This window comes from Bactrocera dorsalis, chromosome 5, assembly GCF_023373825.1.
Source record: "Bactrocera dorsalis isolate Fly_Bdor chromosome 5, ASM2337382v1, whole genome shotgun sequence".
NCBI lineage: Eukaryota > Metazoa > Arthropoda > Insecta > Diptera > Tephritidae > Bactrocera > Bactrocera dorsalis.
Window position 1 is genome coordinate 9,352,345 of NC_064307.1, and position 144,179 is coordinate 9,496,523.

The 144,179-nt window shown below is 37.2% G+C and overlaps 1 protein-coding gene and 1 long non-coding RNA gene across 2 annotated transcripts; both read right to left on the bottom strand.

Moving 5' to 3' along the window:
- Window positions 1-28,886: 28,886 nt before the first annotated feature.
- LOC105231388 (uncharacterized) lies at window positions 28,887-60,124 on the bottom strand. The gene is made up of 3 exons (XM_049458039.1): window positions 59,459-60,124; window positions 30,343-31,065; window positions 28,887-30,230 (listed from the first exon to the last, which is right to left on the bottom strand). Exons 1-3 carry the CDS (start codon window positions 59,567-59,569, stop codon window positions 29,292-29,294), a joined length of 1,773 nt encoding a protein of 590 aa, XP_049313996.1. The 5' UTR covers window positions 59,570-60,124; the 3' UTR covers window positions 28,887-29,291.
- Window positions 60,125-110,842: 50,718 nt separating this feature from the next.
- On the bottom strand, window positions 110,843-111,729 carry LOC105231389 (uncharacterized). Its single transcript, XR_852787.4, has 3 exons — window positions 111,662-111,729; window positions 111,510-111,584; window positions 110,843-111,432 (listed from the first exon to the last, which is right to left on the bottom strand). It is a non-coding gene; the product is annotated as an uncharacterized LOC105231389 (long non-coding RNA).
- Window positions 111,730-144,179: the final 32,450 nt, after the last annotated feature.

Sequence of the window (144,179 nt, forward strand, 5' to 3'; positions counted from 1 at the left end):
AACATTCTTTATCGACAGTCAGTCCTTCACAAGGGAAATGGAACCTTAGCTGTTCACTTAAAACTCGCAGAAATCTCAAGTGAAACTTATGAAACCACCTACAAAAAGCTTCTCCGTTTGTACTTTGATTTTCCACCGCCACCTTCTCCCCATCGCATGCCACAAATCTGTCGCAGCCATCAAAATTTCTTGCCATCTTCCACGCCGACATTCTCGCTTAACAATTTTGTATTTTAGAAACACTTAACGCTAAATGGATTCATGGGAATACGCGATTTGCTTTAAATGGGTTTGCTGCCATTACCATTACCGCTATGCGCCGCTGTGAATTATTTAGTTTGATTGTTGTTGCGTTTGCTGCTTTGCTATTTTGAGGATTCATTACGTCGCGGAAAATGCGTTCGCCTCCGGTCATTCTGCGAAACTTTCGCCGTTCAAAGCGTTTCACATCAGTTTACGGAAATTTATAGGCGCATGCAAATATGTATATATGTAAATGGTGGTCCATTTCGAGGATCCCTGTTTTTTTTAAAGAAATATTTCAAAAACTACAATTTTAACGGAGAATATCTATTATCTTTCGAAAGAGCATTTTTTGACATTTATTTTTCGCAGATTGTCTCTTTGAAATGTTTCCGAGGCCACGTCATAGAAGATCTATCCTTTTTTTCAATTTATGATTACTTGTTCGAGCATTTCGACTGGTAACTGGCGAATGACTGATGCTTTGCTTCAAGGCCTGAAGTGAAGACTTTCGACTTTAGATTTTACATATCCCAACAGGAAATAGTCTAATAATATGTTATCAACAATTTTGGTGGTCAATCGTATGGCCCAAAAGCTTTAGCTTGTTTACATACCTTTGATCCAGAAATGGGCTTCATCGCGGAACAAAACTTGGCTCGAAAACAACGAATTTTTTTTTTATCTTTTTAAGATTCCATAGAGCGAAGTAATGTCACTTGGGAAGGTCGAGCGGCTTCAGTTCTTGCACAAGCTGTAGTTTGTATGTTTTCAATTTAAGATCTCGACGTAAATTGCGCCAATTCGTTCTATACGTCTGTCCGAGTTGCTGCAAACTGGACCGAATCGACTGTTCACAGTTTTAAAGTACACTTTCAGCTACGGCTGCTATATTTTCTTCACTGAGTGCTGGACTTGGTGTATTCTGTCAAATATTATCCAATAATGAATGCTGGGTCTCAAGATGGGCAATGGTGTTGCGAATAAGAAAGGGCGATTCTTATAAATTGGTTTATAAGTAACAGGGAAAATCCTGAAAAAGTTCACGATCTCTTGTTGGCGAACCGCGGTTAGAAAGTATATTAGTCAGAAGCACTACTAGGCAACTCAAAAGACTATGGGATCATATTTTGCATGAGTTGCTTGGGCATGGGAAGCTGTAGGCGTTGGATATCGCGTTGTACACTCCGGAAAACAGTGAGACTACTTCACAGCAAGGATTGATACTGTTTAGATCCAATCCAAAAGATTTTCTTCATCGTTCTGTGACCGTCGTTGGAAATTGGATCCAACTTTGATAATTGGTATGCCACCCTTTAATAGTTGAGAAAGAAGTTTTTCCCGATGAATTTGTTAAGGCCCAGAGGAAAACTGTAATATTGCTCATAAAAGAGATGACCACCGTTTTCAAAGCTTGCGAACTTCGACTATATGTTGAAAGTCACAGGATTCTACTTTGCGGAATTATTGGATCCATTCGACGCTGAAATGCAGAAAACACCGCTTCATTGGCGAAGAAAATAATTATCTTACAACATGAGAATGCGTCTCTCCGTCGTCGCCACAGCCAGCCTCGTCAAATGAATTGTACTCGCCGGACAAACGTTTGAGGCAAATGTGGATATTGGGCAGCGATGAAGACTAGCTTTTCAGACTTCTCGCAAGTATTTTTTGAGACGAATTAAAGTCGTTGGATCATCACTGATTCCAGTGTGTCGAGAGCCATCGTTTAGGCTATATTGAAAAGTAAACCACCATTTCTTAAAAAATTTCGCTTTTCATTTATTAGCTACATATTTATTAGACCACTCTCGTGTAGTGCTTATATTAAAATCATTTTGCTGTCCTGTGTTGGTGGCTACTTATATCATCCGCCTCTTAACTGGTAAAAGCTTTGTTACTTACAACTTAAATTTCTTCAACATTTTCAGCCCGTGTTTTAATCCGTATCCTTACTAACCTAAAACAATTTTCCTGTCCTAAATTCCAACACACAAAAGCAACGAGACAATGGCTAACTTGCCGCTAGCAAAAGCAAACCTAATCACAGAGTAACACGAGCCCATACATAATATGGACCACCAGTACCAGCGAGCCGGACTGCCGGCCAGCCGATGCTCACACAGCACGAGAACACGAAAAGAACAGCCGACAGTCCTTAACGAAACCATTTCATTCAATTTTCACAAATTAAATAAATTACTAGAGCAAAAGCGCAAAAATTCAATCAACTCGCCTCAAGAGCTTTACGCCCAAGCCCCAGCAACGCCGCAAGTGAGCACAACGAGGCCATGCAACAAGGCGAACGTTAAAGAAAAATTACGTTCCACTACGATGGACACTGAAACGGCACACGCACACTACCACACACACACACATAGCTACATGGGGAAAAAGTCGAGAGAAAATAAGACAAGCAACGGATGAGTAACTGTCGGTGGCGCTGCTGCTGACTGGTGTGCGAGGCTGTGTCGGCAGCTGGAGCGCGGCATCAGCTGTTGTGTGCGCACCCATTCGAGATGATGCAACAGCGGCGATTGAGCAGCAGTGCCAAGGCGAAGGGATGCGCTGCCACGAGCTTAATAATAATGAAAAAGCCACCAACTAGTCAAACAAGGAAGCGAGCAACACAACACCGTGCCTGCGTGTATGAGTGTGTGTGTGGCACGGAAAGGAGTGCAGTGCAGCGCTGCAGTGAGCCGTGTAACCGTCGAAAACTATGTCAATGGTGTCTTCGACCACGGCGCACGTGCTGGTGCCACTGACCGCTGCTCGTGGACCTCATAGCAGCTCCGCGCACCACCCCGCCAATGGCGTCGCCAACGTGCCAGCCGTCAGCGCTGTAATTGCTCACCCGACGTCTGGTGACTAAGTACTACAAAGTTGTTGACTTCTCGTTGTGGCCGCTTGTTGGTTGCTCCAAATACGCGGCACGTCCGCTCGCCCGTCGAACGTGCAACGCCAGCGTTGAAATAATCAAATGGTTCATGCAACGGACAGACGCACGGACGGTCGGTTTGTAGGGACCATGGCGACGCCGAAGGCCCTCGCACAACAGCCATGGACTGATTGTCCTTCGCGTGTATCCTTTTTCGTTCGTCTGATCATTTCTATGCAATTTTCATGCAATTTCAATATAAAAGCTGGCGAAAAGAAAGCAAGAAAAATGTACCGTTTGACTGTGCAGCTGCAGCCGTGCTACGTGATACTATGCCATATCCGTTGGTCAAAGCAGCAAATGACATGGTTGTTGTTGTTGCTGTTGCTATTGATGGTGTTGCCACAGTCGTTATTCTAAATGTTGTTGTTGCTTCTGTTGTTGTTGTTTTTGTGAGCGACATCGCCCGGAAGCGTCGAAAAGGTAACAAAGCATGTTGTTAGAGACATAAACTCCTGCTGCCGCTGACAGCTGCGCATATTCAAAGTGCTTCCTGTTGCACGTGCTGGTATGCGTGTGAGTGCTGCTGGTGCATGTGTGCGTGTGAGCGCACGTCCACGCTGGCTGGCAGTTGACAATTCAATTGGTTTTATGCTGATAAAGTTGCAATTGTCCTCGGGGATTGTGTTGCTGTTGCTGTTGCACTTCGATTTGCCGGTTAAATTGTTGTAACAACAACAACATTGCATTATATTGCTATGTTGTGGCGTTTTCCTTTGGGCAACAGAATCATTTACGAGTTCATGAATAATAATCAAGGCATTTCGCAAATTACAATTGCAAGTAATGGCTCTGTTCGCATAAGGTGGCAAGGCCGTAATAGACGCAATAGATATTGTAAATTAACTGTTTAAATATTAATGCACTGATGGCATAACAACGGTAATTGTATAATTTCATTGACAAACAAGTGGGTGGTACTTTGTTGCAATATGAGGGTCAAAGTTGTGAAGGTTGAGTCGAATATGTGGGAAAGTTTCTGTGTCATATATATTTTATGTATGTACACAAAATATTTGAAATCCGATCCTCTAGTTGACGTTTTACACATTAAGGTACTTCCCTCGCCTTGATTCGTGCTAGTTACAAGAATATAAAATGCTCGATTGCACCAGAACTTAGCGCCCTTCCTTACTTGTTTTTAATTCGATTAAATGTATAAGGTACCGCCTCTTGAGACTCAGCCAGTATGTGATTTATTCTCCTCAGTAAATTTCTTTTCTTGACCATAATAGATTCAGGGCCCGTCACTTGGGTCAAATATTTCAGTTGCGGTACAAGAAAAAGTTATAAGGGATATTAATTTGGTGAATAAAGTAGTTGCATTTAAAACCGATGCACCTTTTATTCGAAATATCAATATATGTGACTTCTAGTTGATTCATTATGGCCGATTCACATACAACACTCCGCGTTTTGCTTCACAATTCATGGTTTAATAACGCAGCGAAGAAAGTAAAGGCCAGAATAAACGTTTTGCTTTCCGCTCTTCTCGTGGCGTCTATTGCTTGAAAAAGCGTAAAAATTAAATGTGAGAATTGCCGAACATTTTGTTTCGTCTAGCTGCTTTTCGCTTTGATGTGAAATTACTTAAATATAGGCTTTCCTCGAACTTTAAAGTTAAAGTAAATTTTTGAAGAAAAGCGAAACAAAAGTTCTATGTGAATCAGTCATAAGTGACTCTGAGATTTTCTTCTACGAGGGCTGCTATATATATTTCTGGCCTAATAATGAAAATAGGAATATTTATCAAGGAAAATGGTTTTATTGTTTTTCAAAATATTCTCCATTAAGTTTTAAACACTTTTGCTTGTGCTCAAACTAATTTTCGAAGCACTTGAGACTCCGATTGAGAGACCTCCAAAACATGGTTTTTGAATGCTTCAACAGCATCTTCTGGCGACGAAAATCATTATTTTCTTGATGTGTGGGAATAAAGAGAAGTCATTGGGTGGCAAGTCAGGGCTGTACGGGGATGACCCATAAATTCGACGTTTTGGCCGGTCAAAAAGGCGCTGGTTTTAGCCGATGTATGAGAGCTCGCATTGTCATGGTGCAGAATGGTCTTCTCTTCTTCGTTTTTCGAATTTCTCCGAAGACTTCAGGCAAACAAATGGTGGTGTACCACTCAGAATTGACCGTCCTACGTTGCTCAAGCGGAACAGTCACCACATGACCAGTTTTGCCGAAGAAACAGGCAACCATTTGCTTCGAAGTGCTTCTTCCACGAACAGCTTCCGTTGGTTTTGGCTCGTCTTGGAAGACCCAAACGGTCGATTGCTGTTTTGTTTCGGGCTCATACGCATAGATCCATGATTCGTCACCTGTGACGATCTTATAAACGTCTTTTGAAGTACCGCGATCGTATTTTTTCAGCATTTCTTTACACCAATCCACACGAGCCTTTTTTTGAGCGATTGTCAAATTGTGCGGGATCCAGCGAGAACAAACCTTTTTTACGGCCAGGTGTTCATGCAATATCGAATGTATGCTGGTGGGAGAAATGCATAGGCATGCCTCTATCTGAAGGTATGTTACATGACGGTCTTGCATTATCAGTTCACGTACGGCATCGATGTTTTCTGGCACAACGGCTGTTTTTGGACGACCTTCACGGAATTCGTCTTTGAACGAGCGTCGGCCACGATTGAATTCGTTGTACCAGTTTTTCACAGTGCTACAGTATGGTGCTTCATAGCCATACAAAGATTTTAGTTCATCGATGCACTCTTATCGTGATAATCCACGTCGAAAGTTGTGAAAAATGATCGCACGAAAATGTTCACGAGTTAATTCCATTTTGGCCGAGATGAATTTGTTAATTCCCTGTAAATAAAACAATTCACTATAAAATGACAAAACGTTCTGAGTGATGTTATGCTAAAAAATGTCAAACTTTCCTATGGAAATGTCAGATTGCACCTGGCAACACTTAGTGTTGCCTAGTCCAGAAATATATATAGCAGCCTATGTAGGTCGTGTGTTTTTGGAACTTTATACTTTCTCATAGTATAAATAATATACATATATACATATATATAATATTATTATGGTAAGATTTCTCACTCTTGTTGATTTTGCTGTTCCATCGCGAGTTAGTCGACTACAACCAATTTTGTTTTATTTACCATTGCCCATTTAGACTTAAATGTAAAATGCCCCTCAACAAATGTAATATTACTTCAGCTTTATAAAGCTTATTTGCTATAGATATATGTATACTAGTAAGTTAAATTAAAACGTGATTATACACGTATATACATAAATATGTATGTACATACTAGACATCAGTATTGTATATAAAATGTTCCAAAAGCATTTCTTTAAAAATTCGTTTTCGCATTACGCCAATTTATAAGCCGTGAAATGTGCTTCTTTGTGATGTAGAAACTAAGCAATTTGCTCGCACATTAACCAGGAATTGTCATTTGATTTTTATGATAGGACTGTAAAATGTTCTCGAGAAGCCAAAATGCTTTTGTCGAACAAAGTAAGGAAATTTGTCCATACCTTTTAGTGTAAATTATTTTATAAATAGAGTCACCAACTCTCAATTAAAGTATAGTTGATGCAAATGGTAAAAATGTTTCAAACCAAATAACCACTTACCAAAAACAAAAAAAAAATAGCGTTTATTTTCTGTAAAAATTGTTTAGAATTTAATGCCCTTAAGAGAGTATTTGGATAATATTCAAATCAGACATATTTTGGCATAGAGTTACCTCCTACTAAAAAAGATAGAACTCGGCGAGGAAAGAAATTTAGAGTTAGATGCATTTTTTCAGTCAGTGCAGTGATTTTTTTCTTCTTTTTTTTAAAGGCGAAAAACCTTTGTATTTCATTCGGTGAGACTCAAGATGGACGGAAAGCGACTGCTGGGTCTGTAAACTTTTTTTAAAACAAGTTGAATTTTCAAGTTGACAGTAAACATGACGTCTTCTAAATTCTTCGATTGTTTCTTGTTTCCTTTACAGTAAACGACTTTAGATACCATGAATAAAGAAATAAAGATAAATGTTATTGATTCAGTACACACATTTATACATAAGTGCATGTACTATAATCCCATGCCTAATCGAACTGCTCTACTCCAGAGCTTTGCTATGCTGCAGCCATTGCTAGTTGGAGAGCCAATAGCCTTGCGAAACCTTAATTCTACTAATTAAATGATCGAAGGCAGCATTAGAGCTTTCCAAAGCAGCAAGGAGAGCTATAGGCTTTCAAATTCACACACACATACACTTACGAAAGCGCTTTGAAGCGCAAGGCAGCGTTAATTGCACGCCAAAGGTATCAAATGCCATATGTTGTTGTCGTTGTTGTTCTCTAGACGAAACTGCATTATTATAAATATAAATTTCAAAAGCTGCAGACGTACAAGGCTGCACCGCCAACAACCACATAAAATCGCATGTTTTACAATAACAACAACAGCAACATGGTGATAATGTAGTTAAACACACTGGTGAGTTGAGTGAGCCAATGCCAACAACAAAGGATTAATTGAAGCGCAAAGTGGTAGAGGCATTTAGAGTCTGAGTGTAGCGTATATATGTGTGTGTGGGCTTTTATATGCTTACAGGTTTGTGTTTGTATATGTATTAATGTGTGTACGTGTCGAGTCAGAAGTGCGGTAAGTTGTGGCGAAATGAGATTAACGGCAGCTCGAAGCAAACTTGCACTAGAAGCCAGATAAATCAAGCCGCAATGCAAGTATGCATGTGTGGGTGTACGAGTGGGCGTATGTGTGAGTGTGAATATGCATGCATGCGGTGTGTGTGAGTGTTAAACCGGCATAAGCGCTGATGGTGCTGAAGCTGCAAGGATTTTCACAGCTAATGGTGAGCAACAGCCTAAACATACAGCTACAAGCACACACACATGTACGTTTTCTTCATGTATATGTAATGGCATTTGCGTATGTGTGTTCGTGCACTTGAAGTGCTTGCGCAAATACTTGTGTGAACCCGAAATATTACTACAAATATCTGCTCTTGAAATATGAAGATTCAGATATATATACATACATGTACTTGTATATGTGTGCGTGGCCGAAAGGTTGCCTCAAGACAAATTAAGATGAACAATGGAGTCATAAGACGAGCTGCCATGATATATGCGAAGCAAACGGAAACCTTACAAACTCGTTATCTTAATTACTTTTATTGCTTCGATCTTTGTGAAAAATCAGCACAACAGCAACAACAACAAAGAGCACAAAGTAAACAGCCACGCTGAAGCGAAGCCGCCTGCAGGCAGTAAAATGAGTGCAAGGACTCTGAAAATGATTTACAACGGCAAAGTGTGGCCGAAGCGCAGGCAGAGCATTTAGAGAAGAAGAAGCAGCAGCCGCCGCAGGACTTTTCAACGCCGTGGACGCGCAGCAAAAGGCAAAAGCAGAAGATTTACAGCGCAAAAACGGAAAAGTGGCTCAAGTGTAGTAAGACTGGCAGCCAGTAAGGGCTTAAGGCACACACACACACACATATACACAAGTATATGTATGAAACTAACTGAAAGGATACCCAGAAGGAGTCGGTGCAGTGCTTAAGCCTTGCGGGCGTCTAAAATATGTAGGAGCGGATGAAGCGTGTGCTTGTTAAATAAACGATAACATCTTAACCTAAATTTCATAATGCTCCAGCAAGACTGTACACACACACATGTACATGCAAATACAAGTGCACCAACACACATACATCGGAGGCGTTGTAAATTTTCTGTATTTTACACAAGTTTAGGCTCGCATTACATGCTTATTTCTCGCTTCTAATATCTTGAAGACGCTTTGCGGGAAATAGAAGACAGCACAGCCGCACAAAATTAATGAATCAGCCTGCATTTACACCAAAGGGCATGTGTGATCTTTGAAGCGGCCACTGAGCGCTTTGTGCGATATATCAACAAAATGTTTGCCAATCTCGTGCACTAGCTGTAAATAGAGAGTTGCTTCATTTCAGTGGCAACCCTTTGTACCAATTTCTATACGCTCCCGCTTATCTGTGTCATTATCCGTCACAAAAAAGGGCTTAAGTGTGTTTACATACTCAAGTTGAACGAAATATAATACATGTATGTGGCATGCCACTTTAGTGGGAGTTGCCACATAACGCCATACATAAATATATGAAAAGTGTACACAAGTCAGCTTATCGCGACCGCAATTAGTTTTAACGACCGATAGCAGCTAATGAGCGCTTTTGAAAGGGCGTTGCCCACTTGCGGCGTTACATAACCTAAGCAGGCAGCTTCTTTTCATAGCTCAGCACTTTAGCATGAACTTACCACAATATTCCATTTAATTAATTTTGTAGCAGAAAAGCCCGCCGGTTTCTAGTTCAGCAAAATGTGAGCCTTTACTTTGTGAGGGAGTTGATACTCAAATATAAATATTTATGAGGGGAATTTATAATACTGTTAAAATATAGTTTGTGCTGACCTTGGAGGGGATTTGTGAATAAATTAAGAGAAGTGCCAAATTCGGAAGCAAGTTATATAGTTCATAAGTACATCCTCTCACAATCACTGTTATTTGTATAGTTTCGGGCGAAGGCTTTAAATTTCATTCATGTATTAATATTAACTTGCACTTTTCAGCTTGCTTATTAAAAGTAAAAAAAAATATGTTCCTCGTTGAGTAAATTTATTTCATTAAATGAAAGCTGATAAGCCCCAGAAAAAAACACGCCAATGTTAGAGCAGTATTTGGAGAAATCGAATACCTGGGTTTGGGTTTAATGGATGTAAACTATAACCTTATAACTGTTGAACGCTAGTATATTTCTAGTAGTAAGTTAGTTAATCGTGCCATTTATTTCTTAAAAAGCATGGATTAGATGGCTGATCCAATACAAATTTGCACAGGCGTTTAGTTTTCATTTCTGGCAGTTTGGTGAGAAGTCTGAGAGTATGCGCTGTCAAGCATTTAAATCTTGATTTATCAAACGGGGGACAGTTAAGAAGGAAGTGCTGAGTTGCTTCACCTCGTTTTCTTTCATACAGCTTCTGTACATGGCATTTGAAAAGATTCGTAGCCTTACAGTATGGACGTCAATAGAATGGCCTGTTAAAAGCGCCACAACTAAGAAGAAGCTAGCCTTAGTGAGGGCGAAGAGGTTACTATATCTCTTGCGATCGTTCTTGGATCAGATACCAGACCAACATGCTTATCACCGTACAATTATGCCTTCAGTTTCTTAGCTAGCGCTGACTTGCTTCTGCCCCTTGTAGAGCCTTTCAGGCGCCTAGCATAGGTTATTTTGCTAATGCGATTCTGCTGTGTATGAAGGCTCTATCCACGTCGCTTTTTTCACCGGTTTCTCCCAGCCTATTGTTCGTAGCATGTCCTGATGTAGAACTTCCTACTGACGTATCGGCATTGTTACTTCAATTCGCTAGTCACATCACCGCTCCATGAGAAGCACTCCAATCCGGGCAGATCTGCGCATCGGTTTCGACATCCCTTCTCTTCTCTTCGTCACCTCGCATCACGTTTGTGTTTTTATTTTTGTCCATGTAAATAGGGCCCCACTCAGAGCCGCTATCCGTCCTCCGCAAAGGTAGCCTTTAATGGTTCCAAGGTTGTCTCAGTAGGCCAAGGCGAGGGTTGACACGCAAAGAAGGAAGTCGTCTCAACTTACACCTACCACGCTACGCCTGCCAGCGTTTAAACGAGATGCGGGCAGTTGTGACATTAGCCCGTCAGCCATTTCTGATGAGTCTCCCAATAATACTTAGGTGGCAGAATCTTGCAAACACCAGCCCAGGGTTCTACCAAAATATTATCGAGCTAATCCCACTCAGAATCCAGTTCCAAAGCTAAAGTAAAAGTTTCTCAAAAATCTTGACATTTTGAGAATATAAACTGTTCGGTTCAAAGAAACTCGCTTAGAAAACAAAAAATTTCGCCAAATGGAATGGCGACTTGAAATGAAATGTCAACGGTCCATCTTCAGCAATATGTAATACGTGGTAAAGCAGTTAAGCAATGTTATCTTCGATGCAGAGTCTGATAGCAAAATTCTTCTTCAGCGTACAAGACAAAACCCCTCAGCAGTGAAAAGTAATGTTCGTAGTTTTATTAAAACAAATGATTTCTAATCTAGAAGCTCATATTGGCCTACAGTTGGTGGTCGAATTTGGAGAGTATCGAAAAATCTTTGGTTAGAGGAACGTCCCCAATACCTGAAAATTTTTAACAAATTGGCCGAATTGACCTTTATAAAATCTATGATAATGTATGATAATTTAATTTTTGAAGCAGCCTGAATTTGAAACATAACTTTTGGCGGCACTCGATTCAGGGTAACGGCATAGAATTTGACAACGCAAATAATATTCCTGTCTATGGGACTTCCTAGTAAATTATTAAGCCATTAAAGTCTCGGATTCGTAATGACATTTATTTTTGGATGGATAGTTGTTGGAACACGGTAAGAACATCAAAAATATCAAAATTAATGAACTGTTGTTGTTGTTGTATAATTGTTATTTTTTAATGATTTAGGAGCATAACGACTTGATATCTCAAATATCTATGCGCCTTAGGACTGCTGATCAACTGCTTACATCTAACGGGTGCATTGAAAAATGCATAGGCACTAAAAGCCAGTTTAAAGCCATGTGATTTTTGGTCAGCTCTGACCTTCAGAAGATACATCTAAAAATTTTGCAGCTGTCGAACTAAGTATTAGTTTATGTGGTATAGCATTTTGAATGAAGCAACTTTTGTTAATTTGCAAAAAATGTATTAAAAGTATTATAATTTCGTGTGTTAATAAAGCATTGCTTTTCGGGAGAAAAATATTGTTGATTTAGGGTTTGGATTGATCAACATTACTTTGATTCTGCAGCAGGAAAATCAACCGTTGAAAAGAGGTGTGCTAAGTTTGAAAGTGGCGATATGACCACCGAGAACGTTTCCTTCTGGATATTACAAACTTCATAGCAAAGTTAACATACAAGTAAGTGTCGGTCATATTATTTAATTTGGTGGACTACTACTAGACTGTTACGATAGTAAAGATGCCTTTTTTACTAAAACTATTAAATTTGACAAGAAGATGAAAATATATGCAGCAAGTGAATTGGTTTTCCACTGAATAGAAAATTGTTAACTTTAAAATTCTTTATTCTATACTTATTTTATTATCCTCAATTTCTGCAAATTAGTTTCAATTCTCAAATGGCATCTCATAAAACTGTCATTAAACTAGCAAAGAAAATAAAAATGGCAGAACAATAAACTGGAAGACTTAAATTTATATATATTATAAATATATCAAAGAAATAAAAGAATTAAGAATATTTACAAAGCAAATTGATGGAGAAAAAGTCCAAAAACTATAAAAATAAACAAAATCGCAGCATTAAAATTTATTTAGAACATTTGTCCACACGAATTGAATTGCCTTTAAAATGACCAACAAAAAATTGTTAAAACTTTGTAAAAAAAAATATTTGCAAATAAAAAATTTATAACAATAAGGCAGCATTGTGTAATATGACTCCCAGAGCAGCACTCAAGTGGCCCATTTGATAATTTACATAGCCTACTGCGTTGAAAAAGTTAAGTGAATAGGCTGAAACTTGCCACTGGCCTAACTTAGCTTATACCCACATACACACATACATATATATGTATTCGTATTGGTGTGTGGGTGCGTCCAGCAGTTGGTCAAAGTGCCATTGCAAACAGCTGAGCGGTGGAAGATTTTCCACTTTTCGCCGCTATTAAAACTTGCTCGCATTCGCACACTCACACCAATGCAAATAGTCAAAGCAAAACTTTTTATTTTTCAAGATTTTTCTTCCACTTTTATTTATATCACTATTTTTTAAAATGACACACAAGCAAGGACCGGAGGGTTTCTAGTTTGCCGTTATGTAAGTGGGCCGTGACGAATGTTGCTGCTGTTGTTGTTATCCAGCGCGCAAAGAAATGGCGATAAACAGCGGCGTATACGCAATGCTTTATTGAATAAATTGAAAAGTTTGTCGCCAACAATCGTTATTCTCATTCTTATTTTGCTAAGCAAAAGTTTCGACTTTTTATTTGCCTGTCACACACACACACATACACATATACACAACTTTACCCACCCTACTTGGACAGTGTCCTCTTCCACTTTACTTACTTTTCCTACTTTGCTATTCATGTTGTTGCGGAGAATTATGTAAACATTCTGTTTCTATGCTACTTCACTTCTATCTTCTACGCTTGATTTACTTTTTCAGTTCGTTTTTTACTATCTGCTATTTAACTTCTCTCTTTTGCATTCGTTTATTGCTCTTTTTCGCAGCAAAGTTTCTATTTACCAAGTTAAATGCGCTGATTTCAATAGCGAAATGAGGCTAACAACTCACTAACTTTACACATAAACAACAACAACAACAGCAAGAATAACGAACTTGCTTAGTAGCAGCGGCGACAAAGTAGTGTAGTGGAGATTTGCAATATGTTACGTATACGCAGTGACTGACTCCATTCAGTAGTTAGATTAGAAGAGAAAGTTAACAAATGATTATGAAAAGATATTTTGTGTGAGTGTGGATGTCAATAGAAAGTAACACTACATACATACGTATATATGTATATATGTATATTCGAATATTTTAGTTTACATATCTATGTCCTGTATTTCTTTTCTAACTTCTGCGAATGAAACATATGTGAAAAGTCTAATGTACAGGGTGTTTCAGTGGATTGAAATTATTATTTTCAAGAACTTATTTTTCTTTTGCAAATTTTGTTATAAAAAATTTATATTAAATAATTATTGTTGACAACTTAAGCTGAACGGTTGTCATTTATTCAGTTAATATATTTGTTTTTATAATTTCTTATAAAATTCACATTTTAATAAATACTCGTTGTTTTTCAATTAATTTGACATATTTTACTTACTGGATAGTTATCAATCAAAAAATGCGTTTTGTATTTGAAGTTACGGTCTGTAACAAATTACTTACCATCTTATCAAATATGACTCGGACTAGCAAATTTTTCGTGTATTTCGTATTTTCGTGTATCGCCTTCAAAATAGACTCCTTTTGAGCCAATACAAGCGTGCCAAAGCTTAATTCAATTTTCCATACACTTGTTATAAACCTCGGCTGATATGACCTTCAGTGCTTTCAGCGAATATTGACTTATTCGGTTTCCGCTTAGTTTTTGCAAGATTGATGTTGGATATCTTCGACAACATTTTCATAAACCCACGTCTCGCTTTTGCAAAATAATAAGGTCATAATCTCTTTGGTGCTAGTGCAACAATGACACCCTCCATACCCACAACATTAACAAAAAAAAATCACCTTTGCCACGATGTTCGGCCAATCGCTCAATCGTCTGTTTTGGGGTCATAAGTCTTGGATCTAAGACTCATCGTTAGAAATAATACCTTACATGACATCCTGGTAGACGGAAAGCTTTGTTTCACAGACGTTAACGCATTGCTGCTTTTCAAAAAAATGCAGCGATTTTGGAACCAACTGTGCTTTCGCTTTTCTTACGCCCACATGATCTTTCAAAAAGGTTTTCATTGATCTTTCAGATATTCCAACGATGCCAGTAAGATATCTGATTTCGATTCTCAAGCATCAATCCCTTTATTTTATTGATGTGTTGATCATCAGTTGATGTTCATGTCCTGGACGTGGTTCGTCGTCAACGCGTTTTCGACCTTCTTTGAATAATTTGTGCCAATCAAAAACACTTGCTATCACCGAAGGCCTTTTCCAGCGTTCTGAATTTTTCGGCACCAAAAATTTTATTCCGCAAACCAAAATTCGATGGAACTTCTTTGTTAAATAATTTCGCTCATCGAAAAGGTCGCAGAACGCACTTTACGTACTTCAGAAAGGCAAGTGTATACTAAAAAGTAATTATGATCATTTGGCGTAGATTTAACACGACATTTCAATTAAAAAGGTCTTACTATTTTTTGTCCACAAGTAGTAACTATATGCAACTATGGTACGGTTTTTTTAGGTTAGGTCAGTTTAGATATATGAGCTGATCTTGGCGATACCGATCACACTTCTTTTTCTTTACTGGCGCAGACACCGCTTACGCGATTATAGCCGAGTTAACACCAGCAAGGCTGTCGTTTAGTTTTCATTGGTACTGTTTTTACGTGGTGGGTCCCAAACCCAGCGCACAATCCTGCGGAGGGAAGGTTTCACCTTCTCACTTTAGCTCGCCTTCAAACGGATGTTCTTAGGCTACCTAGAGGATACTTGGTCAAAGATCGGAAGTCGTGAGCTGCTAGAGTCATATGTAAAAGAATCGTTTCTGGCCACTCCCAAGTGAATGGCGATCAGAGAACTTTCCTCACTTGCGTGAACTTCTACACATGACAAGAGAGTACACTTTAAGTTTGAAATTTATAAATAATTAGACTCAACCGATCTACTACTACAGCATTATCTAAGAAGCAACTTATTTTATAGAATTTAATCAGTAGCTGAAGATATCCAATAGAATAATTGTGTCATAGCGTAGATACTTTTCAGGTAGCGGTGATATTCTAACGGGTGATTTTTTTGAGGTTAGGATTTTCATGCATTAGTATTTGACAGATCACGTGGGATTTCAGACATGGTGTCAAAGAGAAAGATGCTCAGTATGCTTTGACATTTCATCATGAATAGACTTACTAACGAGCAACGCTTGCAAATCATTGAATTTTATTACCAAAATCAGTGTTCGGTTCGAAATGTGAAAATCCGCTTTTTTATCGACAAATTTTGTTCAGCGATGAGGCTCATTTCTGGTTGAATGGCTACGTAAATAAGCAAAATTGCCGCATTTGGGGTGAAGAGCAACCAGAAGCCGTTCAAGAACTGCCCATGCATCCCGAAAAATGCACTGTTTGGTGTGGTTTGTACGCTGGTGGAATCATTGGACCGTATTTTTTCAAAGATGCTGTTGGACGCAACGTTACGGTGAATGGCGATCGCTATCGTTCGATGCTAACAAACTTTTTGTTGCCAAAAATGGAAGAACTGAACTTGGTTGACATGTGGTTTCAACAAGATGGCGCTACATGCCACACAGCTCGCGATTCTATGGCCATTTTGAGGGAAAACTTCGGACAACAATTCATCTCAAGAAATGGACCCGTAAGTTGGCCACCAAGATCATGCGATTTAACGCCTTTAGACTATTTTTTGGGGGCTACGTCAAGTCTAAAGTCTACAGAAATAAGCCAGCAACTATTCCAGCTTTGGAAGACAACATTTCCGAAGAAATTCGGGCTATTCCGGCCGAAATGCTCGAAAAAGTTGCCCAAAATTGGACTTTCCGAATGGACCACATAAGACGCAGCCGCGGTCAACATTTAAATGAAATTATCTTCAAAAAGTAAATGTCATGAACCAATCTAACGTTTCAAATAAAGAACCGATGAGATTTTGCAAACTTTATGCGTTTTTTTTTTAAAAAAAAGTTATCAAGCTCTTAAAAAATCACCCTTTACAAGTAAGGTTCGAGTTATTGCCATAGAATCAGGTCAAGCAACAGCTCAGAACTAACGCCATTTCATATAATTTTTATATACTTAGAAACTATAAAAATACTTTAGAACCACCATATGCCTCTTTGCATGCCACACAGTTATAGTAAGCCAGCCAAGCACATGCACTTGTAAAGCAAACGTTATTAAATTGTGTGGCAAGGCATTAGTGCTCGTATTTACAAAAGTGTCCTTTCACTATTCAGCAAATAACAGTTCGCAAAAACAAAAAAGAAATGTAATGAAGCTCTTATTTGCTTTAGTTATTCAGTCGTATTAATGAAGTGCCTTTTATGCTTGCCACACTAACACACACACACATCTATGCTTTTATGTGTACACACGTATATATTTATGTATAAGCCAGTCTATGTCTATGCAAATGGCAACTGTATTTCTCGCATTTCAATTGCTTTCGTTTCAAAAGAAAGCTTGAGCTCATGCTGGCCGCTCAGCTCTTACGGTCACATGCTCGCACACATATGCTTTATGCGCGTTAATGCCACATATGTACATACAGATACATACACACACATACATATTTGATGAAGACGCAGAGCACTTTCACTTCCATACGCGCTTAAATATAACTGTACTCTTGCTTGTGGACTTTCACACACACATATCCGCAAACACACATATGCAAATCACTTGTGACAGTGTGGGTGCAGAATGAGTGTGTTGGCCCACAAGGACGAGTATGGCACTTTGTTTTTTAATTTTATTTGCATTTTTTCTTTCATTTTTTATGATCATGCCCTAATTAGTGCTGCAGCAAAACGTCTGACTGGCTGGCTGCCTCAGAAATGCTGACGTAGATTTTACTTGCTGCTTTTTCTCGATTTTATGCGCTTGTTATTGTTGTTGCTTATTTTCTTTTGCGCTTGATGAGCGCACATTCAAGTTCAACAAGTTGGCATACATTAGCAGCAGCGTGCAACAACTACAAGTCAGCAGCAGCTTCACAAGTCGACTAATCACTCAGCCACACACGCACACACATGGACGCACAGCAGTTCATTTCTTTGTAATTAAATCTGCCAGCCGCATGTGCGTGCGTGTGTGAGTTGCAGGGAAATTATGACTTTCACGGCATTGCCGTTTCAAATTTGTTGCAAGATTGCAGTGACTTACGGGCTTTGGCTTTTATTTACCACTCACCCGCCTTTAACTGCTCGAGACAAGTTGCTTATTGAGTAGTTACGAAGGATACATCTGAGTGCCTTTGAACGGGCGCATTAAATTGGCACAGAGGAGAATTGCAACTTGAGTTATCGATCGCCAACGCAATTATTCACATCAAGGTTAATGTGTTGCACGCAACGTGCTGTAAATAGAATTTAACAGACAAGCAGTTATAGTTTGTATCGCAGTCAATTGAATTTGATCGATTGTCTTCGAGGAAAAAATGATTGCAGTTGCATAAGAATTTTTTACAAATGGGTATAATAAAAAGTACCCGGAAATTGTAAATAAAATCCAAAATATTAAATCACACTGGGTCAAATTTAGTGAATACAAGTGGTTAATCGATGGTATTCATAGCGGTTTTGGCTTTTGGCGGTCACAATCGTATAATATTGGAAAAAACTCAGCTTTATTGGGACGAGTCGACCAAAGTATGCGTTTCATACCCAAAATATCCAAAAAACAAGTATTCGAACGGACTCGCAAGAGATCTCGAGCTCTCTTGCCTTCTCTCTAACACTTTCCCGACGATTTTCAAGTACCATATTCTTCACTTATTCTTTACTTTTTTAATACTTTCATTAGTTGGAGAGGTCGAAGCTCATCCAGAATGAGGCATGTCTTCAACGATCCGTCGACCGACTTTAAAGGTTTTGTTTTCGATAAAAATTATAAAATATAAAGAGGAGTTGTGTTATTTGAAATATTATCTGAATGCATATATCAAATACAAAACATCTCGGCTCAAAGACATTGTACTTTAGTGTAAGCTTATGGTGAAGATGAGTCAATATGTCAAAATTGTTTTGCACACTTTAAAAGTGGCTTGAAAGCCGAAAAGGTCCAAGGCGACCAAAAAAGTTTGAAGATGAGGCACTGGAAGCATTACTCTATGAAGATTGTTGCCAAACACTTAAAGAAGTCACACAATCTCAGCCCTTTCAAAGCTCTCAAAAAGCAGACGGATATATTCAAGGGTCATATGAATTGAATCCAAGCGATTATGAAGGATAAGTTTACTTGTCAAAAATGCTTCTTGAACGCTATAAAAACAAGCTGTTTTTGTATGAAATACGTACGTTGCTATATATATTTCTGAACTAGGCAACACTAAGTATTTCCATTGGAAAGTTTGACATTTTTTAGCATAACATCACTCAGAACGTTTTGTCATTTAATCGTGAATTGTTTTATTTACAAGAAATTAAAAAATTCATCTCGGCCAAAATGGAATTAACTCGTGAACATTTTCGTGCGATCATTTTTCACAACTTTCGACGTGGATTATCACGACAAGAGTGCATCGATGAACTAAAATTTTTGTATGGCTATGAAGCAACATCCTATAGCACTGTGAAAAACTGTTACAATGAATTCAATCGTGGCCGACGCTCGCTCAAAGACGAATTCCGTCGACCGAGAAAACATCGATGCCGTACGTGAACTGATAATGCAAGACTGTCATGTAACATACCTTCGGATAGAGGCATGCCTATGCATTTTTCCCACCAGCATACATTCGATATTGCATGAACACCTGGTCGCTCAAAAAAAGGCTCGTGTGGATTGGTGAAATGCTGAAAAAATACGATCGCGGTGCTTCAAAAGACGTTTATAAGATCGTCACAGGTGACGAATCATGGATCTATGCGTATGTGCCCGAAACAAAACAGCATTCGACCGTGTGGGTCATCCAAGACGAGCCAAATCCAACGAAAGAAAAAAACCATTTTCGTTGGAAAATATGCCTATTTTCATTATTAGGCCAGAAATATATATAGCAGCCCTCGTAATCATATATAAAATCAAGTCAACCAGCCGAATATTCAAGACACCAAAGTAATGCTCTGTGTTAGGTGTGACGAAAAGACCGCATTTTATTGTGTACCAACTCATCAATTTTAAAGCGATTGATTAACGAAAAAGGAGCGAAATTTACCATTAAATACGAGGCAATACTTTTTCACTATTTTCGCATACATGTTTTTCTTAAATAAGCGTTTCATTAAAAAAAAAAAAATAATAATAATAATAGGGGCACTTCGACCTTAGGCTATTTGAAAGATTAAGCCAACTATGTTTTTGCATATTTTAATTTAGCTCTTAATAATTCAGAAAACTTCTTCAATGACCGCTTTGTTTACACTATGAATCTTTTTGTTTACGTTTTATGAGGTCATCGACATTTTGTTAAAATTTTGTTTACTTTTAGCCAAGTACACCACCTTTGTTTTCATTTGGCAAAGTTCACAACCTTTGTTTACATTTAGCCAGGTTCACAACCTCTGCTTACATTTAGGGTCAATGACACCTTTGTTTTCATTTTATGAAGTCAATGGCCCTTTTAGTTACATTTTATGAAGCGAATGACCCTTTTGTTTAGATTCAGCGAAGTCCATCAACTTTGTTTACATTTAGCCAGGTTCATAACCTTTGCTTATATTAAGGGTCAACGACGTTTTTGTTTACATTTTCTGATGTCAATCTTGGGTGCCAAGGAAAACATGTAGCAAGTCTCACTTAGATATCTTAAATTTTACTCAAGTTACCGCTTGCATAACGAATAAAGGGACGGAGAGACAGTCACCCGGATTTCTGCTCGTCTGGTCATCCTGATCATTTATATAAGTATGTATATATGTATATATAACCCTATATCTAACTCTATTACTTTTAGGTTATACATACAACCATTAAGTGAATAAAACTAGTATACTCTGTAGCAATATGTTGCAAGAATATAATTACTGCTGACTTTCATTTTTGGAATTAGCAGAAAATAAACATTTATTGTGTCATTAAATAATTTATTTGCAATTTGTCCGTATTAAAAGTCATTCAATAGAAATTGTTATGAATTCTAACAAAGCGTTTTATTGACCTATTTTGCGCAGAAAATGCACTTTTTTCGTCCATAAATGGCTGTGGCATATTGACACACTCAGCGAATACTGCTCCATATACGTTTATTGGTGCTTTCCTTTAATTGTCACAAATACAGCTGCTGAAAGGATGCGGTCACTTACAGGAAATACGATAAAGTATATATTCATTGCCGATTTAATTGCTTTGTTGACTGTAAGGATGGGGGAGGGTGTTTTATTGTGCGGTCGTATTGCCGGAGCATGTCTTGCCAATATTCTTCAATATTCAGCAGGAAAATAAACGCCTTTTATTGCGACAATAATTGTTTATTGGTAGTTTGTGTCGTGTGGAAGTATCCTGTAGGAAATTTTACTTGTTGAAATTTGAAAGTAATTTGAAAACAATTATTTTTATTAAAATTTTTCAATTAGAAAGGCAAAAGAATGTAATCTGTATATTTTTCAGTGGATAATACAAAACTGTCGTTGATTGTAGTTTAAGCTGTCATGATAAACTTTAAATTTCTGATAAAAAAATACAAATGATACAATCATATATTGTATAATTATCTATAATGGTGTATTGAAAATGCTAAGAAAGTTAAGCTTCCATCTCGAAATTAAACATTCAGGTGCTTGTAAATTTTTTTCTCTAAAGGATTCACTTTCATCGATCGTTTTAGTAATCATACCGAGTTTGCTTGTGTTCCAGTTATATCTTGATAATGTCACATGAGAGCCATATATGTACCAAATTTTGTTAAGATCGGTCGATGTGATCAAGAGTTGTGATAGTTTACTTACATAAGAATGGGTACTTCTGAAACCTATATTTCTCTCAATTTTTGTGTAATTGCTTTCTAAGTACCAAACTTTGTTAAGATTGATCGAGGGGATCAAGAGTTGTTATAGTTTACATAAGAATGGGTTGTGCTACGATAAGATCCGCTATTTGGGAAAAATTATGTGTAATTCTGAAACACTAAATTTCTTTAAATTTTTGAGTTATTGCTTTCTAAGTACCAAATTTTGTTAAGCTTGATCGAGGGGATCAAGAGTTGTTATAGTTTAGATGAGAATGGGTTGTGCTACGACAAGATCCGCTATTTGAAAAAAGTTATGCATACTTCTGAAACACTAAATTCTCTCAATTCCTGAGTTATTGCTTTCCAAATAATTTTGAGCAATACCGTTACTTAGAGCTGCCTTGTCTACAGTCCTATCTATGTATTTTCAAGACCATTTCTAAGAAAAAAAACGAATTAACTTGAAACTCTTCTCGATCCCATAAATTTCCTTCAGGGTAGCTGAGAGCACGATAACTGTCTACAGATAACTGCAATAAATGAAGAAGACGGCCAATAAATAAAAACTGAAATGAGTGTAACGTGTAGACAGGAGCAGCAGGATAACGGCATGAAGCCAACGAGCAGCAACGTTTCAATTAAACAATTTAATTAAAATAAACGGCCAAACGAGAAACAGTTCATGCTGCGGTTAAATCGCAATGCAACAACAATAGCAACTACAAATAAGCTAGCAGCAAAAACATTTGCAACAATAAATAAGATAACAGCAAAAACAATAACAACAACAAATTGAATAGACAACATAACAATAACAACAATAAATAAGTTAACTGCAACAACAATCACAACAAATATGCCGCAAATTGACAATCTCACTTTGCTGCATGCCACATTGGCCATAATCAATACTATCAGCCAATATCTCCATTTTACTTTATTGTTGTTGTTGTCTGCATTGCTGTTAATTAAAGCACTGTCAAAATTGTGAAATTCGCATGCTTTATTTGCTGTACGTGCGCCCTGCGGACCACAGCGCCGACAGTTTGTCGACCATTTCCGCACATTTAAATGTGGCATGCAACGCTTCATTTGGCCGTTAATTCACTGCCAATAAAGTGGCAATTGCCCAGGCCATTTAGAGCGGGCATATCGCAAACAAAAACAACGCTGCCAAAACGCTTTTATTGTTGACGATCATAGGCCAATTCACAAAGCAATAAATTTTGATTGCGCAGAGCGGCGGTCAAAGGGCGGAGAGCGCGGTGGCGGAGAAGTAGAGTGCGCGAGCCAACTTTTGCAACTGCAACTGCGGTTGCGGTCATCAAGCGTGACCGCTCGCTGACCACCAACGCGCTGAAAGGATATGCAGAACAACAAACACGCACACACATACACATACTCGGAGGTACATATAGAGGCTCACACATACACACCCACACATACATAAAACTGATTTGGTTTGGCTGGCGTTTGCCGTGCCTTCAACCATTTTTGGTGCTCGAAACTGTTATTTTGACTACGGTGTGCGCTGCACAGCGCGTTGGCGTTACATAACCTCACAATTTATTATATTTATTAAATTTATTACTATAATTAATGCTTATTTGGCGTCGGATGGCCTGTGACCAGCACATAATGATATCACTGTAGCATTATGGCGTTCCGTGCGGTTGCATGTGGCTATTTGTTGGCGCTTTAAAGCCATTGTTTTTATGGAGATGTGCCACATAGCTACCGTTACACTTTTCCTGCCGAGGTATGATACATTGCTGTCGTAGATTTATACTGTTATCCTTTTATCGCTGCCAAAAGTTGTTTACTGCAATGGCATCGGTGGCAGCAGCTGCAATAATTGGCCTTGTCGCTGCTTGCTTTTGTTGTTGCTCGGTTATTGGCTGTGCTTTATTGATTTTGGCTCGTGTGGCGATTTATATTTGCATTAAAGCACTGATATATGTATATATGTACATACAAGGACACACTTCAAAATATATTTTGAAGGCCAGAGTGCTGTTTTCGTTACTATAAATTATTATTTTGCCAATTTTAACAATCTTTGTAGTTACAATAAATGTTGTGACCGCCAGTTGCGTATGAAAAAAATATTTATTTCTATTTGAAAAGCTTTATTGGATATTTTGTAACATTTCACCTGTGTTTATTTGTCAGAAATTAATTAAAATTTTAATTAGTTTGTTATTTGCTATTAAATGTGAGCCAATTTTGCTGGTTTTGAGTGTGTGCTTGTATTGAAAACAGTCGGAAAATCTAAAACTATTTCATATTTGGCAATTTAATTAAGTGTTTATATCCACTTGTGAATTTCAAAAAATTTTTTTTTGTCTACATACATACATATATATATTGTGACAAAAATGTGCCCGAAATGATATTTCAAAAAAATTAATTACTATGCCAAATACAAGCGAAATCAATTAACCAGTTTGTTTACAGCAGCTGCTTGAGTCGGTACCCCTCAGCGGAGCCTTGCGATTCTTACGATGGATAAAAATATCGAACAAAGAATTCTCAAATTTGTATTTCCAATCAAATATCGTATGTGGAATTATTGCGAATATTGAAATAGGCTTTCGCTGATTCAGTTTTATCAAAAATATAAGCCACTAGTGGCACATAGCCTTCAAAGACGGCCGAGAGATTGTTGAAGGCATCACTCGTTCTGGACTACCTACGACCTCTTCAACTGATGAAAATATTAAAAAAGTAAAGGATTTGGTGCTTGAAAATCGTCAGGCTATTGGTAAAGTGATGGCAAGAGAGCTCGACATTTCTCGCGAGTCCGTGTGAATGATTTTGGCAGATATTTTGGGTATGAAACACGTTCTTGGTCAACTCATGCCGATAAAACTGATTTATAACTGCCAATGAGTCATGGGTTTAAGGGTTTGACATGCAAAAAAAGTCAACAATCATCGGAATGGAATTCGTTTTAAGACGATCGAAGAGATAAAACAAAATTCGCGGAAAGAGCTAAAGGCCATCCCAAAAAGTGCTTATAAAAAGTGTTTCGAGGAAGAATCTTTGGCATAAGTATATTACATCTGCTGAGAACTACTTTGAAGGCGACAAAATAAATATTCATGAGTAAGGAAATATTTTGCATTTTATATAAAATTTCCGGTTGTCATAATGTAGATGGAATGTATATCTATTTGTTGATACGGCAAATGGTTTCAGCGCATTTGTAAAAATTTTTGTACTATGAGGAGTAAATATTAAGTTTAACAAACTTTTAACATGCAAAAGTTACCGTCAGAGACTGTAACGACGCATTTTTGAAATAATTCAAAATCTTACATACCCTTAGGCGCTATATTGGGCGTAAGTGGTTATAATGTGGATCGTAGATGAATTCAAGATAAACGTTGCATAGTTTTTGGCGTGGGCGAAATCAAATAAGAACAGTCATTTGGGAACAGTTTGATGACAACGAAAAGGGCTTGTTTACAACACAGTGCTATTCAAACTGCATGAAAGGTATGTCGTTCTCTGGTCACATCTCTTCAAATAACACCTTACTTACCATATAAAGGGTGATCCATTTCAAGGTTCCTTACTATTAAAGAAAAAAAACAAAAACTTAGAAATTTAAATTTTTCAAATGTGGCCGCGGCTACGTCCCAGATGGTCCATCCGGTGAGTTCAATTTCCGATGGCTTGTTTGAGCGTTTCGACTCGTAGTAGCGAATGACAAGCGTGAAGTTTTGATCCAAGGCTAGAATTTAAGCGGGATTATAAGCATAAACTTTAGACTTTACACATCCCTACAGGAAAGAGCCTAACGTTGTGATATCACACGATCTTGAGGCCAAACGACCGGTTCAAAACATGAAATTATCTGCTCACGGAAAGTCTATTAGTTGATCCGATGTGTGGGAAGTGGCGCCGTCTTGTTGAAACCTAATGTCGCCGAGATCACGAGCTTCCATTTCAGGCAGCACATGCCGCGGTAACAGACGCCATTGGCGGTTACGTTCTCATCACCACACCAAACCGTTGTTTTTTTTGGATGAAATAACAGAAATTACATACCCATTGAGCCAGAAAACGTCGGATCTTCTTAGAACTTTTCAAGACCCCATATAGCGAAGCGATGTGGCTTGGGAAGGTCGAGCGGCGTCAGTTCTTGCACAATCTGTATTTTGTAAACTTTCGATTTAAGATCTCGACGTAAAATTAGCCAAGTCGTTCCATACGTTTCACACGACGCAGGCGAGATTTGCCAAAAAAGGCTATTGAAAAAGGTATCTCTACTTAGAACACCCTTTACAATAATAATTATTTACATTCCAGCTTTGATTTTGCTTTGCTTTATAATCTTTTAGTCATATCTGGCTTGTTTCCAGCTAATTTACAACTTATTATAATGGCTCTTAAGATTTTTACTGTCACAATGAAGTTAATGTCAACGGTACCTCTTGAAAATTTTAAGGACATATGTACAAGCACTTGAATGAAGGACTTCTAAGCGGGGGTGGTTGGCTTTTAGAGTTAAAACACTGTGTTTCGCTGAACAAAACCCTCAAACCACTTGAAAAAGTAATTCTCGTTAAGTGGTACTCAATTAACCGCGGGAGGGTTGAACTTAAAAACGAGAAAATATCAGAAATATTTATGTCTACAAGGATTGAAAAAATGATTACAAGATTTCTTAATAGGAGGTAAATAATTAACAAGCCAAATGTCAATACTACATACATAATGAAGAGACATTTAATCGTTCAAGTGTTTGCGAGCAGAAACGAAATACATACGAGTATATATAGTTTTATTTGTGTAAACAAAAATAAGTCAAGCATCAGGGGGTATAATGTTTCTGATAGCTCTGCTTGTCTATCGACCAATTATTTCATAATATTTTCAGGAGGTCGGCCTATGTCGATTATGTTGGGCATTCTTCAGAAAGTTTAACTCTGGATTTTATTAAAATTAAATAAATTAAACAGAGGTTCTAAAAATTGATATTTTCTCTAAACTTGTAAACTTGTCTACAATGCCGGTGGACATTGCCGGTAGGTGCATAGCTGCGAAGGTGGCTATCAGACTCAGAGCATCTGGTTTCTTAAAGGACGTGCATCTGGTCATTCGGATATCCTTACAAACTTTGACTGCATACCGGATCATGGAGTCGCCAATCCGAACTCTGTCGGCTCCTTCTTTGCCCATATACCGACGAGGGAGATGTGGGTGGGAAGAAACCGTTAAAGGAGGGGGGCAGCAAGCTTCTTCACGGATGGGTCAAAGCTTGGGGGGAAGGTTGGTGGGGTGGTTTATTGTCGGGAGCTCTCTATCAATTCCTGTTTCAGCTTCCCGACTACTGCAGTGCATTCCAGGCTGAGGTCGCAGCAATCAAGGTAGCAGCAGATATGCTGCTACGGAGTGAATCCACCTTCAGAAAAGTGACCATTCACTCAGATAGCAGAGCGGCAATACTAGCCTTGAACTCATTCATAGTGCGTTCAGGGTTGGCCGAAGAATGTCTAACGTCCCTATCTCTAGCAGCTAGAGTATTTATGATTAGACTGGTGTGGGTGCCGGGCCATAGCGGAATTGCAGGCAATTGCAAAGCTGATAAGTTAGCAAGGAAAGGTACCCCAGAATCATTACAGGTAGAATGGGAACGGATCGGCGCTCCTGTTTCTTCTTGTGGTCTACTACTAGATAGCTAGGCCACGCGGATGCTCGTCCAACGCTGTGCCAGCATCGGCACTTGCGCGGTTGCAAAAGCTTTCTGGCCCACGATAGATCGCAGGAGATCTAATGATCTCTTAGCCCTCAGTAAGGCTAACCTCTCATTGTTAGTGGGTCTTTTAACAGGCCACTGTCCTATTGGCTTACGTGCGGTAAGAATGGGTATCTTACTGAATGTCGACTGCAGAAGCTGTTTGGATGAAGATGCGGTAGAAACAAGCCAGCACTTCCCTCTTGACTGTCCCGCTTTTGAGAGGTCAACACTCAGACACTTGCGGGCGCATACCTTTGGATACCGAACTGGCGGGTGTTGAAGTTAAGATCCTGTGTAACTATGTATTGGCTACAAAGCGCTTCGCCAATCTGTAAGTCCGAACACGGGAGTTAGTCTACGTGGGATCTTTGATCAGCCATATTACCTAACCTAACCTATTATTACCTCTATCCATATATTAAAGTCCCCTTTTAAACAGTTCTAAATTATAATGAAGACATCTGAAGTTTCCTAGAACGATGGATACAAGCACTTGCCATTATTTACAAGAGCTACAATCCTCTTTTCAATACTGGAGTACAGCGTACAATCCATTACATATGTACATGTATGAAAATCATGAGTTTCGTGGAGAAATAATACCGTGATTACCGCATTATAATGATCTGTTAGCTGGATTAGACTAAACTGCTACTTATCATAACTTGAATCCGATATACAAAACATACAGGTCTTGTCCGGAAAGTAATAGAAAGGCATTCTCCGGAATAGCCTTGAGAGCCGAGGTGCATGTTGCTTGGATTCCCTCTGTCGTCTCAAAATTCTGGCTTTGATCGACCTTTTCAGGCAAGGAAACAAACAAAAGTTCGGGGGGCCACATCTGGGCTGAAGGGCGGCTGCGGAAGCGTGTGTATGCCGGCCTTGGTTAGGTAGTGAAAGACGGTGTGAGACGAGGCGTTGTCGCGGTGCAACTTCAAATCGGCTGCGATTATTGTCGGAACCGATTGACGAAGGGTTAAGTCTCTTGAGATCTTCCATGTAAAACTTAGTATTGACGGTGTGTCCAGCAGGAACAAATTCATGGTGGACAATGCTTTTGATGTCAAAAAAGACAATGAGCATCGTTTTCACTTTGGTTTTGCGCATTGTTCCCTTTTTCTTCCCATGAATCGTCACCTGTCGTCGCGCGAAAATGTTTGTTCTGACTCTCCGGGTGCTTGGAGACAACTGACCAGCCGCTCGTTCGTTAGCTAGGAACGCCCTCTACCAAATACAGTCGGTGCGCGCACGTTCGGAAGTACAGTCGAGACGGAAAAAATCAATCCTATTGCTTTCCTAACAAACTCTGTATATTCCGCATATAATAATCGCTGCTTGATATTCCTACTATTAGAAATCTATCTTCACTAGCTTTGTGGTCTAAGTTCTATAGATGATCTTCAAGGCTTTGCTTTCGGAAAAAAATTTCGACGGTTCTGGGATTATGTAGAGGTTATGTTAGGTTCTATAGATGATCTGTAAGAACTTTGTTTTTAGAAACAAATTTAGATTGTTCTTGTACTATATACAGGTTATGATAAGTTCTATAGCCTTCTTGAAGGTCGGCTTTGTATTAAAACAAACTCAACTATTATCGATTATATAACATATGTATTTAATTTATTTTACAATTTCTTTTCAAGCCACATTTGCTTCAAACTGTAAACCGTTATTTAATATAAATATAAGCTTAAGCTTTATATTTATTTTTAAATTTGTTAACATTTCCATTTCTACTTATAAATTTAATAACACGAACGCTTAAATCTACTTAATAAAATTCGTTGCTCTTTAACTCCGCATTACTTCCAAAACAAGCTCTCCACGAGTACTATATTACACAAAAGATTAAATTTCTATTTACACTACACACGCCTATCCGCATACCACGTAATACTTGCGACCACACAGCGCACTACACCGCTAAACAGCCCAAGCTGTCCCCCCGCCAAGCCGTCGCCATTTCATTCCTCCAAACTGCGTCTCTTAGAATTCGTTCGCTTCGCACTGCCAATCTTGCAACAAACCCAAAATTTGCAACGACTCATACGTATCGAAGTCATCAGCGTAACGTAAAGACCGCAATGTGCGCTTGCTAACATCGAACGTCTCGCTGGCGGCCCACTTGGCGCTGATGCCGTACGCATTGCTGCCTTTGCACTCGTATTCGCGCGGCAGTGCCAGAGTCAACGGTAATTGTTCCGCCATAACGGAATGATGCGTGACCAATGCCTTTAACGATGTAAATTGCTTCTTGGCGCCTTTCAGCTTGTAATGGTTGTCCGCCAGCGACACGACGACGAAATGCTTCACCTTCGTTTCGACGCGCAGACACAGTTCGTAGCTGCGTGATTTGCGGCGTAGCAGGAAGGTGCCGGGCGGCGCCTGTTGTAGGCGCTCAAGCGCGGCTTTGGTGGTGATGCGCGGTTGATACCAACTGCTGGTGAGCAACTCGGCCTCCTCACTGCCATCGTCGGAGTTGCGGTTGTAGCGGAATTTTTGCTTTGGTTTTTGTTGTAGTTTTTGTTGTTGTTTCAGCTGTCGTTTGCGTTGTTTCGTCGGACTCGATTTTTCGCTTATCAACTGACAGCAATCGGAGATGCCAGCATCCGAATCTTCGGCGACATGTTGATAATCAGCGTCCTCGATGCCCCATTCGCCCTGCACATCCTCATCCTCTTCCGGTTCGGTGGTGGAATCTGTGTACTGTGTAATGTTTTGCCAGCAGTTCAACGAGAGCATCGATTTTTGCGGACTAATCGATTTTTGTGGTGTACAGCCATGTTTTTGTTGTTGTTCAGTGCATGCATAGTGTTGTTGTGGCGGAGTTTCCTCGACGTCACTCTCTAATGGGCAAGTGCACTGACTGCTGCAATCACTGGCGTCCTCCTCATCGGCGTTGTATGAAGAATCCAACATGTCAACCTGTGTTAGTAGAGACGGAGAGAGGAGGAAAGAAATGTCGTGAGTAAGCTATAAAAAGATTAGAAATCCGAAAATGTTGCAGCTTTGCTTAGTGCGGTGCAAGCCAACTCACCTCATCATAATCACTGGTGACGTCCTCCTCGGTGTCGCTTTTGCAAAGTGTTGCCGCCATCTGCGCTGCTCGCTGTTGTTCTCGTTCGCGCTGTTGATGTTGCTGTTGTTGTTGTCCATGTCGTTGCTGAAAGAGTTTCCGCCGCAAAAAGTCCTTCATGCAATCGTACACTTTTGGTCTTTTGCCGGCACTAACGAGCAACTCGCGATCCCCGTCCGCTGCACCCCAGCAATGCTGTTGTTGCAGTTCACCATGCGGCTGCTGCAAGTCGGATGTGTTGCCCACCAGCGTCAGCCGACTGTAGTAGCCCGAAGTGTTGGTGGCGGTGTTGTAGGAGCAGGAGTGCGAGCACGAATTGGATTTTTGTGATGATGAAGACGTTGACAAGTGAGTGACACAGTCAGCATTTGTTGCAACCGGCATTGTTGCTATTGTTGTGTGTTTTTCTGTTGTCAACACAGGCATTGTGTTGCTGCCGCCGCTGTTATTGTTGCTGTTGGTGGTTGGCAGAAACTTGCTGCTCCATTGTTGATATTTGCGCAAGGCCAAGTCTAGGCTGCGACTTGTCATCGTTGTTGCCGCCGCTGTTGCTGTTGTTGTCGCCACCGCCGCCGCTGCGGTTGCCGCTGTAGGCGTTGCTGCTGCTTCCATGCTGGCGGTGCAAGCGTAAGCCGGATATAATTCAGCGTACGCTGGACAATTTGCGCCAAATTGCTGTTGTGGCTGAAAGCAGGCGAGAAAAAAGAGAAAAGTGGTACCGTTAAAATTTTCCATTGGTTGCAAACTTTTGTAGTATTTTGGTGTTACAAACATTTCTTTTAATGGGTTTCGCATTTGTAGTTGTGGGCTATTCACCGAAATCGCGCAGAAAATTACCAATTAGTGGGAAATTTTCTTGAAGTGCTTGCCAAAAGTGGTGAGCGTAGCGTTTGAAGAGATTACGTGTTGCTTTAAACTGGTTTAAATTTAAAGATAAAATGAAGTTTTGCAGAAAATTGTTCAATAAAGATTGCTTTAATATGCGGGGTTATATATTTCGCTTAAAAAGGTGACTTAGATATAAGGGAAGTTATTTTGGATTAAAATAATTCTAATTTAAAGTGTTTCTTTTTGTCTAAAAATCAGAGTTTGTGCAATAAGAACTCGTAAAGTCTTAAAAAAGGGATTCGATTACTGATATTTAGAATATTTTTTGGGATTAGTAATATTTATAGTTGAGAATTAAACCATTTTAGTCAAATTCGTGTCATTTAGCAAGGACATAAACCTGTATTCAAAGGTTCATGCAAAGCGTCTGTTACGAGCATATCATGAGTGAACTAGAGTTTCAGTTTGTGACAGTAACAACTGATTGAGCTGATTCGTTTCAACTACGAACTGGTTGGAGCTATTGGGAAAATTACACAGAATAGGTCATTGGAAGCTTTCTAAGATATCTAATCGAAAATAATAGTCTTCTGGTTCTTACAAATTCATCCACTTGTGTGGACTTTGGTGACTGTTATTGTCTATTAACAAGCCTCCTGAGGGAATCTTCTTGTCATATCAGCCTATTATTATATTCTGTTCCCCTCAACTGTTCACTTTAAACCGCTTTCATAAATTATTTAAATAATATCCATTATAAAGTAACAAATAATGTGGTATGTGCTCATTCCCCCAAATATTTGTGTGCTCTGAACAGAAAGCAGTTATGAATTTGTGTTTTTTCATAGGACATTTTGTGTCACAATAACTTCTATATGTCATGCATGACTTGGAAGAAATGGTACTTATATTTATTGTACGTGTGTTCTTCAATGATGAATTGTGGTAATTATCAAAATATATAGGTATATGTGTATATAGCATGTAAGGTATGCGTATATGTACTTCCACTTTTACAATTGCCTCATGGCGAAAAAATCGGTTTCGAAAAATTCGCAGGATTCACAATGGGTGCTCAAAGGAAGAAAACTGCCACTGCGCGATCATCAAAGCAAGCAACACCTACTTTTCTTCGCAGAAGAAAACCCATAGTAGTGTTCACAAGAAATTCCAGTTTGAAGTACGTGTCTATAACTGTTTTATATGCCTATTCAACACACCTTCATGCATGCGTTTCTACGTGCTCTACCTTTTATTTCCCACAAGAGCCGAGTTGTGTCAACAAACCCTGCTGAGTCTACTAAGTAGCTGTGTTTCAGTCTAACACTGAGCGATCACGCCTGACTGCTTTTTTGCATTGAAAGCAGCAAATTTATTGGCGTTACAAAGAAAAAGTTAACTAACCGATATGCCACCGTGGTAGTTTCCTGGAAAGTGATTAAATTAATAGTGGTGACTGTGATGAAAGTGTCGCATATCTATTATAATAAGCGCCTAGAAGGATTTTTCGCTAAAGAATTGAACGGAATATTTTACGTTCTAATTTTTTTTTATTAATTTTTAGCTAAATAATATAAGGAGATTTTTTTCTTACCGACCTCAGATCGTCCGTTAATTATTTTTTTTTTAATATTTGTGATTATATTTTTCGTTTCCTATGGGTTTCACCCTATTTTCCTTTTTGCTTTCAAAAGAACCCTATATTATTTACAATATGTAAGACTTATTTGAAGTACCTTTAATAAGCAGTTATGAAATACCTTTTACAAACAGTTATGGAGTGTGCAAATAGTATGTTCTCAACTAATAATATCTTTATTTATTGTAGTTATTTGAATTTTTTGTTATTAAGCACGTTTAATGTTATCGAATTGTAAAAATGTGTCTTCTTTTTAAGGCAACTTTTGAGATTTTCGATGTAAATTCCTCCTGCATGTAGGCAACAGGTTATGTATTAAGTGCAGTGAGTAAATCGTGGCCTACATTTAGGATAAAGTCTAGCAAAGTCGCACACCTAACTTAAAATGTTGACCTTAAAATAAATACTTTTACAGCTTTAAATAAATATTCGTTAGATTTCATTAATAGACTGATGCATGTTACCTTTGTTTTTATGATATTCTAAATATTTTGTAAGAGTAGGTTTTCATTTTTTGCTAAATAAGTTACAGATAGTGCTATATTAGCCATAAAAATCAGCGTGATCTCAAGTTCATACCAGTGCATTTGTGAAGAGATAAACATACATGTAGAATTGTAGCGACACACAGAAAACATCACCGCAATTTATAAATTTTGAAACTATATTAAGTTAAAATATTCAGTAAAAACATTTATCTCACTTTTTTTCTGCACCACCTCCATCAAGCTGAGTATGAAACAACAGTGTTGGCACTAAAGGATAATCACATTATAGTGACTCCAAAAGGTTTGACGTGCAGACTATAAACATGCACCACCAAATAAGCGCTTATAAGTATGCGTGTGTCACATGTTTGCGTTATGACTTTGCTTTATGTTCGCATATGTTGCACATTGCCTTATTTACTTTAGGTCACTACAAACAAAAAGGATAACAGCATTTTAATCAAACAAAAAAAGACTGTTAAATTTTTTTAGTGCACAGCAACTTAATGTGTGTTGGGGGAAAAAAGGACCTTCGCCATACGTTGCAGTTGCTCTTTTATATTTACACTTTTGCTGACTTTGCTTGACTACTATTTCGTCTGTTTATTTTATGACTTTTCATATTTCTACACAGAACTCATTTTTGGCATTTAACTCATCATTGTCATAATTTTTTGTGGGCTTAGGCGCTTAAAGGCCTTTATATACGTATAAGGATGCATATATCATACGCACATACAACAATAACAACACATCACATTTGCAATTCTCTACTTCTTCCACTATTTGCACTACTTATTTGGCAGTTACTCCGAATATTTTCTCCCACTTTCTTGCAGTGTCACTTTGGGCGTTGATTTTCAACTTAAATAAAGGACCGAAAGGGATTTTCTGACTTGGTGTAAATGACGGTGAGTACAAAACAACGACTTTCTTATGTGTGTGTGCATGTATTTACAACAAAAAATAATCATGTTTTTGTGTACCATTGCAAAGGCACAGCAGGATATTGAATGTTCATATGTTTGTGTTGTTGTTTATGTGGTGCTAGGATTTGGAGTACGAAGTAGTGAAAGGACTTTTGGGAATTACAAAAAGTCAGTTCGAGAAAATTAAAAAAAAAAATCAAAAGTGAGTAGCCTAGAAAGGCGATGCAGGGATAAATGGAAATACTGAGAAAAAAGTGCCACAGAGAATAAAGATTACAGCTGATTGTAGCGCAAAGATTAGTCGGCTTTGTGTGGCGTGGTTTTTTCAGACTTTTCTTGATTGCTTTGTTGCCAAAATAGGTTGGGCTTCTGTGTTTATATAGAAAATTTTGAAACATTGTGTGATAATACCATACATACATACATATATAATATATTTAAATTTTCGGTATAAATTCCTATCATGAATTATAAACATCCAAAATAAATACTTTTTGAAAGCAGATTTCTGACCTTTTATAAGATTTTATATTGGAAAACGTTGATGGGTTCAGCCAGAAAATCAAAATTTTTTAATTGAAAACTACTTTTGTATCAAACTTATTGTTAGGTTAGTAAATACATACAAAACGAACTCGATTTTATTAACGATTTTCATTTTAGTGTTTAACCACAAGGACGAGTTTGTGGTAATTTTGGACTTTAACACAAAATAGAGTTTTTCCAATTCTAGTATTTTAAGCAAAAAATCGAGTTTATGGATAACTTTAGTGTTTAGCCATAAACTCGAGTTTACTGAAAATTTTGTTTAACCTCAAAATGAAAATTTGATTATAGTAGTGTTTAGCTACAGACTCGAGTTTACTGGAAATTTTAGTGTTTAACCACAAACTCGAGTCTATTGACTATTTTAGTGTTTAAGACAAAGTCAAATTTATTAGTGTTTAACTAAAAAATCGAGTTTATTGCCAATTAATTGATAACTTTAGTGTTTAACCTCAAAATTGAGTTTACCGGAAAATTTAGTGTTTAACTACCAAGTCGAATTTAGGGTTAACCTGAAAGTCGAGTTTATTAACCATTTAAGTGTTTAACCACTTTTTTGAGTATATTGAGTTTATTAACTAAAATTTGTTAAGAATTTCTCTAAATAGTCTTAATCATGGGTTTTTTTGATCTTAACAAAGTTATAACCTTGACATTAAAAAAATTGATTATTGAGGTTTTGATTTCCCTGAAATTTATCAAAAAATGTAAAGTGAAAGTCGGAGTTTCTTCAAAAATTCCATTAAAACACTAGTCTGTAGCGCGCAAACACTAAAGCTTAAACTCGAGTTTATGACTTAGCTTCATGTAACAAAAATGACAACTCTGTGTTGAAAAACTATTACTTTGACGGTTTCAAAAATTCAAAATAATTTCAGAAAATTCCAACACTAAACGATTCTTAAAGAGTTGAGTAGCATACTCTACTTAATTTATGCCAAAATTGTGTTCGATTCGCCACAAGTGAAGTTTTCGCGCAAGCTAAGATAAGCTTAATATTACAATACCAATCACATATGGTTTATTGCTGTCTACAACAATAGAAGGCGAACTCTTCCGTCTCCCTTAATTCATAATAATTCAAAAAAAGCGCAGCAAAGAAAAATAGTACTCATTAAAAAGTTAGTGAAGACCACTTTTCAATAGCAAAATACTACTAATTACTATTCGTATATTAATTTGTGAGTGAGTAAAACTGAAAGTAAATATTTATTAAGAGCATGTGGTCCCTTTGTATCGTCATAACCCGACTTTTCATTAAACAAGGCAAAAGGCCATATGCTTTCATCACAGACATTTCCACTTGAGAGACAAAAGAAGCCAGCAGACAACAAGTACTGAATGTCCTGAAAATAGTTAAATGAGAAATGAGAGAAGGGAAAAGGGTGCTCGACTAGTAACTCATCAAAGGATAGTGCAGACAAAGCAACGTCTGGCAGCGCGGTGTGAAAGGGAAGCAGGCCGTCAATAGTAGCAGTACATATGTATTTACTTAACTATATGTACATAAATAATGTATATGTAAGTATATGGTATGCATATCGAACTAGTTAAGCAGTCGGGCGTATGGCCAGGAAAATGGCAAAATAATGAGCGCACAATAGCAAGGATCCTGCATATTTGTAGTACAACGCTCGTACCAGCTGATGCACACACACACATACATATATATGCAAACTGATGTATTTGCCATTTTTACAATTTCCATTCAATCATCAATGCCCGTTTCGCTGTTTGCGCTCATTCGAACTACTTGTTTGTGTGTGTGTGTGCGTGCGTGCGTGTGTGTGTCGGGTACTTGAACTTCCTGCATTGAGCGCCGATACGATTCGATTTCAATTGTCTGCTGTTGAATGGTTTGGTGGTTTATTGGCAAACTGACGCGTCATGCCAAATGGCTTGGCAGGCATTCATCATAACGGAGTATTACTAGAAGCATGTGCATGTCATATGTCCGTCCGTCAGTCAGCAGCACTGACAGCTAATGCGTTCGTTGTGGCAGTTTTGCAAAAAATGAGAGAAAAAAATGCTTAACACATTTGTTCTGCTTTTTAAATATCCGTTATGCTGCATGCTTATATATAATTTATTTCTGTGAGCGTATGTATTCCCATATCCTTATTGAAATATGGCATATTCATAAATATTATAGCCTTATGTGTGTATGTGTGCTTGTTGGGTTCACCAGTTGTCTGTATTGGTGCTGCGGCTTGTCAGTGTGTGGATCGATTGTGTGGCAACTGTTTTTGATGAACTCGTATGCGCAAACATTTTGATGAACCTCCTGCAGAGATTGTCAGTTGCAGGAGTATGAATTTATGATCGAAGTGTGGAATGATATATGGAATATACATACATACATATGTTCCTACACATATATTATAGCTTTAATACGTATAAACCATAAAGTATAATATCATGAAGTTGTTGTATTGGTTTCTGCATAAGACAGCTTACGACCAAAAAATACTAGTTGTGAAGTAGACCTTTCTTTTCTATAAGCGAGAGAATTAAATTTTGATAAACGCCAAACTATTTTTTACACAAATTTCTGTCCCGACCAATATGATTGAAACAATTTCGGTTCGAAATTTGGATAAAAATTTTACGGGATCCCGAAATTTCGATATTTTTGTTTCTTTTATTATTCTTCTTTATTGGCGTAGACATCACTTACGCGGTTATAGCCGTTTCTTTGATTACTTAGTATACATTTTAATAATTACTTTGCAGCAACAGTTGACTGAAGAAATTTCTTTTTCAAAATCCCTGTAAAAACTTCTTCGGAATCCAAAAATTTTAGGATTTGTATGTATGTTTTTATATACCGAAATATAAGTAATTTCATAGTTACTTTGCAGAAGCATTTGATTTAAAAAAAGTTAAATTTTTCGGGATCCCGAAATTTCGGGATTTGTGTAGTTTTTTATTGCATTGGTTGTTTTGAAAATATAAAAAAATTTGATTGAAAGAACAACAAACTTTTTTCGGGATCCCGAAATTTCGGGACTTGTATAAGTTATTTCCGATATGTGAATTTAATTTAATAAAATAATTGTTTAGTGCATTTTATTTAAAGATTTAGTACCAAAGTTTCGGAATTTCGTGTAGTTCTGTTCTTTTATTTTAAAAAAGTTGTTTATATTAATTAATATTGTATGTAAAATGTGTTCTACATAACGTTGAATTTAGCACTTGCCATTAATTATTAAATTAATTATTTTTTTTTTATTAGAAATTCATTTGTACATACATACATACATACACAGTTTGTGAAACTAAACAATGGAATGTTTATCAAAAATAATAATATTATTTATTCACATTATCAATTTAATATTGTTTAGCAATGAATTTCTTACGTGAAGTTGTCAGCATGCATTTTAAGTTTCGGGACTGACTTTTATGAATATCGATATTTCGGGATCTTTTTTCTTTCTAATATTTTACTTAGTTAAAAGTGATTTAATAATTTTTAGTGAAGCTATAAGCATTTTCTAAGTTTCGGGATTGTCATTTAAGAATTCCGAAATTTCGGGATTAAATTTTTGTTATCTAATATTTTGCTTAATTAACAGTGGTTTAATAACTTTTTGTGAAGCTATAAGCACTTATTTAAGTTTCGGGATTGTCATTTAAGAATCCCGAAATTTCGGGACCAAATTTTGGATTCCTAATATTGTGTTTAATTAAAATAAATAAACTTTAATAACTTAATGTGAAGCTGAGAAGCACACATTTTAGGTTTCGGGACTGTCAGTTTCTAATACAGAAATTTCGGGATTATCATTAGACTTCCTTAGTTATTGCTTAACATATAAAAATGCATTTTTGACACAAACCGGAAATTTTCTTTAGCAAATTTGTGCTGTCAAGCGGAATATTTTTTGATGCTTGAGCCTCTGTACATACTACATATACATGTGTACATATGAATACACATAGATGTATTATAATGTTAATGCTTAAGTGATTTGCTAACCACAGACGCACATGAATTTAGTGTTAAATGAAGCATGCAAATAAGAACTCTCCCATTTTCACCTTTCAACAGATTTCCCAAGCACTGCATTAGTGTGGATACACACTTACATACATACACGCACTTCGGTGCACTTTCATTAATGCACCCCAAGAAATAAAATGTGTAAAGCACTCATTACACGCCCATTTATTGCATAAAATGACGAAATTTTATATTCTTTGCACTGAAGGCTTCCTGTCGCCGCTGAAAGCAATAGTTGCTCATAATACAGTGAGTGGGAAAAGTATGCGTGCACATAAGCCGGATTTGTCTATACATAGTATATTGCTGCTTAAGCGTGTGTTTAAGTCTAAGCACGCTGCTGAGCAATAAATAAGATTGCTGCGCACCTTTTGTAGATAAAAGCAGCAAACGCCGTCACTCCTAATACACGCGCGTTCGCTGGTAAAGGGTAATGCCTTTATCCTTTGAATTTTTTATGCTTCAAATGAAAAGCAAAAGTGCTTGGGTGCCTAATAAACGCATTGCGATACAATGGCAGTCCATTTTCTATATATTACGGTGTGCTATGCCGCGAATAGATACGCCTTGCGTTGCGCATGCGCTGCATAAATTCCTAAACAGGCTGCAAAGGTGTGAGCAGCGGCTATAAAAAACACAAAATTAGTTTAGAAACACCTTTTTCGAAATCCAGTGCACATATTTACAAAGGCTACAACCACTCTTTGCGTTATTATCTATACTATACTGGATATTTGGGATACTTAATTTGGTTTGAAGAATTCTTGTATGTATGCGAAGACTTTTTGTATGTCTGCGATAGTAGTTCAGCTATAAAACTCTTGTATTTATTTACGCTGTTGAAAGCAGTACAGTTGGCGTTGAAAGCAGCTGAATTACGTCTAAGAAGAATCTATAGAATAATATAATAAGAGTAGCAGTTGAAATGAATCGGCAATAAGCGCGCTTGCTTCACGAGTAAATAGCGTTCTACGCACTATAATGCTAATGCAATTATAATGATCCTACAACAACAGCGTGAATGCCGCGTGATCCTCACTGCCGCCACGCACCTCCAAAGGTAGCGAAGGTGCACAACCAAAAAGTGGAGTAAGGCATTGAGTTTTTTTTTCCATACACGCACATAAATTTGTCTGTCTGGATCATCAGCATACACATTAAAAACAATAACACCTTTATATCTATTATTTCAGGCTCGAATTTATGCGCGAGGTGTTAAATATTTCAACTGGTCTTTGTTGCTTTGTTATCCTCTCAAACGAAAGTGCAACAAAAGATGCATTTTCATGCCGCGGGCAGCCAAACATATGCATGATCTACAAGCGTATTTATTTTAAATTAATGCAACAACAACAAAACGCATTGTATAGGGTGATTTTTTAAGAGCTTGATAACTTTTTAAAAAAAAAAAACGCATAAAATTTGCAAAATCTCATCGGTTCTTTATTTGAAACGTTAGATTGGTTCATGACATTTACTTTTAGAAGATAATTTCATTTAAATGTTGACCGCGGCTGCGTCTTAGGTGGTCCATTCGGAAAGTCCAATTTTGGGCAACTTTTTCGAGCATTTCGGCCGGAATAGCCCGAATTTCTTCGGAAATGTTGTCTTCCAAAGCTGGAATAGTTGCTGGCTTATTTCTGTAGACTTTAGACTTGACGTAGCCCCACAAATAGTCTAAAGGCGTTAAATCGCATGATCTTGGTGGCCAACTTACGGGTCCATTTCTTGAGATGAATTGTTGTCCGAAGTTTTCCCTCAAAATGGCCATAGAATCGCGAGCTGTGTGGCATGTAGCGCCATCTTGTTGAAACCACATGTCAACCAAGTTCAGTTCTTCCATTTTTGGCAACAAAAAGTTTGTTAGCATCGAACGATAGCGATCGCCATTCACCGTAACGTTGCGTCCAACAGCATCTTTGAAAAAATACGGTCCAATGATTCCACCAGCGTACAAACCACACCAAACAGTGCATTTTTCGGGATGCATGGGCAGTTCTTGAACGGCTTCTGGTTGCTCTTCACCCCAAATGCGGCAATTTTGCTTATTTACGTAGTTATTCAACCAGAAATGAGCCTCATCGCTGAACAAAATTTGTCGATAAAAAATTTTCGAACCGAACACTGATTTTGGTAATAAAATTCAATGATTTGCAAGCGTTGCTCGTTAGTAAGTCTATTCATGATGAAATGTCAAAGCATACTGAGCATCTTTCTCTTTGACACCATGTCTGAAATCCCACGTGATCTGTCAAATACTAATGCATGAAAATCCTAACCTCAAAAAAATCACCCGTTATAAATGGTTGTAAGTGGTTTGAAAATATTAGTTGCCTGCTGCCTGTTGGAGTAGAGGCTTATAGGGCTTCTAAATGATTGTTAAAAGGTCAGCAATGTGTTGGTGTATTATTTTTGTAAGTGTGTGCGTACGTGTGTGTTTTTTGATGTTTTAATGCAATTTGTATTTCACATATGCATGTATATACTTATATGTAGATATGTATGTATGTATACATAAATCATAACATATGAGGCTTTGAATGAAAGGTAACAATGGATGGATTTCCATGGCATAAAATTGTTAGAAAAATGACTTGCTTTGTTGTTGTTCATTACCTGGTAGTAATGCATGAACAATTTTATACAAATTCTAAGTCACCATTCATACAACTGTTACAACATAAATCTGTTTATGCATTGTTTGCGCCCTTGAAAAGCCAGCAGTTTAAGAAGGAGAGGCAGAATGAAACCAGAACAAAAAGTGCTCAAGTCAAGGTGTGTTATAAATGCCAAAGCATATGTTCTTTTTGTTCCATAGAATTTCTTAGCTGTGAAATTGATTTATTTACTGATATGCGTAGACATACGATTTGTAATTTATTTATTTGATTAATTTTTTGTTTATTTTGTGGTCATGTCGGCCATATGGTTTGAAGAATGGCGTTAATCAATGAAAGGTTCTTAAAAGAAATTTAATTAATTTTTTTTTTATATTTTAATGAAAAAGGAAAAATAGTAAAATAAAAATAATAAAATATAAAAAAAAGAAAAAAATTAAAAAGAAAGAAATTTTCAAAAGCTTCTACATTAATACAATTTTATATAAAATTTAGAGCAAATTTTTTTTATAGAAAGAAACATGCATTTTTTATTCTTATAGCGAACTAACGCTCTTTAAAAGACATATGTATGTATATGGTTTTTTTTAAGTTCACTCATTTAAAAAATATTCTGGGACAAAGTCCAACCACAAAACGTAAAAGATAAGTTTTAAATTTTTTTCTACATTATTTCATAAAAAATTGACCCGAAAATCATAAATTATCTGATAATAATGACTTTTGATGTCATAATTTATGACTTTTGATGTTTTTATTCCATAATTTCATTTAATTTAATCTAATACAATCCCGAAATTTCGGGGTCCCGAATTTTGAGTTTTGAAATTTCGGGATTTTTTCGGGTTAAATTTTATATGCGTTGAAAACACTGAGCTACAAGTTATAAGCAGATGAAATCTTTGCATAATAATCCCGATCTTTCGGTATTTCGAAATCTCGGGATTATGAAATTTCGGTATTTTATCGGAAAATTTTGAGTTTCTTTAGTTTTAAAACTATTTCGTTTATAAAAAACATTTCTTTACTTTTCACAAGAGCAGAGGAGATAGAGGATTGACAGACCTAAGAGCTTTTAAACATATTAAGAGGGAACTGGACTTTCTCCCTAAGTAATTTTTAAAGCATGATAGTTAGAGCACAGTTCTCCAAGCATGCTGAAATGTACTTTTTACAATTTAAGGACTTAAATTTTGCTCAGAAATTTACCGGTTAGTACTAGAGCCTATTGTGTTGCTATAGACATATAGTATATAGTATACCATTCTTCTTGATTCTATATCTGAAAAGTGTATAAGAAAAGAAGGTTTCTTATGATTTTAAAGAAAGTAGAGTTCAACAACAAAAAAAAAACTCGAAATGAAAGTGAAAACGTGAAAGAAACTGCACTTAATGACTTGCTATACCAAATTTTACAGAATTTTTCTGGCGCCACAATGCCTCTATTGCCCACCATTTAGTCACTTTTTAAATGAGCAATCCATTTTAAACAAAAACAAAAAAATTTACACTAAAAATACATTTCTGCTCCAATTGTTTAAAAAGCTTTTAATAAAGCAGCCGTGGCTATTAAATAATTGCCAGCAATTAATTTCATAATATAAAATGGCAATCTATTTTGACACTAATTAGCCGGTTAAATGCCGTGAGGGTGGCTTAGCGACGGTGGCATGCGGCGAACATGGCAACACAGAAGCGTGCAGCCGAACTATGCAAGGGAAGTTGACAAAAAAAAAAGTTGAAACAGCAAAAAAATATGTTCAATTTTTTATAAATCTTTTGTGCCGGCACTCTTTGGAACGGCACATGTGTTTTCCATGTCGCTAAAAGCCGCTTTAATGCCGCGGCGGCAAACGGTGGGGGAAGTATCTAACTTCGGCGCGCATGGAAATGCTTTAAGCCCGTTATGCGACAGCAGTGATTGTCGCCGAAGAGGGGGAAATTGTGTGCTGTGTCATTACGGAAGGTAAAAAGTTGAGACACACATATGTACTTACCATATATTTGTACATATGTATGTGCATATGTAAGTATATAAGAGCGCGGTAAGGGCTTGAAATCAGCACCATTTGTTCGCAATTGATCTCTGCTAATACCAGCGGCTACATGAAGAAAGCGAAAAGGCAGCGGGCAGAGTCAGCGCAGCAACTACATGGCGGCGGCCTTGGCGCCGGGTAATGCTATCAAGAGTGATGAAGCCGCTGTTTGCACAGAAAAGCGCATTTACTTTTGAGCACCAGTAACGCCTAGAAACAATCAAGCCGCCAGCGACTGTCGCAAAAGTAGCGAGAATGTAGGTCTGACCTACTACCCACTTTGCTAGAGACGAGCCCATACGAGTGCACACACAACCGTTTTTCGCATAAATCCTTCGTGCTAATACCGTTTTGACTTCTGCACAGATGTTCTCCTTGCAACTTGTCAACCCCTCAGTTTCAATTTTATTTATACTTTTTTTAATCGCTGTTGTGACATTACATTTTTTTGAAAATTTTCAACTTTAGGTCCTTAAAGTATACGCCTGTGGTTTGCCTGATTTTTAAGTACCCGCCAACCCCTCGTTTTCCAACTTTCATGAAAATTGGCTTCATTATTAGCACTCAATACTGTTGCCTTGTCGAACAACCGCAATGCGAAAAGTAGGTGTGTACAAAACATTTTAAATGAAAATTGTGAGGGTTGTTCAGCGAAGTACGCAATGCGTTGAAAACAGTTGAAGAGGCTTGCCACTCAAACAGCTGGTGTCTTTAGAAATTAATTCGATTGTTTGCGCTTAGTTGCGATTGTACGAAAGAGTCTTGAGCTATGAAGAAGAAATTAAACAAACCTAAACAACTGTCGTAAATATTGTTGTGATTGTTGCTGTGTGGTTTTTGTTGTATGTGTTTTGGAAAAATGTGAACATTTTTACTTTGATTGAAATTAGAAAATATTGTCTACATATAGGCGGAATTGGCAGATGTCGAATGTTGATTATAGGCATAGAGCGCGAGAGAGCACGGAATTGTGTTAATTTCCTGCATTATAATTTTTATACCTTTAAAATTTATTTGAGAAAATACCTATCTTATGATATGTACTGAAGAAAAATTGTATTGCCTACATTTAGGGTATATTTTAATCAATTTGGAATGTCGCAAAACTGCTAGAAACAATATATATAAATGTGAAAAAATTTAAAATTATTTTTTAACTCATTTTGATTTCTTTCCGACCTTTTATTGCGCCTAATAGTATGTTATATGTAGACCTTTACTATAAGTTGTTCAATAATTTTTTGAACCTAATGAATTTTCTGCACTTGATTTATTGCACAAATTACTAACAACAACTTGTAAAGCTCATAGAAATTGAAGCATACATTTCGGAGCGCAGATTTCTGTTAAATAGTTTTGAATCGAGAGTGAAAGAAATTAAAAAAATGTAATTAAATTAAAGTAAATTAATTTAAATTAAATTAAATTAAAATAAATTACATTAAATTAAATTAAATTAAATTAAATTAAATTAAATTAAATTAAATTAAATTAAATTAAATTAAATTAAATTAAATTAAATTAAATTAAATTAAATTAAATTAAATTAAATTAAATTAAATTAAATTAAATTAAATTAAATTAAATTAAATTAAATTAAATTAAATTAAATTAAATTAAATTAAATTAAATTAAATTAAATTAAATTAAATTAAATTAAATAAAATAAAATAAAATAAAATAAAATAAAATAAAATAAAATAAAATAAAATAAAATAAAATAAAATAAAATAAAATAAAATAAAATAAAATAAAATAAAATAAAATAAAATAAAATAAAATAAAATAAAATAAAATAAAATAAAATAAAATAAAATAAAATAAAATAAAATAAAATAAAATAAAATAAAATAATTAAGTTTGTGTAAAATAAAAGCACTTAATATATAATTTTAAGAGGAATTAATCTTTTAAGATATCTCTAAATCTTCCAAATTTCTTTATATGTAAAAAACTGAATATTTTATTTTAAGCCCTTCAAATTAATGCATTTATGATATATTTTATTAGAACAATGCCTTTCTGCTTCTTCACGTCGCCGCTCTCCCAAAATACATATATACTCAATACACATGTACATACATATATATGTATATACATATATTATGCATACGTTGTTGTATATTTGTCCAACATATTGCATGGTGTCTGTCGGCATCATTAAAGTCACAACTATATTCAGATTTCATTTTTAGTTGACACTTTTATAGACGCAACCAACACCCACAGGCGCATTATTTACGAATATAAATAAAGCAGAAACTTAATATACACATACATAAACACTACAATAAGCATATGTTCACACTGTGCAACTTGTGGCCGATTTTTCACAGTCCATTAAAAACTTGAGGCTGCTGCTCCACACCATCTCCCACACACATACAAATGCATAATTCATTCACAGCCGCCGAAAAAGTCGCTTTTGATATGCTTCTGATTTTGTTGTTGTTTCCCGCTATATTATTTTAGAACATACATATGTTAAGCAGCATTTAAAATCAAAGTTTATGACACATTTCCCTTCGCACAACTTTCGGTCTTATAAAACAATATTGAAATGCCACAAAATAGACGATAAGTAATGTCAGCGACGGCACAAAAGCTCAAAGCGATGTATGTAGATGCATGCACACATACATATACTTACATGAAACGCAACTAATTTCGTTGAGCTCGTGAATTATAGCGAATAACACGCACACACAAGCATACGCACACACAATTCTCTAGTGGCAGGGGGCGGCAGCGTAGATTTACATGTCAAAAAGCATTGCGGATGAGTTATGTGTGATGCACATACACACGTATATACTTAAACACATACATACATATATACATACATACATACATGCACAACGATATATCATACTTATAAAAACAATGCTGGAGTTATGAGTGAATGGGGTGAAAGGGTTTATACGACAATACATAACAGTAAATCTATGTGTGCACTCGAAAATTTAGTTGCTTTTGTAATGCCTTAATTTTTTTGATTGAAAAAACTATTGCGGGCATATTAAATAATTCAGCAGCAAATCCACTGGCACTGGCTGCACTAACGCACACGCACACACACCAACATACGAGCGCATATTTCACAGTGTCATAAAAGTTTTACGATATGCCTTTTCACGCCTTTCAGCACACATTTCCTTTCAAGTTCTTTTTAATAACGTCTGTTCTTAGCTCTGCTTGTGTTTTAGTTGGCTGCTGTGGTTACACGCTGATTTTGGGATTTAATCAAAGTCGCACACACACACATACATTTTAGTATCGATACATACAACATTCATATATGAACACATGTATTCCTTTTAGCGGTTGTCTCAGCACTTTATTGAATCATTGTTTATCCACAGCTTTTTGGCTTCCTCTGTTGCCTTAGTGACTTGCTTCGGCCGCTGCTGTGGCATCAAATATAAATTCGAAATTTTCAAATCAAATTTTATTAGCCATAAAATGCTTTGCGGCATCACAATTAGTTAAAGTTCCACATATGACATGCCCGACAGCAACAGCTGCTGCCGCTGCTGATTCCCGTGCATTTTACGTAAGTGGCTCGTAAAAAATCCTTCGGCCGCATCGAGCGGGTCAAATATAATGAAATTTGTTGTTGTTTGCTTTTAAGTTGTACTGTTGCCTTAAAGAAATTTAGTGTTTTGCTGCATTTTGAGCAGTTGATTTGCGTAAATATGGGTCATTATAGCACTAAAATAAATGTGTTCGATTTTGATTTTTATTTCTTGACTTTTGATAGCTTCATTACAACGCTTATGAGTTTTGATTGTTGTTTTATGGTCACACTGGCTCGGAAAACATTAATGCTTATATATATATATATGCTATATTTGTAGCGTTTTCACATATTTTGAACAAGAAAAATTATTTCAATTAAAAAATGCGTTTTTTGGGTATGAATTACATGTGAAACTAATTAAAAATGAAATAATAATTTTATAAAAAAATATCAACTTTCTGAATTTTTTAAAAATTAATTTTTCACAGTTGCATATAAATTTTTGTAGAAATTAGTCCCGTTTTAGATTATGTCTCTATAATATTTCGTTTGATCAAAAATTTCGCGAATTTTATTTTCTGGCGAACCAAAAAAATTTTAGGCAATATACTAAATGTAGTTAGAAAGAGTTGCCATATGTTTGTATAAAAATATTAAAAATTATTTTTTAAATAAGAAAAATAATTAATTAAAAAAATTTATTTTATATGAATAATTTTTATTTTATATGTTTTTTTTTTACAAAAATATATTTTTTTATGTTTTTTTATTAAAAAATTTAAAAATTTAAATAAAAAATTAATATAAACATTAATAAAAAAGTATTACTTTTATGCAGGAAAAACAGTTACTTTCAAATTTCACATATACAAATAAGCAAATTTTAACTAAAAAATTTTTATAGGATTGCCATTAATTTTATTTTTTTCAAATATATTAAACATCAAAAATATTTAACATTTCTTTAATAATCATTGTACGCTTTGAATTATATAATGGTACAGTTATTTGTAAATTTTAATTAATATTTATATTGAAATTAAAAAAAAAAAATCTCAAGGGTTGCCAACAAATTTTATTTTTGGCAGAAAATATATTTTTTATAAAATATTAGCTATTTCTTTAATAATAAAATATAAGTTTTGAAATATATAATGGTTCAGTGAATTAAAAAAAATTGCAGAGTTGCCATATATAGTATATTTATATGATATTTAATTTATCAAAGATTGCCAAGTTACATTTTTTTGTTAACTAAATCATGATTTAAGTATATTCTACACAAGTATAGGTAACAAAATTAGATGTTCAACAAGTGTGTTGCCATCTTTACAACATATGCAGTAAAACTGAGTCGTTTTATTAAAGCTTTAAAATCAAAATCTCAAACAAAAAGTTTCAAATGAACTTTTGACCAGCTAGTTGAGAATTGATAATTTGTAAAAACAACTTTCGTATTGTTAGCACTGACTTCCTAAAGAAATTTTTTAAAAATATTAAGAGGCTAGTTTGCAACTAGTTCCATTAAAAATTATTAAGGAACTAGTGTGCAACTCTATTATTGTTAACTCATATAGCAGTATTTTTATTAACTCATATAACAGTATAGTAATAGTAGTTTAAAACTAGTACCAGCAATTGCATTGCAACTAGACCAAAAGTAACTAGTTGCTTTTAAGATAGTCCATTTCAGTCTCAAAAAATAGTCCATTTTCGCATATAACTAGCAGTTTTTTTACACATACTAGTTCAGACTAGTTCAAATAACTACTTTTCGACTAGTCCAATAGTAACTAATTGCTTTAGAACCGCAAATAATAGTCCAATTCTCCATATACTCATACAGACGCTTGCATATTTAACGAATATCACTTGCCTTATTGTGCTCTGTCGCCTGTCAATGGCTTTGTGTAAGCACAATGCTGTTCAATTTTGCAAAATCCACACGGAAGCCATATGAGACAATATTCAAATAGACGACAGCAATATATCGATACAATTGACTGCGGTAGGAAATTGTGAATAGGCAGGAAAAAAAACGAAACAATAAACAATGCGAAATGCAAAACTACGATTTTAACATAGACATAAGCCGGCTTGCTGTGCTGATAGCGCTTTAGGGGTGGGGGTTAAGTGCCGGGAATTATCTATTGCATTGTGGCGTTGAAATATGCAAAAGTTAATGCTTTTGCTTGGCAATAGTAAAGCTTAGAAACTTTGTATGCAAGTGGGACAGCTTGTCTCGCTTTAGAAATAAGTTAAAATGCGCGAAGAATGGCTGCAATGTAAGGGTAGACGCAATAATTCATGAAAAAAGGATGTCATATTAAATGCAGTTTTAAAGGTAGTGTGGTGAATTAAAGGAGAATGAGATGATGATGGAATTTTTTTAAAATTAAGAATTTTTTTTTGAAAATTTGTATTTTTTTTATAAATAAAATATTTTAGAAATTAAAATTTTATGCTTTACTTTCAAAACATATTAATTAATTTCAAAAAAATATATTTTTTTAACTTCTTTGAACTTCATGGAACTCCAAATGATCGTCTCCTCTAAACGGTCCCAGCAAAACCCCACAGTTTTGATAAGGTCAACCATATGAAATTTTTCCAATAATACAGTATATGGTTTATAGCACATTTTCCATGTTTTCCGCGATTTCCCTAAATTTTCCACACATCACCAAGAGTAAAGCGTCGTGTCAATGAAATCTAGCGTGAGCACAAAACTTGAGTACTCATGCTAGGTCTTGACATGGCGAGCGCAAATGCAATGCAATGCAATTTAGAATGCGCTATAGTAGTTCAGTGAAAATCAATAGCATTACTTTATATCGACATATATTTGTGTGTTTGTGCGTGTGCTAGCTTGTTTGCCTTTAAGGCTTTCCGCGCGTGAGATTTTGTTGCAACAACGTCTGCTTGTTAGTTTTCCATGTTTTTCTATGTGCTTTCCTTTGCTTGTTTTATGCCCTGACAGTCTACAAGCGCGTCTCATCCTTGTTCACAACAGCAAGTTAACATTTACAGCTGTCTCCGGCTTAAGCTTAAGGCTTTAAATGGGTGTTAGAAATTTTATTTGCTGTAAAGTCGAAGTGACTTAAGTTTTCACATGCATTACATAATATATTCTTGTATATATGTAAGTATATGGCGTATCGTGGATTTTACGGCTGTCTGGTTTAAGTCTGGTATTCGTTGGCATTTACTTTCGAACACTAGTTCTGAGTTGGTTAGGTGAGGAGTAATTTAAAAAAAATTATCAAATTTTTAAAAGAACTCTCGAAGAATTTAGCGCATTTGAAAGAATCTTGTCTAGATCCTCTGTCATTATCGTATGGAATACTTGTCGCATTTTATGTCGAGAAAAGAAACTGGAAGCGTACAAAACGACCTTCTCAAGCGACATCGACATCTATACTCTTGAAATGTTCTAAGAAGATCCAAGGTTGCGGAGCCCAATTTTGTTCAGCGATGGGGCCCATTTCTGGTATGTAAACAAGCAAAATTGTCGCATTTAGGACGAAGAGTGACCTGAAGGGATTCAAGAGCTGCCATTTCTTCAAGAAAAAACAACGGTTTGGTGTGGTTTGTAGGCCAGTGGAATCATCAGTTCATATTTGTATTTCTTTAAACATGAAACCGGTGAGAACGTAACTGTCAATAGCGACCGTTATCGCTCGATGATGACCGACTATTTGATGCCTGAAATTGACGGTCGTCGTGGTTTCAACAAGACGGCGCATTTTTCCAACACATTGCATCAATCAATGGATTTTTGGAGAAAACTCTTCGGTGAGCAGATAATTTTGGCACGGTTGACCTAGGCCTTAGAGCAAAACAGAGAAATGCTCGAACGAGACATCGAATATTGGACTCAACGGATGGACCGTCTGAGACGGGCCAACATTTGAATGTCCATTAGATCCGTTTCACACACTTTTCTTAGTACTCAGATGAAAAGTTTTCGGTTCAGACCGACTTTTCTAAGAGTTATAATGGCCTTACTAATTATCAAACTTTGGATAAATTCGTAACTCCAAGATCACTTATATCATTTCTGATGGTTTTTGAGATATCGATCTGAAATTTCGCACACGTCCTTTTCTTCCCAAGAAGCTATTTATTTTTCAGAACTGCCGATATTGGACCACTATATCATTATATATTACGAAGTCATAAGCAGATTTTAGTCTACGATCTATAAGCAAGTAGGCGTTTTCTTCAACCTTCATACCCAAACATGCCACGTGCCCATTTGTTGACAATAAATTTTCCGCCAAACGAGTCTAAGCATCAGCGAAGCATTTCAGTAGTACTTTTCTAAAATTAAGGGGCACGTGTCCGGCTTAACGTCCCACTAACGCACGAAGTGCATTTGCCGCGTGCAACAGTTCCGAAGTGTTGATGCTTATGCAACGGCAATGCATTCACCTCGGTGTGCAGAACAATACAGTTGCTGTGAAGATTAATGCGTCTCATTGGCAGAGCGTCTTAACGCAATTAATTTCAATCAATTTAAGATTTCTTTTGCACCGTAGTGTTAAGTGAGCAGTCAAGGAAGTGCATGCTGCCAGTGCCAGCGTCCGCAAGGGAGAAGAGTAGGTGTAGTAAGCAGACGCCGAAAGCACACAAAATAAAGTAAATGTGGAAAGGTCGAAAGAAATATTAAAGAAGGCAGAGCAAACACTCACACAATCAAATGAATAAGAATGCATAATCGCTTTAAATGTATGTGTGTGCGCTCGCGCCTTTTCTTGCCCTCGCGACTCCACGCGCTTTTATGATTTTATGTTTCGGTGTGTGTGTGCGCACACTTTAATACATATGCAAGTGTCAGCCACATTAAATGCTTAGTTAGGAATTTTGCTTTGCCGTCATTCTTACATATGTCGTACAAGCCGTTTGATGTGCATCCTGTTGCATGCCCCAAAACTCCAGCCGGCACAATTAATCACTGCCCTTGAAAATTTTTGAGTTGAAAATAGCAGCGGCTGTATGTAAATAATTTTTCTTCTTGCAACGCATAGTTATTGTTGTTGCTTTTATTTCTTGAAAATCTGCTTAATGCCAGACAGTGCAGCGGAGAGTGCATTATAAGCGTTATGTCTGGCATTTTTATTGCCGCGTGGAGTGATTTGTGTGTGTGTGGGGGAATTATGGTTGAAAGAAGTACGCTTTGCAGCTTTTTCTTTCGGTTTTTTCTGATTCTGTTTTATTTATTTGTGTAACTTTGTATATTTGTGTGTTTTTATTTGAGTTTTTTGCTGCCTAGTCTCCTTTTCATTGCCACAAGTTTAATGCATATCTTTTAATACCAAATTTGAGTAGCCGCTCGTTAAAAAAAACGAAATTAAAGAAAATCAAAATATAAATTTTCTGTGTATGAAGGTAATATTGTGCTGTTTTCATAAAAAAAATTGTTAAGGAAATAGTTTATGTTCTTGTTTAATTTTAATATACATTTTTTTTTGTACTTTTTAAATAATAAAAAAAAAAATTAATTATATTTAGTGGTCGTAGTCCGTATTTATACTTTTTAATTTAATATTTTTATTTTTTTTTATGAATTTGTTTTTGTAATATTTAAAGTTTATTTTTAAATCTAATTTCTGTTGCGGTATACTTGTATGTGGTAAGAAAAGTTATTTTATTTCGTTTTCATAACGCTGATTTATATTATACTTTGTACTTTTATTTTATAATAATTTATTTTTAGTTTTAAATAATTTGTTTTGTATTAGTTTTGGGTTTTTAAATTATTTTTAAAAGCATTTTTCTTTTAAAATGTATTATTGCAATTTCTCTCAATATTATAATTATTAAATATGTTTAATCCGCATAATACCGGTCTATATATACATATATATATATGTATATATTTTAAAATTTTTTATAAATTATTTTTAAATATAATTTTTGTTCTGGTAAATGTGATAAAAAATTAATATATTTAGTTCTCATAATCCCTTTTCAATAATTTTTGGTTTAAAATTTTTCTAAATTTGTTTTTGTAATTTTTTAATTTTATTTTTAAATATATTTTTTATTGTGGTAAACTTGATAAAGAAAAAAAATTATATATATAGTTGTTATAACATTGATGAATATTGTTTTTGTAATTGTATTTTGAAATAATTTATTTTCAATGGTTAATGTTTTTTGTATTGGTTCTATTTTTCTTTAATTTATTTTTAAAGCACTTTTCGTTTACATTTTATTAGTAAAATTGTTTAAATAATTAAAATTATTAAATATGTTTAGTTTCCATAATACCGATCTAAACATTTCAATATTTTTTTTCTAAGTTTTTAAATTTTTAGTAAATTAGTTTTAAATTAATTAATTTTTTTAGTTTTAAAAATCTTCATTTATACTTTTTAATATTTTTTTTTTTGGTTTAAAATTTTTAAAACTAATTTTTATAATTATTTAAAGTCATTCTCAATTATAATTATTTTTGGGGTGAATATGATAAAAAAATTAATTTGATATATAATAAGGTATACTTATTTTTTATAATATTTATTTATATTTTTTTTGTAATTTCATTAATTTATTTCTATTATTTAATTCTTTTTTATACCTTTTATTTATTTAATTTATTTTAAAAAATTTTTAATTTAAAATTAATTATTGCATTTTTTAATTTTTATAATTATTACGTTAATCTTTTTATTTTTTTTTTTAATTTTTGTTGTAAGTTATTTTTAATTATAATTTTTGTAGCGGTAAATCTGAAAAAAAAAATTTATAATTTTCATAATTTTGTTTTTTTTTTTTAATTTATTTTTTTATTTTCTTTAACATTTTCACATCGAATCTATTATTGTTATATTTTTTCATTTTATGTATTTTTTTTTAATTTATCACGAATATTTCAAAATTAATACTATTTTTTAAAATTTTTAATATTCCTTAACTTTTGTTCTAATAAACAAAATTAACAATTAAATACACACATGGATATAATATTTATTTTCAGAAACCCTTCCTTCCCTTCTTTTAATTATCTAATAACAAAAGCACTCCATCACCACATTCCAACACAACCGCCCTTTCCAGCCCCATATTTTTTCTTTTCCAGCCCTCTTTCTGTTTTCTACCATTCAATGTCTGCAAAGGGCTGCTGCTTGCCTTCGGGCTATTTTTGAAAACTCTACGCTTTAATTGCAGGCGGTTGAGCTACTTGGACTATTTATTAGCGGCTGCTTAAGTGCAATCAAAACTGAAACTAAATGCAGCAACAACAAAGCATTACAGAATTATAATTATAAAAAGGAGGAAGAAAGTATACAAAGTATGAAGTCCCAACAACAACAAAAAATGATTCATCTCTTGCATATTTATTGGTTTCAATTAGGCTTGCCGCCACAGCACAACAACAACAACAAGTGCCACACAACGCAAGTGCAGTCGTTGCCTTTAAGAGACAGGAGGCGGCGCGGAATCTGTTGGAGTTTTTTTTATTTTTTTGAAACAACATTCAATTATATACATATTCTTCTAGCTAGTCATAACTGCAATTATCATTGGTCACAGAGAAAAAAAGCTGTTCATCATCATCTCTTCCAGACTTTCATTTCGTCTGTGGCACTTGAGGTGCTTAGCCGCATTCAACGATCGTCGCAACTCTGAACTTTGCTTGCAAAGTATGCTTTATCGATTCTTGTTGCATGCAACGTGACGTCGTGTGTGTCACTACATTCAAATGGACTGTCTGTCCTTTAGTTTCATTCGATTTTTTCTTCTTTCGGTAGTTTGTTTGTGGCGTCTAGTAACATCTGTTTGTCTAAAGCGGCGCTGAGTAGCCTCGACCGTCTGGTGCTCGTTTCGAGTGTTTATTCTCTCTTAATTGGTGTTTGATTGTAATCTCACACACACACAAATGCATATATGAACTGTGGGAGTTTTTTTCAACAAATTGCTAAGACAATGCTGAGCCCGACTCATAAATGCCACACACATGCTGACATACATACACATGTATAACTGTATGTACATATATGTGAGTGCCGTCAATTATCCACTGGCGCTCCGTTGGCCTGTCAGCTTTTTTGTCACCATCGCAATCTTTGTTTACTCCTTCAATTGCTTAGCCATGTACTCTTATCACAAAGTCACACTCACACTCGCACTGCTTCTAGCCATGCTTCCTTCTTCGGTTAGCCTTTCGAGCATTTAATTCATTTGCCTTTGTTTAAGATTGGTTCCAGCATTGTTTTCAACACTTGCGGCTCCGATACGCCATTTGGTCGCTGCACTATCAAAGTCGTTTTTCGCTTATCTTATTTTCTTTTTATTTCCTCTCCACGCTTTATACTCTTGAGTTGGGTACTTTTTATCCGCTTGCTCTAATTGAAATACAACGCTGTTTCTATTTTATACCCAAACAAGTGTGCTCTTGAAATCTTCTAAGTACGTGTAATAAACATGTCAAAGGCCAACTGTTGTCTGACACAACTTTGGGGGTAAAGAAATACAATTTTAAATGCCTACAAATTATAATCCAAAGAGACGTGAAATTCTAATCAGTTTCTCTGTTTAGGGGTAGTGTGTGACTGAGTAGGTTAAGCGAGACTACAGAGATTATGTCTTTAGTTTATATATGTCAAGAAACGAACTAAAACTATAGGCTCTATTAGTGGACCCATTAATGGACTCTTCGTTGTAAATAATCTTAGCAGGATAGAACATGTTTTTGTGGTTTTCTGGAGATAAGTTGGAATATTTTTCTTGGAGATGGCAAGATTCTATGTTTTGTTTATATAAGGGGTTCCCTGAAATTGTTTCAAGATTAAGTCGGTTCTTCTAACAACGGTCTGAATATAGGGAACGGTCTATTCATATCACGAAATATTTTAAGATCTCGGAAAATTACTAATTCCACAAATATGAGAATGGTTGCTCAACAGACCCAAGAAAGTTCTTGCCATTCTAACTTTCTTTCTTAAAAGTTGCCATTAATTGTCGGATCAATGGTTATAGAAAGATTATGATATACTATTAAAACAATTCAGATATCTTTCTTTGGAAATTAGGTCTTCCATCAAGGAGCGCCTCATATATAGATATGAAGAAATATTTGAAATTAATAATGATATGAAAGATGTTTCGAGCTTAGATTCTTAGTTTTGATTTCATCGGATTGCTGATGAAGTCTCCAAAGATGTTATAATTATCTATATCTTCCAAATAAATAGCTGGTTGACTTTTTTTCTGCCATAAAACGTAATATTTAAAGCCTCACCATCGAATCATATATGGTTAATAATTGCTCTCTACTCTCTACTTGATAACAAGAGTCTATTGATTAAGTGCTTGAAAAATCCATAAATTATAAAATGACATAAATATATACATTTCCATTGACTTATGAGTGCTCTCTCTCTTTCTGATTGTTTATTGCAATCATAAAAGTAGTAAAATTAAAATATTTTATTGATTACCTCTTAAGCGCACTTCGGAGAATATTATTTCGAGTATGCATAATTGGTTTTTGTAATGCTTGCCATTGTTATGGATTCACAGTAAAAAGCGATAAATCACAGTTTAATATTTATATTTATTTCCGCATTAAATCAAAAGACATTTTTATGATCGCTTGCTACTTGAAAGGCCTCAGGCAAAACAAACAACACTCGGGTCTGGCACGGCTGATAAGAGCATGAGCTAAAGCTGAAACAGTAGCGTTATCTCTCACACACACTTACATGCCATGCCATGGAGTTTATTTTGTATAAGTATGTATATACTTATATTTAAATATTGCGGTATATTCATGCCTGGCACCAAGTGGGTAATCAATCATTATCGCCAAACCGCAGTCTAAATTAGAACAAATGTTTGCCTTCACTTTTGGCTGCTTTTGTTTTGGCTTTCGCTGTGTATTAGTCACAAACAAAAAACTTATCAGTGAAGTAACATAATCGAATGGCAAATATTTACAGTTTGACTGGCGATAAGCAGCTGGGAAAATCAAATCTCTTCTCAAGTCACAGAGTTGAAGGGAAGCGAAGAGAAGGAAGGACAGTAGGGTTTGTACGCAAGTGCTGGTATTGGAAAAAGTTGAATTGACTTTGAAGTTAAGTACTGACATGGAAGATGATATAAGTCTGTGGCAATAATTGATTACTGTGGTAAATATAGACAAAAAAGGTTATTGATTGCTTTATCTTAATACCAGAACTGAGATTATTGCTAATCTGTAGTTTAAAAATTAGAAAATAAAAAAAAATTTTCTCATTTGAACAATATTTTTTAAGAATAATGATCCGAATTGACTAAGGAACTCGATGAAAATTAATGTGGAGTGTAGTTCGATAAGTAAAGGAAGTTATTACATTTACAAAACTCAGAATTCTAATTATAAAAAATAATCAAAAACAAGTTTAGATATTGTTTTAAATTGCTCCTAGCTTGAATCTCTTAAACAAAAGCTATTTTTTTAGGTTTGTGGTGTTAAATAAAAATTTTATTATTTAATATTGTGGGCGCAAGAATTTATTTTTATTATAAAGATTTATTATTATGTTCTATAAGTGATTTTCGGTAAGTGGCTGCCGCGACTGGCTCGATTTAAACTCTAACTGGGAGGCAAAATTTTTGACCACTCTTTGCAGCAATCGAAGCCGTATATCAACAATAAAGCGACGAATATTCTTTTCCAAGGCGTTATTCGTCTCGGGCGACATCACATAACTCCACAAAAAAATAGTAGAAGTGAAATCAGACGAGCTTGGAGACCACGTCAAGGGCCACGACGCGACATAATGCGATCATCTAAGGTATCCTTCAATAAATTGATTGTTTCATTGACTACATGGCATGTGACACCTTTGTGTTGAAACCACAAGTTATCCACATCAATATCCTCCAATACGAAAAAGTTGTTAATCGCGACTCTATAGCGTTCCCTATTGACTCTAATATTAGAGTTGACATCATTTTTGAAGAAATTCGGATAAAACAGTGACTTTTTAAAAAAGTAACTGCGTCTAAACCCGCTTGAAGAACTACAATTCAAATATGGTGACGAAGAACTGATAAGACGAAAGCATGACCGACGATCGGGGTTTAAGTTCTGTTCAATCCACTAAAAGGGAGACCCCAATCTGCGCCAACTACCCTGGGATAAGCTTCCTCAACATCACATATGTATAAGGTTCTATCGAGCGTAATGTGTAAAAGATTAAAGCCCACAGTCAACAAACTCATTGGGCCGCATTAGTGTGGCTTTAGGTCTGAAAAATCAACAAATCTTGGAAAAGATCAGTGAAAAGAGAATCGCCTGAACCACTTCAAAGCTGCTTTTGACAGAAGGGAGCGGCCTTTATGCCGTTCGATACTAAACGTTAGCTCTGCTTTCTACAGTCTAAATAAGAAAGCGAAGTTGTAGATAAATTCGTCTATCTTGTATCCAGCAATAACTTTAACAACGTCAGCCTCGAAAGCGAACGCAGAATATCTCTTGCCAACAGGTGCTACTTTGGATTCAGTAGGCAATTGAGAAGTAAAGTCCAATCTCGACGAACAAAGACCAAACTCTACAAGCTGAAGCATGCGGTATTACCGATGACAACAGCTGATGAGTCGACTTTAGGAATTTTCGAGAGAAAGGTTCTGCGGAAGATTTATGGACAACAGCGAATAGTCGATGGAACGATGAGTTGGACGAGATATACGACGACTTCGACATAGTTTAGCGAAGTAAGACAGAATTAAGAGGAAAACCTCCACTCCGTTGGAAAGACCAGGTGAAGAAGAACCTAACTTCTCTTGGAAACTCCAACTGGCATCAAACAGGAAAAGGAAGAACTACTGTTCTAAAACGTTTAGTTAGGGGATGCATATTTACTTTTTGGAAACAAAAAAGCCACGAGTCGTTTGTGTGACATCACTTTAGTTGGCGTCAGAAAGCATTACAAACAAATAATTTTTTTTAGCGAAATAACATAGAATAAATCGGTATTTCAGGAATTTGGTAGACATTTCCGAAAAGGCATTGCAGCGGTCATCTATAGTAAAAGTTGATTAAGAAATGTGACATATCTGACTTTTAAATTAAGAATTAAAGGAAAGATTAAAGGAATCAATAGAATGTTTCTTTGTGATGGAACTGCTAACTAAAGTTTTTCCCGCCTCGCTATTCAAGAGAAAAAAATTGATAATAAGATATGAACTTTCAGCAAATATTATTTAAAAGCTGTTAGATAATGCTCTCATATTAAACGCCTATTTAGACAAGTGGCTTTGAAGTGCATTTAAATTCCGACGACGATCGGGTTTATGTAACTGGAACGGGCCCGGATTTATTTATCCGGTCAAGGACTGTCAATTTGGCTGAAATCTGCCGCTACAACAACAGCAACTGCATTTACTCTGTTATTAAATGGTCTTCTTTATACAAAAATTTATTATTTCTAATACCTATACTATTCTTTAGAGTTTTTCTTTGTTCTCATTACCTTATTATTTTTCCAGCCTCCTGTAGTTTGTGTATCCTTTGTGTTGTCCTCCGCCGCTTCTTCACTTCCAACGAAGCGATTATATTGAAATATGCGTCCCATATTCCGCATGATTGCAATTTTTATAATTTGTAAGCGCTTTTTAGAAAAACAAACTATTTTATTTTTTCACCAAATTTTTTAAATTTTTAGCAACTTGCTGTATTTTCAGGAATTTTTTTATTCCAATTTAATTAAATTTTTTTTTTAATAATTTTGCAATTTTTAAATATTTTTCCACATTCAATCATAAATTCACAAGTGTTTCAAAAGCAAATATAACTGCACTTTTGCATGATTTCAAAAGCAAATCACCACACTCACATACAAACACATAAAATCTATTGGAGCTATGTGTTGTCAATTTTTTTCGTACCATTCAACAATGTTTACGTTTTACTGCCCGAATTTCTGCTTCGTTTTGCGTTTTTCGATTTACGTATTTCGTAAAATTTCCAATAGTCACGTGACGCGCCACTGAAATTTCCAACAAGCGATCACCGCAACGTGCACACCAGCAATGATTCAATGAGACGGGCGCACTTTGTTGTAAGTTGTTGATGTTGATGCCGCCGCTGTCAAGTCAATGGAGTCAGCGGAGATGGCGCTGGTGGTGGTGGTGCGGCTGCCATAGTGAGTAAATTACGTTGTTTTGAGTGCTGATGATACACCACCGCGCTGTTGTTGTTATTGCTGTTGCGATTGCTGATAATTAAGTTCTACTCCTGTTGCAACTCAAAGCAGAATAGTCCAAAAAAAAGAAGCAAAACAGATGCAGAAAAAGTGAGCAGAAGAAAAAAGGAAAACACTCGAGCGACTCGGGGTCAGCCAGCGCTGCCGTGCAACGTTCATTGGAACCACATTCAAATTGAGAGAATTTATTCATTCAGAGTCAATATGAAGACTGACAGCAGACGTACATACTCACATACACACACATATAAGCAAACAGGGCACTGCAGGGGCGCGCTGCCAGCGTAAGGCAACAGTTTTCAATAGTTGATGCATGAGTGTATGTATGCATGTGTGTGTGCGCACTACTGCCATTTCCGACTACTGTCAGTTGCTGGCCGAGTCAATAAACAACGAAACTGTGCAAAATATAAAAGTTGCCGTGGAATTGAGAAAAAAGGGCAAAATCTCCTGGTATAGTGGTAGAGTAGTAGTGCCGGAAAGTAAGCGCGACCAAATGAAATATACTCGCAACGCTGGCTAAAAACAGTAAAAAAATCTGCATATATGCCACAATTTTGTTTTTTCTTGCAACCATATGGCGTTGCACGCACACTTACACATGCCACAGCGTGTCATATATGCATAGGCCTCTGCGCTGCACCGGAAAACTACTCAATCGTAGTGAGTGGTGCGGCGTAAAGAGTTGGGTAAACCAAATGAAAACTAACAGTTACTCACAACTCGACCGAATTGGCACTCCAGAAACGGTGTGGCAGCGGTCAGTGGCTGCAACAGCCGTACAAATAAGCGTAGAGCCCGCAAAAATCTACTTTGATGGTGGACTATGCTACTCGAAACTCACACACACACACACACATACATCATCGTTGCACCAGCTGACCAAAGCTGACCGTAAAAATAGTGCTCCTGCCGTCTATCTGCCGTTTGTCGCCCTTCTCTGCCGTCTACGCCTATTGTCTGCCGGCCGTTCGTCATGTTTTGGCCGTCCGTCCGCAATTTCCTTCATTTGCACCCTCATTTTCTTACTCACAGCAAGTCAGCACACTTTTGTTACAGTAACTCACTCGTCAGTTTGTGGCGGCGCGTCCGCACTGTGCTACTTCACTCCAATGCGCTTCATTCCACTCCACGGCGCGGCGACCATGTACAGGGTGCTAACTGGCCGGCCTCTCGACATTTTTAATTTTTCGGTTTTCCATTCTTCATTTCATCATTTCTTCTTTTATTTAGCAATTTTTTGTTTTGCCGCTCAATACTACGCGCTGCCTTCTCGCCTCAGCCGGCGCTCACTCAACGTGCAACAAGCGCTATATGAGTCTACGTGCGGAGCGGAGTGGAGTTGCATGGCGTGGCGTAGTTTTAAGTAGTGTATTATTGTTGTATGTAACTTAAGTGTGTGTGTGCGTGTTTGTGTGGCAACATTTTCAATGCTCGTTGCGGCGCAAAGCAATACAAGTCCAAAGGCATGAATGAATGAGTTGAGTTTTGTTTCATTTTTGACTCATTTTGTCTTTGTGCAACTTCATTATCTTTCTCTTCATCATCATCATCGTCATCCCCAGAGTAATAATTATAATGGTCTTAAAGTGAGCTCAGCTGCGACTGTTACCTTTTGCCAATTCAACTATTGGATTTTCATTCTGCTCAGCGCCTCACCCATACACACTCGAGCCCTGTCTTTATGTCTCTTTTAATCCCCTCGCGGTACGCTCATTGCGTCAACAGTTTGCATTGCTTATATTATTTTATGTTTAATTATGAAATTCACTTGACTTGTGCCACTTACTACCTTCATATAAGCAAGTTAATGCAATTTAGTTTCGTATATACCGTTATATTTATTTTAATTAAATATTTCAGCGCTCACTCTCGCTCGCTGTACAGCAACAAATAGTGTAGTGTCCTGATTTTTGATTTTGTGGCTCATTAGTGTTGTGCTGTTGGCCTTTTGGGGTCATTTGTTAGTGTGTGCGCTAGTATTGATGTGTTTGTATGAAAGACAGTTTAATCAGCATGTGTGTTCTTTTCGGCCTTTTTAGTAGGTTACATTAATTTAAACTACATATAAGTCTATACTGTAGGGACATACTTGAACATATATATAAGTATTTAGTATAAGGGTATAAGTATATACCTTTGTGAGCCATTATCTCTTAAAATAGGTTATGATTGGATTAGTCATATGTGAAACTTTTTATTATTTTACTTAAGGTTTTCCAACAATATTAGAACAATATGTACATATATTTCTACTACCATGCTGCTAACGGCAGCTGAGAGCAAAGGAAAGTTAATGTATACAAATGAAGGCCCTAGGGGAAGACACATCACTGGCCTTCTTCTAAGGGACGTCGTTACGAAGAGGGTTAACTTTACACGGAAGTTCAGAGGTACTCTCCGAACGATTCCAAATTCGACGTGCTACTGAGGTCAGCACTATCCCGTAGTACACTGACGGTTTGAAAACACTTGAAGGCATTGGAACAGGCATTGCGTGAGCGCATATCAAACTATCCATACCAATGGGACGTTTTCCGAGCATCTTTCAAGCAGAAGCCTTTGCTACAAGTCAGTGTGAAGAAATCAATCTCCACCGCAACCAGCGCATCGCTATACTTAGCGATAATCAATCAAATTAAAGACGACCTCAGCATATATTGTACATAAGGCTTAACCGCTTTTAGTGGAGTGCCTATAGTGTACATGTTGTCTAAGTGCCGGGGCATAAAGAGGTAGCCGGCAATGATCTGGCTGACGAACTAGTCCGCACTGCAGGCAGCGTCCAGGATGATGGGGCCAGGACCATGTATTGCGGTGGGGTCCCACACTATGAAGGAGCTGCTACGAACGTATGAAATAGTGGGGGAGAGAACGGCATTGGCAGCAGGAATACGCCAAGTAAAACTACTTCTAAGAGGGTACAACCTTGCAAGGTTTAAGGAAATGATCAACCTCTCGGGAGACAAAATCGTGCCTCCTTGTTGCGATCTATACAGGGCACTGCAGGCTTAGAAAGCACTTATCCAATATATGTATAGTCTCTTGCTCAAAGTGCCGGTTCAGCAATTTGCAGAAGCAGGTTGAAGGGACTAGTTTCCATCTAGGTGGACAGGAATCATATCACCTTAGTCGCGTCCAGCAGGCTCCTGGAATTGTTCAGGACATTTGTGATCATATGTGATATAGGGGAGGACACAATAGACCATAGATCGCAGTGCAAAGACTCAGTTTTATTCTCTATCTATATTTCAACTGTAATGCAGCCACCTTTGCTGCCTCAACTTGAAGTTAGCTTAGGTTAGATAGATTGGTTTTGTGGCTTGTTTGTGACTTGTGAAGGCCGTTATAGAATATTTTAATTCTTTCTAATTTCCAAGAACTTGCGACTAAACATGATTTGATCAAGAAAAGCTTAGTCTCAAGTTACAAACTCATATAAAAATTACTTAGAAAACAACGACTAGGAAGTTTTTCCCCACTCTCCTTAAAACCCGAACCTGACATCTTTTAATTACCATTTGCGCCGGTCGATACAGAACACCCTTATTGGAATACGGCTCATATCAGAATAGGGTATAAAAAGTTGGCTGGATTCATTTCAGGCCGCCAAGTCAACACAGTTCTTTTGGGTTTTAATACTCAGTCCGAAGTAGCACCTGTTGGCAAGAGTTATTCTGTGTTGGATTTCGAGGCTGACATTGTTATTGATGTTAATATTGGTTCCAAGATAGACGAAATTATCTACGATTTCAAAGTTATGACTGGTATCTGTGGTGTGGGAGCCAAGTCGCGAGTGCGATGACTGTTTGTTTGATGAAAAGAAATATTTCGTCTTGCCTTCGTTCACTACCAGACCCATTGGCTTCGCTGCTTTATCCAGTCTGGAGAATACAGAACTAACTCCTTTTCTGACAGTGGCATTTATACCACAGATATCGGCCAATATGTGGGTTATCTTAATAAAATTGAGAGAACCTGGTTTTCTTAGAACGGTGCATCTTAGAATTAATAAAATCGGGTGAAAACTCGCCCTAGATCCCATATTACTACATGAAGAAACTAGCCTGGTTTGAATACTTGTAGGTTGCCAGGGTATGAAATATTCGGTTACCACCGAATTTAGCTCTCCTTATGATGTAAAATCATCTCATCTGAGAACTCTTAAGTACTTGTGAGTTATTTTCAACACTGATCACTTTTTAAAATTATTACTGACTGATAATCAGGGTAGCGTTTGTAGTATTTACCGATTTTTGACGTATTACTACAGTAATCAATTGAAAACGAATTAATTTTGGATATAATGCTTGAGTTCATAGTTTGGAGTCATAGGAAAATGCGCGGCCATTATAGCTAATCTAAAAGTTTTGCTAAAATATAAGCAATAATTCAGTTAACTTGCTTACCCTTGCTAATACCTTCCACTATAGACTCTTGCCTCACTATTTTCTTGAACCTTAATTCACACTATAGCGTATATTCACAAATAAGGACGAACACATATGTCACATTTACTTAAATAAGTTGTAAATCAATGAAGCTCACTCGCGCTCAATCACGCAATGACTTTTTGTTCCAAAACACACCCTGCAAACTTAATTCCTTTAATGACCTCTCATTTGCACTAATTCACCGGCGTATCACACCCACCACCATATCATTACAAACACATACGGTACATCATAAACAAGCGGACGTGAAAGGCTCAAGCAGGATAAAAATTATATAGGATTAATTCGTCCAAGCCTTGCCGGGACTTTTGTTTTGTTTACAAATAAATCAGGCGTATGAATGCCTAGTGACTAGTGCGTGTGGGTGGCCTTGATGGCGTACAAGTAGAGCTGAGGGGTTGATGGACTTTTCTGGCGACACTAGAAAAAGCGAAATATATTTATAGCAATGTTCGCTCGTATGCCAATGTGTCCAATGCACTTGACGTTTAACCAAACCAATTTCCTGGACGACTTTCTATATGTCATTCAAAAAGCTAGACACAAAGCAAATGTGGGGGAGGGAAAGTGACTTCAGCCACCTTTTTGTTACGCTCTCTGCTGTAAATTGACTACTACTATATTGGAACTAACACCCAGCATATTGGCTTTATTAACAAGTTTAGAATAATATTGTTAGCTATGCGATTCTGTGAAGCAAAACACCATGATCCTTATCAAAGACTACCTTCTGTCATAGTGTTTCTAACTTGTGACTTGTCTAGCAATACAATGAGCTTGAAAATAAAATAAAAGAAAAAAAAAACACTCTAAATAAATTTAATATTTTTTTTTTAGTGGTTACGAAACGAGTGGTTCACAACTAGTTAGTTTTGGACCTGTCGTTAAAACATACCACGTGCTAATCTGTTATGCTCCAGCTGTGTATTTTCGCACGCATGGAGTGTAGACGCTTATATATATCCTTCAAATATATTGGGTATACCTCGGTTTGAGCACAAAAACCAAAGAAATTCATTAGGCAAAAAGGGTTCAAAGGATTTCACAGCATTTGACTTGCAAAAGCCCGTGAAAAACCGCAACACTACAAATGTCGCATGCATTTCGGCAGTAACGTAAAATAACAAGAACAACAACTACACCACTGTTTGTCATAGCTCGACAAGATTTGATGTTTGTTGATTGTTGATGCGTTTGACTTGTCAAAGCGACAAGTGGAAAAACACAACAAAGCAGCCAGCGCCGGCAAAGCACCCCTGAAAAATTCAATTTCCAACGCTGGCACATTTTTCGTGGGCGTAGCAAGCGAGATTGAAGTTTGGCGGCTTTGGCTTTTAAGAAATTACCACTCAACTTTTGCGTTTTTCGTCTGTGCGTCATAAATGGAATTCAATTAATTTGAAATTCGCTACAGAGCTTGTGTGGGCGGCGAGCAGCGAGCTGAGCGCTGAATTGTTGTCGCCAACATCACTTTACTACATTGAAATAACCGCTAAGGGGTCTCAGCCAGCAAGCAACCCCGAAGGCGGGCAGTCGCAATGTAGTATAGCATGCTTTTAGGGGTTTCCAACCATTTTTAGTCAAAGTATGAGTGCTTAGATTGATTTCGTTTTTAATGTTGTGCGATTATTTGCAGTAAATTTGCAATAAATCTGCAAATGAAATGTATATATTTAGTTTTCGTAAATGTTTTACATTCTTTCGTAGCCGCAAATATGCTCGGGGGCCAGATATGCATCAGCGTTTAATAAGATGGATTTGCAGCTGAGGGTGCGCGATTGGCTATGTTTTGCCCGCCGCTGCTCTAATGGCAATTTTCACTTAAGTAAACGCACTTTTATTGTATGTAATTGAGATTTTAATGCATTGTGGTGTAATGCGATGTGGTGGGGTGTGGTGGACAAGCGAAAAATCATTTCCGATTTCATTGCCATTACACAGATTAAAATGTGCTCGATTATTGCTTTGTTGATGGCAGTTTAAGATTGTTTGAAAGCGGCGATCAAATTAAATGCTCTATGTTCGAGCAAGAAAATTTATTGTCTGAGTATTTTTGATAGAATGTGAAAATATATTAAATCGAAGCTGGGAAAAACATCTTTATTAAACTGAGAAATGCTAAAAGTGAGTTACGAGCATTTCATATTATTGAGGTCCAGTAAAAATAAGTTTATCTTCAAAAAGAATAATAGTAAACACATATTGTTTTATTTTTTTTTTTATTTTTATATTAAATTGAAGTCTTTTTTTAGAATAGTTAGTATGATCCAGTTTAGATCATAATATGCTGTTATTGGAAATTTCAAAATGCCACTCGCCTAGAACTCTCACTCTATTTGCAAAAAAATGCCACACTCGGTTTTTACTAGCATCCTTAAGGTGAATTTGTCACCAGCAAAATCATTCACCATAGACAGCACCAGGTAGAGATCACTTTATACGAAGTACACACTATAAAGCATAAGAAGAAGCATAAGAACATGCTAACTAAGCTCTTGGAGCTCCTGGCGAGCCGCTATCATTGTGTGTGGCCTGTCGTTGAACTGTTTGAACAGAATCCCTGTCTTATTAGCCGTAGCTGGCCGCTTTGCGGTGATTGCTTCTTTCAGTTGTTCCAATTGTTGTTAGTACAGGGTTGAATTGGGAGTATGGCTGTAGCGGAGCAGCCCATAGTAGATGAGTCCCTGTCCATTTCACCAACCGCATGGGAAATGCTTCCTGAACCACAATCCTGGCATGAGCACGGTTTGCGTAATTTCACTGTGACTCGACTACGAAAGTTTTCGTTTGACGTCGTTGTAAACGATAGACTTTTCATCACTAGTAACCGTCTGGTTCAGAAATGGATCGAGTTTATTGTGATTCAGCAGTGATATGCAGATGTAAGTTCGGTTTCTCTCCTTTAATGACGTAGAAACCGCTTACAGGGTTATAACCGAAGATCTCTCGTCTGAAGCTGTTGATTACTTTTCATTGGGGGCGTTTTTTACGTGGCTGATCCCAAACCCAGCGCACAACCCTGAGTGAGGATGGTTCGCTTTCTCACTTTGACTCGCCTTGAAACGGATGTTCTTTGGCTCCCCAGAGGATACTTGGTCTAAGACCGGTAGGCATGAGCTGCTAGAGCCGTATGTAAAAGAGTCGTTTACAGCCACTCCCAATTAAATGGCGCTTCCGAGTACTCTCTTTACTTTCGTGAACTTCTACACATGACCTCATCCTTCCGGTTCGGTAAGTTGGGCTTTCGAGGTTTTTTTTCGCTAACTCTTAGGGGGTGCCCATACATCCAGCTTCGTTATGTATCTAGCTTTATTCAAATGCTTCCGAAATGGTGCTTATCGAGGATGATCTCCAATATTTTATATAAGTAAAAATTACCGGAAAAAATCGACGAAAGTGAAATTGCACATAACTGATTCCGATAGCATTAGGACCAGAAACACTATTGACATTTTCAGCCGCCTCACACACGGTCGCGTCTCTATCGAAGAAAAGCTGTAAAATATGAAGCATTTTCTCTTTGCTAGTGCCCATTTTTGACTCACACTCAAAGTCCAGAATTCACAAAACTATGAAAAGTTTGTTGGAACAAAATCGTATCTTTCCAATGCCATATATTGTAACCCGGTCGCATTTATACAATCCGAGATTCAGATTTTGAAAACCATGTATTTCTAGAATATGGGATCTATTTACTAGTTTACTAGACCTTATACTAATTAGATGATCAAAGATAGTAGTGCTTCGCGATACGACCGGTTATCTAGAGCTTATGTCAAGAAAGAGGATTATAGACAGAACGGGCCAATATTTTGTTGATAGTTGTATTATATAAGCCAAAAAATCCTTCTGGTCGACAACTAACTTTCAGTAACAAATATCCAATGAAACCTATGCCACTAACAGTCAAAAAAAGGTCCGAAATTTAACTCATTTCAGAATTCCAAAAATTTTTAATTTGCACGAAAAATGTTTCAGGTATTTTCCACACCTCCGCAAGCGCCAACAAACCCCTTTTGATACACATAATTACCGTACAACATTAGCAAATCAACAACTGCTGACGGGCGCTTCATAATTTGCAAACATTTACCGAAAACCCCTACACGTCTGCAAAGTTGTGGCAACCCAAAACAAAAAAAAAATAAAAAAATAAGAAAAAATATGGTTGGAAGCACGGAAATGCTTTTTAATTCACAGAAATATCAAAATTGCTGCGACAATGAAAAAATTTCACAACTCGCAAGCGAAAAACAAAAGGCAAAAGGGAAAAGAAATGCGAGCAGCGTCTAAAAATGACAAAAATGCACATTACAACAACAATAACAGCAATAGTAATGCATGCTGTTCATGTCTGGTGCTGCCACCACGCGGTCTGTCCGAAAGTGTCTGGGCCGGCCTTGCAGCAGCCACTACAATGACCGGCCGCTCCCGAACAAAGCAGACAAAACAAAAGCAGCAAAGAGCGGCTATTTGGGGCGATTGTGGGGCCGCTGTGTTGCATGCCGCCGCATAAGTTCACACCCCTGGGCGCTCCAAATAACTTTTGCCACAACCGCTTATGTGTGTGTTTGCTGGCAACGCTTTCGGCGCTCAGCTATTTAATGTGAGAAATATGAATGTGAATTATTTGTAGGTATTTGCCTTTTTTGTGGAATGCTCTGTGTGCATTGTTGTTGTCGTTTTTTGTATTTTTCCAATTTGTTTTTTTTTTCTTTTTTTTCTGGTTTTTTTGTACATTTGTTCTCAGTCTGGTATGCCGGAATGCCTAATTAAAAGCGAGAAAAATGTTGTTGTTAGGGGTGGTCCGGACTAGGCCGGTCTAGTCTGGTCCATTTCGTGTGGCATATTGTTGGTGGGCGCTGCCATTGTAAACACATACACACTCTTATAATATATATGTGTACTTTTTTTCAGCGTAATGAGCCTTTGTGCACTTTGCCACGATTTGTCTGCATTCTCTGGCAATAAATACTTTAAAGAACGAGTGTGGCACTCTAAAGAATCGCATTAATTCTTCAAGCGATACTTTTTCTAATGGATTTTATACAATTTCCATTTTATTTATTACATCTTACAAGGCACAAACTGCCAAACGTGTAGTGTGTAGCGAGCGATTAACGCTTAGCTGGGCGGCATGGCATTGTAATGGCTGAGAACTCTTTTGGGAGCCCGCGCCTCGGCAGCTGGGGGGCACCGCTGGTGTGAAATATGAATTTCTGTTGCGCTGTCGGCGAGTTCATTTGAAATATGCGAGATTTCTTGCTCATCGACTATTTGTAGAAAACTTAATGATGCAATGAGTTATGGATAATTGTGAAAATTTATGAAGTAATTGATTTCGGTTTATTTATATGAGCTGCATAAATGTTTCGACAAGCGCGTTGGAATTTTATGGAAAGCACATAAATATTTCAGGCAAGTGTGCTGTTTGGGGTATTCATAATTTCATTTATTGACGCATTAGGGTGGTTAGAAAATGGAATTGCGAGCCATAAATGAGCAAATAAAAATTTTTATGTAAAACTGAAATCAATGGTATTGATTAGGGTGCCGTTGTGTTGTTGTTGTAGCGGCAGAACTCTACCGAGTTGACAGTCTTTGGTCTGACAACAATCCGGGTGAGCTCCAGTTAAGTACACCCGACTGTTAAGAGAACGGATTAGAGTGACGAATTATCAGACGGTAAATCGTTGACTCAGTCAATTTTTGGACAAAAGTCACGAAAGCCTTTTATACTAGGAGAAGTAACGAATGTATTCATGACATCTTCTGGAGCGAGCTGGTTACCGAGCGTTTCCGAAAAGATAGTTAGATTTTTCATGCTTCAATGCATACCTCCAATATAGGAGCTGTCATTACATAAAAGGGCGACAGATACAGGATGAAACTTCTTTTTCTTCTTCTTTATTGGCCTAGACACCGCTTACGCGCTTATAGCCGAGTTTGTAACGGGCGCCAGTCGTTTTTCCTTATCCTTATCGTTTCTATTGGTAACGTTTCTTACGCGGCGGATGCCAAACCCAGCGCCCAGGAGATATTTCGCCTTCTCACTTTAGCTCGTCTTCAAACGGATGTATTTTTGCTACCCAGAGGACACTTGGTTTCAGACCGGAAGTCGTGACCTGCTTCAGCCATATATAATAGAACCGTTTCTGACCATTCCTAAGTAAATGGTACTTAGAGAACTTCTTTACTTTCATGAACTTCTACACATGGCTCCATCCTACTAGAATGAAAATAGTAGTTCGGTTCGCCCGACACATCGCACGCTGCGACCAATATTTCGTCGAGATAATCGCCCAGCAGAGTCGATATCTCGAGCAACCATGGATCAGTTTCGCACCAAGTTTACTTTACTGCACAATGCGCATCCTGTGAGACTTCGCACAGAGCGCACCGAAGGCGCTATTGCTACCGTGGAGCAGAGTATAGAAGAAGACCCGAATGAGTCCTTCCTCTATCGCGCGCCGTAATTGGAGCTGTCCCATTAACTTTATGGACGATTTTGCAGAAGGATCTTAGTTTGCGGGCTTACAAGCTCCAACTCGTGCTAAAATTGAAGCCGAATGGCTTCAACGCGCAGCATGTACGGTGAATGAGTGAATTTAGTCCACAGCCCATTATTGACACGCCGATACATTCTCAAAAAGTCACTGTTTGGCAAAGAGAATCATTGGGCCATATTTTTTCAAAAGTGAAGCCGGCCATATTGTCACATATACAGTCAATGGGGAACGCTATAGAGACCCGATTAATTGCTTTTTCGTGCTTCTATTGGAGAATGTGGATGCAGACGACCTTTGGTTCCAACAAGAGTAAATTATATCGCGTAGTGGGTCTGTGGCGTGGCCTCCAAGACCATGGAATTTAGCACCGCTGGTCTAGCTTTTGAGGGATCAAAGGTAATCGCTTGTCTACGCAGATAAGCCCGAGACGATCGTTGCCTTGGAAAGTAATATTCGGCGCGGTATTGTTGACACACGGCCCCAAATTCTGCACAAGGTGGTTCTTAAATGGACCTTAAATCATTTTTGAAAGAAAATGTCAAACCCTCATCTTTATATAAAGCTTTACAATTGTCAACCTAATATTGATTTTTGACCTGCTTTGACGTGGTTTTATTGGCTTCTGCTCACCTTTGTCACGATATTTGGCCGACTGATCGTCTGTTTTCGGGTCCTAAACACTGTGAATGATCTTTCAAAATGGTTTTCACTGCAAAGTCTGATATTCCAACGATGCCGTAGATATTATTGACGTTCATACCAACCACGAAAAAATATTTCGTCGAATCATTAATCATAATATCCTCATAAATCAATAAGTCTTACTATTTTTTGCCCATCATAGTATTTTTTTCATCATAGTGACCACAACTTTGCTATGGCCTTATAAGATTAGCCGCGCTCTGATCAAATATCTTGTAATTCTGCTATGAAAAGATCTGGAATCGACCTTTATTAGCGAACATAAAAAGGGCCTTTAAAAATTCGATAATTTCAACTTGCTTCGTATGAACGTAGTAATTCCAGTAGAGCACTCATACGACCGAACAGCCCTAAAGTAAGTCCCTCTGTGTAATATTTTAATTATTTCCCCATCAAAATGCACTCCTTAAATGCTACTTGCTAAGCGATCGTAAATTGTATACGCCAATCGCCTACTAAATAATTCCCTGGTCAATTCAATGCAGCTGTGTGAGTGTTTTCCGAGAAGAGCATATGCACGAGAGAGTATCAGCCAGTGCGTGTACTAACATGGCATACTTAATTTTCCGAATCATAAACATAATAAACCAAAAAAGTATACAACAAGAACAAGTATGTACGTCGTTACTCCACATTAAAAAAACAGCCTGAATTGCATGGTGCAACATTTAATGAACAACGATGAAAACAATTGCGGTAAAGTGCGTGTCGCACATACAAAGTGCAGCGAGATTACTCATGTGCGGCGGAAAAACAAGGAAAACCAACGAACAACGAAGCGTGAAAAGCGGCTAACACGCTGCGGTTCCACATATGCGGCCATTTAATCGGTGGCAAATGATCTGCTGGCTAACAATAGACCAAATGCAATCGCTCAACAAAAGAACACAAAAAACCACTGACGCCAGTGGACAAAAGCAAAAAATGCAAAACGTGACAAAATGCGACTTTCTGACCCTCGAACCGAGACTGCATGCACTCGTCGTTTCATGCAGTTGCAACACATAACGGATGCTAAGGGCGACTCCACTAACGATCGTAAATTAAACCGTAATATAAGGCGCGCATGATCGAACTGCCGATGGGGAGTAGGGAATAATTTTATGTAGACTGCTTTGCTGGAATACATAAAAAACAGAATGGTGCATATAAATATATTAAAAGCATGAAAATAGTTGAGTTGTACATTGTGGCATTACAAATGAGAACATTATATGCTTTATTGTAAACAATAATTTAAGAATGAACATAAAAAATTAGTTATAATAAATATACCCATATTTTGTATGCGATTAGTGGGTAGTTTTTTAAGTCAATTACTTTGGCGCGATTTATGTGTGGGTGTACTTAGTTCTGCATTTCTTCGGATCTTTATACCAGCGCCTTATATCCGAAACCAGCAACAGTCTGCTCGGATAACGATTGACTAGACTTTGGAGTGAAATGAGGGAGCCATGCTTCGTCTATTGTCGTATATCCACGCCAAAACTCGGGTTTAATACCCTTGGCCATTTTCAAACACCGCTTCGAATCATAAACTCGTCGTTGTTTTTGGTCAAAAGTAAGCTCGCGCAGCACCCACTTTGCCATGAGCTTTCTCATACCCAAATACAGAGTGAATCATGTGATGTTCACATTCAGCCGATATCGTTAGAGTGCCTGCTATCGCGAACCGTCTCACATTACGCTCGTCCAATATTATTTTGCGGACTTTTTTCAAGTTTTCTTCGTTAACAACCTCTTTTGGGTGTCCACAGCGCTGCTGTTGTTTTAACGGGTATCTAGTCCCCATTAAGATGGTAAGGATTAGCGAAGTTGTCGTCGACGTGTCATGCTATAGTAGGTCCAAAAAACGTGCTGTTTTGACGGGGTCAGACCAAAGGGACAGGTTTGTCAGATGAGTAGGGTTAGTGGGACATATAAAGAGGTGGTCAGTGTCATGCGGAGACTCATGCACACAGAAAATGTATTTGTTATGTCGGGGTCTATTTTGGATAAGTAGGGGTTTAACCTGCTACAGTATCCAGAATAAAGCTGCACAAGGGTCATTTCCACTTCTCGCAGCAGCTCGAGCTTCTCGTCTGCAATGGGTGGTCATTTACTGAAAAGAAGCCGGTAAAGGTGTTGATGGCTCCACTGTGAATGGCGGTCAGTGCTTGTCGGAATTTAGTTGCATCCGAAGTCTGGTTGAGCAATGACCACTTGATGCTCCTAGGAGCGATTCCGATCCAAGGGGGAGACTGCACTAATAATTTTTGCGAAGGAACCCCAGCAGAAACCTGCATGGAGCATGGAGAGTAGTTCATTAAGATCCTTAATTCTGACAAGTCCGGAGCTTCCTCGTCTGCGTCCAGTCGACACACCCCTCCGGTGGTTGTGAAAGTTTCCAGATGCATAAATTAAACAATATAAGGGAGGGGACACCACGTTGCGGTATGCTTTGTTTAATTCTTCTTAGTTTTGAGTTTTTACCTCAAAATAGTACGGATGATTGATGACTGCTCAAGCAGTTCATCGCCTACCTCTTTAAATCTGGAAAGAGCGTAGTTTCTTCGATGCTCTCCAGTAGCTTTGTGTGACTGAATGTGTCAAAAGCTTCTGACAAGTCCAACGCTACGAGCATCGTTCTCTCGCAGGGTGGTTCCTAGTTAAGGCCAAGAACTATCTGTGCACTTTTCGGAAGTCATACTGGTGGTTTGCTAGGTTCAGCTGGTGTGTGAAAGTCGAGAGTAGCAAGGCCTCACGTGTCTTCACCAATAAGGAGAGGAGAGTTTTCGGAAGATAGGACTCTCTTTTGTTGGTGGGCTTCCTAGGTTTCAGTAGTATGACCACTCTTCTGAATTTCCACACATCGGGTATTTGAAGAGTTGTTAACGACCGGCTAATGACCTTGGTGAGGTATATAGCTCACTCCCGTCGAGCCTAGATGCTTTAGCAACAGCGAAGGATAGTTGAATGGAAATATTGTACAGACTGGAGGAGTCCAATATTTGCCCGAATAGACAAAAATTTTTTATGAAGAAAGACCAAAGGGATATGTATTCGGGTAAATAACTGGTTGTCCACATATCTTCGAGTTAAATGTATTAGAAATGGTATCTAAAACATATTGTGTAAAAAATATTTCTCTTAATAATAGAACTCTATAGTGTGTAGAATCCTATCTGAAAATCACAGAGTTATATTCAAAATTTTTTCTTCTGCTGAATTTGTAAGACAATCATTTTCACTTCAGGGAGCAAATTCGTACAAACAAACATTACCCGTAGCGCTATGGAAGCGTCTTCCAACGTGTTTACCAAACCCACTTATTGGCGCTGAGTTTCCTGTACTCGGCAAAGTGAGAAATCGATAAGCCACAAAACACACAACAACTTCGTTGCACGTGCGCCTTTCAACAGCTGAAAACGTCATGCTTACAACTCCATTTCAACATCAGCTTAACTGCTACTGTGGCAAAGTGAAAATACACGACCATAGCCAAATATCAGCGTGTTCTCTTTTTTATTTGCCATCGACTTCAAAAAAGGAAGTTATCAACTTCTCATCAACTTTTGCTGTAACAAAGCGGCAGATAAGCATCAGCAGAGGGCGAAAGAGGGCTTGCCTTGCCACTGCAGCAGCCGTGCACAGTCCCGGCGTTTCGTTGTCTTATCGGTGCGGCCAAATCAGCCACAAATTGCAGCGGCTCAGTGAACGGGTCGCACCTTTTCCTCTTTACCTCTTGTGCTCTTTCATTATTTTCTTTTGATATATTTATTTTCACTATTTAGTTTTTGTTGTCTGTTTTTTTTATTTTGCTTGTCGGCAGGATATTCGAGATTGTGGTGATTTTTCGTTGTAAACAATAGATATAAATTACTATTTCCAACAAACAAATGCATTTTTTTACTGGAAACGTAAACCTGTTATTGCTGCTCTGGTTGTTGATATTGATTTTATAGTAGAAACAGAGATAGTGCATAGTTTGTTGGGATAAAACTATAATGGACTATATGTACTTCGGTTTACAAACTTAACGATATGAACCGAGCGTATTGTGGTATCGGAGAGTTCCCTTAAATTACGAGTATATATTAGGTTGTCAAAAAAGTCATGCGGTATTTTTATTGAATCAATTCGTGTGGCACCCATACATCGAGCTTCTTAGTGACTCCAAGCTTCTTCAAATGGTTTATAACGGTTTGATGACTACTATGCCGGTCTCTTTCGACCAATTCATCGATTTTATCGCAATTTTCGACGACAGGCCTTCCGGAGCGTGGCGCATCTTCGACCCCCTCTACGCCAGAACGAAAACGTTGAAACCATCGTTGTGCGGTGGAAATGGAAACTGTATCGGATCCATAAACTGCACAAATTTTACTGGCGGCTTGGGATGCATTTTTGCCCTTATTGTAGTAGTACTGCAAAATATGCCGTATCTTTCTCCATGTATTCGACACTATAACTCACGAACGACTTAAAAGAAACGACAATCAATCAAACACGTGTTAGCGCGTGAAATGAGCTTTCCAAAAAGGTATAGCATGACCCGATGCGACGAATAAAACTAGAGCTACGCGCTTTTAGCGCCAACTAGCGAAAATACCTCAAGACTTTTTTGGCAACCTAATATTTGTGGATCTCTGTTTTAAGTGGAAAACTATTAGAGTTATCTTTGTCGTACTTCTTCTTCGATTCTCGTAGACTCTTTTGATTTTAATATATGTATGTATACTCAGTAACATTACAGGTGGGAAATTCATTGTGATCCTGATCCAAAAATGCACCAGAAACCATATTATTTACTTAGATTTTGTTCTCCAGGTAATCGTTTTTGTGTGATCGTTTTGTGTGTCTGTCCTCGAACAAGAGTTTAGCTAACTAAATTTGATCCATGTGTGGTCCTAATGGGACAGCACAGCCGGCTATGCTCTCACTGCTTATAGGTTCGAAGCTAAGACAAAACAATTAGCTCAATGATCCATCTATGAGCTCACAAGCTGTTATTTAACACACTTCGATTCACCGAACTATTGAGAGTGGCGAAACGAACAAGCTAATTGATTGAATAAAAGATATTTCTATATAATAAGTTAGACAAAGTTTTTAAATCATAGTTCCACTGTTTTATGCGTATACTCTATTTCATTGAATTTACCTAATAGTTTTGTTGGTGATCTTAGCGGGTCTCAGACCCCAGTTTTCGAATAATGATAAGAATTGACTTTTGAGCACTGTGAGCTACAATTTGAGAGCTAAGCATTGAAGTGGAAGGCATTCTCCGGAATAACCTTGAGAGATCGAGGTGGATGCTGCTTGGATCCTCATCATCGGCGTTTTCAGTTCGGAAGAAAATCAGTTACTATTACTTTCCGGACAAACCCTGTGCCTCGTCTCGGAGCTGTAGAGCTCAGTAGCTGTGGTCTTGTAAATTCAAACTATCTGTACTACGAGTATAATCCACTACGATAGGGCAGTAATATTAGCCTTGCGCTGACTGTGTGCTCAAGACTAATGAGGGGGCTCCATATCTCTAGCAACGAGTTACTACGAGTACATGAACAAACTAGCGTGGGTGCTTGGCCACAGCGATATTGTAGGAAACTGCAGGACTGATGTTCTTGTTAGCGCAGGTACTTTAGCCTCAATAACTGCGGAATGGGAACAGATTAGAGCTCCGTTAGCTTCTTGTGGTTCACTACTGGATTGCTGGAACTTAAAACACCTCAGAAAGCGTTAGACAACTATGTACTAGCAGCTCTGCAGCTGACCAAGGTTCTTTTTGTTCAGAGTAAATCGTATGAGATCTGATGAACTCTTCGCTCTCAACAAAACCCATCTTTCAATGGCTGCAGCAGTTCTAACTCGAAACTATTCCATCGAATTCATGCGGTAAGATTGAAAATTTTACCGGCTCCCAGTTGCATCAGCTGTTCTGAATAAGATGAGACTAATCATCTCAACACTTCCATCTCTGATGACCCGCTTTTATCAGATCAAGACTAAAAAACCTCAGATTTCATACTTTTAGATATTCAGGTGAAATAGCGGAAATAGAAATAAAGCACCTAAGCAGATTTTTGAAAGGTTCAGAGCACTTTGCCGATAGCTGACATCTAACTATAGGAGTTTCTCATCTCACTTCACTAAGGACTGTACACTTCAGTCTAAGACTGTACATCATAATCTAATTGTGATCTTTCGCCATGTGGAGAGGTCAAAGGTAAAATGTTAAATCCATATATTCTAACCTCAAATAAATATCAAATTTATACACTCCATGTAAGAACTGTACAAACTAAATTACAGTTAAACCATATAACACTAGTGACAACCGAGAAATTGATTATCAGCAAACACAAAACCGTTAAACGTCGGCGACATGCCACTAGAATCCCACCAACATGCTACTTGACTGTGCCACAGCAATCTTGCAGCGCTTAGACTTCTTTACAAGTACAACAACTAAAAACAACAACATGCAAGTGCGAGTGCGCCCACGACAGACACACCCACACGTGGGCGGGCAGACGCCTGACGTCAGGCATGAGAAATATCTCACAAATGTCTTGTAATTTTTCAAAATAACAACATTGCTTACATGACAGCCATGCTGCTGATAATAATAACAACAACAACGCGTTACAACAACAAACCAACGATTTGACACCACAAACTAACTAAACGCTGCGCCGCTGACGATGAAAAGGTGTCAGACGCTCGCTGGAAAAGCTGCTAGGAACCGCTAAGTAACCGCCATTGAAGCAGGGAATCAGTTGCAGGCAGTTGACAATAACAACAAATACAACATCAGCAACAACGGCACATCATAAATGAACGACACGTAAACGGATGACAGCAACTATAACGACATTGACACCGAGCAACAAAAATCCGCAAGCAATCTCCTAAGGATGAATGTTATGTGTGCGAGTGTGAGTGTATGTATGTGCGCTTGTCACCTATGTATCCGACAAACTAAGCGCGTGTGTGATACTTAAAGGATACTTTGTTGTTATTGCGGATGGTGTCGTTGACGCAAGGAATAACTCCAATGATGATATTTATACACACACACTTGCAGATACAGATAGAAATGTGAGTTTGTGTGCGTGTGGATCGGCAGTTAGGTGCTCATATGCTTTAGTTTATTGTAAGTAATATTACTCGCAACATGTGTAGACAAGCATTTTAACATGAAATTCTCACATAGCTGACATTTTTCCAACATTTTATTGGATAATATTTTCGCTCTGCAGCTGGTTAAAGCGGCAATAGCGGCAGTGTGGCAAGCATACCCAGGAATAAGTACATAAGTGTGAACGTCTGTCTGGCTGTAGTGTAGAGAAAACATCTGCCCGGTTTCACGCTTATCCCGAAGTTTATTAAATTTTTCACTTTTAGACAGTAAATAATCTGCAATACTTGAAATTCGATACTTTTTCCACACATCATCGGTCTTCGGGGTGAAAATGCTAATGCGCCGACGTCTGCACGGCTACTCGAATTTAATATTTTTTCCTTCAATTTTTGGCAGCTTGAAGTGCACTAATGAAATTAATGAACGAAATGTTTGTTTTTCTTGCGCTGCTGTGGAGAAATTCTAAACTGGATCTCTGCATTTTCTCAGCCATGATGAGGGTAATTACTGCTGGTTAACGGAAGTGCAAGAATGCAGAGATAATTAAGTTGTACGGCGATCGTGAGAGATGTGTGGAGTGATAAAAGAGAATTAGGAGGCTGTCTTGACTGAGTGAGTGACTCTAAGGTAGAAGAGTATTTGTGTATATAACTGCTGAGAAAATTATTTTAGAATTTTAATCAGTTCTAAAATTTACTTTGGAACTAAGGATCTATCAAGTGTTCGATGCAGTTCTCGACGGGGAAACCAGAAGATGAGGAAAACCACCACTCTGTTTGAAAGACCAGGTAGAAAAAGACCTGACTACACTTGGAATCTCCAGATTTCGCCAAACAGCGAAAAGGAAGAACGTCTGACAATTGTGCTGTTGTAAACTTGGCATAACCGTGTAAGCGGTGTCTATAACGAAGAAGAAAAAATATCTGTTAAATAAATTTCCGTTATAATATCAATTCCAGCCAATTCGTCGGTTTCATAGAAAGCTTGTCAACTCAGAGGCTTCACCTTAGTTTGGTGAAAGCTGGGCAGTGAGGGAAAGTGACTGAATGATATCACTTCTTCTTCCTCATTGCAAATTTGACAAGTTGTCTTCTCCCAAATTTTTAGTCTCACCATGTGATTGCCAATGGGATAGATGTTTACTTAGAACATCTATTACTACAACAAGCTAATAATTCAATGATCCTTTTACGTCATACTTTGGGTCAGAAGGCTACCTTAAGTGCTGGTTTCTAACCAATGTTTGCCAAGCTCGCGCAAAGCCCATACATCTAGCGCACGAATGCACGAAGACAGTAGAACCCCTGCTCGTTCCCAACCTGATGGAATTTGGGAAAGAGTTAATTTTCTTGTAAGTTCACCAGCCTTACAATTTGCGACGATTCCGTTTTGACCAAGCACCCAGCCAAGTCTATTATGTAAGTAGTTTTCTGCTACTGTTCGCTGTTTTTAGAGAACTTGTCACTTCAACATTCCTCTCGTGCTTTGAATCATCTGTGAAAAGTTTTCTGCGCCTCTTCTCCAATGACTGATCCCCATCCATATATCCTTCGGAGGTATCTGCGAGGAACGGTGTCACTAGGAGTAGGCTCCGCAGCGCAGTCGTTCAAGTTATCAGGGATGCAGTCGTTGTGAGAGAGGATTTCGGAATGTTCTTTGTCGGGACTGCTGCTATATGCTATATGTAGAATATCATTAAGTGTCATCGTTGGTTCACTGATGCTAATGAGCTAAATCCGTTCGTTGAACACGCTACAGCTGTTTCGGAGAGTGTGGCAGACAAAAACAATATAGAACAGAATGGGCTTATCTATGAATTTGTATAACCAAACCTCCACTTTCGTGAGGGTCGTGATTTGTTGGAATTGCATCTGTTTAAAGTGTTCCTTAATTATTCGTGTAGAATGCTGGATGCATAGTGGTTTTCAAGGTGAAAATTTTGGGCGAATGCAGTGACGTGGATCAGATTGCCTTGAGGTTGTTGCTCGCCGATGTTTCTAATGTTATGTTAAGTCAGGTTCTATACAAAATGATGATGTGAAGATCATTTGGCTAGAGACAAGTTGTTTGTGTTACTAGAAAATTCCTGTAGCTGAATCTCATGTATTAAACCAATTTGAAAGCATTTGTAACATAGTCTATTAGCTGAAACTGTGGGATCCAAGAAGTCTCATCTTTGATTTTCTAAAATCGGCTAAGTCAACATGGAACTTTTGTGGACCGAAAATGATTATACTCTGTATTTTTCCAAACAATATAGTGTAATTCTGAAAGCTAATCATCGTGAACGTTGATTGAACAAAACTTATAAACAGTAGAAATGTTAATCTTGATAAAACCGAGGAAATCTCTAGATAACTTGGCAAGAATGTTTCTAGTAAATTTTTGCCAATATGCAGGAAGTTCTCATTGACACATCAAAATTTGGATCCAAGAAAGCTGCTTTGAACTTTTTCACCTCAAAATCGACTCTTCTCAAAAGAGTTAAGAAACCAGATGAGTTAATAACTTCTTCGACCATTTAAAAAATATTGCAAAACAAAATTCAATAGTATTGTAAAACTCTATTGCTAACTGCATTATCTTTTCCAGAACTGCGCGGTGCTCTCCTATTGTTCAAGTTTTGGAACGTTAGAAGGTTCCAAAACATTGAAGGGTTTCTCAATACCGTCTGAGGGAGATTTTGAATGTTTCGGAATCTAAAATGGATTCATATCGAACTTTTATAACCTGAACATGGTATATTACGTTTGCCACGATGTTGATCTGACGATCTGAGTAAATTTTGCTGTCAGTCTGTACAGACGCGAACAGGTATCTCAGTTTCTTATATAACGACCTGAAATTTTTTGTACGTCGTTTACTCACCTAGAAGCTGCTTATTTGTCGGAACCGCTGATTTTAGACCACTATAACATATAGCTGCCATACAAACTGAACCATCGGAATAAAGTCCTTGTATGATAAACTTTAACGCAATTTCTTGTTAGAAAATAAATTAATAAAAAACACTAGCATTATTCGAAGTAAAAAGAAAATCAAACAATATCAATAAATTCCGCAACAACTTAAAGAAAAATGCGCCAACAATTTTCGCAATTATAAATTCTCGGAATTCTTGTATAACACTCGCCATTCCATTCAATTAATCGCTATTCAACGCAAATGTCTGCTATTTACATTTATTAATGCCCGCAAATATTTATGTGAGTTGCTCTTCCCCACCCTTCTCCCTCCTTAGCAGCGGTTAATATTTTTTCATAAAATGCATTTCAATTGTAAATCAATTTATTTCACTTTACTTCAATTCACTTGAACCGCAATCATTATTGCCTTCGAGCGTTATTCACAAACGCACAAACATAACCCATGCACACATCTATAAATATACATATACACATACAAATGCATCTTCTGCGCATCTTAAATTCGCCAGGCGCTTTCGTGTTTACATTCGCTTTGGCTCGCCTGCATTTGATGGCCTGCAGTTGCCTAGCTTCTGCTTCTGCTTCTTCTTCCTCGCCACAATTGCATTATTTATTGTACGTGTTGTTGTTGCTGCTGTTGCATCAATCTGCAAATAAAGCAATTTATATTGGCGCCACATCGACTTATTTATTTCGCTCGCACTAGAAAGCTAGAAGTGCGCTTCTCAGCACACAGCAGCTCCATTTCGCCATTACAGCAGTATGCGTGTGTGTGTCTGTGAAATTTATGCAAATAGACGCACGTCACTCAACGCCAAACATTCGGGTAATGGCTACCCTTATCAACTGCAGCAACCCTAATAAGCATGCATTTTCTTTGATTCCGATAAAGAATTGTGTGTGTGCGTGCGTGTGTGAAGTTGGAGGGCGTGTGAAATCCTAGAAGATGTGTAGGGCATGGAAAAATGAGAACTGAGAAATTCAACATTCAAGTGGAAGTACTGACAGTAAAAGCATCATCATGTAATATTTATGTTATGCAACTGACATTGACATTGACATGTGAGCGGTGCATTAACGCAACAGTTAGAAAGTGAGTGGCTGAATGCCAGAAAACTTTTATAAAGCTTCTGGGAAGTTTAAGAGCGACCACAAAAGTTAGGGAAATTTAAATTAATTTTTCACAAATTTTTTTTTTTTTTGCTTTTTGTAATTTTCAATTTATTTAGAATCTATCTAATTATAAAAGAACAATATTTAAATTTAATGAAAACATAATGGTAGTATGACATTAAAAATAAAAAAAACAAATAAAATAAAGTAAAATTTTATACATTAATTGAGTCTTCTAGTACCTTGTAAACTATTGTCCAGCAGTTGAATTACAAATATATTTGAATGTCATTCGTCCAGATCGGCTTAAGAATTTCTTTATAAATTGGTCCCGCATCAAAGGCCTCTGCTGTTTAAAATTCGTGGGAATCTAGATATGGGCTTATTGTTTTGTTTAGTCGCATTCTAAAGATTGTTTACTGGATCTTCTGGTTAGGCAGCAACCAGAAACGCCTCTAGGGACTTGTTGCGCTATTTCCAGAGCACATGCTTCAGCTCTTTTGTAGCACGTTTGGGAAGTGTAGTGCCGTTAGGATTACCATTGACTTGCTATGCATGCCGACGATTTCTCTTTTCTCTGAGCTTCGTTATAGCGTTATTGGACCGGACATGTCTGTCCCGCTTGTCAAGACTTCCGCAGCATAATCGATATCTGTCTCAGAGGAAATGGCGATGTTGGGACAAAATTTTCTTCAATCCATTTGCAATAATTTAAAATATAATATTTGACAAGTACTCTGGTGGATTTATTCATTTCCAGTCCCGCGTATTTACTTCGAGCAGAAGTGCGCTGTGATCAGATGGGAGATCCGAACAGGTGGTGGAGCGTATTAACCTTGAATTAAAACATTTAGAAATAGCAAAATCAAGAACATCTGGAATTTTCTTTAAGACTGATGGCCAGTAAATTCCGTTACAAGAACTGCAGCTTCGCCTCTTACATTGCCACTAGGATGATTTGATTTTATAAGATCGTCCCCTGCGATTTTAGAATATGACAAATCATTGAAATGAGTTTCTGCTACAAGTAGAACATCAATGCTTAGTTTTGACGTGGCGAAGTGGTTGATTTCAGCTCTGCTTTTGCATAGCCCGTTGGCATTCAATATAGTAATTTTATGCTTTACTTGCATTGATTAATTGATGTCATGAGTTGAGTAATCATTTGTGTAAATTGAGCTATCATCTCCATTTCCATATGTTGAATAAGCACTTTTTGCAATATCAATTCCTCATTTACGGCTGACCCTTTTTGGGCGTCCACAGCACTCGTCGTCTTCGGTGCTCATTTCACCACGTCTAAACTTAGCATAGTAATCCTTGATTGTTGGTTTACCAGAGGCAGTCTACGGAAACCCACCATCGAATCAAGTTTTTGCTTCAACTGTATTTTTTTCCTACAAGAAGCAATATTTTATCAATATGCGAAATTTCTTTTCATCAGTTTTTCACAGTAACACAGACAGCTGTAGAATTTACACACGCGCCTTTTGAAGGTTAAGGCTAATTAAAAATCATCTGGCCGAGGACTTTTACACTGACCTGTTAGTTTTTGGCTTGAGTTCGTTATTGCTTCGAGGGCTGCTGGTGTAGACTTTGAGATACATACATATAAATCTAAAAAAAGGCGTCAAGTGGGATCAAATCCGGAAATATTGGTGACCAGACTCAGCCTCAGCTCAGAATTCCGAAAATTGCGTTGCAGAATTTGATTTATAACATTTTGTTCAAATCAGTAACCATCAAGATCTTATAAAGTCTTTAATATTTTGTCCATAATATGAGCATACTTCAATCGATATCGATTTCTCGATCGATTTTATTTGCAAACTTATAACTCAATGATGGTTGAGGGTTCTCGGTCATGAAACGTTGTCTTAGCGATCTTAAATGGGTTTACTTTCTCCAAAGATGACAATATTGTTTTTGAAAGCTGCGAGCCAGCGTAAAATCGGCCTCTCTACTCAGCAAAATATATGTACATATTTCCTACTTTAATGACTATTTTCAATGTAGAGCCTCACTACCATATAGTGATCAAATCCATCTCAATAGCCGGCTGTTGAAGAAGATGTAAAGCTTTGCACTAACGGCGATTTTATTTCAGTGTGAATGAAATTGAGATCCAAAAATACGTCGAACCAACTCTTGACTTAATAACTGGTAATTTATTTACCATTTAAAAACCAACATAAAATATTTTGCACCCTGTATGTATCATTTATTTTTGTCCAGCCCAAATCAAAAACTGCTGACCAAATGTCATCGCAATCGCATTAATAACGAATTATAATCAAGGTACAAGGTAACCATAGTTTTTTTTAATTACATACAAATGAAAACTCTCTTTGGTTATTGTGAGTAGAGAATGTCACATTTGAAAGAAATGGCTGAGACGAATTTCTGCAAACAATGCCAAAAGGATATCAGGAGAAGCAAACAAAGCCGAATATGCTGGGTACTACATGGTCACAGCTTCAAGTACGGCATGTTTGTGGATAAAGGTCCATTAGTTTCAGTGTGAGTGTGTGTGCTTGTGAAAAGGCAACATAAGAATAAAAAAATATTTGAAATCGATATCGGCAGCTGTACGTTTCAATCAACTGACTTTTTCGGCATTTCTGCAAAAAAACGAAGAGGCAGAACAAAACGTCTAAACTCTGGACGGCATTGTTTCGCCTCTCAAGTGACTTTTCATTCCAATTATTTCTTAGTTATTTTCCATTTTACTTTGTATTTGTACTTTATTGAATTGCGGTTATTATGCCGTCGTGTCTTGGTGGTCAATGCAAACAATAAAGTCTGGCAGCGGGAAAATCACTTTTCCCTCCGAACCAGGTGAGTCGTCTTTGTTCGTCAAATCAACTTTATTGCTTGAAATTTATTTCGTTGGTACTTTTCTTTGCTTTATTGCCCTTAACGCAGGTACACATGTTTATATTTATGATGATACATGTATGTACATATGTACACATGTAAACGCGTAAATGTGTTTGTATGCGTGTGTGTTTTCCTCCTTGAACCTCCCGCCAGTATGTCTAGTGCGTACACTCGAGTTGCATAATGCGGGTTACATTTGTTTGCTCCGAAGGATGAAAATCTCATATATTTGCCATATTCTTCTTGTGCCACCCCTCTGTTCGCTTCCTATTGTTTTGCTATTTGTTGCAGTTTTTGTAGAAACTGAGTGCAGACAATCTTCGCATGTCTTCAAGTGCATTTCTTACGCTTTGTTCTAATACTTCTGATATTAGTTTGTGATTTGAACATGTCTCTGCGTATTCAATTGTTCTTTGAGTACTTTGAAGTATCGAAGATACTTACCAACCTTCAAAAGAGATACTAAATGGAGTCCATGCGACGTGCAGATGTTTTCCTTCGATGCGTCTTTTGTTGTCGTCAGCATTTTTTATGATTTTAACAGCTACTTTTCATGTGACTCTCCACTTGAGAAAATCATTAGAAATCGCTTTAGTTTAAGGGGAATCAAATTCATTTGACATACTTTACTGGAAATTAACTGAAAACGTAGGGGTTCTTTTACGAAATTTCAACCGTTTTTGATTCGTCAGTTCGCTGATCGTTTTAGTTGAGTTGCCTCTCTTGTCATAAAATACACTCATGTGATATACAAGGTAAAAAGGTGATTGGTAAACAAGAAAGTATATGTAGATATTTTTGTTAAAGTAGTTTAATCATTTGATATTATACCAGTGGTTGATTAAGCCAGTTTTTTGCTAATCGAACAAAAAACTGGTATAAATAGTTGTATGTTCGATTCACCAATTCTTAGAGTGTAGAAAAAAGAGAGATGAAACACAGGGACGGTTAATGTAATTCATTTTAGAAGGCTATAACTCAAAATCTACTTGAGATATCAATTTAAATTTTAGTATGTAGAATTTCTAATGGTATAACTTAATGAAATACATGGTAAGACGTATAAAAAGCATACAAAGGGCAGCCAGCATTAGCAAGTATTTCAGAACAACGCCAAGCCAGACACTTAACGTAGTTTTTCACTCATTGTCAACGGTTTGTTCTGTAAGCAAATGTCAGCGAAGTCAGCTAGACTGAGGGATTCCAAATTTTTAGTGCTTAGCAACAAGGGGCACTCTATAATACTTAAAAAGTTCCCGTTTCTTCCTATTATCCTATTACCATGAATTTTTGAAATCTTGCAAAGCTGAATCGAAATAAAATCCCCAATTTTGCCTTACATAACAGAGAAGAGTGGAAAAGTGTCGTGCTAGAAAAGTATTAAGTAACTAACTGATGGCCACAAGCTAGATAACCGAGTGGGAAGTGGTGTCTTCTCTGCTAAACTAGATACCAAAATCGCTTTCTGTCTTCCAAGCGGAGATCACAGCAATTAAAGAGAGCCTTATTGTTTTGACAAGGAGTGTGCTGACAATAAGGAATATATCTATCTACTATATTCAGAGGGCCAGCTGGCTTTGAGAGCACTAAAGTCTCTGAGGGTTTCTTCTGAATTAGTAAATCTCTTGGTCGATCTAACGTCCTATTTCACGATAAACATGCAATGGGTCCAAAGATATAATGATATTATAGGTAACTTTGAAGTGGATTAATTAGCCAGAACAGGCACCACCAAATTCGATTCCGGAAAATAAGGAATTTGTATGCCATTAGATACTTGCAGATATCTAATCGACAAATATTTTATAAATTTAGCTGAGTCTTGATGAAGTCAGCTTCTCACATGCTCAACAAGCAGGCAAATTTAAGAGGAGTGATATAAGAACTAGTGTTCTTATATACTGAGTACTAACAGGTTACTGTCTAATAGGCAAAAATTCCAGTACGCATGCCTTATAACGACTATTGTTGAAGCTATCAGGAGGTAGAAAAAGAGGAAGAGTTTAACACACATCTTCTATGCGTTTGTAAATATGTATAAAGGAAAAGAATCGCAACTATCAGTCTAGGGTTTCTTTACGACGGCTTGGAGGTTGCTTAGGTATAACTTTTCACGTTGATGAGCTTCATAGGAAGAGGAGTCTATAGAAGGAGGGGACTTTGAGCTTTCTAAAGGCCTACGTGCGTCGTGAGACATCCACTCTACCTACAAACCTAACTTATCAAAATGTGGAAACATCGATTTTTAGGTTTTAAATTTCATACCATGTATACTACTCAGTCATAGGTTTGAAGTTAGTCATGAGAGTTATATAAATAAGGATTTATGTTAAGATCGTAAGTGATTTTTGGTATTTTGTCAGTAATCTTTTAACACCAAAAAAAACTGTTCAGAGTTCAGTCTTCTATAAAATCCAACCATTTTAGCGCTTTAATGTAAACGCATTTTTTAATAATCACACAAAAAAACGTTCAACTTTTTGTGGAGAAAAAGCAATCAATTATTTTAAGTATATTACTAATCGAAAGCGGAAGGAAACATTAAACCACACCATCAAAACAAAATCACTAGCAAGCCTGAAAGTATCTCCTTCCTGGGCCACAACAATCAACAATGATATATGAAGAGCTGTCGAAAAAGCTGCTATTGCTTCCCCCCTGTGATATACACCATAAAGGTAATAGAAAATCAAAGCCGATTCCTCGCACCTCAAAGAAATATTTTCGTAAGGCTTTCACAATAAGCCAGCCACTCAGGCGCAAGCGCTTCAAAAACAAATTTGCCATATTGATTGCAAATCCTGAATATTTCGATAAAAGTTCTTCGCAAAAAAAGTGACGTGCAGCAAAAACTTTGTCAATTTTTCTTTGATTTATGAATCTCTTTAATTTTTCTTGTAAATAGTACCAAACAGTGGAGCAACTTGCTCCACGGCGCCTTGGCGCACTTAGAAATTAGCAGTACTCGTTCTCATAAATAAAAAGAAGACGAAGTGGGAGTGACAATGACAGCCTGAGCGCGCACGTATACAAGCGTAAATGTCCTTTTAATGGCGCTGTGTCATCATCATCATCTCCAGCTACCAGAGCACATATGAAAAAAGCGGCATGCCACCAACATCTTTGATTTATGGGCACGCGTATGACTGGTCGGTTGGGTGAGTTGACTTGGCTGTTTGTCACAAAAATGTCTCCGCACCTAAATATATTTTTTCTGGCACCTCAGGAGAAGGAAATTTTTGTTCTTTTGGTAGCCGACCGCAACATTTAGAGATATGCAAAGCTTCAGCGCCCAAAAGCATGCATCAGTTCATACTCATGTCCGCATTTAGCGGATGTAGACGTGTGACCGCATGTGCGTCTTCCACGGTTTCCGGCTATCGCAATCATACGCAGCTTTTGCTTGAAGTCTCCCTCGCCCAAATACATGCACATTCACGCTAATACATATTTACATATACATATATGTACATATATGACATTAAGACATAAGACACACAGTAAAGTTTTCATTTATTTGTTTGTCCCTCGAGCTAATGACAATTTTTCATTTCATTTGTCCTTCTGTAACTCTCCTCCTTGCCTGTATTTGGCTCACACCCAATTTTCTGCGCCGGAATTTTTCTGTTTACTTTGCGATTTCTCGATAATGGCTGCTATAATGATAATTTATATGCTTTGACAATACATCGTCGACTGTGTATTATGAAATGTGTAGATATGTAGATACAGGCATACGAATATATGTATATACAAGAATGGCTATGTATACATTAATTATTTACTATCTTATAATTTATGACGCGTAGATTTTGATTATGATTTAATATTAATGATGTTTATATTGAAATGTGCGTGAATTTATATGTTTGTAAGCGTGTGCGTGTATATAAATTAAGTATTTATGACTTGTAATGGCGCAAAATTAGGTATTCACACATATTTGAATGAAAATTTACTTTAACTATTAATTAACCTGATTTTCTTAAGCTCTTCGATTGGAATTCAATCGGATGATCAAAATTTTTCCTTAGCTTTAATGGAAATATATGCTACGTTATTCACAAAATGCATTTGAGTGTTGTAATGGGAGATTTTATGGGAGAGGGAGCCTTTAGTCGAACTTAAATTTATCCAATTACAGCTTAAGACTTTAACGAATGGAAAGAAGGAGTAAATATAATCAATTTTACATTTGCAAAAGGTTTGCGAAAGAACTTTTTCTTCTTCTTCTTCATTGACGTAGACACCGGCGCCAATTGGAGATTCCAAGTATATCCAGGTCCTTCTCCACCTATTTTTGCAGCGGAGTGTAGGTCTTTGCCATCTTCGTCTGCTTTCCACCGTCGGATACTGCGTCGAATAGTCTCAGAGCTGGTGTGTTTTCATCCATTCGGACGACGTGACTTATAGCGGCCATACACAGGCACACTTGTGCGTTCGATCTGTGTGAATTCGTTTGCCCATACACGACACACAAATCCATTTTGCGTTCGTTCTTCACACAGTTAACATGTGCGACAGGCAAGCGGAACATTTATTCGATTTTATTTCTAATGTAGCACTTTTATCTATTTCTTTGTATTTCGTTAATAAGTTATTCCAACTTTTATTTTTCTCAATTTTATTTTTATATTTATCACTTTTCGTTTGCCAAATTGCCAATTAATTTTTTATAAGATCAATAAATTCAGATACGAAATCTTTATTAAGGGGAGAGCCTGCTTTAGAAGCTTCAAACAATCGCTTAAATCTCTTTAAAAATTATCTAACAACAAACAAAGTTATAGATTGGAACTCGAAATATTGTCGAAGCTAGAAGGGAAATAGTGTCCGAGCGTCAGACAGATACACACAAATATATGAGCGCTTGGGCAAAAGCGAAAAGCGCGATTTCTCGGTTTTTTATTTTTACGATTATTTTAATTGGCGGGCAAAGTTGGAATTGGGCAAAGTTTATTATCTTTGGCATAAATTGTCTTCTATTTAAACTAAAAAAAACTAGGAAAAGTCAAGTTTGAACATATTTTTAAACAAAATAAAGTAAATTTTTTTTGGAATTAGTTTAACTAGAAGATAAGTTATTATAAAACATGAATCTCTTTGAATTTTTTTTTCCTGATAAATGCATATGCGAGATGCATCGGGTGATTGCTTCCTAAAGGCAGAATATCAAAGATTTCGTATTCAAAAAATTTGTGAAAGATGTTCAAATATATGACTATAAAGCCTAGAAATTTCGCTTGAATCAATTATTTCTTTCCCTCCCAAAAAAATCCTCAAAAAAATCGATTTTTGAAGCCTCTAAAGCAGTCTCTCCCCTTAACACTTGCAATTGTCCGCGATCTTCACTGCTCGGCGACACGAGAGAAATGAGATTTTGTGCGCTCACAACGCCATACACGATAAACATGCTCGCGCACCGATCGTAAAAAATCAAACATTTTCGCGAACATGGATCGGTACGCGAACAAGCCCATACACGAGTAAACCGCATGTTTACACATACCGATCGAACGCACATGTGTGCCTGTGTATGGCCGCTATTAGCCAGCACAGCCGCTGTGTTTTAATTCGCTGAACTATGTAAATGTCGTCATATAGCATATCTCGTACAGCTCACCGTTCCATCAACTTCGGTGGCTTGTAGAGTTTGGTCTTTGTTCGTCGAGAGAGAATTTCCAGCTCAGTTGCCAATCCGTCCAAAGTAGAACTTGTTGGAAAGAGTTATTCTGCGTAGGATTTCGAGCCTAACATGGTTGTTGCTATTAACACTGGTTCCAAGATAGACAAAATGATCTACTACTTCGAAGTCATGACTGTGTTCTTCTTGCCCTCGTTCACTACCAGACTTCATCAAAAAAAAAAAAACAAAATTAACCGTTGAAAAGTGAAGCACAGAAGTGCCCATCGCAGGCGGACGCACTAAGGTTATTGTTATGCCCATTAGCCAAATTAAGTCTTCTCCATCAACTTAATTTTTTCTCCCCAGCTGTTCAATGTAACGCATTCAGAACTAATATTGATAACCTTAATTTTAGCTTGGCTGTCCACTAGGAGTCCTCTGTTATGCCAACACTTTCGGCCTAAAAGACTGAATTCAAGTCATTTATTTTTAAGCTGCTTTCTGTGTACGAATTACTAAAGAACAATCAAAGCCTTGTTTCTTTTTCATCTTTTAATCCGTTGATAAAAATATAGATTTCTTCGTTGGAACTATAAGTAAAAAAACAAATGGTTCGTTTTTCACTATTGATGAATGAAAAAGTTGCGTTTAATTTCTCATGGATCTCCTTTCCTTTTTATATTGAAGATGAGAAGAAGTGTTTTTGACATGAGAAAATTTATTTATTTATTTATACAAAGCTTACATAATAATTAATTATCATATAAACTAAAGCAAACGCAGCGCTAGCAGCAGAGGCTTTCGGCTGGACATGAGAAAATTATTATATATTATGTACATATATAGATTCTTCAATATTCGGTATTATAGGTTAGTAATAGTCTTTTACTTCAAACGAAGTCATCAAAATATATTAGTAATTTGTTCCAATTATTATTTCCTCAGGTAATACCTACCCAACCACACACTGTGAATATGCTAGAGATTTATTGTTGACAGTTATGGGTAGATAACTACTGCTAATTACACAGGTTGCTAGCAAATAATATGCCATGAATTTGAATTATTAAGGGAGAAAATAATATGCTACGAAGTAATTACACTTTCTATGATCAATGAATACAATACATAATCATAATAATAACGTACTTCGATAAAATATGACACAAGAACAAGGAAAAAATGTGGCGCTTTGCAAGCAAACATCAAAGATGAAAGATCAGGAAGAGAGGCGTACAGGATTTGGGGCGATGTCCTGCTGCTAAGGTGCTTATGTTGGCTATTTAACGAAAAGAAGGTTGCTATTAAGGCCGAAGCGCAGACAGCAAGTACGCCGTTATGATGGTAGCAAGGGTAGTTCTCGGCAATATAAAAATGTGTGTGGCGACTGAATTATTTATGCGCACGAAAGGCGGTTGCTGCCCATTTAATTTCGAAAGCAAATGCCGCACAACGGTAACTAAAGCAACAAAGGGCAGCAAGTGGGGAGGAGAAAAGAAATCGCTGAAGAGCGCGCATTTGACGAGGTAAAATTATTAGTTTCTGTTGCTAACAACAAAATCCACTGCTGCAGCACTCCTGTTGTTGTTGTAGACAAGGTAGATGGTGGCAGCGATTGTCATCAGATATTCCAACAGAAAAGGTAGCAAGAAATTGCGGCATAAAAGCTTACTTACCTAGATACAAATATACTTTATGTGCTTATTATTGCGATAACAAAGGCATACAACAACACCAACAATTGTTAAATAATATACGCAGTATTTGACAAGCCTGACAAGCTCTTGACAGTATTTGAGTTGTAGATCTCTTATGCGATAAGTATGATTTGTAAAAATTGCGAAAATTTGTATACAGTCACGGGGTAAATAATTGTCAGGTATGAAAAATATAAAAAATATATAAGTATATATACATACATATATACATTTATCACTGACTAAAACGCAATCGACATGCAATGAGAATAAATCAGTAAGAAAAGGAAGCCAGCTGGGTGTATGTGGCAGTAGAAATTCCATTCGCAACAAATTTCCGGGACGTATGCTCTTGATAAATGAAGCCACGTGTCTTATCTTGCGTTGTGTTGTTGGCATAATGAGCTGAACGGTGGTTGAGTATATTTGTATAACGGAAATGTGGAGTAAGCGTACAAGAAAAAGCAGTCAGCTTTAATAATATAGGTTCATAAGTATATGAACGTAATACGTGGGTTACCACTATAGTTTCTGAAACTGGCTGATAATAGCAAAAATTTTATTAGGTACGCGGTTATAACCGAGTTTACAATAGCGGGCCAGTCCTTTTTCCTTTTCGATGTTTGGCGCCAATTGGAGATTGGAGTATATCCAGGTCCTTCTCCCACTGGTCTTTATAACGGAGCGGAAGTTTTCCTCTTCCGAATACTGCGTTGAATACTCCCAGAGGTCATCCATTAGGACGACATGACCTAGCCCTCAATTCGCTGAACTATGTCAATGTTGTTGTACATCTTGCAGAGCTCATCGCTCTATCGAATCCAATCTTCTTTTATGAGAGCTATTTAACTCAGATGTTATTGAAGTCAAACACTCATTTTACCAGACTGTGAGGGGATATTTTTGTGAACTTGCCAACAGATATCATTGAATGAGGAGAAAAGAGTAAAGTTGGAAAATCTCTTAGAATCTCCGTCCGAGCAGAATTAGGACGCAGTTTCTTCTCGAGTAACCCACGTAAGTTAAGCGACATTGAACTGAAGAATCCTCCTTCAAAGAATTCATGTCAAAAAAAGTAATTCAATTTATTGGCGGCCAAATAATTTTTCTTGGTGCTTAGCATACCACCCTCATCTACAATAAAGCCCTCCCATCATTACTTACAGACCTGTGTACAACAAATTGGTGTTTTTGTATAGGCAAATCTCCAAAAATGAGCAGAAAAATGGTAAAGCGCCAAGGAAAATGGCGAAAATTTATGCTAACTGAAGAGCGCACTTCAAGTAGATACTCGAGCTGTCAGGAAAAGAAGTCGTTCGCCGTGCGAAAAGTATTTACACTTACCGGCTGTCAATTCCCAATGCGACAGTGGCAACATGCCATCGACAGACAACAACTGATGTCAAACATGACACGCGCACCAACAACGCTCATCGGTGGTTTTATTTGCTGGTTACATGACATACATTTACCGTTAGTAAGACTTTAATAAAGGGTGCGGCTGAATGGTGGTCGCCTTAAATTTTGATAATTGATAAAAAATTATTTGAGCGATGAAGTATAATGTTACGGAAGTTATTCAACAACTGTCAGACCGTTTTGTAGTAGTAAAGTTGTAAAAAAGTACTAAACGGTAAATACGTGATGAATAATGTGATCATCCCTACATATTTCCTGGAAACTAAAACTATTCAAGAGTATGATGAGACTCCCTCAAGAGCTAGATCTTTATTAGTCAAAAATATTTGATATACATAACCACCAAAAACAAACTCTCCAAAATCTTTGTTCCTCAGTTATAAGCCAAAACAATTTAAAATCCCGAATCAATTGCCTCCTTATAATTCTCAGAATATTCATGTCATACGGATAGTTTTTAGGAAAACTCATGTTAGTGTTAGAATAGACTTATATTAGCAACATGTTATAAGTTGTACCTTGTCTCTTAATGTGGACGGGACACAACTCGAGTTGCTAATGAAGTTGAATTAAGAAAATTAATTGACTCTCTGAGTCTAATGGTAATTTTCGAAACCGTACATCTTCCGGCGATGTCCACGGGCAATATGTGCAAAATGGCGTTAAATGCTAAATGTTGCAGTGGACCTTAGTGTACCACACACGCTGATGAGCGCAAGTGTGGTCTTTTCTAGAGCCACCACCACCACATAAAGGCTCCATAGAACATAATGGGCTTGACTATGATTTCGTAGAGCCAGAAAACCACTTTCGGTGAGAGCCTTCACCTTTTTCCAATGGGTCCTCTACAGCAGTACGATGTTTTTTTTGCTCTCTTTTCGATATTCGGCTTCCATGAAAGCTCCAGGAGATAAGCCCTAGATATATCGCTGTATCGGCTGGCTGTAGACAGATGTCTCCCATTTAGGACAGCGGTGCCGCCGGAATCTTCAACCTTCTAGTGAATAAAACCATCTGAGGTTTCTTTGGGTTGATGGCGAGACCGTTTACCGACTGCCCAATTTGTTACGACGCTGAGAAAACTTTCCTTTGACCCAAGCGCTACATCGTCTGCATAGGCAATCACCCGGCAGAAACACTCTTCACGTTTTTTAAACAGTCATTAACGGTCCTGGCCATTGAAGAGAGGAGAGGACTCAACCTTGTGGGGTTCGCCTACTCACATTTCGTCGAGTAGGTTCAATCACTCTGTTTCATATAAGACTGAAAAAGTTTGATTCAACCCACCCATTGCACAGACGACGTTATTAATAGATCTCTCTATATCAAGGAAGGTCCCAACAGCGAATTCCTTAACCGCAATAGCTTCCTTAAGCCATCGTATGATAGTATGCAGGGCAGTATCTACTGACTTGCCTTTGCAATAAGCATGTTGCGGTCTTGATAAATAGTCCCTCGGAATAAGCCCCTTTATGTGCCAGTCCATCAGTCTCTCCAGAGGATTTAGTAAGATAGAGGTTAGGCTGATGGCTCTGAAGTCCTTGACTGTGACGTGGGAGCCAGCTGCCAGCTTTTGGGATGAACGTGAATGACGTGCGAGGACTGAAAGAACAAAGTTTAGCTTCTGATTTGATAAACACTCTTTTAATATGTAAATCTTAAGACAGTTAAAGGCATGGCTTCTTGTTGAGGAAAGTAAACATTTTGTGAATTTAAACGCAACTGTTTTTCGATCGTTTGATCTTGACTTGTAATCAGAGGCCGATAATCAATAGAAATGGGTGAACTGGTGTACTCAGAATGTGGACCTCGATGCTAAAAATACAAATACTTCAATCGTCTAGCAACACAAACACCAACAGCTGATCTTCAGACACCCTTTATTGAAATTCAATGCCTCACCAACTTGGCCGCTAAGGTTACACCGCGCAACGTGTGACGTGGGTGTTTTCCGACGTGGACGTTGGTGCGCGTGCCACAGCCACGTTTTGAATTAATTCTATTTGGATATTTGGTTAACGCTATGCTAATGACAATGACACAAAAAGTGCGCACCGTGCCACAATGAGCGCTCTGCTAGTGAATGTGTGTGTGTGTGTATCTATGTATGTGTACGCTTGTGCCAGCTTGTGGCAGATCGACAGCATAATTCAAAAATTTCATTCAAAAACATGACGTTTTCATTTTATTCTATTAATAACTTCAATGTGGCGCGGAGAGTGGAATAATTTTGGGGAGGGGAGTAGATAGTAGTGACGCATGAAGCGCTGATGGACGCTTAGATAGGATGTACCGGTTTAGATGTGTGTGTGTGTGCGTGTGCAAGCCAATTTGTTTTTCCTCATTTTCAACACATTTTTCATTTTCTATTTTCTTTTTCGCTGGCTCGTAGCTTAGTTCGTGAGGGTTCGCGCTTTTGTCTTGAGTGTGGAGAAATTAATTATGTTGAAAATGCAACAATTGCTGGCGCACGGACGCTCTCTCACAAAATGCATTATAGGGCACGCATGAGCAGTTGCCATTGTTGCTGTAGCGGTGGCAAGTTGTTATTGTTGTTGTAGCAGTCACTGACTTTGGTGTGTTGGGGTGGCGCACCCTCATTTCAAAATTATATTTGTGAATATTATTTTCGAGGACCAAAATTATTATTATAACGGGTGATTTTTTTGAGGTTAGGATTTTCATGCATTAGTATTTGACAGATCACGTGGGATTTCAGACATGGTGTCAAAGAGAAAGATGCTCAGTATGCTTTGACATTTCATCATGAATAGACTTACTAACGAGCAACGCTTGCAAATCATTGAATTTTATTACCAAAATCAGTGTTCGGTTCGAAATGTGAAAATCCGCTTTTTTATCGACAAATTTTGTTCAGCGATGAGGCTCATTTCTGGTTGAATGGCTACGTAAATAAGCAAAATTGCCGCATTTGGGGTGAAGAGCAACCAGAAGCCGTTCAAGAACTGCCCATGCATCCCGAAAAATGCACTGTTTGGTGTGGTTTGTACGCTGGTGGAATCATTGGACCGTATTTTTTCAAAGATGCTGTTGGACGCAACGTTACGGTGAATGGCGATCGCTATCGTTCGATGCTAACAAACTTTTTGTTGCCAAAAATGGAAGAACTGAACTTGGTTGACATGTGGTTTCAACAAGATGGCGCTACATGCCACACAGCTCGCGATTCTATGGCCATTTTGAGGGAAAACTTCGGACAACAATTCATCTCAAGAAATGGACCCGTAAGTTGGCCACCAAGATCATGCGATTTAACGCCTTTAGACTATTTTTTTGTGGGGCTACGTCAAGTCTAAAGTCTACAGAAATAAGCCAGCAACTATTCCAGCTTTGGAAGACAACATTTCCGAAGAAATTCGGGCTATTCCGGCCGAAATGCTCGAAAAAGTTGCCCAAAATTGGACTTTCCGAATGGACCACCTAAGACGCAGCCGCGGTCAACATTTAAATGAAATTATCTTCAAAAAGTAAATGTCATGAACCAATCTAACGTTTCAAATAAAGAACCGATGAGATTTTGCAAATTTTATGCGTTTTTTTTTTAAAAAGTTATCAAGCTCTTAAAAAATCACCCTTTATTTATATTACACTAATGCATGCACACACACACACACGCATACAATTTATTGGAAAATTTGTTTTCGAGCAGTTTTGTTTGTTGCATATTTCGTGGAAAATTGTAATTGTCTCTTGGTGCGCTGAAAGTCTCTAATAAACAGTAAAAGCGTTGTGACAAACACACGTTGCAAGCACACGGCCACTCATACACATACACACACACAGTGCTTTAGACACGCGCTTATTTGTATGCAATTACATTTGAGTGTCATTATTACTCATTCGTCGTTTGTTGCTTACTTGCTGTAATTGTTGTTGTTCAGTGTAGCATAAAATTGCACGATAATAGAGAAGAGCGACGCATCGAATGCGTGTGGCAACAGCCCCTTGCAACTGCTATGAACACTATCTTCTTAGTAAAATGTAATATTTTGTACAAAAAACCGTTATAAATGTGTGAGTTTTATGGCTGCACCGACGTGCGCAATTTATTGCGGTCGCACTCCTGTCTCGTCATCAGACGGCAGCAATCAACCGTTGGCCTTCAGTGTCAGTGGATTCGGCAACTCGTGCGTCTACTAGAAACCCTGAGGGAACATCAGCATATGGTTGTTGTTATGCGGGCAGGGGCAAACCCATCGAGGGGAGCACGCACACAGTCATATTTAATTATCTAAGTGTGAGTGTGTGTGTTTACGTATGAATAATAATGTTATGCAGCTTCAAGTGTTGTTCGGAAAGGGGTTCGGGCTGAGCATCGCTAATCGTTGAAAAATTTGTTACTCCGCTGATTGATAGTTGTTAACATCTCTGTTAGTCGCACGGATGTTATGTAAGTAAATAATTAAATGTGTTTACAAAGTGATATATTTTAGAGACTTGCATATGCACTCCGTCCATTAGGGAAAGACTTTTGAAGAATTAATGCCAGGAGGCTTTGTGTAGATTAATATTAATATGCTCTACTTCAACATTAAGTTCCCAAATAAAGTAAAGTATTCTAGCAGAGTAAAATAGACAAGGTTATACTATCGTTCTTAGCGCTAGGGGCAAATGTGTTTTTTCGAAAGTACTTCCTAAAGGTTTTGGGAAAAAACTGTCAATCTCTATTTCTGTTAGTCCTCGTTTTCATGCCTTATAGCTTGGGACTCCTTTTGCCTTTTTATGCATATGTATATGCCTTTTGATTTTCTTAGCATCATTGGTAGCTCATTCCTTCCGTCTTCCCTTTTTAATGCTAGAATAATTCATGAATTCATACTTTGACTTGATTCATCATTATCAATGCATTCGATGAATATATGTTGCGCCCTCTGCACGACGTTCTTTTTGCATAAAATTCAGGCCTTTGAGTACGAGCCTAGCATTGTTATTCATAGCTTAATACCCAAAAAATTAACCAAAACTTGTTGGGTCGATCCATGAGAAATGCCAAGATCCTCTGATATTAACACGACGATTTTGAATCTATCGATCTTATCATCATTAACAGAGCCGGTTGGCCTATTCGTATGAGACAAATTTTTGGATGACTTCACAACCTTTCCTGCATGCTTTGCCCCACTCTAATAATTGCGATATTTTAAACGATTGCGTGTCCGTTTTCCTTAATCTGAGATAGCATCCTGCTAACTAATAATAATACGACTAAACAAATCTGAGGCAAATATTTGCGACTGATGTATTAAGAGGTCTCTGGGCTATTTGAGGTGTGCTGATTACGAATTTGAGCTCAACAATTTTCCATCACCTACAGCTAGTTTTCTCACCCAGAGGAACGAACTACTGAGGTTAAGAACCTTCAAACCCTTCTGTGAATTGGTTTGGAAGTTGAGATAGTTGGGTAGTAGTTTCGAGCGTACGTTTTTTTTTACATAATGTTCAAGTGCCTATAAGTTCAAGAATCGCTCGAAGTAATGAAAATATTGCTGCCATTCTGGCAAGTGTTTCTGCAGACCGCATTTTGTCGGCTTGTAGCCATATAAAATTGTTTTCGTTCATGAACTGAAGCCATCGGGCCACCGTAAATGTCGTCAATTTGCTGATTTTGCCTTGGAACAACTTGAAACGAGAACGATTTTCTGAACAGGCTCACTTTCATAGTGCGGTAAATAAACAAAACTATCGATTATAGTGCGAAGAAAATCCATAATTTATTCATGAACAACCATTATATTCACTTAAATTGAAAGTTTTGTGTGGTTTGTGGTCTGGTGGAATCATCGGTCCATACTTCTTTCGAATTGAAGCTAGTAACACCTTTTCTGTCAATGGAGAGCGGTTCAACAACTGGTTTCAACGACCACACATGCAACCACCGAATTATTGTGAGTTTGGGGTTACGATTATTTCAAGAAATTGTGACATTGAATGGCCTACAAGAAGTTGTAATTTAACAACATTAGTCTACACTTTTTATGCGGTTATCTAAAGTCATTGGTCTTTCGCAATAAACCAGACAGTCTTCAATCTTTAGAAGTGAATATTGAACGTGCTTTTCATGCTATACGACTTGATTTAGAGGAAAAAGAACTCGAAAATTGGGTTCATCGAATTCATTCCTGCAAAATAAGTCATGGAGGCCCTTTGAACGATATTATGTTCAGATTATAATTGTATTGATAGTACTTCACACTAAATAAAATATGTTTGGATTTCCTTAACAATTAGTGTTCTTTTTATTGAGAATAAATCAAATCATTCTTATTTGAAAACTTTGTATTACTCGTCTTTATATCGTCTTTCGGTAAAGAAGACTTGAATATTTCGGTACGTGGTATCGGTTGCACCTAAGCGGTCTTTGTCAAATCAATTATTTTGAATTTAAAACATTTAGCAAGCTTCTTCCTTGGCCAGCTGGTAGATTCCAAGTATAGACCCAGTTCGAAACTCACTATTTTTGGAAAGATAGGATTCGAAAACAATTTTAAGTTTAGATATTACCTATATTCCAAAGATTTAAAAATCATTTGAAGCTAAAAGGCATGTTTAAATGTAAAACTCGTGCTTAGGAGATTCGGGTTTGAAGTTTTTAAGCATGAAAGTCATTGATGTAGAACTACGATTTTTAGTGCCGACTCTTAGAACAGAAATCTGTTGATAAGCAATAAAACACTATTATGATAAAAGCCGCAAAATTTTTCAAGAACCTCACCTTAAATCGTTACTAAACAAATTTTATATAGTTTTGAGTAGCAAATCTTAGTTGGTAAACAATAAAGAATAATTCTTGAGAAATTAAAAAAAAACGCAAAATCTTTAATTTTGTCCAGCTAAGAGCTAAGGCGAATTTCATCTAGAGTTGGGGATTAGTGTGCTGCAAATAAGTTTTCTTATGGCTTTTATATTTGTCTTGAATGTTTTATTTAACGCCCAATTGAAAAACCAAGTACCGACAAGACACATACACGAAATTTAATTCACTTCTGCAACTTTGAGAATACCTAAATTATTCAAAACCACTACCAAATTGTGTAGAATGCTTGTAGTTTAAATAAAAGTTCGAAAAATAAGAAAGTGTGCGGCTTCAAAACAAAGAAGGGAAAGCAGAGAGAGGGAAGTAACTTTGTTGACATTTTACAGATTCAAGCAATCACGGTTGTGTCCATAAGCGACCAACAACAACGCGCTACTCTGTACAAAACATTAACGCGCACATTAACGCAGCAGCGACCACCAAACGGCACCGACAACAACAATAACAGCAATAATAAGTTAGAGACACTTTCGCGATGATAATGTCAAATAGCGGTGCAGGTAATGACAGCCAACAGAAAACACACGGACGGAGAAACCAAAGCAGGCACACACATACAAACACAAATGAAAGATAACAGTAAAGTCACTAAAGGAATCTGTTGGAAGAAACTGCTGTGGTATTTAGATTTTTGTTGACATTTATAGCCACTGCCTGCGGTCCATTACCTTGTGGTCGCAGCACCGTCACACAGTTACACACACACGCTCACATTAAATACACAAACACTTACAGTGCGTACACAAATTTATGGCATTAATAAATTTCCATAAATTCGCAACAAAATACAGGCGTCAATGTGCCACAACACCCCGGGGCAGCGTCGCATTTCCGCAGTTATCCTCAAGTGACACATTTTTCTTGCGCCATAAAGAAGTTCAAACCGCAAGTTGCTCTCGGTTGACGATGTTGCGCTGAGGCTTGCCGGTTGCAGGGTGAAGACAGGCGATTCCAGTAAAGTTGTTAAGTGAATTTTTCAAAATTTTTACTTAGCATTTTTTTCTAATGCCCTGATTTATCTGCGTCAAATATTACCGCGTAGACATAACAGCACTTTTTAGACGCAAGTTTCTCTACAACTTTCTTCTTTAAATGATTACGGCCGCAGGACATTGCGCTTGGTGTCGTAGTAATATAAATTAACTGCTTATGTTGAGCCGCACTGCACAGTTGTAACGGCATAATTTTAATATTTCTGGGCAATTTGTATTATTCATTTTGTGTGAAATGCTTAACATGGTCTCCCTTTAATCTCTGTTGCTCTGCTCACGCGTTCTAACTAATTACAAATATCCATATTTTATTTCAAGGTTGCACAGAGCTAATATAAATTAATGATAGTAATTAGTTTTGTGCAAGAAAAATCACTAATTTTCTCTCTTTAATTCCCTTTCTGATATGAATATACTAGATATACTCTTGGGACCATCCCAAGACAGTGTTTAAGCTAAATATAGAAATCGCTCAAGATTATTTGAACTTATTTCCGAGGATCCTCAGTAGACTACTACTCAGCGCTATTATACATATTCAAATGTATAGATAAAAGGAGAGAACTCAGGAAATCGACTCTGGTAAATAACGTTTCTCAGACCTAGATAGTTGTTGAATCAAGAATATCTTTGGAGACTTCAACCAGTTTATTAAAAAATTGATCAATTTTGTCTAAAATAACTACAAGTGAGCTGTTGTTGCAATGAAACTACTTCAACAAAGGCTCTGAAAGTAATCCGTGACATCCGGCCAATACACATACAAGTGAGGATTTGAGGTAATACAAGTGCTTACGGCCAGCCAGCTTATGATTTCAGGTTACTGGAGGCAAGCTAGACGTCGTTATGTTCATAGAATTCTATTCGTCCTTGTTAATGAACTCGGGTTAAGCAGGCAATGCGACCAAGTAAAGGAGACTCACGAAGAACTAAACACATCGTTTTAATTATTCAGTAGAGAATGGCTCAATGGCTCTTAGATCGAAAGTTTCAACGGCGATTTCTACATATTCACTGACGTATCGAAGTGTGTAACTGGAACAGGGGAGGGCTTTCTCTGTAGTAATCCATACATGGAATGCACGTTCCAACTAAACGACTAACATTCTGTATTTTAGAGAGAAATTGTGGGAAAACAGAGTGTGCCAAGTTGGCTTCTGCTTTAAGTAGTAAATCTATACACATTCTAGGATAACCCAGCGTTGGGTTGTGCAAGTGGGCAATCAGGAGACTTTTATTAGGAAACACAGGAATAGAAGGATATGAAAAGGGGACAGCTGGAGGTACAATATTCCTAATCTGCCTTAGAAAATTCAACTCCTTCAAGGTTGTTTGAAACAGTAGACCCTAGAGGAACACCTCCGGTCTTGGATCACAGGGTATATCACAAAGTTACTTCGGGGTAGTGTTGATAATGGGCTGTTACTTTTAGGCGAAATAAAACTTAGCAACATTGTAGAGGTCATCACAAGGCACGTAACCTGAAGATTCCCTCTTAGCAAAGTGTGAAAAATGGTTTCGGTGAAATGCAAGACATGTGCTGAGAATGATAAGACGCTGGAACATTATCTAAGCGAATGCCCAGTCTTGAGCCGGACGAGAATGATAATATTTCACGGCATCCAATACACCAACTTAGGAGACATTGATCAGATGGGGTGGAAAAGAATCTGCTGTTGTACCAAATCTGCTGAGTAGCTGGATAAGGCTTAAATTGGTTAACTCACGAGGGCACAATGGGCCTAACGCTGGCCAATGGGGCCGCATGCTGTCCATAGCTCATATGTATATGATAATACTTGTATAAGATATGTTTTAACATTTGTATTCAAAAATATTAACATTTTTGACCTTTTCATCGTATAAGCCCGCCGTAGAAAATGTGTTTCCTTGTCAACTACTTTTTCCGTCAGTCAACTAAGATTTCTCTAATATTAAACTTTGTATTGTTCTACATTCGATCGAATATTAGCATACATACTTTAACTACCTCAATGAGATTATATTGTAAAACTTTAACTGAAGACTATCGTTGTTCAACTAAGGCTCTGACATCATTCTGACTATACTCTACAATAGCAATGTACCTACATATGTATAATTCCTTATGTTTCTTTCTAGAAATCGTTAAAAAAGTATAATATAACTTAATATATAACAATAACTCGTAGATTTTCTAATTTCTCCGAATATGCAACATTCCAACGTTCCTTGATTTCTGGTTACAAAATCAAAACCCACCCAACAACAATCCAACGTGCTAACCCAAAGTTAAAAATAAATTAAACAATAAACCGTTTGAATAATTGCACTTTTATTACAATTACTCGTTTTTTCCAATCAACTTTTTTCTTTACACTTTAATTTTTGGTCGTCAACACGCATGCTTTTAGCGAAATCGCTTTAGCGGAAGAAAGCCTCCTTTATATATTCCAACATCCTGCGGTGTAAACTTAATTCAGATGGATCCACATCCGCATATCTGCGAACATTTGTTCTACGCTCTTCTAGTTTCTCTCTTAACGCCTGTTGACACAAAATGTTGAGCAGCTCACTTTCCTCCTCTTCTGTCATATTACCGTTTATCTCAAAGTATTCCTCGTTTTCCGCGATATCTTCCAAACTCATCTTACTTTGGTTTTTTTGTGTTGTTTTAATTTTCAATGCACAGCAACTCACCGCTAGTTTATGTCAGAGTGAAGACACTAGCACTAAGGTTGATACTAACTTAAATTCAAGATTTGCGTTGCTTTTAAAGCGCGGAGAGCAGGTAGCAGCACTGTCAAATAGCCTTTTATCGTGAGTCCCGTGTGGCCGTGAGATTAGCGTAGCGTAGTAATTAGCGAAAATCCGTCTTTAGGAGTTTCCCAAAGGCAGACTTTTGTTGTCTAAGCCGCTATTGAATATATTTATTTTTGTTACCTTATTTTGTCATTGCACCAAACAGATCTAATGTAATGAATATCATTCCTGGAAGGTTAGTGACAATATTTTCGCGAAAAATGCTGCACAAAATACTAGCATACGCATATTTTTGTTTATGAAAGAAAGTGACGGTATTTGCTTAAGGATTAAAAATGTTGAAATATTAGTTTTGCTCATGCGAAGGCAGTTTGGCAGTCTGCTGGTTCTAGTAAAAGACTTTGTGATATTAAAACAATGAAGGCACTACAGCAAAATTTAAAGGAGTTGCTGACAGAGACGATTAAAAGAGATTAGCTCAGTCTTGAAAATAATGTAAATGGCCTAGAAGGAGACCAAAAGGTTCATAAACATATGTGTATACATACATATCCATGTATATATGTATGCGTATCTACGTATGTGTATATTTAGATATTACATATTTTTTTGGAAAATATTTTTATGTTATTTATACTTTTGAGAGAAACAAATGATGTCCTCAATTAAACTAAAATAATTTTTATTTTAAATTGAAAAACGATTATCACAATTAAAAAAACTCGAAAATCGTTGTTATATAAAATAACCAATATATGTATGTATGACCAATATTTAAATTTTATTTCAACATGAGTGTATGATAACCAATATATAACAATTTAATAAACAATTTTTTCCTTCTGGGCCATTACGTACTCGTATAATTAGCTTGCTATGAAGTTTGTAATAATCATTTGAAAACGTTGGAGACTCCATAAAGTTCATATGCAAACTAGTCACTCAATTATAGAGATATTGATATGAAATTCTGCGACATCTTTTTCTTCTCAATGTGCAGCATAGTTGTCGGAGCAATATGGGATCACTATAAGACATAGCTGCCATACAAACTGATTGATCAAAGTTAAAACCTTGAGTGGAAAGTTTTTATTTGAAATACTATTTTCATGAAATATTTTCAAGATCGGTATACCATATAGCCATCTTTGTACAGAAAATCCATTTATTTATAAATTGTCATCACGAAATTTCGCTGCATGCTCCGGAAATATTGTTCAAATCGGACATATTGTTTAAACCGTAATGTTTTACGGTATACAAGCTAGAAAATCCTTTTTTATAACTCTATCTGTGAAACTTGTATTACGATTTTAGAAATCACACGAATGTGCTGTACTTGTGTATTCAGTGTAGATTATTTCAAGGAAACATAAATTGATATATCCGTCCCTACTTTTTATTCGTTAAGAAAAGTTTCGTTTTACGAACCAGAAGTTATGTTTACTTACGAGTATATAAATTGCAAAGTCATACGGTGATTTTATTTTCTGCTTTATTTCCAGCTTGATGATCATTTGATAAATCAGCTGAACGAATGTGCATCAATCTTCTGGTTTGATATAAAGTGATTGATATAAACAACCACTATGAGTATTCGAAACTTCTTTTTACGGAAAATCTGTAATAATTGAGCTGTGTTTTTGATTAAGAGAACCAAGATGTTATGAATCTCGGTGTCCTGTGTCTTACTACAACTCGGGCGTTTCTTTAAAAATACATCATAATTATTATATCATTTGGCAACATAGTGACACAAACCTAGTTGGTTTTTATGGCTCCGGAACTCATCGGCTGAAGAATCATCATCTTGTCAACTGAAGGATAAAACGAATTTGTTCTCCTAACTGGTTAAAAGTAACTAAAACTATTCAACTTGAAACGACATTTTCTTTGGAACAAAAATTTAGAATATTGTTTATCATATACACAAGGTGCGTTCCAAAGTAAGCAGGACTTTTTGAATCTAACGCGCCTGGTGGCGCCTTCTATATGTCGACTGGTGCGTTAGAATCTGCTGTCTTTATCGTTTGTCCAGTGAGAGTAAGTCTTGGCATTTCATCGATTGGAAGTGAAGTTATTGCGTTTTAAGTGCCAGTATCCTTATGTTATTGGTGCGAAAATGAGCTTAGAACAAAGAGACAACATTAAATCTCATCGATCGACGCATGTGATCGATTATTTTACCTAAAATCAAATTTTAGGCATCAACCACTCTCCGTATTCATTTGATATGGCACGGTGCGTCTTCTTCCTGTTCGGAAAAATGCATTTGTCTATGAACGGAAAGCGCTATGCAGACGAAGAGGACATTCAGAAGGCTTCTTGCACCGGGCATACTGGCGGCCACACCGGTCAATGAGCTAAAACACTCGTTCGACATGCTTTTGGACCGTGCAAAAAGCTGTATTGAAGCAGAAGGAGACTTCTTTGAATAAACTAAATTGATTTTTGCCGAAAAAATAATTTTTTCTGTTTTTACTTTGGAACGCACCTTGTATAGTATATATGTATGTGATTTCTGTACTATATTACTATATGTACAATCAAAAATATGAACTGGGAATAGAGCAAGCATAGAACAAAACCCAGAAATGAGAAGTTTGAACACAATTTTACTCAACTTAATACATTAGTCAAGCAACATTTATCAGTTTTTTAAGGAGTAAAACGGAAGGCAAAGCATCCGTTCTGACATATCCTTTGCTTACCTTGCTTTGTGGTTGAAGTATGACTTGTCAAACCCAACGGGGAAAGTTTTGTATGAATCGGCCAGTACGATTTCTATATAGTTTTGTTATTCACGTTAAAATCTCGAAGCGTTGGTTGAGTAAGGACACATAAGCTATTGAGCTGAATGCAACAGAACCGGTAGCTGTCTTCGATTTCGCAAGCATTCCAGAGTAGCCAATCGAACAAACAAATGCAGCATGTTTTCCTTTCATGTTTTTTTCAAGCTGGACTTTTTGGTTTTCATTTCTATTGTCATTGTTTTTAGTGTTTGGAATCAAAAAATAAAGTGCAATTTTTATATTCAATTATTAGTTGAACCGTTAACAATAGTAAAACTGATACAAAATATTGAAAACAAAACTTGGTAGCATTGAAGGGCTGTAAACTACGTTAAATGTGGTATCCGCATACTTTCTTGTATGAACTCAACTTTGTTGTTGCTTTTAATTGAAAATTTTTTTAGAAGAATCGAAGACAGCTTGAGTATTACACACATACGACTGCAAGCAGCCACTCTGCGGGCATCTTTAATCTGTTTCAGGTTTAGTAAGACTTTCTATTGCTATATTATAAAAATGAAATGTAAAACTCGTTGATGCTTTGAGTTGACGCACCCTTCACACCGCTCAAATCAAATCAATCGAACGAAAAGCAACTCAAACAATTGAGGTGAAACAGTTATTTACTTAAACATAATTTATTTATTCAAAATTAATCATCCAACAACTAGTTAACTGGTTTTTACAAAACCTTTGTAGACTCAATATTTGAAATATTACTCAAGCTTTATACAAGCTTACATCCTTCAGGTAAGCTTCGTGTAGATAAGCTTTCAACTCATCGTATTTTCCGCATGTTGAATCCACATCGGCTCCAATCGTCGGACATGTGTTCTGGCTGCCTTTCATTTCGTGCTTTTCAACCTTCTCTAAAAACACCTGCGCCAGCAAAGCGGCAAACATGGTACCGTTACTTTTCTCGTCGGCTTCATTAAAATATTTATTAATTTCAGCTTGTTGGGTGGCGCGTTCAGAGTTGCAAGACATTTTTTGCGAATTTTTAATTTGATCAAATATCTTTGGAATTCTCTGAGTGCGTTGTATGCGAGATCAGGCTTAAGACACTCGTACTAAACATCAGTTTTTGCGGCGCTTATAATGCAAAGGCAGCAGGTAGAGACGTAAGCGTCTCGTATTAGGTATGAAATTTCTAAAATCCGCGTTATTAGTTTACCTGCCGGATTTTAGAAAGATTATCACTAACATGGTAAACACAACATTTCCACAAATTATTTATGTAAATGTCGCGCAAATGTGGTGAAGATTAATATAAAGGTTGAAGGGAAAAACTCAAGTATGTTAACATTTTCACTTTCTTATTTTACTTAAATTACACTGTCCGCATTTTGTATAGAAATGGAATTACTTTGGGAAATATTTACTTATGTTTATTACGAAAGTGTAAAAGGCAAGTTTCCTAAGAAAGAAAAGATAAAAAAGTAAAGAAGAGCCAAGTTCGGGTGCAACCGAACATTTTATACTCTTGCAAATTTATGGTGTAAAACCAATCATATAAAATAAAGTCAGCCGGATGTTCGAAAATCCTGGTAATCTTTATAAGGGGGCTAGCTCAAGTTTTCGCTCAAATTTATCCATTTCTGGCACAAAGATACGAGATACCTACACTGTCATGATTAAAATACGCTCTCTAATTTTCATGGAGATTACTCATATATTGGCCGATATAAGCTGTACTGTCACCCGGAAGTACGAAAATCTTTATAATGAGTGTATGAGTGTATGCCACTACTAAATTTTGTCGAAATCGGTAGATCGAGTCCCGCAATATGGGAGTTTACCAAAAAGTGAAACGTAACCGTCAATGATGACCGCTATCGCGCCATGATAACCGACTTCTCACACATCGTTTCAATCAATAGATTTATTGAGAGAACACTTCGGTGAGCAGATAATTTCACGCCTTGGGCCGGTCGATTGGCCATCAAAATCGTGTGATATTACACTGTTAGACTTTTTCCGGTGGAATATGTGAAGTCTAATGTCTAAGCGGACAATTCCGCTTGGACTCAGGTCTTGGAGCAAAACTTCACGCGTAGCATCGAAGTGCTCGAACGAATCATCGAATATTGGACTCAACGAATAGATCATCTAAGACGTAGTCGTGGCCAACATTTGAAATAGATAATTTTCCAAAAATAAGGGTCAAGGAATGTTCTGTCGAATGATGAAAATATTCGCCATTACATATGAAGTTTCTGTAGAGAACCTCGGCTATCTGTGGCTAGTGCTAAACCTGTGATCACATAAGGCAATCATATGTATATGACGCAGATTTTTTATTCAGCAGATTTTACTCGTATATGCAAATAGTAGGCCTGCTGTTGTTGTTGTATCTAAAATTACACGACTCAGAAGCTATGTTTCCCAAACAAATTTTCTCTATCCAAAGCTGTACTTAACATGTGAACTACATGTATTTTCTAAAAGAAAAATAAAATTTATATGCCATCCACAGCGCCATCTAGCGCATTGAAACGCTTCTCTACAACAACGCTGCGATCGGAGAGAATGAGCTACGAAAGCCTTATGACTGGTTCACATAAATGCATTGCTTTGCTTCAAACGATAGCTTTGGCAGAAAAGTTCGACGTAACATATAAAAGAGTATGTTTACATCGAAGTGAAAAGCAGCAGACGTCATCGTTTTACACTTTGCCAAGCAACTGTCGCCATTTTTATTAGAGAGAATCACAGCAGGAAAAGCGTCCATTCTCGCAAATCTATTGCTTATGAATGAGCCATTTCTGTGTTGCTTCACTAAAGTCGTAAAAGAGGCTTGGAACTTTGTTGTACAAATCGCTAAGTAAAATAAAGCTATTTTATTCGATTTGCATACTTTAGAAAGATTTTGTTTATTTCTAAATATGTTACATATAAATGTACATACTCTTACATTTGCAATGCTTTTCTCCGAGGCTTTGAAAAACGAAATGTTTTTTTTTTATTTTACAAATATAAAATGTATCTGTATCTAGGGAAAAACTTGTAACCACTCATTTATCTGCTGCAAATATTCGCAACAATCCGAAAAGCTTGACTTGTTCCTCGACAGTTTTGGTCCGAAAACTCTCAACGTCATTTCGTCATCTTCTTCATCAAGTAACATTTCGTCTGACTCCCGTTTTTGTATATGGTTATCCTTTTCATCAAAAGTGATTTGATATTCGACATTCGCTGCTGCTAATATCTCCAGCAGACAGACGTTGAAATGCCATTTGTCTAAACCCAAACAACGCTCCACCCTTTCCCTTAATGACCCGTTATATGGTGCAGATGACATTTTTATAAAATAACAAAGTTTTCTGGAAGATGTGTAGATAGCTTAAAACTGTTGTAAAAAATCCGAATTCGTGGTATTTATATAGAGCTCATACGTTGACAATTTATTCAGAGTTTGTTAGGTTTGTCTGTAAAACAATAGATTTATTAGAAAAAGCACTTGGAAAGGTTCAAATTAAAAACTACGAATTAAATGATGGCATACCAATATATTGGTTCCCGAAGTGGACCGGGTTATTTGTGGAAACTTCTTCGAGCTTCAGTTATCTGCTAAGGAATCCTAATAAATTAAAAAATAAATAAATTGCATGATTATAAAAGCAAAGTAGCCTAATGGCTATATATTTTTTTGTTTACCGATTTATTACTACACGCCTGGGCGACGTGATGTCCAAAATCCAACTGGCGTTCCCACTTTAGCCATTAATATGATATGTTTAGTTAACGGTGACCGACAAGCATCAGGTGATGATGCAGTCAATATACTTTATTATAATAGCTTAATTAATGTATGTGAGAGAGATGACAATAGCGTAACTCTTATGATGACAATGTAAAGTAGAATGAGGATAACTTAACCTTTAGTTTTACTATATTAAATGAACTTAATATTAACCTGTGAATAATTGAATTACATAAATGTATCACAAAATTATGTTTAATTGATATGTTGGCATAAATATATCCAATGTAGTTAAAAGGAGGCAAAAAAGTGCTTAAATTGATATATAGACGACATATGTAGGTTAGGTTGTACTTCCAGGCATCACGCCATACATAGGCCTCCCGGCCCTCGGCAATGTTAGATGGAGATGATGTTTAATTTGAGCTGCGCTATTCATCAGACATTATGTCAATGCTGTTTGCGACCTTTAGGCGCGACTTGATGTATAGTTTTGATACTTGACCTAGTCCCTTTAACTGCGAAGCTCCTAAATGTCTAAGACGACTTATAGTTTAAGCTGGACAAAAGCAGCGGCGATATTCCAGTGTCTCTCTCATGAATACTTCTCTGCACTTTTTGCTTATATAAGTATGTTCAATCGGGTCGCATGTGATGCCAGTAAGTTGTGATCTGTCATTAGGTCAACAACCATCCGAGAGTTCTTTGGAGACCGTCTGGGTAAAAAGTATGAGTGCTGGATAGAGAGCAGTGTTCATTGACTTTTACTACACATGAAAAAGAGCCTTTTGACTTGATGGCGTTTAGGGTTTCGTAAAAGCGATGTTGAGAAATAAAGTTTTTCTAAATGTTTTGCATTGCAGCGTTATAAATTGTGACAAAAAGGACCCGGAAATTGTAAATAAAACGCAAAATATTTAAGTATTCATCAATATTTATTTTTTCGCCTTCAAAGCAATTCTCGCCAGATGTAATACACAATTTTCATAAGTACTTTTTGAGTTGGCCTACAGCCCCTTCAACGACTGGGAATAAGAAAAAATCACATGGAGCCGAATACAGTGGTTGATAAAAGGTATTCATTGCGTTTTTGGGCCAAATAGACCTGTTCACAGTACTCTTTATAGAAAACAAAACACCTTTATCGGGACGAGTCGAGCAAGGACGCGCTTTATACTCAAAACATCCCATAAAATCATTCAAACGGACTCGCGAAAAATGTCGAGTTTTCTTGCCATTTCTTTAACACTTGCCTGACGATTTTCACACCTTCACTTTGTTAATATGTTCATCATTTGGAGAGGTCGAACGAGGCATGTCTTCAACGATCTCTCCATCGTCTTATAAGGCTTTTTATCACTAGGCTTGTGTCTAACATTCGATTCTGTACTCGAAGTTTGATCAGAAACTCTAAATTTGAGATAAGTTTTACGTGGAATGACAAAGGTTTTAAAAATATTCGTTAAGATGTAGGAAAACACATTTTTTTGACAATATTTGTTTTTTTTATTCTACATAGTTCACTTCCCTTGGTGAAATATCACTTTTCGGTGATTTCGTCCTTCAAACGGTCCAATAACATTTCGTTATACTCACTGTAGTTGGACTTTTTTCTAAAGTAGTTAATAAAAATTATTTAGTGCGCATCCCAAACTACAGACGCCATAACCGTGACAGCTGACTGTTCTTCCACGCTTTGAAGCGGTTTCATCGTGTGCAATTCACTCGGGTGACTGTCGGTTGGACTTCGAAGTGAAATAATGGAGTTATCTTTCATCCACTATTACATATCGATGCAAAAATTCGAATTCATTACATTTTAACATCTCAAACAGTGCTCCAAATCATCAACTCGTGCTTGCTTTCTTGTTTTTGGTTACAGGCGATCTCGTGCAGCACCCACCTTGCGCAGCGCTATCGCATATCTAATTATTCGCTATTCATATGATGTACACCTTCGGTTTATATCTCAAACAGCTACACATTATGGTCGTCCAAAATTATCTTGTGGATTTTTTTGATGTTTTCGTCAGTAACAATCTCTTTTGGGTATCCACTGTGTTCACCGTCTTCGGTGGTCTCCTCGTCTATACTTGGCATACCAATCCTTGATTTTTGGTTTTCCTGGGGCATTGCTATAGTTTAGTTCATCTAATCCGTGTTATCACATCGCCAGCATCTCGTCCTACTTGCTAAACTTTTCTTATATACTTCTGACCTAACCTACTGCGCGAAGCCCCCTCAACTCCTATTTAACAAATATCTCGCTCATCTTATTTGGCGCAACTGCGTCACAACGAAGCTCCACATTTTCGCCAGCACTATTTGCAATTCCACTGAATCACTACCGACAATTGTAAACAACTACCGTTATGCGTGATGATTCATATCGCTCTTCTTGTGGCACTGCAACTCAGCACAGATCCATTAGCAACGCATACAAACATATGTATGTATGTGCGTACGAATGTAGCAGCTTGCAGACGGGAAAAGCGCATGCAGCTTGTCAAGGCAACCGCACATTTCTTGGCAACTATACAAACTACAGCAACAATACAAACACAGTGAAAGCAAGCATCCACAGTAATGCCATCACTCAGGCGCTCGCACAGAACATCACTCAAGTCAAGCACTTGGCCGCACAGGCAGTCAGTTAGTCAATCAATTTGAGTGCTTGACAGCTTTTTGTGTGTCGAATTGAAACTTCTGCGATCAGCACTCGGGCGTTCTGCCCGTCAAACGGTAGCTGCAAGCGAATAAAATGTGGTGCGTTGCGTGGATGATCTCCACATCTGCTCACTAGACGAGCATCCGCAATGGCTCACTTTCGCTTTGTTATTTTAACAATTGAAATGAAAGCAGAAATCATTCGCAATGGAATGTAACGACTTTTGTGGTTTGCACGAGTACTTGTAACGGTGCTGTAATAACAGTACATGGTGATGACGTGCTCGGTGCGCTGCAAAGGGGTTCGACGCATCGGTCGGTGGGTGGATGTGAGTGGGTGTGTAATTTTAAGACGTCCAACAAGACACTCTGCGGCATTGATGTACTCAGCTGATGCCCTCAGCTCTCAGCTGCTGCTGATGACGACGTTGATGGAAGGCGTTGCAGCTATCGTTAATACTACCCTACTGTCGCTGCTGTTGTTGTTCTTATAGTCATCTTCAAGTGGTTTTTGCGCTTAAGCGAGTACCGTGGAACCGCGTAAGTGGAAATGGCAGTATTTGCGTAATTGCGGGAGGCGTGTCAAGTGCCACCGAGTCGTGTTGTGGGTGGCTAAAAGAGGCAGCATCGCTTGGCATAGCGTAGCGTGGCCGGGCGACAGCGACGCCGAGCGTTATTCAACTTGACATAATGAAAATGACAATCACACTTGAGACAAATTGTGAATTTATTCAAGCAGTCTTCGTCTTTGCGCCGCGGGACGGAGCTTTTAATGACAGCGCGCTTTTTCTCGATGGCTGATTTTTGTAAACTCGTTTATGGCGCGTCGGAATGCGAGTTCAAATAAATGACATACTTGAAAGCATTGCCCTGTCAAATGCACTTCAATCACGTATCCAAAGTGTACTGAATTAGTAATTGTAATATAATGTAGTTGACGGCAGGGAGTCTACTGTGTATTTGAAATATTTCAATTTATTAAACTTAAGAGAATTAAACTGGAATTGTCTGCGCCTTCTGGGTTGATGGAAATGACCCACTACGTTTCGAACGTGAGGAGAGTTGGGAGTAGTATGAGATCTTCGTTTCGAATAGTTGTAATGGTTGAAAAAATCTCGCGATGAAAGGTTCAGGGCCTACCGTATTAGTGGATGCTGCGGAGCGGGTGAGATCATCATCCAGTTCATTCTCGGATATATTTTTGTGACCGGGCACCCAGACGAGGTGGACTTAGTTACGTTCCGCTAGGCTATTCAGCTGTTCTCTATACTCCTACACCGATAGTGATTTGATCTCATAGGTAGAAATTGCTTTAAGACGCTTGACAGTTGCCGCTTGATAGTTGCCTTGAAGGTTCATCTTTTTTGCACTTATGGCAAAGCTTTCTACCTGAAAAATGCTCGCAAAACTTCCTATAGGTATGGAGATTTTGGTGCGTGGTCCTGCGACCCCTGCACCAATTCTCTCCGACGTTTTCATGTCGTCGGTGTACCACATGATTGTACTATCTCTAAGCAGTAGCTCGAGAATGGAGTCATTCCATTCAGCCTTACTGTTAAACACAAGCTTGAACTTCTTGGTGAAATTTACTCTTTTGGTAATGCTTTCCCTTGGGAGAAGAGCCAACGGTTTACACCTCTTTACTCTTTCATCCCCTAGGACGATATTACTTTACCTCTGCCACTCCCCTCTACTGTCATTTGTAGCAGCGATTACTAGGTGAAATGGTGTGAGCTCAAGCATTACTTCAAGTGCTGCCGTCGGCCACCGCTCCATACGTGATTATCGGTCGCATGACCATGGTGTAGAACCACCTAACGATCCTTGGCTTGTAGTTCAGCTTTTACCGCAGAGTAGAATCCAGCGGGAGACAGAGATATTTGACCATGTTAGTCATCTGCATTTCTCTGATCCCGAGGGTAAGGTTCCTGAGGCCGGACAGGGTCCTACGCCTCGTGAACGGGACGATGGTCGTCTTGGATGTGTCGATAATACATTCAACCTTACTGCATCATCTCTTAGCCAGGTATAAACCTCTTTGTACTAGGTCGCAGAGAGTATCCTCTAACTTACCTTTTTTATAACAACAATATCATCCGCGTAACCTTGACAGCGGATCCCATTGTCATTTTGCAAACCTAGTAGGTCATACACGACAAGGAGACATATCAGGGGAGATAGCACTCCACTCTGGTCTCTTGTAAAAGGGACGTAGTGCCGATAGCTGGCTGCTATTCTGGAGCGTAGTACGGTCTCTGTCCATCCGCGTACCAATGCTGCCACGTTCCTTTTTCCGGTGCCCTGGCTAAGCTCTTGTGAGACGTGTTGTTAAAACTATCTTCGATGTCTATGAAGGCGCATAAAATCACTTTCCCTCCTTCCAACGAACTCTCTATCTCCGAAGTTAGCAGGTACAGAGCAGTATTGGTTGATCTGCCTGCTCTGTAAGCAGGTTCCTGGTTCACATGCAGGAGTGCAATTTTCAGCGTCTTCGCAGGAACAGAATCTGTCCTTCAATCACCTAGAGGACACTTATGGTTTAATATAAGAATAGCTTAGAAGACGTTTCGTTGGATACTGCCAGGTTATATTAATTTGGTCCAGAAATTTTTAACACCCAGAAGTAAACGTTGGAGACCATATAAAATATTTACATATATATTAATGGTCGACATGGCACGCTGAGTGGTTTTCGTGATGTTCGTCAGTTGTTAAGATGTTTTTCTGAGAAAAGAAATTGGATTTCCATTATCATCCTTTTGTAGATTATTGCCAAATTACTATATTTACATATGTATACTATTCTTTCCACCTTTCTTTATTCTTTATGCATTTGTATGCATCCAGTCATCTATTCCACTGTCAAAAGCAGCACACAGTTCCAAAATGAATGGGTCTTACTTTTAATATTCAACTCAAAACGTGCCTCCCAGCGGGCAGCCACTCGAAATAAATTGGCATACTTCAAACACGAACGAATGTACGAGCGTAAACTAATTCATTATAAAAGGGACGAACAGAGCAGAGCAGTGATCCTGCAGTGCGAGTCTTCGAGCATGAACCCAGCGCAACCAAGTGTGAAATATGGGCGTGGACAGTTAGCACACCCTGTCGAGCGGCACTTACTACCAGGCACTGCCAACAGTATATTACCGCGATGATTTTCGACGAATTTCCTTCGCAGGACGAAATGAGAGCGTGAAGAGAATGCTTGTTCAAGCCAGTGTTAAGCACTCTGAGCGCAAAAGGAGGGGAACACATGTTTGACAAGGCTTACAAGTACAAATGTTGCATGTAGTTCATAGCCTGCTTGCACTGCCAGACACTGCGACGCAAACAAACCGCATGCAGTGTTGCACGCAAATGGATATAAAATGGAAATAAAAGATGATAAATAATAAAAAGTAGCGGCGATGTGAGCGATGCCATATGTGATCACTGCAGCGTCGAGAACGCAGCCGCTTGTGTGGGGTGTGAGCGTAAACAATGCAGTCGGTTAAGTGTGTGTGCGCGCGTGTGGTATGCAGCATTTGGCGCGACTCCTTTGAATTTTTCATTTGTAACAGCATAGCGCATCTAATGCAAATCAACTGTAACCCACTCGACACTCTGCGGTGGCGTTTTTTTTCTGCCACACCATGTATAATCTGTGTGTACCCATGTTTGTGTGTGCATTAGTGGTGGAGAACAACCTTTTTACTTTAAATAAGAGCGCGTCTGCTACGTGGCGGTGTCGCGCCTCCATTTCATCTTTGGGATTAACATGCACCGGCAACATGTTGCATGTAAGTACCGCATAATGGTAACCGCAGTGTCTTTAAATGGACACATTTTGGTTGATATACTTGTACATACATATGTGTAAGTATATATAAGGGCGCGCAAGTATATATAAGGGCGATTCCATGTGGATCATAACTTAGAATAGTTAATAATATCAATTCTTCGGTTCCAAGGAAATTGGAAGATCGCAAAAATACACTTACAAAGTAAAGCGAATTTGGTACAATTTATGATAGACTTTTTTTCTTACTCGTATATCTTCGCTCAGAGCATGAGAAAAACGAATTCATTCACTACAGCTGCTCAAGATTCCAAATCTGACTTACTGATGTACCTTAATAAAAGCTTGGAGCGGCGCGTTTCTTACCGCATAGCATTCACGCCGATAAGACATCTGTCATCAATATGGGAAAATAGACCTTTCTTCACTAATATCGCTGTTGATTACGCTGGCGGTGTATATCGTATAGTTTTGTGACTTCAGCCCAGCTACCACCTTATTCGAAGCAATCTATGGTTCCTGGACTAAAGTCATGTCGTAGCCGCCCTTCTCTAAATTGAGAAGAAGGTCGTCAGAGACGAACTTACTCTTGTGGAGGATTAGCCCCAGCTCTCGGTTTTGAACCGTAAGGCTGGTGATTGGTTTTTTCTCTCCTTCCGCCTTCCCGAACCTCGCGTAAAGAAGATCCTCGGTCGCCTTACTAATGGATGTCACTTTGGCCTCCATCTTCGTTGATGGATTTCGCCACACAGTCGCTCGTTGGCACGTCCGGATTCTGCCTTTTTAGCAGCTGCAGAGCATGTTTCGGGTCCACCACGCGAGGTATGATTGCTTTTGCTTTGGGCACCGAAGGAATAACTGCTTCGGTCTACCACCTTCAGCTTCGCTTTTTCACACAGGTTTGGAAGCGTTCTGTCCACTTCCCTTACACATGTTAGCGTCGGGTTGTCGTTGCATTTCTCTATGAGCACGACGGTCAAATGAGGTTTTGCAATTTCATAGGCCGCCGCCGCTCCCTTGGACGTTGTCGGTTTGTCGTCCGTGTGCTTTTCTTACCAAAGCGATGTTGTGATACTTTTTAATATAATTACTCATAGCTCTCATCTTTCGGATGGTGAATATCATAGCTGAGGAGCTGGCGAAACGGTTGAGGTCGACGGTATTTCACACGAGGGTCGATACTTTGTAATTGGAACGGAATCTGCTGTTGACACGACGGCAGGGACCACAATTTTTTGGCCTCTTCAATAACAATAATACTGTCAGAGTATTAAACGAATAGAATATAATGTTGAAGGGATTCTAAGCCACTGTTAGATGGTTTTTGCATTGTGTGCTGGGGCTGGAAAATCCAACGCTGTCGATGGAAGAGAGTACTGGTTAACGGTTTTACCGCGCTTTCTAAAAAGTCCTGCTAGTACATTATTGTCCCGGTTTTAACCGTTTTTTTCACAGAAGTGAAGAGGTGTAACGCCCTTAAAGGAGACTCCCTACCAAACCAATAGCTGGCTGTTGAACATTGAACTCTTGGAGGAACATTTTTACGTCTTTGAAAATGTTAAGGTATAACACACAACATGTTTTCGTTTTGCTTATTAAAAACTTTAGCAATAGTTATCTTTTTAATAAATATGTATGTATTTTATTACATTAGGCTTCCAATACACATTAGAACTAGTATCAATAAAACAGTAAATTGAACTAAAAATGTATAGGCTTTGATTTTGATAGAGTATAGTGGTTCGAAAAATCGGTGTTTAAATTTTGCGCTGATTCCCAAAGCGTAAAGCGAACGGTATTTACACATATACTCGTACCATTTATAATTTCGTATCAACTTTATTATCATTCTTTGTGGAATGCCCCCCATGCACTTGTCCGCATATTGTGTGGCAGTGAGCACATTTGCTTTGACTTATTTCAGCTGCACTCGCATTGACATTGCCATAATTGCGCTGGCAGCGGCACACCGTTATGCTTTTTATTGCCCACAACACGAAACAAAAATTGATAGAGCTTTTGTTTACCATTCCATATATGACACATGTCAACATCTGGCTGCCTGCCACCATTATTTGTTTGTCGTTGTACGCAATCCGTTACAAACAAATGGCTTGCAATGCACCGAGCACAGCTAATCAATGCTTTCGAGAATGCGCGATGAGCTGGTTGGGCAATTATTTGTCGTGGAACTGTGGAGTGGGTAAATCAGTGGTCTCGTACTTGCCGTCGCTGACACTAATGGATTTTTCTTGGCGCTGGGGAAGTTGCGCTTGACAGTCGCCACTTGATGCGCGGAAGTGAATTTATATATTTATTCATTTGTAGTAAGGTATGTATGTATATATGTCACATGTTGTGATGTGTGTAATTGCTTGTTGCATGTTTTTGACGTGTTGACACTAATTGAAATTTGACACATTTACTTTGTACCGTTAATGCGCCAAAAATACACATAAAGTGCACAACTCAAATTTAATGGAATCGAATTGGCTTTAGTTGGCACGTTTCAGGAAACATATGTTTGTCAGACGCGAGGTCTCGAAATAAAACTGCAAATGGTATAGTCTTTTTGTAGAGATTTGCCGGAGTGAGTGCGCATTATATGCGGCTCTCAATGAATTCTCTACAGTAATTGATCAAAGCAATGCCAGCGGAATACCATGTTGAATGGCAAGCAAAAACAACAATGAATCGGGCGACGAGAAAGTATCGCGGCGCAAATGAAGACTGACAAGTGCCACACAGCAGTGGCAGCGGCAATACCAGCTGGAATAGCAAAGTGAGGTTAAATTGAGATAAACGGAAGGTAAAAAGTAAATAAATAAAGTAACTATGTATGTGTATGTAAGCAACATGAAATCACTGCCAAACAAATGACTGACTGCAACATTGACAGCCGACAATTCAGTTGCCACGCTCGAGTTGCACACGAGTAAAAGTACAAATGCAGAGAGCGCGTTATTTTTGTTTTTGTTTCTGTAAATGTACACCAATATCGGAAATCCTTTACGTGTATGTACTCGGTAGGTAGTGCTCAGTGACATGTGGTAGCAGGCAACAACTCTCAACCCGCTCACCAATAAAGCACGTCTTTTCAACTCTCTGAAAGGTGTCACTGTCAACTAGTGCTGATGGACACACGCAAGCATTTCTGTTGAGTAATGTTAATGCTGGAAAGGATATATCTATGGTAGAAAAAAAGCGTAGAAGTCACTACGGATACTTCGTTTCGATTGAATCAAAGCTGAGTGACACGCGGACTGACAGTGCTGTCGGAAGAATTCAGGATATGTGCTCTTTTTTATGGAAACGCTGGAAATTGTGAGAAAGAGTTATAGGAAGCACTTTAAATGGAAACACATTTTTAAAGTTCCCCTTAGAATATGAAGATTTTTATGTTTAGTAGAGTATATAAAATCTTATTTTCTTTTTGACATCTCTCATGCTGTTTGTATTTATTAAAAAGTTATAATATATTATTGTAAGAAATATCTTAGAGTCTCGAACATATACTGGGTAAGCAGAAGAAAAGGTAATGAATGAAGAGAGAAATTTCATCAATGGGTAGAAAGAGAATTTGAAGAAGTCAGACTTGATTTCATGCCTCATAAGAAAATTTGGAAATGGAAATTTGTGCGCTTCAGTTTAATTTTCTGTATTTAGAAAACAGTGTGCTCTACATCCTAATCAAACAATGTTATTTCCTGTCGGTGAGCCTAGGCCAGCTGTATTTGCCGGAAGCAGTTACTTCGTATCCACCACAGTGCATTTTTTCGAGTGCTATACCTTCGACCATATATTAATATCGATAGATAAGGTGCGATAAAGTACATCACTTATTTGATTAAGACCACATTTTGAAGAGGAAATTAGATAAACAGAGAGATAAGCCATGTTATTTATGAAGAACAAACAAAATTGAAGAAATAAATATGTGACGTGGATAATATCCAACTTGCTTTGGGATGCTTTGGGTTTCCAAGAGACATGGTCGAATATTGACATTTTGTCCTTCTCGGGGATTTTCATCTTGTCGTGCTGGGTAGGCTCAGTAAATACAATGATCTTGAGAGCGATGCCGGTAGTAGCTTAGCTAATGATGGGCCCTCCCAAGTTCGTAAAATCGAAAGTGGCTACAGAAACTAATCACACATTTTTCTGAAAATACTGGATTGCTGAAACCAACCCTACGCTCGAACAGGATCTAAAGAAATATGTGGTTGTCAAACCAGTTGTCAAAGCAAGCGAGGATGTATCGCAAATTAGCATGAAAAGGCTTATGTACATACATATGTCCATAGAACGTTTGAGAACCATCGAAATTTTATTTAACTCAGGTTCCTTGGCACCTACTCACCTAAGTTAACTGCTCTTACAGAGCCAAGGAGTATAACTTTTGTGAAGATATGTCGAGAGGATGATCTTCATAAAATCGCATTTGTGGTGGCTTAGCGGGAAGCCTGTTTTAGAAGCTTAAAAAATCGATTATTTTTTTTTGCTTTAAAAATAATCTAAGAATATGTCCCCAAAGGTTTCTTTGGAAATTTGAAATATTTTCGAAGCTAGAAGGGAACTAGTGAACGAGCGTCTGGCAGATATATTAGCGATTGGGCAGAAAGCGAAAACTTTGACGCGCGATTTTTCTTTTCTACTATTTTTCTTAATTTCCGGGCAGGATAGAACAAAAACTAAACGCCTTATGGAATTGGGGTGAAGTTTATTATATTTGGCATTAAATTATCTTCTATTTAAACTAAAAAAAACTAAGAAAAGTCAAGTTTGAACATATTTTTAAACAATATAAATTAAAATTTTTTTGGTCGAAAACCATTTTTTTTTTTAGTTTTTAAAAAATTTGTAAAATGTTACACTTTTTTTTGGAATTTTTTTAGTTTGACTAGAAGATAAATTATTAAAAAATATGAATCTCTTTGAGTTGTTTTTCCGATATAAATTGCGACCTTCATCCTGCCCGCCGTCCGTCAAATGCACAAGCGAGATACAGCGGGAAATTGCTTCCTAAAGGCAGAATATCAAAGATTTCGTATCCAAAAAATTTGTGAATGTTGTTTAAATATATAACTATAAACCCTAGAAATTTCGCTTTAATCACTTATTTCTTTCCCTCCCGAAAAAACCCTCAAAAAATCGATTTTTTGAAGCCTCTAAAGCAGGCTACCCCCTTAGTGATAGAAATTGGATTAGAAATATTTGCCCTTTCATTTCTTTTCAATATTTTTCTCAAAACTCACAATCTACATTTATCTAATTAATGCAAATAACACATGAAACATTTGTTTATTTAAGTACTGAACCAATGGGTTTATGTAATAATATTGTATTTATAATAGCTCTTGTGTTTGGTAGGATTGACAAAGCCATATTCAATTACGATGTTTCCATTTACGGTTTTTGTCATTCTTGTTCCATTCCATTAGTACTTTCGTGTAACATCTGATCAAATTCGACCCTGACCCTGAAACAGAAAAAGTTACAGTGGGTGAAATCTAGTGAATGTAGGGCTCTCCTTGTATGACAGCACAGTATTGAGGTGAAAAATTTATGAATTTTCAGTCAAAAAAGCGGTCCTTTACAATGAATCGCTTCACGTAAGGGCATCAAATCAATTAAATAGTATTCCTTAATGAATATTAATCCTGTGGAACGGCTACATGGTGATGCTTACCAAGAATATCAAAGAAACCGATGAGTATAAGCTTAATTTTTTATCGTCTTTGACGTGTTTTTTTAGGTTTCGGCTCATTTTTGGCGCTTGAATCTAGCTTTGGCATGTTTTATATCCACAATTTTAACCAAAATATGAATATATATATATATATATATATTCTCAATACTTTTTACATTTTTAATATGTTTATTTTAGAGAGTTTTTTTTTAATTTTTTGTTTTCATACATGGAAGCAAGACAGAGCTTAACCATACATATTTATAAATTGAAATATAATCTTATCGTCAGTTGAATTAATATTACTGATGATTATTGACCTCGGTCCATATACATATGTATGTACAAACGTTAGTATCTAACTTACATGGCAATACAGCGTTATGTAAATAATATTAAATTAAATAATAAAAATTAAAATTATTTTGTCACTTTAAATGGATTAGTTGAACAAAACATTGCCAAAAATCCACAATTTTGAAATCGCAAAATAAAATTTTCGTAGATTTATTCGTAAGCCCAGCAGCTTAGCTCACTTCAGTGTAAATTCGAGAGTAGCTCAAATAAATGTTATATTTTATCAGAGATAACAGTATTTTAAGCAACTTCCAAATCAAAATTTTGCATGCAAAACACACACGTGGAAATTTTTCAATTAAAAATATTTTTAACTCCATTTTCCATTTCGAAAAATAAACCGAAAAGCTTGTGTGTGTGTGTGTAGATTTCCATGGCATATCAATGATCAGTTCATTTGCTGGATATGCGGAATTAAGTGCAAAGCAAATAAATAAAATGCAGATTTCAACAAAACAAGCTCTGCTTCTTCTTATTTTGCAGCAATGTGTAGTTTCCACAGAAGTTTCCAAAACTACAAACACACACACTAACACACATGCATGTATCATTGCGGCGGTAATGCGCCGCTTCGGGGAGCAACAAAAACTAAAAAAGTTTATCTAAATGGCTGATATGCTAAATGGGATTCTCACATTACAAGCGAGCGCATTTCACTCCATATTTTTACACGTTTGCACTACTTTTTGCGCAAACTTCTCTGATCCTGTATGTGTGTGTATGCGTTTGTGTGTTTCTATTATTTCATTTAAATGCGAATGAAAAATGCGAGATGCGAAATTGATTTATTTCGATTTTCCAAGTTTTTGTTTATTTCATTTTATACCGTTACTTTGTATCGCCTGAATGTGGAGCAAAATAAAAAACGAAAATAAATTTACTCATATGCAAATACACACACACACATATGCAGTTGTTTTTGCATTTGCTTATATATATTTGTGCATAAAAAGCTTATCTCGCTGCCAGCGAGCGCATGAGTGAGCGCATGAGTGAGCGACTCTCGTTGGCTTGGCTGGGCAGTGGTTGGGGGTCGGGGTTGTGTTTAACATATTTATAAAGGGCAAGTCGACTTTGTTGCTGCGCTGGCAGAAGCTTAAAAGGCTTTGTTGTATCTGCCGGATAATTGAATGATTTGAATTTTTATATTCAATTTATTCGCAACTTCCTGCTGCCGCTGATCAGCAGCGCCGAGCTTGCGACTCAGACTTGAGAACACAAGCAGAGGGTGTATTTTTTGAAGATGCGAAATAAGCCTCTTTCTTACAGCATTAAGTGTTTGAGTAGGGTTTTGAGCATATACACAAATGTTCGCAGACTTTCGGATACCTACTGGTTAGTAATAGGTGATACATTAGTATAGACTGAAAACTCTGCAAAAAGACATCTAACGTAGTCTAATCAAAAGGTAGGGATACTATGTCATACTGAACTCATTCTTCGCGACTCTTTTGCCAAAAGCTCAACCCATATCTTTCCGAAAAGACCGCATTTGCCTAGTTTGGCTTCATGCGACTACTGCCTATTTGAAAAACTCAAGAGGTAGATTTAAGAACGCCATTTTATCACGATTGAGCAGATAAAAACCGAAACGAAGAAGATTTTGTAGGCTATAACGAAAAAGATTATTCCGACTTCCGAGGGCTGGAAAAACCGTCTACCAAAGTCTGTTTAGTAGCACTTGAATTTCTTTGAAGGGTCTGAAATCGATTTGGAAGAGTTTACTTTGTAATCACAGATATACAGGGCTTGTCCGGAAAGTAATATGATTGATTTTCTTCCGCGACTGTACTTCGGAGCGTGCGCATACCGACTGAATTTGGTAGAGGGCGTTCCTAGTTAACGAACGAGCAGCTGGTCAGTTGTCTCCTAGCACCTGTAGAGTTAGGACAAACATTATCGCGCGACTTTCTTCTGTGAGTGGTGTAAGCCGAAAATGCAGCGTTTGTTAGAGCAGAGGTACGCGATTAAATTCTGTGTGAAACTCGGAAAATTTCACAAGCAGGCTTATCCAGTTGTTAGTTTGACAAGAAGTGGTGTGTTTCGGTGGCACCAGGTCTTTTCGGATGGCCAGGAAGAGGTCGCTGATGAAGACCGTGCAAGAGTGAACAAATTCAAAGTGAAAACGATGCTCACTGTCTTTTTTGTCATCAAAGGCATCGTTCACCATGAATTTGTTCCTGCTGGACAAACCGTCAATGCCAAGTTTTACGTGGAATTTCTCAAGAGACTAAAAGGAAGGCTCAAGCGGGTCCGGCAATACATCGCAGCCGAAAATTTGCACCACGCCAGCTCACACCGCTTTTCCGATGAAAGACAAGCATTTTGAGACAACATAGGTGATCCAAGCACCATGTACCTCGGCGTTCAAGGCTATTCCGGAAAATGTCTTCCGTGACGCCTTCAATACTTTTAAATCGCGCTGGCAGCGCTGCATCGACACAGTAGGATCCTATTTAGAAAGTTTTTAAAGAATTGTAACGATTGCTTTAATAATTTTCTTAAATCGACTCAGTTCTATTACTTTCCGCACAAACCCTGTATCCAAAGCAAATAACCAACCATCACTTGTGGAAAATTGGGGTCCAGCGTAGCATCGAAAAGCGGACTATGAGGCGCGCAAAGCAATAGAAATCAAACGTAGTAAAATTTACAAAGGAACACTTCTCAAAGAAACCGGTCATCTACTCGTATTAAACTGAAGGCATCGGCACCACAAAAAAATGGAAAGTTTTTGTGGATAGACTAAGTTTCTAATTTACATTTTTAGTTAAATAAAAAGTGTTAATAATAATAATGTTTTTCAAAAAGTACGTAAGTTTTGAAATCCCTTTGATTTTTAAACTTGTTTAAATTTTTTTTCGCTAAAATAAAGGCAATACTATATGTCATAACCTAAAATGCAAAACAAGGTATCTCATCAAAAATATCGAAACTGAGTTTTTTATTGCTTACGATTCACTGCATTATGTTAAATATGTGTAGCAAAAATTTTTTAGCCTCCGCTGTCAGATTTAATCAAAATATGACCAGTTTATAACCAATATGTAAGCATTCTATAACCATTTTATAACCTATATACATATAACCATTTTATAACCAAAACTGAAATTTTCTTGGAATATGAGTGGTTTATATTATATAATATTTCCTTGATAGTTTCACAGTTGTGAAATTCTGTATCACTAAAAAATCACCCTATTTAATCATAGCGTAGTATATGAACATCTCAGCGTCTGTTTATCATAAATTTCTTTTTATTCGCCTTCTACTTTTACTATTTAAATGGAAATGTAGGTGAATTGGAAAATTCTTATCCTGGCACACAACTTCATATAAGGTATATACATACATATGTCTATCAATATACATGTATGTGTGCGAAATGCAATGCGATTGATTTAAGCATTAAAATGTCGAATAAATGTAAAACTCATGCGATACAGAAATAAAATACGCGCTTGTGTGCATGTGTGTGCTGAAGTGAATGAATTCGTTTGGTGTGCGAAAATCTTCCAGCTGCTAAGCTCGCTTTAAAGCGGAGCATATGCAGGCATTATTTGAAGCTATTTGCCGCATTAAAGAGTATTGGCTCGCACACATTTTCTGAAACATTTATATTTCTGTGAGTATGTATATGTGTGTGTGTGCGTTGAGTGCATTAGGCAGATCTCTTTTGTGCGTGGCGCCCTGTTGTTGTCTGCGCTTTGTAATTAACTGAAATTTAATTAAATTTCAACACCACTCGGTTACTTACATAATTGCAACTCGTCATGGCTAATGTGTGTGGCAAATGGTTTTTGCTCTGCCGCCACACACCGATACAGTTGTTGCTTTCCGGTCGTCGTCTTTTGCTCAGTGAAAGAAGCAGCAGAATGTGTAGTGTTATTAAGTAAGATAAGCGCAACAAAGAGCTGTGGGAAAATTTACAATAAGTCTTGGCTCATTTAACAGCGGTTTCACTTTCCTTTTCGATTTGAGCTATCTTACAAAAACAACAACTGACTCAAAACCATATGCGTGTACACTTTGAAGAAATACTTGCATTACTCCCATTATTGTTGTATAAATAGTGTTAGCAAGTGATTCGAATATGTTATTATGTACAGATTTATATATGATAGATGGATGGAAATATAGTTGAAGCGGCTGATCAAAATTCAAATTTTTTCAGTTGGAATTGAATTTGTATCTTTCTTAACTATCAGTTTGCAAATTAATATTACATATTATTGCAACCAAAACAAACCAAGAAAGCCTTGCTCACCAGGCGAAGATTTCACAGTTCGTTTATTTAAAAGCTTTGTTGGTATTTTAAATTGTCATTCAACCAATCAATGAAACTATATAGTACAACTACGAATTTAACTGTAACTTTCTTATTATAGACCTTGGTAGTTTTGTTGTTGTTTGAAACATGAAGTTAGTATTTCATTCTGAACCTTTACAACTTTGGTCTTATTTCAGCAAAGTTCATATTCCATCCTATATGAAAGAGTATACGAGTCTGAAGAACTTGGTTATGCGTGGATTTGCAGGTGGATATTATCAGTGCTTCAAGAATCGTCTACTCTTTCAACGATAAATTGTTAAATTAGTACCTATTTGAATAGATATTTGAAAATTTGAACGTTTATCAATGAAAAATATGCTCTTCTGGAGCTATAATATTTTCCCATCTTTCTCACTGTGGGTTTCATCCCAAATGGAGTGGATTTGGCGGTCAAGAATGAATTAAGCAAATTTTTGAATACCCTGTTTTGATGTGAACCGTATTCCATTGAGAGATTCCTGTGTCGACCGCAACAAATAGTGCTCAGAAGGGTGAAGGTCTGGACCTAAAATCGGGTAAGGCAATAATTCCTAGCCGCTGTTTTCCAAATAGTGTTTAACCAGCCTTGCAACCGAACCCGAGCGTTAACATGATAGACACTTATTACCTCGTATCTAGTTACAAATTCCGCGCAGCATTTCTGTCATGCAAAATTTTCTTTCAACGTAAAGTTGAGAGTTACTTCAAAGATTCTACGTGGACTAAACGTTTAAAAGCAGCCGGTTACATTAAAAAGGCAAGGAAATTTCGTATAATATGAATTCAAAACAAAGGATGTTGAATCTTGCAAAGATTCTCCGAGGTCTCCTTGTGTTTGACAACAATATTCATCGAGTACTGGTTCCAGTTTCTCATTTTAAAACTTAAAATATTGTCCAATAGGCATTCATGCGGTAAGGCTAAATATCTTGACGGTCATAAGTTATCAAAGTTATTTGGAGGAATGTGAGATGGACACATTCAAGCACGTTTGACTCCAGGAGACAGGTCGGAACTGATATTAGCCGTCGCTACAAGTTTGTGAGGGGCTCAAAGTGCTTTGTCTATTTGAAGAGTCTTATAATCTATTATACAAGTTGGAGGTAACAAAACGGACCGACATTCTTAGCTGTTCAAGTGAAATATTTGCGAGAATCGACCTCTTAACCTAACCTAGCGCCTCAACAACACACGGATCAACGAGTTTATTTTATACACCTGGTCTTCAAGAGACCTTCCAGAACGTGGTTCATCTTCAAGATTGAAATTTTCGAAATGAAATCTTGCAATGCTATTTTGGCATTGGTGTTTGGTCAAAAAATCTTCTTCATATATCACATAACTTTTGCTTTGCTTGAACTGCGTTTTTGGTCTTTTGACAGTCTTTCATCTTCGATAGGGTACAAGATCAGCTGTTGTCATCAAACGTAAGTAATTGCGAACGACCAAATATCTTCTAAAGTTAATGGAATCTATTACTTTGCAGGGGTCGCAGGTCAAAATATTTTTGCATTCGGTAAAGCATACTTTGAGCTATATATTTTTTATATTCAGTTCTTGGGCTTTCCAATGCGAAGCTCTTAAAAAAGTATTACACAAGAGTAGCATTCCCGAATTGGAGAAATTTATGCATTGTAGAACATCTAGACCTTATAGTACTATTAATTCTAAGGCCCTTACCAAGGAATATCTAATATATTAATATTATGTTTTAAAGACAATAACTGGCTATGGTTATAAGCGATATAAATGTATAACCCTCTGAGGAAGACTGGCGACGATTATTTACATTCGTAAGAACTTTTTGGTAAAATGAAAATGTTTTTTCATAAGTCAAAATACATTTTGTTCCTAAAATTTTAACGAAAGTCGTGAAACTGGTCTTCAATAAAGTTTTTTATACTCTCAACACTATTTTCGGATTAAAAATCTTGATCAAAATCAAATATAAGGTCAGTGGTGTCGTATAAGAATATTCAATTAAAATAAATTGTTTATTCGAGAGAATTTTTTAAATAATGGTCACTTTATATAAGCATCAAAATTGTTGGCCTGCTCGCACCACACATTTTTCCGTAACTTTGCATTGGAACTTCAACCTTATGTTGAACTATTATCTTTATATATAATCAAAATTATCAAAACATAACTACAAGATATTTTGTAAGTTGAGCTTTAATTTTTGTCTGAGCAATTAAATATTTATTTCTGAATACACTCAACAAGCACAATGTGACGAAAACATCCTTGAAACTCTATTTCTTGCACAAATAATTACATATATAAATAATAATTACATAAATTTAACAATACCTTTCCAGCAATGCGTAAATAAGGCGACTCTGTCCTGCGTAATGCAACTTGAGATCCTTGAGTGTAACTCTCGCGCCTCACAGCTACTGCAACACCGCAAAGCAGCTTTGCGAAATGCTCTTAACACACACAGATACAAATCAGCGTGCACGAAGTGGCACAATGTAATGCACTTTCCACGGCAGTGTTGCATGCGGTAAGCGGCAAGTCTTTGAAATGTTTCACCTACTTTCCTTACAGCCAACAGGCGCATTGATGACAGCAGGGGCGGCAGCAGGAGCAGCGACGGCAAATCCGCTTAGCGATGTCCAAACCGTACTGATGCTCAGCATCTTTGATGTTCCACTGTTCACTGTCATAGCGAACGGCCACTAGTTGCCGTTGCATGCCTCCTACTTCAGGATTTACCGGCAACGCATTGTTTGCTTATTAGTGGCATGCACCTGGTGTGCCCGAGTGTGGCACACAATAAGGATGTTAAGCAACTCGAAGCATGTTTGTCCTTGTGTGTATCTGACGGTATCTTTACAGCAGAGATTTATCTGTATACACACTCACACTTACAGGCATTTATCCGCTCAATATTGACTCATGCAACTCAGTTGCATTGTGTTGCAACTTCATTGTCTATGCTGTCACATTACACTCAAGATGCAAATCTGCTTTTTATCTGTAGTCTTTGCCGCTGTTTGTTTGTGTGCTTTGCAGGATTTTCATTAGCGTTTACCTTGTTCGGCTGCTTGAGAAGTCATTCGAGCGTGATTTTGTTGAGAATAAAAAAATGCAATGCTTCGAAATCATTAAGAATCTTTTAAGTTGGGAAACTCCAATTTCGCTTTGCCGTTTGTTGCAAATTTTTAAAGCGATTTTGGTCGATTAGTTGTAAGGAGTGGCAGTTGCATTTATTTAACTATAAATAACTGAATTTTTAAACAACAACAAGCAAGGGAATTTGTATCCTGCTTTATATAAATTAATTAAATTTTTTTGTAGCTCTCATTTCATTTTCAAATTTATACAATACATACATAGGCTTTGGTTTGCGTTGTTTAACTAAAGTGCTGAAAATTATTTATATTGAGTATTGTGATTCCTCAATGAATGTAAGCGGGTGAATTTGAACATTGGAAGCATCTGTTTTTCATGAAATAGTCCACTTCGTTTTCATTACGGAATGGTAACTCACTGTAGTTTAGCCACCACAAACCTTCCTTGAACGAACTGGAGAAATACAACGTTTTTCCAAAATTTTTAAAAGTGTAAGATTCCCGTTATTCTACAAAAATCTCAAAATATTTCTCACACCCTGATGTAGTTTCCCTTTTTCATTATTTTTTAACCCGAAGTATTTGTTGGAAGCCAAACAAGACAGTTTCAATGAAATAATAAATAAAGAAACTAAATTGGCTGAGCAGAAATTCTGATTCCCGACATTAAGAGGCACACTTAGTGTGAAATTTTAAAAATTCGGTTGTTTTCATATATCGATAGTATACCAGGTGGTTCAATAAGTTGTGTCGTTTGATAAGAAAAACACAATTTTATGATTTAAAATACATACATTTTAGTATTCAGTATAATCTCCTTGAACTTTAATACACTTCAATCCTCCCATCTGTTGATCCCATCCCTGATGTCGAAGCCGAACAACCAGGTTCACACCACTCTTTAGCCTCTTCTTTTGACTCAGGATCATGGTGATAGATCCAAGTCCATAGTGATGAAATTAGATATAAAATCCAATTAAACCTTTTAAAAACACTCCAAATGCTGCAGAGAAAGTCGCATTCGAATGTGTTTTTGATCCATTGTTAGCGAATGCGGCACCCATTGCGCACACAGATATTTAAAACCTAAAATTTCACTTAAAATATGACTCATACTGCCTGATGAGAGGTGTAGAGTCTCTACTAAATCTTGCTCAGTCAATCGACGATCTTCCAAAATCTTATCTTGTATTTTGACTATGATTTCTGGTGTTGATGCACTTATTGGACGATGGAAATATTTATGGAAAAAAATAGATCATCATCGATGAGTCAGAAGATATGATATAGTACACTAGAAATAATCAGAAGAAGCTTAAACGGGAACAGCGATGAGGAAAATGCGAAATTTTGAAATCTCCTATCATGGGCGGATTCAGGGCTATAACCGTTAGTAGCGCAGTAGCCTCTAGTCAACGTTGAAACCACTAATAAGCCTAATACGCGTCATACAAAATAAATAATTTCTGGGTATTCGTTTCAGAAATAAATTTCAGAGGTATTACTAGGCTAAAAAACAAGTTTTTGAGTAAGAAAAAAAATTAATATTTAATATTCACAGAACTTTAGTGTTAATGTCAACATAATCTCTGTTGAACGTAGAATAATCCAAACATGTCATTGCCAGAACTTAATTTCCTGGGAACTTTTGTAGCTTCTATGGCTTTAAGTTGTGATAGTAAAAAATCAATACTTGCTTGAAATAAAACTAAACTTGTTATTTTATACATAAAAAATATATTTTATTTGAATTTTTTAGTTTTTTATTTTACTGTACACCGTTTTCGTGAGTGGCACGTGTTTGTTGTGCTCAGTTGACAGACAAATAGTTTTTCGTTGCGCTCGAATTGCCACAGTTACACTTTGTTTGTTTTGAATTTCATTTATTTACTTAGCATGTGATGCAGACATGCCACTGCCGTTATGTAAATAAACACATATGCTTGGATATCGTATACCTGTAAATAAAACAAAATCGATTGGCGTAAAAATTAAAGGGAGAATATTTTGATAGTACGTTTTTTAAAGGTAGAGTCAGACTCTTTACTCAAAACTGTGGGTGAAATTTTGTGAGGTTAATAAGCTAAATAAATGGATGTTATGAGAAGAGAACCATAATATATATAAATATATCGCCACCTAAAATTATATTATTTCCCGTGAATTTATGTTTTTGTTTTTAAGTGTAGGCAACCACTTTCGTAATTTCCGAAATTTTTCAAAAATAGGCCTAAATATTGTGATCACACTATACTTATATGTACATCAAAACGCTTGCTGTGAGCAAAAAAGTTACAAAAAAAAAAAAACAAAAATATATTGAAAACACATAAAAGCACTTAGCCAACATTATTTAATTTAAATTTCCCTCGGGTGAGAAAATATCGAATAACTTATTTAAAAGTGCTGGGCAACAAAACCCCGCCCACCGTAACAGCTTAAAGAAACTCGATAGTTAAATAAAATTAGAATCAATGACACGTTAGGGAACAACGGCGGTGAAAAAAGTATGCCACGAAACGGAAAGCAAACTTTTGTAATAAAACACCAGCCATCAAATAAGGGAAATTATTCGCAACGCAGCAGCAGAACCAACAAGTAAGGCAATATCTAGAGGGCAACTCACACAACCGTGGAAGAAGTTGCGCTGATGGCGGAGAAAGAAGGTGGATAAACAATAAGCAAACATTGATAAATCATTAAAAATTCATTGACAACAGCATTTCGCTGTTAAAATGATAATAAATACATTTGATGATAACACAATTACTGCGCAGCAGAGAAAGAAATTTGAAAGAAAGATATGAGCTAAGCCGTATTCTGGAGGCAAGTTTTAGTTGAGAGAAGAAATCGTGATAGCTTTCAATGTCCATATTAAGACATCAATGATGGACTTTACAAGCTTTTAACTGTTTTGGAATAAACGTGCTCAAAATTAGGCATGGATGAGGTGGAATTAAATCAAATAATCAGAGCTTCGTTATTCGTAAGTATCTGAGAAAACTTTTAACTTTTCAATGATGTCAACCGCGTTTTTAGAGAAGTGATTTTGAGTGATATGAATATTGTATGTATATATTATTATAAATACAGTCTTAATCAAAACTTGACCATCCTTCAGCAAAATATCATTTTCAACGACAGACGGTACATTCCAATATCCCCAGTTATATCATCGTATATCATACAAAATTTTTAAGGGGTTAAACAAGGAACGATAGAGATAGAAATTAAGACAAGATTAGTTTTTACTTGTTATGATGTGAGAAATGTAACCAAGAATTACGAAAGGAAAATCGTACCATAAAAATAACGGTAGCATCCTATAATTCATAAGTGTTTTCGTTTTTGTTTTAAATTTTAAGCCTCTTGACAGTCTTTCTTTGTTGTCTCTGTTCATTCTATAATCTAAAACGTCAACGGTATTTGGATGGCGCAATTTAAATTCAATAAGAACTCGTACAAAATATTACTAGGGAGGTCCTAAAGTTTTTCGTCGAAGTCGTAATAAATATGGGTCAAAGAGAGAAAACAGAACTGGTTTTTGAAAACGCTTCTTGTAGGGAGTCCAAGTTTCTTAGATGAGGTCATTGTTATTAATTTATTTATAAAGGGTGATCCATTTTGACATTCCCTACTATTTTTTTTAAAGAAAAAATACAGAAATATCAAATTTATTGTGGAATGTTTACTTTCATTGGAAAGATCATTCTTTGACGTTTATTTTTTTAAGGTTATTCTTTCAAATATTAGCTGCGGCTACATCTCAGATGGTCCATCCATTGAGTCCAATTTTGCATGATTCGTTCGAATATTTCGACTGGTATACTGGCAAATGGCAGGAGTGATGTTTTACTCCAAGGCCTGAATTGAAGCGTGTTTGTCCGCATAGAGTTTAGACTATACGTATGCCTAGAGAAAAAAGTTTATGGAGTGATATCACACGATCTTGGTGACCATCGACCGGCCCGTCTGCTCGCCGAAGTGTTTTCTCAATAAATCCATTGATTTATGCGATGTGTGGGAAGGGACGCCGTCTTATTTAAACCAAATGTGGCCGAGAGCACCAGCTTCAAATTCGGACATCAAATAGCCGGTTATCATGGTGCGATAACTGTCGGCGTTGAAAGTTACCTTCTTACTGGCATCATTTTTGAAGAAATATGGACCGATGATTCCACACTAAACCGATGTTTTTTCAGGATGAAATTACAGCTCTTGAATCTCTTCAGGTTGCTCTTTGTCCCAAATGTGGCAATTTTGCTTGCATTTGTAGCCCACAAACTTATGCTAAGCTGATTTCACAATATTACCACAACTGATAAGCGTCTGTGGTTATCAAAAACAATGACTGTATCCTGTGAACAGCAAAACCACCAGTTGCATGCAACACAGTTTAGCATAGCAAAACCACGCAATCAGCTGAGGGTTATCTACAATCCAAAAACAGGAACTTCAACATTATCTATCACTGAATTATACCTGCGGAGAGCTAGCTTTGTGTATCCTGGAAGTTTGGCGCCTGCGCACCACACAAACACCTTCAATCGGGCAGTGGAAGGCGAGTCTTGAAACTTGGCATTGCGATCCACAAGCTTCAGCTTGGACTTATAAGCGCCACACCAAGTTTCGCAAAGGCAGCATGCCACCAGTGAATTGTGCTGCTTGTGTTTATAAAATGTTGTCCTGGCGCAAATTGGCGAAACAGTTCCTTACGTGCCGCGAAGTGAAGCAGTCCGACGAGCTGAGTGCACTCGCGTTCAACTAAAATTCTGGCAGTTACCGTTAACTTACGACAGTTACTGTAAAGAGCGCTGCTTGCAAAGGGTATTAAAAAGTTAAAAAGAAATAAGTCGAAAATTTTCACTTGTTTTTGTTGTGTTTTTTCAATATTTTCAGTTTGGCGCTTATTTTTAATTTTTTCCGCTTTTGTTGACACTGTAAACTTCCATAAGCTTAAATGCAACGGCAGCTGTTTGCCGAAGCGTATGTGTATTCAGCGTTTCGGTGATAAAAATAAACATAAAACGCGCGTGTGTGTGTTTGTGTAATCAAATAAATAAAGTGACAAGAAAAAAGAAACAAAAGCGCGCCACACAAATCGCTTGGCGTGAATTTATTGTCGTTTGTGCAGCAATTGTTATCGCCTGGTACGCGCGTGAAGCTCCTCTGTGTGTTGCCCCAAATTTTATAGCCTACATTCAGGCGCTCAGCTGCTGATTTGCCAACTGTGCGCTTATCCTTGCGAGCGTGTGTGTGTATGAGTTTCGTAAATTTTGGCGCGCAAAGCAAACGTTTTTGCATTGTTATTGTTGTTGTGATTTATAATATTGTATGTTACTGTTATTGCGCACCAATGTTTATTGCCATTTCGACGCGTTCAATTGATAAGCCAATAAAACGGCTGCCTAACATTCCGATTTGCGTGCGGAGACTGTGAAATTTAACGGAAAATAAATAAAAGCAACACACTGCTGCGCTGTAGTTGTTGTTGTTTTCTCTGTGTGATCGAATCAGCGCAAATGCTTTGCATTCCTTATCATTTTTCCCCATGAGTGCGTTGACTTGCCTTCAGGCTTTCGGGCTGCGAGTGAAAGTGAAATATCAACAATAAAACCGAAATCGTTTGTTTGATAAGTTTCAATTACTCTCGGCAGCCATCGCTGTTGGCAGTGCGTGTTTGCTTGCGCACATGCACACATACATATATGCTAGCTGTACAGTTAACTCAATGGCGCTGCCAAAACATCAGTGACTCAATCAATTTAATGGAAAGCAATCAAGTAAGTGTTGGAATAATAGCACAGCAAGCTCAATTGAATTTGTTCGGAAATTTGTTGTTGTTGTTGGTTTAGAAGTAATTAATATGTACAAAAGCACAAATATGTGTGAGAGTTCCTGACGTATACTATACTTCCAAAATTTTAAGGTTTTCAAATTTTCTTGGTATTCTTCTACTGAAAAAAAAAAAAAATTTTACGGAAGAAAATGCTGACGCTTTTGATATAGATAAAAACTATTTCTATATTTCAGAAAAACATTTGTTGTTCACCGTTGAAGAACCTCTGTTTCTTTCGGCATATAATTACACAAAAGTATTTTTAATTTCTATAGAAAACAAGTAAGGAAGTGCTATGTTCGGGTATAACCGAAAATTTCATGCTTTTGCAACTTGCAAGGATTAAAGCCAGGGAAATACCTAAAAGATATAAATCTTAAAAGCCCGACATGCTCTCTCAGTTTCATAGAGATAACATATTGACCGATAACTACGCTACAAAATCAACCGGAAATTCGAAAATCTTTACATTAGGTATATGAGTGCTAAGGAGAGTGTTCACCCGATTCAAATCATTTTTGACACACAGAGAAATTAATATCAGGATAGTTTTCTAATTGAATTTCATTACATATCTCACACATTGGTCGATATTTGTGGTAAAGAGCCAACTATAAGCATTGGTATACACATATTCGGTACCTATGAACAATTTTGGTTGGATTTTGACGATTTTTGGTCATACTTTAAAATACAATTTTATCCCGTTATATAAGATAATTCTGGATTTTTGTTTGGGAAAGTCAAAGAATTAAGAGGAATTTAAAATTGTGTTATATGAGAAGTAGGCGTGGTTATAGTCCGATTTTGCCCATATTCGCAATATGATATAAGAATATGAAAATGTCACGTATGAAATTCGGTTGGTCGAGTCCCAAGATTTCTAATTCCATCAAAAAATGGGCGGTGCCGTGCCCATTGTCCAATTTTCACAACTACAATTTTTCTAGAATTGTACGTACTTTACTAATAAGTTGTATACATGTAGATTAGGCAGGTATGTAGATAGGTTGGATGTCACCGCACCTAGACCTGTAAGATGCTCATCTGCTTCACTGTTACCAGGAAAATCACTATATCCTGGAATCAATGCAGGTATATATTATAGATTGAGATAAATTTGTTTTTATCCCTGCAAAATGTGATCGTAGAATCAGCATTGGCATAAGTTCTCTTGAAAAGCGTGTTTCTGAATATTCGTCCAATAGCTGCCAATTTGCTTCAAATTGCTTCAATTTGTCGAATATAACTTTTCTCACAAATGCCCGCTTAATTACGCCTGAACGAAGAATGACATTTTATTCCCTTCTTCTTAGTCAAACAATATATTGTTAAGATACGGTGTTTTTTACTGTTCTAATGCTTCAAGTACAATACAATTGTTATTTTATTAATTATTTTGATTATGTAATGGTTAGCACCAAAGTATTGATTGGAATAATAAATTTTATGAAGACGAGAATTTCTTTCAAACGTTATCTTCCGAAACGTTTTGATTTTCGAAACTCAACAACATAATAAATAATATTAAATTTAATATTAGGTGATGATGATTATTATCAGCATATAAAAAAATAGTAAGGCTTTGTTCATAATTTAAAACTCATTCTTCAAAAACTATGACGTCCGCTCAAAGTAATCCCTCTTGACCCCAATACACTTGTGCCAACGTTTTTCCAATCCGCGAAACTGTTGTTAAAGTCAACAATTCCGGAATGGCGCGAAGCGATTCACGATTAATGTCTTCAATTGAGTCAAAGCAATTTCCCCGGAGCAGTCGTTGAGTTTGCGTATACGGTTAACGAAAATTTGGCGAAAAATGCACGAAGAATCAATGCAGTATCCGATAGTGCGTTATCGTGGTGCAAAAGCCAAGAGTTGTCGGCCCACAATTCCGGCCTGTTATTACGAATAATTTCACGCAAACGAAGCTTTACACTCAAATAGTACTCCTTGTTAACATTTTGGCATTACCTTGATTTTTTACCTGCTTTGACGTGTTTTTTTCGGCTTCGGTTCATCTTTGCCGCGAGATTCGGACGATTGATCATCTGCCTCCAGGTGATAAGCATAGATCTAAGACCCGTCGCCAGTAATAAAGAATACGTTTCATGACGTCTTGGTGATCGGACAGCATTGTTTGACAGACGTTACCGCGACGCTGTTTTTGAAAAAGTTTGGTGATTTTGGAAGCAATGGTGCTTTCAATTTTCTTAGGCCCAAATGATCTTTTATGGATGGTATTTACTGATCCTTCCGATATTCTAACAAAACCAGTAAAGTGCCCTGGAGACGATCAAATAATTGCGTCAAACAGTGCATATGTGTTAGTGATGTTCAATCGTGTGTTGCCCGCAAACGTTCAAATTAACACGTCAAACATCAGTTTATTTTTGATCTCGTAGCGAACGGTCGTCATGTCATCGTCGGATGATGATTATCTTTTATTGGCATGTGCTGCAATTCTTATGAAAAAAAAAATTGAAAAATTTTATTATTTTAATTTATTTGATTTGATTTTATTTTATTTTAGTTTATTTATTTTATTTTATTTTAGTTTATTTTATTTGATTTTACTTTAATTATTTTATTATTGTAATTTATTTGTTTTGATTTTATTTTATTTTAAAATTTTACGCTTATTTCACTTAACTTTTGTCTCCTTCACTTCACTGTTTTTCGCTTCACTTCACTTTTCCTCAAGTATGTATGTCCTCTTCGCTTGAAGTCTTCACCGCAAATGAGTCATGCTTGTCAAACATGAGTGGAGACGATCAAATTATCGTCCGTCAAATAGAAATATCAAAAATTTTTGATTTTCATCAAACAGAGCCGACAACAAGTCGGTGTAGCGTACGTGTAGCCGACGAGAGCCGACGACACCAACACAATTAAAGTGTTTGACGCAATTATTTGATCGTCTCCAGGGCACTTAAGGCCACTGACTGCTAGTCGTAGATTCTCAAGCATCAATTCCTTTATTTTATTGGCGTGTTCATCCTTAGTTGATTTTGATGGCTGTCCTGGACGCGGTTACTCGTCAATGCGTTTTAAAGAAGTCTTACTATTTTTTGTCCACATAAGTACTGAAACCATTCAAAGGATATGGTTACAAATGCAAATATATATAATAAACTGGAGTTTTTAGTTTCAAAATATATAAACGCGAAAACACCTTTAAAAGTGCAATAAAAACCTACCAACCGCAAACGCCTTTATTATGAAAAACTCCAACAAGAATATGGCTAAGATATGCAGAAGTCATACTGCAGTGGCGCCACACCGCACAAACACACCGTGAGAAAAAGTACGGTGAGGCACCACGATGCATGTCAACACCGCGGATATTTAAATAAGCAAGCGCACATACTTTTAGACGCCTGCAAATTGCGTTGAGCAGCAGAAAGTTGCACATAAAATAAAATAAAACTTTGTAAAAAGCGCAAGAGCGGCAAGTTGAATGCCACAGCGGCAACTGCAGTGCAACAATGCGGCTGAAAGTGACTGTCACACGTCTGGTGGCGCCCCCCGGTCCCAGCGGCGTGGATATGTGGCATTTTGCAAACAGAAAACGGAAGAAAAAACTCAAATATAAATTTCTCACAACAACGGCAACCACACACCTACACATACACGGACACATACATACGTACTGCTTAACAGCTCATTTCTTTAGTTGCGCACAAATAATTTCATACCCCAGTTTAAGGTGAGGAGTAGCGCACACGCGGCGTGGGGGCCAGGCTAATCAACTTCGCACACGGTTCGCACTGTGGTTTCCGCTGTCGCTGCTGTTTTCGCCGCGCAGCCACTTGCTGTTGTTGACAGTTTGTTGGCGTTGACGTTCCACCACACCGTCGCGCCTTGATTTCCGCGTCAACAAACTTTCTCCTCTGTGGCTGTTGTTGTTATTGTTCATTTTCTATTTACCTTGGCAGCGCGGCGTCTCCGTGTAACTCGTTTTATTTACAATCTTCTGTTATTATTTTTGTTGCCATTGTCAACTTGTTGTTGTCGTCGGTAAATGCATTGCTGTTGTTGTTGTTTCTGCTGTCGTTGCAAGTAATGACAGCGTCATAGCCTTCGTGCAGCTCATAGACGTGCAGTTGCAATTTTGGAGCGACATACGCGCTTATTAAATTGTGATCTCTGAAGCTAAAAATTGAAGGGTTGCTATGAAAGCCCTTAAAGTGTAGAACTAATAAGTTAGCTTTAAGGTGCAGAATTTAAAGGGCAATTTCTTTGATGAGATTGTGAACAAAGTATAATTATGTCGGGAGAAATCAAGTCGGGTTTTAGTTTTAAAAAAATGCACTGATATTGTATAGTCAATTTGCTTTCCTTATCCCTTTTATTTTCTTTCCTTTCTTTGTTGAACATTGTTATAACCTATTGTTATTAGAAAATAATGTTTAAGTCATAAGTGTTTTTTAATAACGTTCTCTGATGAAATTGTGGTAACTATTTCAAAAATAGAATAGAATGACTCATAACGTCACTTTATACCTCATACTCATTTAGTTCTTGTAAAAATATTTACACTTCAAAAATAATCCCTACGAACAATGACAACTTCGTCGTTCTTTCACTAAGAACTTTGAACTCAGTTTTTATAATTTTTTCTACTCTCGATTTCTCATATTTTAAACAAGAAACGTGTAGACCCATCCACATTGGAGATTGAAACTAAAATTTACTGTTTCTTTAATATTTTCCATGAAGATCAGTGTATTTTTGCTGTTCCTTCGAATGACTTTTCAAAAGACTTAGTCCAGTCAAAACAAGAAAATTTCAAAACATGCTTTTAGAAGGCATCAATCGTTTCTAGGTCATAATTTTCTTCGACGTATTTCGTAGTTGAAACATTTGTGTTCGATACAAATTATTATACAATTTCCATGGTTTCTCATATACATATATTGACCGAATTAGTACAAGAATTTTTCGAGCGTTTCTACAATCGTGTAGGACCCAACAGAAGAAGCGTTTTCATCACAAGAGGATAATGCAAAAATTTAGCTCATATTTGTCTCGTAATAGACTCAGAGATATCTATATCTTATGAAGTGTAGTATTTTTATTTGAACTGATAGAATTCTAACCTAGATGTTCTGTAAAGATTCTGCAATAGTTTCACAACTGATCTGATTATGTCTACGGTAAAACCTAAGCTTATTGATTGAGTCCTCAAATAGCGCCTGAAAGCTTAGTCATTGTTTCATTATGGATCCATTTTATTTATTTATTTGAAAACACACATCACTGGATTTCCGATGTTGGGAGAAGCTGCGAAAATATGTTGATCGAAAAGCTGTCGCTCAGGATTGTGAAGCGATCAAATTTAGCACGCTTAATCGCTTTCTTATCGCAATAATGTGTGGAACGATGTAGATCGAAATGTGTAATCAAATAAAGGTGAGATCGATAATTCAATCTTCAACTTGCTTGGATGCTTAGGAGTATTTTTTCTGTGCTGTGTTACGGTGGTGTTTTCTGGTGGGGTGTGTTGTATTACGCTGCGCCAGTTATTATGGATCAAAGAGGAGTGGTCAGTACATGTAGTGCGAGGCTTAGCTCATTTAAACAGTCAGTCAGACGTATATACTATAAATATATTAGAACTTTAACTATATATTGTTTTTTTTTTTTCAAAATTTGAAGTTTTAATTAAAAATAACTTGCCTTACGGTATTATTCAAAGTACATATTGCTTATCGGAAGCTACTACAGTTTTCAGATCTCTTTGGCAATTAGTGGGGTCTATCTCAAAAGAACTGCACCGACTTGGCGGCCAATAACGAATTAAGACATTTTTACTACCCTGTGCTGAAATCAACCATATTACAGTGAGGGCGTTTGGCATCGTCCAAAACAAATGGCATCTAGAAAGGGTTAGATCTGGGTTATAAGGCCGGTGAGGCAAAACTTCACAGCCGCTAAATATTTTTTAACTGGTCATGCAGCAGAATGTTGGGTGATTTCATAAATTAATGCATTGTGTCAAGTTGACGGGCGCTTTTCGGAAAACGGTCGCTACAATTTGATCAGTCGTTGTTGTCGTCGTGAATATTTTCCTTTGTCATTGATTTCGCTGTTTGACTGGGTTTCAAATCTGATATTTTACATTTAGTGTTGTATTAGTAAAATGCATCCATTTTTCAATCCAAGTCGCAATCCAATGCAAGTATTCTGCGCTTTCTTTTTGTGTTTGGCAAAAGCCATAATTTTCCTTAAAGTTTAAGCTCTTAAGCGGTCACAAGGGTTTCCTCGGGTAAAACACCAAAAGTTTTTCAAGAATTTTTTTTTCACGTTAAAATTAAGTATTTTTTTAGATTTTTTTTCTGCAAACATACACTATTTTTATTAAGAGTATAATTAATAAAAAAGGTAATCAAAATCCATCGAGTTTAATTATATGCTATAAGCCCTGAAAGTTATTAAGACCAATTAACTTGAAAAATACTTTTCTTAATAATTTTGTGGATAAGTTTTGCCAATTATAAATTTTTTACACAAAATGTATGAAACATTTTATATTTCGGACTTGCCTTACTAAAGAGATGTATTAAGTTCTATGCCAAGTTCCTACCTGACAATTTGCCGTTCATTATTAAACATTACCAAAACCTCAAATTTAATACCTTAACACTCGTGTATTTGCACTAATCCCAGCGACTATTGGTTGCATGCTACATTTTCATTACTCATTTCAGTCAAAATACTCGCTCATGTTCATTTCAACAA

Coding starts and splice junctions, on each gene's coding strand:
- LOC105231388 (XM_049458039.1), bottom strand. CDS start 59,569: ATGCGGAATATGGGACGCATATTTCAATATAATCGCTTCGTTGGAAGT. Junction 31,066..59,458: donor GAGGCTGGAAAAATAATAAG/GTAATGAGAACA, acceptor GCCTGCTTTCAG/CCACAACAGCAATTTGGCGC. Junction 30,231..30,342: donor TCACCAGTGATTATGATGAG/GTGAGTTGGCTT, acceptor CTACTAACACAG/GTTGACATGTTGGATTCTTC.